Here is a 144,179-nt window from a genome sequence, read left to right as displayed (position 1 = left end):
TTGAAACAGAATCCTCTCAGCCCCTGAGATTGAGAGGCTTGTTTTAAAAACAAATTGTAGAACAGGCTGTCTGCTGGAGTGTTCATGTGGTATGCTCAAATGGCCAAATGTGATTAAGGGGGCACATCCAAGATCTCTATTTTTTAAATTAGCCAAAATGTTTTTAGATGCTGATCAGATAGTGATGTCACTTCACACCTCCAGGGGGCCCTGGACAAACCCAGGCAGCTGAGAAAACAGACTTCAAATTAAGGAAGGAAAGGCGAATACTCTGACCATCTTCAAAGAGGCCTTATAATTTGGGTAAGATGTGTTCAAATTGGGCTTTTTGATTCCACAAGAAAAGAGTGATGATTGCAGGGCACTTATAGGATCCTTGGATCATAAACCTTTACCTCAGGACAGAACTTAGGGATAGTTCTCGCCTGCTTCTCTCACGTGGAGTATGGGACTGTAACAGTGTTTAACTCTCAGCATTATTTGGGGGGCTGAGTAAGATAGTGTATGTAAACACTTCCTGCCGCTCCTGGGTATAGTCAATGTTCAGCAGGTGTTGACTGTTCTCATTATTTATCACCTCTCATGGGCTATGAGCTCTCACCTGAGGGGGAAATGAGGCTATGGGGACAAAGCACTGTGCCCACGTCCCTGTGCATGGGTGGAGTTATAAGAACCAGCCTTTTGTAGATTATCCCCCCAGTGGTTCAGAGAAGCCTCCAGGAGTGTCGTGGGTCTGTCTGAGAAGTGAACTCTCCTGGCTGCTTCAAAGGACCCACTATTTTCCTTCATCTAGTTCATGCAGCCACCTTGGATGACTCCTAAGTCTCCAAATGCTCTGACAAGGGCTGCATATACAACCCTACTTACCCATCCTGGGCCTCAGCCTCAGATCTTCCTGAGGCTGCCAATATGTCTTCCCTTTCACCAGCCTGCTCTGTGTGTCTGAAGGAGACACAGGTGAACAGCCTTTCAATTTTACCACTGACCATCAGTGCTCCTGCACAACCCCTGGGGAAATGCGGCTGGACACCAGGAGCTCACATTCCCTCCTGTCTGGGGCCATTTCCTCTCACTGGGCACCTTCCTCCCATGAGTGACTGGCCTGGGCCTCTCTATGGATCTCCCTAACCTGTGCTCCAAAATTCTGGAGTGGTTCAGACTCTCAGACTCGGATGACATCTCGTTAGTCTGGAACGGCAGCAAACCCGCACAGAGGCGAAGAGCAAAGCAACCTCACGGTGTGTAAGCACAGCTACACCCGCTTTCTGTGCCTCAGTTTCCCCTCTCTTACGTGGAAACATCATCCCACCTCACAGAGTTGCCGTGAGGACTGAATGGGACTGAATCATAACCTCTGTGAGATGGTTGAGCTGGTGAAGAGGCTGACTTGTGCTGCTGTGCGTAGTTAGTCCCGGCCCCACCCCCAGATCCCTGCCACCAACAGGACAACTCCAGCCAGACTCCCGTGAGCACCATCTGCAAAACCATTCCTTCTCCCTCACCCTCATCCAGTGGCATGAGATCCTGACATTTCTAGTCCAGAAACAACTCCAGATTCTATCTATGCCTCCTCTCCATCTCCACTACCACCATCTCCATTTGGACCTCAACAGGGGCCCTTGGAAGCATTTCAACAGCATCCTAACTAAACACAGCTTCTTGTCTTGGCCTCTTTCCTTCCTGAACATTCTCTACCCTGCAGAGGTGTAGAGACACTCTACTAGTTCACCATCACCTTTAGGAAAAGGCAAAACTCATCACCTTGAAAAGACGGAAAAAGCATGTCACAGTGCCCAGAGCTCCTTTTTCACATGTCTGCTCTGTCCTCAGCCCTTTAAGTGAGTCTTGCCTCCTGTAAACATCTCCCCTCTGGCTCACCATACCTGGCTGTGCAGCTTAGACCATGACCTCTTATTTAGGTGAGTCATTTCACAAGTTTCTGGGGCCTGACCCTCAGTGGTTTCTCTTGGAAATGGGTCTGACACCAGAGTTGTGGGTCATCACTGCTCTTGTCTCCTCCTTAGCTGTGAGGAATATGGCTTGGGGGTGGACCTACCCAGCAGAGAGAGAGAGAGGACCTACCCACCCCAAACTGCTCACCCATCTTCTCAATAATCCAGGGTCCTTGCTGACTGTTGACCCTTTGCACACGCTATACCTTCTTTCTAGAACAGCCTTCTCTCCGGTTTTGAGCTTGGCAAACTCCCATTCATCCTTCAAGAAACAATCCTGCCTGCTCGGTGAAGCCTTTACAGCCTCCCTAGAACTGGCTTACAGCTCACATTGCCATATTTTGTTGTTCGTAACAGCTTCTCTCCTAAATTCCTCAAAATTAATAACATCTTGTTCATCTTTTGACATTCAACTTCTAGCAAACAACATAGTTCTCAATAAATATTTGATGGATGGATAAGTGAATGAACGCAGTTTTTTTTTTTTCTTTCCCTCATGGATAAGACCTAGTATTTGGAGAAGGTAAAAATAGTTCTTTCCAGTGGCAAATTCCCAGGGAGTTGAAATAATTTTCCCAATAAATCTCACACTAGTAACTTAAACTACCAGAAAGTTTTCTTAATTCTCTCTCTGGCTTTGTGTGTGACCAGGTCTTTGGGCACTTGGCAAGACAGCCAGCTACAGTAGAGCCTCAGAAGGGCATTGATAATGTGAATCTAGACCTCTGGGCCAGCTCAAAAAAACACATTCTTGCTAGTTTAGAACGATAGTGAAACAAACTAAGGCCTTGAATACAGACTCCGGGGAAGTGTGGAACCATTTCTAGCTGGGCCCTTCCTCCACCAAGCATAGTAAAACAGTGCAGAGCAAATGATTTTTAAATGAATGATATTAATACTCATAGATTAATGTGAAGTGTATGCGGTGCTCACTAGGAGACACGCATTGCAGTGCTAGGCATGCATTACCTAACATGCCCCTCACAGAAGTCATGTGTAGGATGCAAGTTCTGTTATTAGCCCCACTTACAGACAAGCAAACTGAGCAATGGACACAGGATTTGATCCCAGTCTGACCTCTAGTGCCCTGGCTCTTAATCTTAAACACACACACACACACACACACACACACACACACACACACACACACAAACACAGAAAAGACATTTGAGAATAAAAACATCATTTAAAATTGTGTTAATATTGTCAACTACATTATTTTTTTTTAAAAGAAGAATTCCAAGAAGAAGGAGATCTTCAGCCCTTCAGTCTGTGTTGCTGAAAACCCGACATGACTGACTCCCTATACACACTCAGGGAGCTGGGCAGCAGGAGTGCAGGCACCAGTTGTCCCAAACCCAGACGGGTGTCCATGCACAACCACCAAGATACAACCCTGTTTGTCAGCAGGGCTGAATGGGAGAGGAAGGCATAGCTAGCATGTCTGGACATGTCCCAGGACCACTCCAGGCAGATGACACCCTGCTTTGTGATGGGAGCTCCGTCAGACAGCAAAAGTGCCCACGCTCTTAGTCTGAGGAAGTTCACCTCATTGCACTGGCACTTATATTCAGTTTCCTTGGGGGAAAATACTTTCTACCTGCTTCGGTTCACACCTACTGACCTTCACAAAAAACAAGAGTGCATACCTTAAAAAAAAAGAAAGAGGGAAACATTTCTTATGATTCAGGCTCAGCAGACTCAGGGTGGGGACTCAGACTCCTTGTCACCTCACTGCCCATCTCAGGGTCCTCCTATAGGAAGGGAAAACTCAGCCACATAGTCTGCCTGACAAGAATGAGGACACAAAACTCCAGTGGCTTCCACAGAGGCAAGGGGCTGACAATGCCAGTGGGCACAGAAGCTGAAGCAAGAAGAGTGTTAGCAACTGGGTCCTCTGGTTTATCTTACATGCTGTGCATTTAATCACGATCTAAATAGTACATGTTTAGAGTTCCATAAAACCCAATATTCCCATAGGATAAAAACCAAATGGGACATAAATACATGAAAGACTCAGAGCAGACCCATCCTATTTTCCAAATAAAAAGTATTGCACTTTTTGGAGGGCAAACAGGACTCTTGGAGCTTCCTCTGAGATCAGCCATCTTCGCAAGGGTGTGGCAGGCCCTGCCTTCTCTACTTACTTGTCCTGAGAGTCATCAGCCTGCTCTCTGAAATCCAAAGCCACACACTGTCAACACCCTACTCCTGTGTAAATATTTGCTCCAGAGGAAATGTCTTAAATGCCGGTAGAACCAATTTTCTAGCAGGCGGTGTGATGAAAAGGAGAATTAATGTGTTTATTAAAAGATTTATCATAAGACTCTATCAATTGCTATTCTGCCTTCATCATTTAGTGGCTTTTTCCTACACCCTCTCCCTCTGGGCTTCCCCCGACCCAGCCCTCTTAGTAAAAAGCATTCTAAGTCTTTAGCTCTGCTGGCAAGGAGAATTAAATTGCTATTTGCCACCTGCTGTTGTCTTACTGAACATGTTTCCAAATTGCTCTTAAATCTTCCTTTGGAATTTTAAGTATAAATACTAGAAGAAAGGAAAGGAAATAAGACCGAAAAACAAGAAAGTTGGCAAATTCACCGGCCTCTGTCAGCTCTCCTTTTGTAAGGCCACAGCCTGGTTTCTCCTTGTTGCCTGCATCTTTCCATCTCGTCTATTGTTTCCCCTTTTCATTTTGCAGAATTTCATCTGAAGAAGAAACAAATGCTTTCCCCATGACAAAATCATACTCATGTTCAAAATGGGATGACCTGAATGTTTTTAACTGAATTTGATCCAAGACCCTCTGAGCTCCTGCCCATTGTAACTCTGGTTTTAGATGTTCAGGGTTCCTATTCCTGTCATTCATTTATTCAGAAAACCTTTGTTGAGAATCTAGTCTTGCTCTCTTCTTTTTCCACTGTTTTCAGAATTATTTTCTCTGTAGCTCAGTTATCAACTACCAGAAGTGAGTAAAATAATAAAATGAAATAAACTCCCTCAACTGAACAAAAGCGAATTCTATGTAACTCTAAGACCATCTTTCCTCTCAGCTTTCAGTAATAAAACCAGGGACTCTAATTAGCAAAAGGTTCTATAAGGCTTATCAACTTACAAATTCTTAATTTCTATTAACATGAATTATTTTAAGGGGTAGGATTGAGTTACTCTCAACAACCACTTAAAAGTGATGTTTTTGTTCCAAAAGTGGCTTCTGTTTGCTCTCCAAGGCCCTTTGGAAGCTGCATTTCATTCATTATAACAGCAGCTTCCTGAACTCTAAACAAGAAACAAGGGGGAAAAGTCTGTTGGAAAACTATTAACAATGGCAGAATCCACTTAGGGCTCCTCAGCAGATTTATAATCATAGAAAAGGGGAATAGGGTCCACAGTGAGAACAGCCATAATAAAGTGCCACACCTCACAAACATCCCCCCGGCCGTGGGGGTGACCCCAGCCACAGACGATTCTCACGGAGGTAAGCGGTGGCTGCCAAACGAAGAACTGGGAAGAAGCTCTCTGACATGTTTGAACTCATCCTGTTAAAGAGATATTTCGAGTTTTCCAATTCAGATTATTTTATTCAACTCAGTGGGAGAAGCTCTACGTTAGTTGGGAATTTAGGGCATACAGATGAAGCAACGCTTCTGTACCTCTCTCTACGGGGCAAATCGGTGTCCCTCTAACCAAAGATGATTGGGAGAGAAGAGTCCACAGTTCGGGATGCTGTGGAAAACTAGAGAAAAGGCTTGGACGTTGAGAAACTCACAGCTGCTTGGGGGCATTTGAAGCTTATAGCGATGAGCAGGGAAATATTAAAAAGGTAATTAACATCTGCATTCGAAATAGCAGCGAGTACAGGTTAGGACAGATGGTTTCCAAAACCATAAAAATAGGCTGGGATAGTCTGTAGGTGGAAGAAAGAGTATAATACCTGTGAGAGACAAGATACTATGATAAATAGTTCATTAGTGTTTTATTTTCTAACATTTGCTTTAACTGGATAGTTCGAGCATTCATAAGGAGGTGGCTCAGATATTGTTGTCTAAGTGAATAATTTCCCTTAAAAAACATATTCATAAATATAATGAGTGGTGTATCTTTGCATCTCTATTCTCTACATCTGGAAGCAAATCTAATCTCTGTCAGGAGCTATCAATTAAACAGCGGCAGCTACCTGTCCAAAAGCCAGAGAGTATGTAAAATATCTTGAGGAATCTTGTGTTATTGAGCCATCACTGAGAAAATCTTAGATAAATGGCTCTTGGTAAAATTCAGAGAATGGGAATCAGCTCATATGCAAAAGTAAATTCAAAATGTGCCAGTGAAAATACAACAGGAAAAGTCTCTTGCAGATAAAGCCACAGTTACGTAAAACTTAGTAGAAAGAAGCTTGCTCTCAAAAGGCTGAATTCTGCACAGCAAAAATTTACTCATTTGTGGACCTTTAAAGTAAAACTAGATGTTGTATGCTTCAGAAGCACATTTAATTTTGAAGAGATCATAATAGAGGGAGGGTAGCTGCAGAGAGGAGGCATTAATTCAGGTCTCGTCTTGTTTTACTGCTTTATAAAGGTAGTCCACAAAACGATTTTGAGTTTGCAGTAAGACAAAATGACATTAAAAACAACACAAAACAACTTCATTATCATTTAAGACAGTTGTCTAAATGTGCTTAATCCTAATTTCAAGGTAAATGCTTAATGTTGGTTATTTTTCTGTATAGCATATGTTTTATCCCATTTGTTTTTTCTCACCATATTCTTCATTTAAAGGCAATACAATTAATAACTACAGTTAATGGTAAGACATGGATTGATAATTTGAAAACTACAAGATTTTTGTCTAGAAAATTCCCTCAGATCCCAGTAAGTAAAGTACAATTAAGATGAGCAAATTCCCAACCTATACACTGCCACCTATCAGGATTTGACCCATTTTTTTACTCACTTAAACACTTGACAATGTACAGATGCTAGTTTATGCCTTAGCGGATTCTACAGGTTGTTGAACTTGATTTGCAATGTGTGGGTAAAATTGCAGTATTTCCAGAATCTCTCACTTGGCCTTAGTGCATCTCTATATCAGTAAGTAATTAAAAGGGCGACAGAGGGCACATCTGACCCAGAGAGACTGAGTGGGGTCCCTTTTCCTGCAGTCAGGTCACAAGAGACACGGGAGAGCAAAAGTGAATGACTGCTTGTAGGAAATAAATGGGTTTCTCTCATTTTATTTCTCCTTTTGGCTGATTTCAGTTTCAAAGGTATTTTGCCCTGGGATTTTCCGCCCCCCGGAGTTACACAATGTGATCACAGCAGTGAAAAGGCAGGTGTTAGTTTGGTATTTGATAGGAAACAAGAAAAAATTCAACAGTAATCAATAAGAAATAGTTCTTTCCCAAGTCATACTGAAAGTTTATAATGGGAAACTGAAATTTATAATGGTGACAAAGTAGAGTAATTCAGGAAAGAGCAGAGTAATCAATATGGTATTAGTCACTGCTGTTTCTCTTTGTAGTTTACAGAGCCTTCCCAAGGAGGTGATACTATTTCCTGAGCATGAATAGGGCTTTGGAGACTGCCAGCCGGATAAGTCACACAGGCAGTGGGCACGGCTTAGGCAGAGGCAGGGCCACCGAAAAGACTCTGGTGTTCGGGAGATGGGTTCCAGCGACCAATGGGAGCAGGAGTCCGCTTCCAATCTGACGGGGACACTGGTCTCCATAGGTTTCGAGACGCCCCTTTAAAGGGAAGAACAATTACATTATGAAAGAAGAAATTGAGCGCCAGAGACTCGACGTGATTTGGCCAAGGCCGGGCACTGAAGTGGGCTGCAGGGAACACTCTGAGTCCAGCCCCCTCCAAAGCCTCACTTTACATGGGTGGCTTGTGGTTGGGGGTGTCTGTCTTCTGTGACGTTGCTTGTTTGCTATTAACAAAAACAGAGATAAAAGAATATGAAGAGTGCAAAGCAAAGCTGAAAAGGAAAAAGGTTGTTGTTGTTTTTTCCTGTATCAAGCTTTTAAAAACCACCTGAATTCTGCAGCAGTTGGACCACAGCACTTCATACACTCTGGAGAAAGGGGGAAGTAAGCTCAGATCGGTTTGGGGCAGAAGATGAGTGCTGTTTGGCCTGGATTTTCAAAACGTCCTGATTCCATTCAAGGACCATAGGAAGTGAAACATAAAGAGCATCAGCAAGTTGACAAAACTCAGTGACATGTCTGATTTAATGACTTGTAGAAGTATGGTTGTCTATGTTCAGGGTTATGGATGGCTTTATAGTCACAGATGTACCATCTGTTTATTTTGTCTAAGTATTAAAAAGAAAGAACACGAAGCTCAGCAGCAGAGAATGCATGCATTCTAGGAAACAGACGGGAGATGAGATGGTGCTCTCACAGTTAGGGGGAAAAAGCACTCCTATTACCAAGAGAGCAGCTAAGTGGCATTCATGTGGGAATGGTGTTAGCCAGTCACTCTGGATATTTTAAATGGCTGAGAACAAAATGCCAGGTGGTGGCCCAAGGGATGTATTCTGAGAGGCAGCAGCATGGATGCGCAACACCACACAGCATCTAGGTCTACTCTCCATCACAGGGTGACACCAACCCCACTGAATGTAGCAGATGGCATAATTTAGGCGACATGCTTAGGTCAGGGCCTTTTTAAAATGTCATTTTCAAATTTGACCAGCTTCAACCAGGTGAACTCTTAGAGAGAACATGAAGAGTATTTTTGTTTTGTTTTCTCAGTAAAGCATATGCATTTATAATGTTAATAAAATCCTGAAGGTGGGGAGCCAGAGGCTGTGTGGGACAAGGGAAGAACATCCTTTGGGAAGCAGGAGTCCTGCCTAGACCTTCAAAAAAGGAAAGGCCCTGCAGAGGAGCTGGGTCTGTGGGCTCAAGAAGGAGAGCGCATGAGGAGGCATGGAGGAGAAAGAGACCTCACTGAAATAGACATGTGGAATTTGGGATGAAACAGAAGCAAGGGTCCACAGGCATTATCAGCCTCCTGGTCCCTTAATACTAAAAGGAATTATTTAAGCTAATTGATGTCATTCCAGTGAAGTCACATTCCCAGCATACATCACTCAGATCTTTGAACACCAGTCAACCAAATCACTTCTGCTGCTACCTCCCTGGTCCAAGCCACCTGTGCCTCTCACCTAGGTGGTGCCACAGCCCCCTGACTGATCTTGCTGCACGCACCCTTACCTCCTTCACACTGAGGTGATATAAAAACATGCAAGAACACATGCCAGGTTCCAGTGCCTACTGGCAGAAGAACAACTGTGCTTTGGACTATTGCCAGTGGAGGAGTCCCTGTGATCCTGGATAGGACCTGTCACATCATGTTGTTCCTCTCCAGAAGCATCCCATGGCTGCCCATCAGTCTTGACTGTGGCCCCAAGACACACACAGTACTTGTGCATTACCCCATCTCTTACAATTTCCCCTCTCATTTTGCTTCCTTGCTCAATCTCTGACCCGACTCATTCTCCAGGGCCTTTGCATGTACCATTCCCACTTTCTGGAGTGTTACTCTACAAGATCCTAGAATTGTCCCCTAACTCCTTCAAGTCTTTGAGAAAATGTCACCCTGTCCATCAGCCCTTCCTGACCATCCCTAGGTTATGTTGAGAACAACCTCCCCACCAATGCATTGTCAATCCCCTTAATCTCCTCCCCTGCTTCCTTTTCCTCCATAGCTCTTAGTTTTCAGTCTGCTTGGTTTGCTGCATTACCGCCAATACCACACAGTGCTTAGCAAGAGTGGGCACTCCATCAGTATTTGTTAAATGAATAAATGATTGAATGAATGTATGAAAAATGGTGAGTAAAGGAAAAATATTACCAAGACTTATATCATGATCAGCTGTGGAGATCAGAATAGGGAGATGATCACAGGAGTAAAAGTGAGCCAAAGTAATATACATATTTTTCAACAGAACAAGCTGAATAAAGATACTACATTAACAAAGATAAGGATAGTGTTTATGTTAAAAAGACAAGGTATTTTTCAAATGCAAATAATATTTCCTGAAGGACTCATAATAGTAATACAATAGTAGAATAAAAAGTACATGTATTTTGCCAAGGGCCCATACTGAAATAGGCTAAAACCTAAAATAACATTTTGGGGAAGCTGGGTCTTTTGAGCAGAGATAGATGCAAACAAGTAGCAATGTTCCTACTTGGCCAGTCTCTGGAGACTAGGACAGCCTCGGGCAAAATGGGGAGATCATAATAGGAGCCTTTATGTAGCATTTTATGGTTGGAAAAGAACTTCCTCCTATACAATATTTCTTTTGATTCTCAAAGAAACTGTGAGGTCTGGAGGTATGAAAAACTGGCTTTCAGAGCAGAGCAGGCTTGGGTCCACCAACCACCATCAACTCCCAACCTGTGCCACCAGCCTGAACCCCTGCTTCCCAGCCTTGTGCCTGCCCAGGAATCCCCTCTCCCTTCCTCCAGGAAGATCACCTTTGCCCAGAACATCCAAGGCTCTGGGCTTGAATCCCCTCCCCTGCCCTTGCTAACACTATACACAATCATTACTGCTACTATTTATTATTGGGCACTTTGTCACACTTCCAGGCACTTTACTAAGCTATTTACCTAGGACTCCATGTAATCCAACAATTTTTAGAGGGCCACAGCTACTATTATACCACCATTTTTGTTTTCCTGTCTCCACACACTCCCTCCCTGCCAGCAGAGAAGCAAAATTGCCTGAGGTCCCCTTGAAAATTTCAGACTGGAGGAAGGGGAGACAGGTAAAGGGAGATACATGGAGGCCTTCTTCGGGGGTGCCTGTTAACCAGCCCTGACTCCAGCAGACTGGCACCTGAGCTGTCTACCCTTCTGCCTGCTACCCTGGCTCCTGGGGCAGCCTGGATGGAGGGGTGGGGGACCTGACTTGGCAGCAGTGTGAGAAGTCCCTGCCTCCTGCTTCAGAACAGCTTATTTGAGAGCCATAGAATGAGGCTTCCTGGGGAGGTGCTGTGCAGTCATGTTTGGGGTGTTAGACATGAAGTTTCCTCTTGACAAGAGCCTAAATTAAAACAAATACTCAGGCTGTCATTTGCCTGGCAGCATGGTTTTGTGGCTCCCAGAGGAAGTTCCTCTGTCTCTCAGGAAGCTGTTTGCTTACAAGGCTCACAATCCTGGGGTGGCAAGTCCCCACAAAAGCCAAATCCATCAGGAACTGTAAAGGGGATATACCCAGGGAATGGGGTGGCCAGTGTACTGCTTAGTGATGTGATGAACCAATGGTAGGGGCTCCTCCTAAGTGCTGCTGTGGGTAACAGTGATGGTGGCATGTCCTGAGGGCCTGCTATATGCCAGGCACTATGCTAGGTACTCTCTATCCATCCTCTCCAAACCTCACAACTCTGCAAGATAGTCATCTCCAATTTGCAAAACGAGAGGCTAGGTAAACTCAAGTCAGTACCCAAGGTCACAAAACTGGTAAGTGACAAAGCTGGAATTCAGGTCATATCCTAGGAAGGTAAGGAAGACTCTGTCACCTACATAGTGTCTGAATTTCTCAAGACCTTGGAATGTCATGGAATAGGGGACATCTGTCTCTTTGATCCTCTTTCACAGAGCTTTCCTTGAAATGGTCCAGCAGGGTAAGTGGCCTCAGTGACTCTTAGTTCAGCCTATCCATATGTGGGGGCTGGTCCTGGAGCCAAGACAGAGGTTGCTGAGGCTCTGTCTGAGCTCTCGGAAGCTGGTGATTCTCTGCTACTAAGACTGCCAGACTGCCAACCAGCCCCTCCCATCATATACGTCTTGCCTTTGGAGTTGTCAGCTCATTCTTTCTGGCTTCAGCATCTGCTACAAGGAGTGTGCACATTTCCATTGCAGATTGATGGTCATTTGATAAGGGGTGGGCAGGGGGCCCCATCTCCCCTGTGGCAGAAGTTCTGACAGGCTGCAGTGATATGATTTTTCTGACTCAAGGAGATACGTTGGCTCCCAGCTGCCAGTGTGATCTGGGACTGACTGGAGCAGGGTCTTTGCCCCTCATAAAGTTGGAATGGCAGGTGAGCGTTTCAGCATCCCACTTCCTGTCTCTGTGTCACTAATTTTCCTACACTAATGTCATAATGTCAGCTTTGCCCCTCAGTTCCTTGCTTAGGGTCTTTCCCTGGAGCCAGTGTGATTCTCCCTGTAGGGCTGTGTTCTTCATTTTATCTTCTCTGTCTTTCTCTCATCATCCTTTCCACTAGATATTTGTCACTTTCTCTTTTTTTTAAATTCATTTTATTATCATTAATCTACAATTACATGAAGAACACTATGGTTACTAGATTCCCCCCTTCACCAAATCCCCCCCCCCACAAACCCCATTTACAGTCACTGTCCATCTGCATAGTAAGATGCTGTAGAATCACTACTTGTCTTCTCTGTGTTGCACAGCCCTTCCTGTGCCCTCCCACATTATGCATGCTAATCGTAAGACCCCCTTTCTTTTTCCCTGCCCTTATTCCTCCCTTCCCACCCCTCCTGCACAGTCCCTTTCCCTTTGGTAACCGTTAGTCCATTCTTGAGTTCTGTGATTCTGCTGCTGTTTTGTTCCTTCAGTTTTCCTTAGTTATTATACTCCACATACGAGTGAAATCATTTGGTACTTGTCTTTCTCCGCCTGGCTTATTTCACTGAGCATAATAGCCTCTAGCTCCATCCATGTTGTTGCAAATGGTAGGATCTGTTTTTTTCTATTATGGCTGAGTAATATTCCATTGTGTATATGTACCACATCTTCTTTATCCATTCATCTACTGATGGACATTTAGATTCCTTCCATTTCTTGGCTATTGTAAATAGTGCTGCGATAAACACAGGGGTGCACCTGTCTTTTTCAAACTGGAGTGCTGCATTCTTAGGGTAAATTCCTAGAAGTGGAATTCCGGGGTCAAATGGTATTTCTATTTTGAGCTTTTTGAGGAACCCCCATACTGCTTTCCACAACGGTTGAACTAATTTGCATTCCCACCAGCAGTGTCGGAGGGTTCCCCTTTCTCCACAACCTCGCCATCATTTGTTGTTGTTTGTCTTTTGGATGGTGGTGATCCTTACAGGTCTGAGGTGATATCTTATTGTGGTTTTAATTTGCATTTCTTTTATGCCAAGTGATGTGGAGCATCTTTTCATGTGTCTGTTGGCCATCTGAATTTCTTCTTTGGAGAACTGTCTGTTCAGCTCCTCTGCCCATTTCTTAATTGGTTTATTTGCTTTATGTTTGTTGAGGTGCATGAGCTCTTTATATATTTTGAATGTCAACCCTTTATTGGATCTGTCATTTATGAATATATTCTCCCATACATATGTAGGGTACCTTTTTGTTCTATTGATGGTATCCTTTGCTGTACAGAAGCTTTTCAGCTTGATACAGTCCCACTTGTTCATTTTTGCTTTTGTTTCCCTTGCCTGGTAAGATATGTTCATGAAGAAGTCGCTAATGTTTATGTCCAAGAGATTTTTGCCTATGTTTTTTTCTAAGAGTTTTATGGTTTCATGACTTACATTCAGGTCTTTGATCCATTTTGAATTTACTTTTGTGTATGGGGTTAGACAGTGATCAGGTTTCATTCTCTTACATGTAGCTGTCCAGTTTTGCCGGCACCATCTGTTGAAGAGACTGTCATTTCCCCCATTGTATGTCCATGGCTCCTTTATTGTATATTAATTGACCATATATATTTGGGTTAATGTTTGGAGTCTCTATTCTCTTCCACTGGTCTGTGGCTCTGTTCTTGTGCCAGTACCAAACTGTCTTGATTACTGTGGCTTTGTAGTAGAGCTTGAAGTTGGGGAGCGAGATCCCCCCAACTTTATTCTTCCTTCTCAGGATTACTTTGGCTATTCGGGGTCTTTGGTGTTTCCATATGAATTTTTGAACTATTTGTTCTAGTTCGTTGAAGAATGCTGTTGGTAATGTGATGGGGATGCATCAAATCTGTATACTACTTTGGGCAGCATGGCCATTTTGACGACAGTAATTCTTCCTAGCCAAGAGCATGGGATGAGTTTCCATTTGTTAGTGTCCCCTTTAATTTCTCTTAAGAGTGTCTTATAGTTTTCAGGGAATAGGTCTTTCACTTCCTTGGTAAGTTTTATTCCTAAGTATTTTATTCTTTTTTTTTTTTTTTTTTAACGAATTCTTACATAGTGAATAAATTCTTACATGGTGAACAGTACAAGGGCATTCATCACAGAAACTTTCGGTTTTGATCATGCAATATGACCTATAAACAATCAGGTCAAATATGAATATTCGTTTGATTTTTGTACTTGATTTATATGTTGATCCCACATTTCTCTTATTATTATTATTTTTTTTATTTTTAATAAAATGCTGAAGTGGTAGGTAGATACAAGTTAAAGGTAGAAAACATAGTTTAGTGCTGTAAGAAGGCAAATGTAGATGATCAGATGATCAGGTGTGTGCCTATGGACTAAGTATTAATCCAGGCTAGACAAGGGCAGCAAGACATCCACGGATGCAGAAGATTTCTCTCAAAGCAGGGGGGGTGAGGTTCTGAGCCTCACCTCTGTTGATCCCCAAATTCTCACCTGATGGCCCCCCTGCGACTGTGCCTGTCTTAGGTTGTTCCTCCCTTGAGGAATCTTACCCGTCTCTGGCTAACCAGTCATCTTCCGGGGCCATACAGGGAAATGTAAAGTTGGTAAGTGAGAGAGAAGCCATATTGTTTGCAAAGGTTAGCTTTTTACTTCTTTGCAGATTTATGCCCTGTGGCTTCTATGCCCAGCACTTGTCTCGAGGTATCTTTACCACCTGGAGGAATTATGATACTCGGTAAATTCGATATGAGGCACGAATTCTATTTAAGGGTTGTAATTAGGAAGGAAGAAGAAAAGCTATAGATGTAGCATATGAAGGAAACTTGGGAGGATTGATTATTTCTTTGACATATCTTCTTGTATAGTACCTTAAGTATGTATGGGTTTTAAACTACTAACTAATTTGCACACACATATTAACATAATAGGAATACGGTGACATAAACAAAGCAAATCTATAATTACCATCCATCTCCAGTGAAGCCAAGAAAACCATTTAGGCACCCTAGGTATTTGTGAAAATTTATCTATGATATGATGGATATTGTCCAACTGTACTTGAACCATCAGACAAATTAAAGCAGCCCATTTCTGGGATCTGTTCACATCCCATATGTTCTTTTAACCATAGATAGTCTATAGTCATGAGATTTTGGAGTGCTACAACTTGCACCCCTCCCAACTCCTGGTTGAGTTCCAACAGTACAGAGCCGGTCAAATTCGTTGTCTCACTGTATGCACATGCCAGCCTAGACATCTCCCTCCTCATTCCTATGGCAAGTCCAGGAGATGGTGGGCTGGATGCAGCCACAACCGCAGCATCGTCCGGATCCCTGTGGAGGCTTTTTGATGATCATCCCCCGGCACAAGTCCTCCAGAGAGTGCTGATGCCGGAAGCTCCTCCTCATATCAAATCTTAGTTCATTTTCTGGGTATCCAAGCTAGGCCTTGATCTTCTGCATAGAAACAAACAGACCCTTTGCCCACACTTTGACATGCCCTGTATACCACTGTGCAGAACTCATTGGAGGTCAGCACACAGTAACTGCTTTTTTTTTTTTTTTAATTAAGAGAAAGGAATATTATCAGAAAAGAGTACCTCCATAGCTGATCATCTGACACCCTTTAAGTGATCAACATTAAGAATATTTAAAGCATGCGTTGATCTTTGATTTACCAATAGTTTTATCCTGTTAAGGAGTAATCCCCCTTTTCTTTCTTTCTTTCTTTTTTTTTTTTTTTTTAATTTTTAATCTACACTTACATGAAGAATACTATGTTTACTATGCTCTCCCCTATATCAGGTCACCCCTAACAACCACATTACGGTTACTGTCCCTCAGCTTAGCAAAATGTTGTAGAGTCACTACTTGTCCTCTCTGTGTTGTGCAGCCCACCCTCCCCTTTCTCCCTCCCCCCATGCATGCTAATCTTAATACCCCCCTTCTTATTCCCCCACCTTATCCCTCCCTGCCCACCCATCCTCCCCAGTTCCTTTCCCTTTGGTACCTGTTAGTCCATTTTTGGGTTCTGTAATTCTGCTGCTGTTTTGTTCCTTCAGTTTTTCCTTTGCTCCTATACTCCTCAGATGAGTGAAATCATTTGGTATTTCTCTTTCTCCACTTGGCTTATTTCACTGAGCATAATACTCTCCAGCTCCATCCATGTTGCTGCAAATGGTTGAATTTTTCCACTTCTTATGGCTGAGTAGTATTCCATTGTGTATATGTACCACATCTCCTTTATCCATTCATCTACCGATGGACATTTAGGTTGCTTCCAATTCTTGGCTATTGTAAATAGTGCTGCGATAAACATAGGAGTGCATCTGTCTTTCTCAAACTTGATTGCTGTGTTCTTAGGGTAAATTCCTAGGAGTGGAATTCCTGGGTCAAATGGTAGGTCTGTTTTGAGCATTTTGATGCACCTCCATACTGCTTTCCACAATGGTTGAACTAATTTACATTCCCACCAGCAGTGTAGGAGGGTTCCCCTTTCTCCACAGCCTCGCCAACATTTGTTGTTGTTTGTCTTTTGGATGGCAGCTATCCTTACTAGTGTGAGGTGATACCTCATTGTAGTTTTAATTTGCATTTCTCTGATAATTAGCGATGTGGAGCATCTTTTCATGTGTCTCTTGGCCATCTGTATTTCTTTTTTGGAGAACTGTCTGTTCAGTTCCTCTGCCCATTTTTTAATTGGGTTATTTGTTTTTTGTTTGTTGAGGCGTGTGAGCTCTTTATATATTCTGGACGTCAAGCCTTTATCGGATCTGTCATTTTCAAATATATTCTCCCATACTGTAGGGTTCCTTTTTGTTCTATTGATGGTGTCTTTCGCTGTACAGAAGCTTTTCAGCTTAATGTAGTCCCACTTGCTCATTTTTGCTGTTGTTTTCCTTGCCCGGGGAGATATGTTCAAGAAGAGATCACTCATGTTTATGTCTAAGAGGTTTTTGCCTATGTTTTTTTCCAAGAGTTTAATGGTTTCATGACTTACATTCAGGTCTTTGATCCATTTTGAGTTTACCTTTGTATATGGGGTTAGACAATGGTCCAGTTTCATTCTCCTACATGTAGCTGTCCAGTTTTGCCAGCACCATCTGTTGAAGAGACTGTCATTTTGCCATTGTATGTCCATGGCTCCTTTATCAAATATTAATTGACCATATATGTTTGGGTTAATTTCTGGGGTCTCTAATCTGTTCCACTGGTCTGTGGCTCTGTTCTTGTGCCAGTACCAAATTGTCTTGATTACTATGGCTTTGTAGTAGAGCTTGAAGTTGGGGAGTGAGATCCCCCTTACTTTATTCTTCTTTTTCAGGATTGCTTTGGCTATTCAGGGTCTTTGGTGTTTCCATATGAATTTTTGAATTATTTGTTCCAATTCATTGAAGAATGTTGCTGGTAATTTGATAGGGATTGCATCCAATCTGTATATTGCTTTGGGCAGGATGGCCATTTTGACGATATTAATTCTTCCTAGCCATGAGCATGGGATGAGTTTCCATTTATTAGTGTCCCCTTTAATTTCTCTTAAGAGTGACTTGTAGTTTTCAGAGTATAAGTCTTTCACTTCTTTGGTTAGGTTTATTCCTAGGTATTTTATTCTTTTTGATGCAATGGTGAATGGAATTGTTTTCCTGATTTCTCTTTCTATTGATTCGTTGTTAGTGTATAGGAAAGCTACAGATTTCTGTGTGTTAATTTTGTATCCTGCAACTTTTCTGTATTCCGATATCAGTTCTAGTAGTTTTGGAGTGGAGTCTTTAGGGTTTTTTATGTACAGTATCATATCATCTGCAAATAGTGACAGTGTAACTTCTTCTTTACCAATCTGGATTCCTTGTATTTCTTTGTTTTGTCTGATTGCCGTGGCTAGGACCTCCAGTACTATGTTAAATAACAGTGGGGAGAGTGGGCATCCCTGTCTGGTTCCCGATCTCAGTGGAAATGCTTTCAGCTTCTCGCTGTTCAGTATAATGCTGGCTGTGGGTTTATCATATATGGCCTTTATTATGTTGAGGTACTTGCCCTCTATTCCCATTTTGCTGAGAGTTTTTATCATGAATGGATGTTGAATTTTGTCAAATGCTTTTTCAGCATCTATGGAGATGATCATGTGGTTTTTGTCTTTCTTTTTGTTGATGTGGTGGATGATGTTGATGGATTTTCAAATGTTGTACCATCCTTGCATCCCTGGGATGAACCCCACTTGGTCATGGTGTATGATCCTTTTGATATACTGTTGAATTCTGTTTGCTAATATTTTATTGAGTATTTTTGCATCTACATTCATCAGGGATATTGGTCTGTAATTTTCTTTTTTGGTGGGGTCTTTTCCTGGTTTTGGTATTAGGGTGATGTTGGCTTCATAGAATGAGTTTGGGAGTATTCCCTCTTCTTCTATTTTGTGGAACACTTTAAGGAGAATGGGTATTATGTCTTCTCTGTGTCTCTGATAAAATTCCGAGGTAAATCCGTCCGGCCCCGGGGTTTTGTTCTTGGGTAGTTTTTTGATTACTGTTTCAATTTCTTTGCTTGTAATTGGTTTGTTTAACTTTTGTGTTTCTTCCTTGGTCAGTCTTGGGAGGTTGTATTTTTCTAGGAAGTTGTCCATTTTTTCTAGGTTTTCCAGCTTGTTGGCATATAGGTTTTCATAGTAGTCTTTAATAATTCTTTGTATTTCTGTGGAGTCTGTCGTGATTTTTCCATTCTCATTTCTGATTATGTTGATTTGTGTTGACTTTCTTTTTCTCTTAATAAGTTGGGCTAGAGGCTTATCTATTTTGTTTATTTTCTCAAAGAACCAGCTCTTGGTTTCGTTGATTTTTGCTATTGTTTTATTCTTCTCAATTTTGTTTATTTCTTCTCTGATCTTTATTATGTCCCTCCTTCTGCTGACTTTAGGCCTCATTTGTTCTTCTTTTTCCAGTTTTAATAATTGTGATGTTAGACTATACATTTGGGATTGTTCTTCCTTCTTCAAGTGTGCCTGGATTGCTATATTCTTTCCTCTTAAGACTGCTTTCGCTGCATCCCACAGAAGTTGGGGCTTAGTGTTGTTGTTGTCATTTGTTTCTATATATTCCTTGATCTCTATTTTGATTTGTTCATTGATCCATTGATTATTTAGTAGCATGTTGTTAAGCCTCCATGTGTTTGTGAGCCTTTTTGTTTTCTTTGTAGAATTTATTTCTACTTTCATGCCTTTGTGGTCTGAAAAATTGGTTGGTAGAATTTCAATATTTTGGAATATACTGAGGCTCTTTTTGTGAGCTAGTATGTGGTCTATTCTGGAGAATGTTCCATGTGCACTTGAGAAGAATGTATATCCTGTTGCTTTTGGATGTAGAGTTCTATAGATGTCTATTAGGTCCATCTGTTCTAGTGTGTTGTTCAGTGCTTGTGTGTCTTTACTTATTTTCTGCCCGGTGGATCTATCCTTTGGGGTGAGTGGTGTGTTGAAGTCTCCTACAATGAATGCATTGCAGTCTATTTCCCTCTTTAGTTCTGTTAGTATTTGCTTCACATATGCTGGTGCTCCTGTATTGGGTGTATATATATTTAGAATGGTTATATCCTCTTGTTGGACTGAGCCCTTTATCATTATGTAGTGGCCTTCTTTATCTCTTGTTACTTTCTTTGTTTTGAAGTCTATTTTGTCTGGTATTAGTACTGCAACCCCTGCTTTCTTCTCACTGTTCTTTGCCTGAAATACGTTTTTCCATCCCTTGACTTTTATTCTATGCTTATCTTTGGGTTTAAGGTGAGTTTCTTGTAAGCAGCATATAGATGGGTCTTGCTTTTTTATCCATTCTATTACTCTATGTCTTTTGATTGGTGCATTAAGTCCATTTACATTTAGGGTGACTATTGAGAGATATGTACTTATTGCCGTTTCAGGCTTTAGATTCGTGGTTACCAAAGGTTCAAGGTTAGCTTCTTTAGTATCTTACTGCCTAACTTAGCTCGCTTATTGAGCTGTTATATACACTGTCTGGAGATTCTTTTCTTCTCTCCCTTCTTATTCCTCCTCCTCCATTCTTCATATGTTGTGTGTTTTGTTCTGTGCTCTTTTTAGGGGTGCTCCCATCTAGAGCAGTCCCTGTAGGATGCCCTGTAGAGGTGGTTTGTGGGAAGCAAATTCCCTCAGCTTTTGCTTGTCTGGGAATTGTTTAATCCCACCATCATATTTAAATGATAGTCGTGCTGGATACAGTATCCTTGGTTCAAGGCCCTTCTGTTTCATTGCATTAAGTATATCATGCCATTCTCTTCTGGCCTGTAGGGTTTCTGTTGAGAAGTCTGATGTTAGCCTGATTGGTTTTCCTTTATAGGTGACCTTTTTCTCTCTAGCTGCCTTTAAAACTCTTTCCTTGTCCTTGATCCTTGCCATTTTAATTACTATGTGTCTTGGTGTTGTCCTCCTTGGATCCTTTCTGTTGGGGGTTCTGTGTACTTCCATGGTCTGTTCGATTATTTCCTCCCCCAGTTTGGGGAAGTTTTCAGCAATTATTTCTTCAAAGACACTTTCTATCCCTTTTCCTCTTTCTTCCTCTTCTGGTATCCCTATAATACGAATGTTATTCCTTTTGTATTGGTCACATATTTCTCTTAGTGTTGTTTCATTCCTGGAGATCCTTTTATCTCTCTCTATGTCAGCTTCTATACGTTCCTGTTCTCTGGCTTCTATTCCTTCAATGGCCTCTTGCATCTTATCCATTCTGCTTATAAATTCTTCCAGGGATTGTTTCACTTCTGTGATCTCTTTCCTGACATCTGTGATCTCCTTCCGGACTTCATCCCACTGCTGTTGCATTTTTCTCTGCATCTCATCCCACTGCTCTTGCATTTTTCTCTGCATCTCATCCCATTGCTCTTGCATTTTTCTCTGCATCTCTGTCAGCATGTTCATGATTTTTATTTTGAATTCTTTTTCAGGAGGACTAGTTAGGTCTGTCTCCTTCTCAGGTGTTGTCTCTGTGATCTTTGTCTGCCTGTAGTTTTGCCTTTTCATGGTGATAGAGATAGTTTGCAGAGCTGGTACAAGTGACCGCTGAAAGAGCTTCCCTTCTTGTTGGTTTGTAGCCTTTTCCTGGGAGAATAGCGACCTCTAGTTGCTTGTTCTGGGCAGCTGTGCGCAGACAGGGCTTCTGCTTCCTGCCCAGTTGCTTTGGGGTTTATCTCCGCTGTTGCTGTGGGCTTGGTCTGGCTGGGGCTGTTCCTCCAAAATGGTGGAGCCCCGTTTGGAGGGGGAGCGGCCAGGAGGCTATTTATCTCCGTAAGGGGTCTCTGTGTGCCCCCTGCTGCCCAGGGGGTTAGGGTGCCCAGAGATCCCCAGATTCCCTGCCTCTGGTCTAAGTGACCTGTCCTGCCCCTTTAAGACTTCCAAAAAGCACTCTCCAAACCAAAGCAACAACAGCAACAATGAGAGAGGGAACAGAAAGAAAGAAAAAAAAAAAAAAAGGAAAAAACAAGCGATTTTTTTTTTCTTTTTTTCTGTCCTCAGGTGCCGGTCTCAGGCACCCTGGTCTCACTGGTCCTGCTGCCCTGTCTCCCTAGCACCAGGGTCCCTGTCCTTTCAAGGCTTCCAAAAAGCACCCACCCACCGGTCCCGCAGGGAAGGAACGCTCGATATTCTTTGTCCTCAGGCACTGGTCCCAGGCACCCGCTCACCAGTCCCGCCGCCCTGCCTCCGTAGCACCAGGGTCCCTGTCCCTTTTAGGCTTCCAAAAAGCACTCGCAGAAAAGAGAAAAAAAAAAGAGAGGAAAAACGCGCGATTTCCTCTGTCCTCAAGTGCCGGTCTCAGGCACCCGCCCACCGGTCCCGCAGGGAAAAACGTGGGATATTCTTTGTCCTCAGGTGCCGGTCCCAGGCACCCGCTCACCAGTCCCGCCACCCTGCCTCCCTAGCACTGGGGTCCCTGTCCCTTTAAGGCTTCCAAAAAGCGCTCGCCAAAAAAAAAAACCGCTCCGGTTTCTTTCCACCCGCCGGGAGCCGGGGGGAGGGGCGCTCGGGTCCTGCCGGGCCGGGGCTTGTATCTTACACCCTTCGCAAGGCGCTGGGTTCTTGCAGGTGTGGATGTGGTCTGGATGTTGTCCTGTGTCCTGTGGTCTCTATTTTAGGAAGATTTTTCTTTGTTATATTTTCATAGCTCTATGTGTTTTTGGGAGGAGATTTCCACTGCTCTACTCACGCCGCCATCCTGGCTCCGCCCGAGCCGAGATACTTTTTGTGAATGGCTTAAGGCTGGCGATTTCAATAGGATATTTCAAAATGCACAGAGGTTGCCATTTGGGAAGTACCGCAAGGTCTGTCTTCGCCCTTTAGGGCTGGAAGCGCGAGAAAGACTCGTATTTTATTCTTTTTGATTCAATTGTGAATGGAATTGTTTTCCTGATTTCTCTTTCTATTAGTTCATTGTTAGTGTATAGGAAAGCCACAGATTTCTGTGTGTTAATTTTGTATCCTGCAACTTCTCTGTACTCCGATAACAATTCTAGTAGTTTTGGAGTGGAGTCTTTAAGGTTTTTTATGTACAGTATCATGTCATCTGCAAATAGTGACAGTTTGACTTCTTCTTTACCAGTTTGGATTCCTTGTATTTCTTTGTTTTGTCTAATTGCTGTGGCTAGGACCTCCAGTACTATGTTGAATAACAGTGGGGAGAGTGGGCATCCTTGCCTTGTTCCCGATCTCAGAGGAAAAGCTTTCAGCTTTTCACTGTTCATTATGATGTTGGCTATGGGTTTATCATATATGGCCTTATTATGTTGAAGTACCTGCCCTCTATACCTATTTTGTTGAGAGTTTTTATCATGAATGGATGTTGAATTGTGTTAAATGCTTTTTAAGCATCTATGGAGATGTTCATGTGGTTTTTGTCCTTCTTTTTGTTGATGTGGTGGATGATGATGGATTTTCGAATGTTGTACCATCCTTGCATCCCTGGGATGAATCCCACTTGGTCATGGTGTATGATCCTTTTGATGTATTTTTGAATTCGGTTTGCTAATATTTTGTTGAGTATTTTGGCCTCTACGTTCATCAGGGATATTGGTCTGTAATTTTCTTTTTTGGTGGGGTCTTTGCCTGGTTTTGGTATTAGGCTGATGTTGGCTTCATAGAATGAGTTTGGGAGTATTCCCTCCTCTTCTATTTTTTGGAAAACTTTAAGGAGAATGAGAATTGTATCTTCTCTGTATGTCTGATAAAATTCCGAGGTAAATCCATCTGTCCCGGGGTTTTTTTCCTTGAGTAGTTTTTTGATTACTGATTCAATTTCTTTGCTGGTAATTGATTTGTTTATATTTTCTTTTCTTCCTTGGTCTGTCTTGGAAGCTTGTATTTTTCTAGGAAGTTGTCCATTTCTTCTAGGTTTTCCAGCTTCTTAGCATATAGGTTTTCATAGTATTCTCTAATAATTCTTTGTATTTCTGTGAGGTCCATTGTGATTTTTCCTTTCTTGTTTCTGATTCTGTTGATGTGTGTTGATTCTCTTTTTGTCTTAATAAGTCTGGCTAGAGGTTTATCTATTCTGTTTATTCCCTGAAAGAACCAGCTCTTGGTTTCACTGATTTTTTCTAGTGTTTTATTCTTCTCAATTTTATTTATTTCTTCTCTGATCTTTATTATGTCCCTCCTTCTGCTGACTTTAGGCCTCATTTGTTCTTCATTTTCCAATTTTGATAATTGTGATGTTAGACTATTCATTTGGGTATTTCTTCATTCTTTAAATATGCCTGGATTGCTATATACTTTCCTCTTAAGACTGCTTTCGCTACATCCCACAGAAGGTGGGGCTTTGTGTTGTTGTCATTTATTTCCATATATTGCTGGATCTCCATTTTAATTTGGTCATTGATCCATTGACTATTTAGGAGCGTGTTGTTAAGCCTCCATGTGTTTGTGAGCCTTTTTGCTTTCTTTGTACACTTTATTTCTAGTTTTATACTTTGTGGTCCAAGAAGTTGGTTGGTAGAATTTCAATGTTTTTGATTTTACTGAGGCTCTTTTTGTGGCCTAGTATGTGGTCTATTCTGGAAAATGTTCCATGTGCACTTGAGAAGAATGTGTATCCTGTTGCTTCTGGGTGTAGAGGTCTATAGATGTCTATTAGGTCCATCTGTTCTAGTGTGTTGTTCAGTGCCTCTGTGTCCTTTCTTATTTTCTGTCTGGTGGATCTGTCCTTTGGAGTGAATGGTGTGTTGAAGTCTCCTAAAATGAATGCATTGCATTCTATTTCCTCCTTTATTTCTGTTAGCATTTGTTTCACATATGCTGGTCCTCCTGTGTTGGGTGCACATATATTTATATCCTCTTGTTGGACTTACTGCTTTATCATTATGTAATGTCCTTCTTTATCTCTTATTGCTTTCTTTGCTTTGAAGTTTATTTTGTCTGATACTAGTACTGCAACACCTGTTTTTTCTCCCTATTGTTTGCATGAAATATCTTTTTCCATCCTTTGACTTTTTGTGTGTGCATGTCTTTGGGTTTAAGGTGAGTCTCTTGTAAGCAGCATATAGATGGGTCTTGTTTTTTTATCGATTCAGTGACTCTATGTCTTTTGATTGGTGCATTCAGTCCATTTACATTTAGGGTGATTATTGATAAGTATGTACTTATTGCCATTTCAGGCTTTAGATTCGTGGTTACCAAAGGTTCTAGGTTACTTTCCTTGCTATCTAAGAGTCTAACTTAACTCATTTAGTATTCTGTTGCAAACACAATCTAAAGGTTGTTTTCTATTTCTCCTCCTTTTTCTTCCTCCTTCATTCTTTATGTATTAGGTATCAAATTCTGTACTTTTTGTCTATCCCTTGATTGACTTTGAGGATAGTTAATTTAATTTTGCATTTGCTTTGTAATTAGCTGTTCTACTTTCTTTACTGTGGTTTTATTACCTCTGGTGACAGCTATTCAACCTTAGGAACATTTCCATCTATAGTGGTCCCTCCAAAATACACTCTAGAGTTGGTTTGTGGGAGGTAAATTCTCTCAGCTTTTGCTTATCTGGAAATTGTTTCATCCCTCCTTCAAATTTAAATGATAATCTTGCTGGATAAAGTAATCTTGGTTCCAGGCCCTTCTGCTTCATGGCATTAAATACATCATGCCACTCCCTTCTGGCCTGTAAGGTTTCTGCTGAGAAGTCTGATGTTAGCCTGATGGGATTTTCTTTGTATGTGATCTTATTTCTGTCTCTGGCTGCTTTTAGCAGTCTGTCCTTATCCCTGATCTTTCCCATTTTAATTACTATGTGTCTTGGTGTTGTCTTTCTTGGGTCCCTTGTGTTGGGAGATCTGTGGATCTCCATGGCCTGAGAGACTATGTTCTTCCCCAGTTTGGGGAAGTTTTCAGCAACTACCTCCCCAAAGACACTTTCTATCCCTTTCTCTCTCTCTTCTTTTCTGGTATCCCTATAATGCAAATATTGGCCCACTTGGATTGGTCACACAGTTCTCTCAATATTATTTCATTCTTAGAGATCTTTTTTTGTCTCTGTGCCTCAGCTTCTTTGTATTCCTCTTCTCTGATTTCTATTTCATTTATCGTCTTCTCCACTGTATCCAACTTGCCTTTGATACCCTCTCTCATGCTCTTCAACGATTGGATCTCCGACCTGAATTCATTCTTGAGTTCTTGGATGTCTTTCCGTACCTCCATTAGGATGTTGATGATTTTTATTTTGAACTCCCTTTCAGGAAGAGTCACGAGGTCCATATTATTTAAATCTTTCTCGGGAGTTGTATTAGTTATTTTACTCTGGACCAGGTTCCTTTGGCGTTTCATGTTTGTATATGGTGCCCTCTAGTGTCCAGAGGCTCTATGCTGGAGCTGCTGAGCCCCTGAAGCAACATTGGGGGGTCACAGGGGAGTGGTACTGGTGCCTGGGGGGAGGAAAGAGCTGTTCCCTGCCTCCCGGCTGCTGTGCCTGTCTCCACTGCCTGAGCCAGTGGACCGGTCACACAGGTATAAGTTTTTGTCCCAGAGCAGCTGGATATGGATCCCTGCTTTCTACAAGCAGCCAGAATCCCAGTCTCCCCAGGAACTCTGTCTGTATTAACTTTCCAACCTGGTAGTCATGCAAGTCTCATGAAAGCACCATGAAATGTAGGTTTGTGCTCCCTGAGCAGATCTCCAGAGCTAGGTATTGAGCAGTCCCAGGCCTTCCATTCACTCCCTGCTCCATTTGTCTTCCTCCCACTGGTGAGCTGGGGTGGGGGAGGGGCTCGGGTCCTGTGGAGCCACAGCTCTGGTATGTTACCCCATTCGCTGAGGTCTGCTCTTTTCTCCAGGTGTGTGCAGTCCAGTGCCATCCTCTTTCCTGTTGCTCTCTCACAATTAGTTGCGCCAATTATATTTTCTAATTGTATCCAGTTTTAGGAGGAAGCCTCTGTGTCTCCTCTCACTCTGCCATCTTTAATCCATTCTATACCACCATTTTACAAGTGAGGACATTGAGGATTAGAGAGGTTAAGTAAGATGTTCAAGGTCACACAGTCAATAAGTGGCACAACCAAAAGATCCCATGTAGACTCACTACCTCAGCTACACCAGATCTTTTCTCTTCTGTTAAAATGTATCTGTCTTCATCCTTTCTTCTAATACTTATTGAACACCTTCTGTTGTTCTTGCCACATAGATAAAGCACAGTGTAAAATAGATCATGTCCCAGTTCTCATGGCACTTACATTCTAATGGGGGTAGGGAGAGAGTCAAACAAACAAACAAAATATATAATAGGTGACAAGTACTATGAAGAAAAACAGTATGTGATAGGGGTTAGGGAAGGATGGCAAAGGAGAAGGATGCTATTTCAGATAGGGTGGTCTCAGAAGCCTCAATGAAGATGATATTTATGCAGAGACCAGCTGGAAACAGCAGGGGCAGCCTGGGTCACAATTGGTGGGGGACAAAGACAGGGGCTGAGGCCAGAGGGTAACCAGGAACCTGACTATCCACAGCCTTATCAGCCTGATACAGACTTTCTCCCCGGAGGTGCACAGGGTTTTTGAACAGGGGACCCCTCTGTTGGCTGAGCTGAAAACAGACTGCAGGTGAACAATGGCTGGTGAAACCCAGGGCTGGGATGAGGTGGGCAGCGGGCTGGGCATGAGGAGAGTGGGCTGGGGCTTTCTTTGGAAAGTAGAGCCCACAGCACCTGCAACCCCGTTGGACTGGAGTAGAAGTAGCAGTCCAGGAGATCTTGGTCTGAGCACCTGGCTCAAGCTTAGCTGCACATCAGATTACTGGCACAGATTCAGAAATCTGATGTCTAGACCACACACAGCAACTAACTAAAATGAATGTATGATGTTAGAAAAACACCTCAGGGCATCTGCACTCTTAGGCAAGATGGAGTGGCAGAACTGTTAAAGCTCTCTGGGTGATTCCAGCATGCAGCCACAGTTGAGATGCACTGGGGGCACAAGATGGGGAAGGCTGGGACGGGGAGCTGGCTGGAGCCCCATTTCCTCAGGGCCCCTGGGCTGGTTAGAAAGCCAGCATGGCTGTCTGCGTGGCAGTGAGCAGTAGTATGCTCATGACATCCCTCAGGTTGGCCTGCTGCTTTAGGAGATTGCACCATTAGTACTTCTTCAGATGGTGCTTCCAGCTCACGTAGCTACTGAGTTTTACTGCCACCTGTCACCACTCTGTTCTCCCAGTCCTGGTAGCATTGCTCCATCTTATAGGGTTTAGCATTCACCACATTGTATTATATTTATTGGGGTTCAGGGTTCATCCGCCCTGCTTGTCTGTAGATGCCACAGGTTTGATGGATGTATTTGGTGAATGGATGAAGGACTCCAGCCCCTTGGGATCACTTGGCCAGAGACAGGGATTCTCAATATTTCCTCCTAAGGAAGAGTCCGGCATAGGCACAAGCCTATTGGGATTGTTGGAGCTGGGAAGTACCCCACTTTGTGCCTGCTTGGAGTGGGCAATGGCTAACCAATCCAGGCCTAAATTATAACACATGCCTGGTCAGAAAGGAGTATGGTTTCACAATGAAAAAAAAATGTGTATTAAAGAGAGGGCCAGAAGCAGAATATGGCAGTAGAAACTATGTAAAGATGGAATCAGACTCAGCACAAAGAACTTTCTAGCTGTTAAAAGTTTAGTCAAATGCCTGTGAATATCGGCAGCTAGAAGATCAATAAGGGGCTTGTAGTAAGTTCCTATTTTGGTTGGAAGTGGGGTGACCCAGGGTCCCACTTTGCCTAGATTGAGGTGGTTCCCAGGACACAGGACTTTGCATACCAAGACTGGGCAAGTCCCCACAGACTGAGCCAGCTGGTCACCCTGGTTGGAAAGTTGGACCAAAGATTTGTACAAAGCTTATGTTGGGTGCTTATTAAATGTGTGTCAAATGAATCGAATTCTATGATTCTAGGGATGTTATCCACTTGCAGTTAGTGCATAAAATTTCTTTTTTTATGGGGAAAGCTTATCTTAAGGATTATTTAGTTAAAAGAAATAGAACCCATCCAAACGGGTTCAAGAGAAATGACACAATAGGAGAGCTATAAAGAACTCCAACCAATCACAATTGGAAAAGCAGGCGGGCCGTAGAGGGGTGAAGAAGGGAGGTGGAAAACTATTTGGAAAGAAAGCAAAACTCACCCCCAACTCCCCTCTGTAACTACCCTTAAATTTTTAAAAATCAATGTAACTCTAGATGCCCTTGATCTGACCCCTCTGTATCAACAGGTCTTCGCTCCATCCAAAGTTGTTTTTCTAACACCATACATTCATTTTTGCCTGACTTTCTACTTTATATTTATGGAGTCATACATTTGTATGTATTGTGTTTGTGAAGTGTATGTGACTTATATATTTATGTAGCAGTAACTCATTCATTTTTGTTAGGGAGGGGTCCTACTGGACCTCAGCAGGAATGGTCATCAAACACCACAGAAGGGCATTCCACCAGAGAGCAGCGTGTGGTGGGAGGACCTGCATGGTCGCGGGGGTGGGGGCGGGAGGGTGTCGATGACTGAATCTGAGCTCATCTTGGCCCTGCTGAAGCCAAGCCCAGGAGCTGTGCTGGATGCCGGAGACACTCTAGCCCCAGAGTGTGAGCCCTGGACCAACAAAGGTGGACAAGAACAGGGGACACTGACCCATCACAGTGTGAAGGGTCAGTTTTTAACAACAAGGAAAGCAACAACAGTTTAAAAACGAAAACAAAAAACAGAGTGAAACACGGAACTTATCAGAGTCTCCAGCTTAATCTGGCCAAGGTATTTGGGATCAAGACTGGCCTCTTCAAGGTAAATACATCTCTGAAGTCATTAGACAATCTGATGGCAGAAGAACCTCCCACAACCCCAGGACAGGCAGAAGCTTTTGGGAAACCTGGCAAGTGGAAACTCAAGCTGTTCTGACTTGAGGAATAAAGCCTTGTGACTTCATACTTCATCTTCACCCCAAGCTGGCAAAGCAGGTCATACCAGTTACACATTGAAATAGGAAAATAATTTCAATTTGTCATAAGTACAATCGCTGTAAAACACCAGGTTAAAATGAGATAGAACTGGTTACTGTTGGAGATACGGTTGGATTTGGAGAAGAGGGGGTCTAAGATGCGGTATTTCAACAAAGCCTGAAGAACCAATGGTGTGTGTGTGTGTAAGGTGGGGGCTGGTGAGGAGAGAGCCTGCCATATAACAAAAACAGCATCTGCAAAGGTCCTGAGGTAGTAAGCTATTTGCTGTAGCTGGGAATGTGAATATGGCCCTGGAGTAGTAAGTGAGGAGAAAACAGCTCCAATAAGACTAAGAAATGCAGCTGAGGCCAGGTCATGCAGAGCTCTTGAACAGTGGCAATCCATTAAAGGAATTCCAACAGAGAATTGACCTAATAAAATCTACCTTTAAAAAAATTGCTTATGTTGCTGTGTGGAGAATGGACTGAAGCCAGACAAGGATGGAAGCAGCAGTGGATAAGGCCATCATTTGGGAATGAGATTACATGGATTCCAAACCCAGTTCTGCCACCTTCCAGCTCTGTGACCATGTGTGAGTTACTTAACTTCTCTATGCCTTGGTTTTATCAACTCCTAAATGCAAATAAAAATGGTACCTACTTTATTGGGTTATTATGAGGATTAGAAGATGAAACATTTTATAAGCATTTTCACACTTACTAAACCTGGCACAAGTAAACACCCCATAAATGTTGGCCAATTTATGGTATATTATTGTGCTATTGTAATTATTGTTTTCAGTAGGAAGAGAAGCTGTTTAAGTTTTAGGAGATAAATAACTAACAATCCCATCTTTCTATTCTGGGTTCAGAACCAGTTGAGAAATAAGATGCAGAAGATAACAGAAGGGCATCTATTGTATCTTACTCATACCTATTATGTGCCAAGAACAATGAACAAAAGCAGGCGAAAGCTTACATTCTAGCATGGGTGAGGGTGGTGAGGCATAGGGACAGATAAATACATGTTTAAATCTGAAAGTTATGTCAAGCTTTAAAGATATCTCTTTCATTACTGATAGTGAGAAAATGCAGCTTAGATCAGCAGTCATATCAACCTCCTCCTATTTCCCCCTAATGAGACAGGCTTACTCATCTAGTCACAGAGTTGGAAAACCACAACACCTCCTTACCCCTATTGCTTCAGGGTTAGAGCTTCCTTCACAGCAGCAGAAAGACCAGACCTGGTCCTCTTTCTTAAATCAACTACATTGAAATGCAGCTATTTAAAGTGTACAGGATTCATGAGTTTCAACAAATTTATATATCTGCATATCCATTGCCACCACAATCAAAATGTTGAATATTTCCATTCTCAAAAGTTTCCTCATATCCCTATGCAGAAAATACCCGCCATGCAAACATACCCAGAAAGCTGCTGTAGATTAATTTTGCCTCTTCTAGAATTTCTTGTAAATGTAATCACAGAGTATATAATCTTTGCATCTTTTGGCTTTTGCTTACCATGTCTTCAAGGCTAACCCATTTGTAGTTTTTTACATTCTGTTGCTAAGTAGTGTTCTGCTGTATTGATATACCACTATTTGTGTATCCATTCACCAGTTAATAGATATTGGAATTGCTTCCAGTTTTTGGCTATTATGAATAAAGTTGCTGTGACTATTCATGTAAAAGTCTCTGTGGATGTATGTTTTCATCTTTATCTTGGGTGAATGCATATGACTGGTGTTGCTTGGTCATATGATATGAATACTCTTAAGTTTATAAGAAATTGCTGAACTCTTTTCCAAAGCAGCTGTACCATATTTCGTATTCCCAGCAGTGTATGAGAGTTCCTATGTGTCCACATCCTTGTCAACATTTGATGTGATCAATGACTTTAATTCTAGCCATTCTAGTGGGTAAGTAGGGGCATTTTACTGTGGTTTAACATACATTTCACTGATGACTAATGACATTGAGTATCTTTTCTTTCACTCACTGACCACTACTATGTCTCTTCTGTGAAGTGTCAGTTAAAAATTAGGATTTTTTTCCCTTTTAATTACTGAATTGTAAATGTTCTTTATACACTCCAGATACTTGTTCTTTGCCAGATATACATACTGCAAGTATTTTCTCTCGGTACATTGCCATTTCATTTCCTATAGATGTTTTTCAAGTTGATGAAGTACAATGGATCAATTCCTTTCTTTAGCAGCTGTGATGATTTCCTAAGGAATCTTTGCCTACCCCAACTAGGCAGACACTTTCTTCTGTTTTCTTCTAGAAGTTTGATGGTGTTTGCTTTCATACATAGGTATATGATCAATTTTAAGTTAATTTTTGTGTATGCTGTGAGATAAGAGCTGAGGTGCACTTTTCTTCCAGATGGATGTCTAGTTGTTCCCACTTGTTGAAAAGCCACTCCATTCCACACTGAATTAGATTGCCACCTATGTCAAAAATCAATAAACCATATATGTATGGATCTGTTTCTGGACTCTATTCTGTTGCATGAATTTATATGTTTCTCTTTTTGCCAACACCGTATTGCCCTGATGGCCTTAGGGTGTCTGAAATGAGATAATATAAAAGTCCTGCAATTTACTCTTTTTTTTTCTTTTTCTTTTTTTCTTTTGGTATCATTAATGTACAAATACATGAGCAACATTATGGCTACAAGACTCGTCCCATTATCAAGTCCCCACCACATACCCCATTACAGTCACTATCAGTGTAGCAAGATGCCATAGAATCACTACTTGCCTTCTCTGGGCTATACTGCCTTCCCCATGTCCCCCACCTACATTATGTGCGCTAATCATAATGCCCCATTTTCCCCCTTATCCCTCCCTTCCCACCCATCCTCCCAAGTCTCTTTCATTTCTTCACTGTTAGTCCATTCTTGGGTTCTGTGAGTCTGCTGCTGTTTTGTTCCTTCAGTTTTTTCTTTGTTCTTATACTCCACAGATGACTGAAATCATTTGATACTTGTCTTTCTCTGCCTGGCTTATTTCACTGAGCATAATAACCTCTAGCTCCATCTATGTTGTTGCAAATGGTAGGATTTGTTTTCTTCTTATGGCTGAATAATATTCCATTGGGTATATGTACCACATCTTCTTTATCCATTCATCTACTGATGGACACAGGTTGCTTCCATTTCTTGGCTATGGTAAAAAGTGCTGCGATAAACATAGGGGTGCATGAGTCTTTTTCAAACTGGGCTGCTGTTAATTAGGGTAAATTACTAGGAGGGGAATACCTGGGTCAAATGGTATTTCTATTTTTAGTGTTTTGAGGAACCTCCATACTGCTTTCCACAATGGTTGAACTAATATACATTCCCACCAGCAGTGTAGGAGGGTTCCCCTTTCTCCACATCCTCGCCAACATTTGTTGCTGTTTGTCTTTTGGATGGTGGCCATCCTTACTGGTGTGAGGTGATATCTCATTGTGGTTTTAATTTGCATTTCTCTGATGATTAGCAATGTGGAGCATCTTTTCATATGTCTGTTGGCCATCTGAATTTCTTCTTTGGAGAAGTTTATGTTCAGATCCTCTGCCCCATTTTTTAATTGGGTTATTTGTTTTTTGTTGAGGTGCATGAGCTCTTTATATAATTTGGATGTCAACCCTTTATCGGATCTGTCATTTATGAACATATTCTCCCATACTGTAGGATGTCGTTTTGTCACATTGATGGTGTCCTTTGTTGTACAGAAGCTTTTTAGTTTGATATAATCCCACTTGTTCATTTTGCTTTTGTTTCCCTTGCTCAGGGAGATATGTTCACAAAGAAGTTGCTCATGTATGTCCAAAAGATTTTTGCCTATGTTTTTTTCTAAGAGTTTTATGGTGTCCTTCTGAGAAGGAAGAATAAAGCTGGGGGCATTATGCTCCCCAACTTCCTCTACTACAAAGCCACAGTAATCAAGACAATTTGGTACTGGCACAAGAACAGACCCATAGATCAAAGGAACACACTAGAGAGCCCAGATATAAACCCAACCATATATGTTCAATTAATATATGATAAAGGAGCCATGGACACACAATGGGGAAATGACAGCCTCTTCAACAGCTGGTGTTGGCAAAACTGAACAGCTACATGTAAGAGAATAAAAAACTGGATTATTGTTTAACCCCATACACAAAAGTAAACTCAAAATGGATGAAAGACTTGAATGTAAGTCATGAAACCATAAAACCCCCAGAAGACAACATAGGCAAACATCTCCTGAATATAAGTATGAGCAACTTCTTCCTGAATGCATCTCCTCAAGCAAGGGAAACAAAAGCAAAAATGAACTCATGGGACTACATCAAACTAAAAAGTTTCTGTAAGGCAAAGACACCATCAACAGAACAAAAAGGCATCCGACAGTATGGGAGAATATATTTGTAAATGACACATCTGACAAGGGGTTAACATCTAAAATACATAAAGAACTTACACATCTCAACACTCAAAAAGCAAATAACCCGATTAACAAATGAGCAGAGGATATGAAGAGACAGTTACTTGAAGAAGAAATTCAGATAGCCAACAGACATGAAAAGATGCTCCACATCACTAATCACCAGAGAAATGCAAATTAAAACCACAATGAGATATCACCTCGCACCAGTAAAGTTGGCCAGCATCAAAAAGACTAAGGACAACAAATGCTGGCAAGGATGCGGAGAAAGGGGAACCCTCCTACATTGCTGGTGAGAATGTAAGCTTGTTCAACCATTGTGAAAAGCAATATGGAGGTTCCTCAAAAACTTAAAAATAGAAATACCATTTGACCCAGGAATCCCACTCCTTGGAATTTACCCAAAGAATACAACTTCTCAGATTCAAAAACACATATGCACCCCTATGTTTTTTGCAGCACTTTTCAAAATAGCCAAGATATGGAAGCAAACTAAGTGTCCATCAGTAGGTGAATGGATAAAGAAGAGGTGGGACATATATACAATGGAATACTATTCAGCAATAAGAAAGAAACAAATTCTACCATTTGCAACAACATGATGGAGCTGGAGGACATTATGCTCAGTGAAATAAGCCAGGCAAAGAAAGATAAATGCCAAATGATTTCCCTCATTTGTGGAGTATAACAATGAAGCAAAACTGAAGAAACAAAATAGAAGCAGACTCAGAGACTCCAAGAATGAACTAGTGGTTACCAAAGGGGATGGGTGTGGGAGAGTGGGTGGGGAGGGAGGGAGAAGGTGATTAAGGGGTATTATGTTTAGTACACATGGTGTGGGGGATCACGGGGAGAACAGTGAAGCACAGAGAAGGCACATAGTGAATCTGTGGCATCTCACTACACTGATGGACAGTGACTGCATTGGGGTATGGGTGGGAACTTGATAACATGGGCAAATATAGTAACCTCATTGTCTTTTCATGTGAAACCTTCATAAGAGTGTATATCAATCATAGTTTAATAAAAAACAGACTTTTATGGTTTCATGTATTACATTCAAGTCTTTGATCAATTTTGAGTTTATGTTTGTGTATGGAGTTAGACAACAATCCAGTTTCATTCTCTTACATGTAGCTGTCCAGTTTTGCCAATACCAGCTGTTGAAGAGGCTGTCATTTCCCCATTGTATATCCATGGCTCCTTTATCATATATTAATTGACCATATGTGTTTGGGTTAATATCTGGACTCTCTATTCTGTTCCACTGGGCTGTGGGTCTGTTCTTGTGCCAGTACCAAATTGTCTTGATAACTGTGGCTTTGTAGTAGAGCTTGAAGTTGGGAAGCGAGATCCCCCCTGCTTTGTTCTTCCATCTCAGGATTGCTTTGGCTACTTGGGGTCTTTGGTGGTTCCATGTGAATTTTAGAACTATTTGTTCCAGTTCATTAAAGAATGCTGTCAGTATTTTGATAGGGATTGCATTGAATCTGTAGATTGCTTTAGGCAGGATGGTCCTTTTGACAATATTTATTCTTCCTAGACAAGAGCATGAAATGAATTTCCATTTATTAGTATCCTCTTTAATTTCTCTTAAGAGTGTCTTGTAGTTTTCAGGGTATAGGTCTTTCACTTCTTTGGTTAGGTTTATTCCTAGGTATTTTATTCTTTTTGATGGGATTGTAAATGGAATTGTTTTCTTGATTTCACTTTCTGCTAGTTCATCATTAGCATATAGGAGTGCAACAGATTTCTGTGTATTGATTTTGTATCCTGAAACTTTGTTGAATTCAGATGTTAGCTCTAGTAGTTTTGGAGTGGATTCTTTAGGGTTTTTTATGTACAAGGTCATGTCATCTGCAAACAGTGACACTTAAGCTTCTTCTTTACCAATCTGGATACCTTTTGTTTCTTTGTGTAGTCTGATTGCCATGGCTATGACCTCTGATACCATGTTGAATAAAAGCAGGGTTAGTGGGCATCCTTGTCTTGTTCCCGATTTTAGGGCAAAAGCTTTCAGCATCTTGTTGTTAAGTATGATGTTGGCTGTGGGTTTGTCATATATGGCTTTTATTATGTTGAGATACTTGCCCTTTATACCCATTTTGTTGAGAGTTTTTATCATGACTGGATGTTGAATTTTTTAATGCTTTTTCAGCATCAATGGAGATGATCATGTGGTTTTAGCCCTTCTTTTTGTTGATGTGGTGGATGATGTTTATGGATTTTCAAATATTGTACCATCCTTGCATTCCTGAGATGAATCCCACTTGATCATGGTGTCTGATTCTTTTGATGTATTTTTTAATTTGGTTGCTACTATTTTGTTGAGTATTTTTGCATCTATGTTCATCAGGGATATTGGTCTGTAATTTTCTTTTTTGGTGGGGTCTTTGCCTGGTTTTGGTATTAGGGTGATGTTGGCTTCATAGAATGAGTTTGGGAGTATTCCCTACTCTTCTATTTTTTGGAAAACTTTAGGGAGAAAGTCTTCTCTGTATGTCTGATAAAATTCAGTGGTGAATTGATCTGGTCTGGAGGTTTTGTTCTTGAGTAGTTTTTTGATTACCAATTCAATTTCATTGCTGGTAATTGGTAGATTTTCTGTTTCTTCTTTGGTCTGTTTTGGAAGGTTGTATTTTTCTGGAAAGTTGTCCATTTCTTCTAGGCTATCCAGTTTGTTAGTATATAGATTTTCACAGTATTCTGTAATAATTTGTATTTCTGTGGTGTCAATCATGATTTTTCCTTTCTCATTTTTGATTCTGTTTATCTGTGTAGATTCTCTCTTTCTCTTAATAAGTCTGGTTTATCTATTTTCTTTATTTTCTCAAAGAACCAGCTCTTGGTTTCATTGCTTTTTTTCTATTTTATTCTTCTGAATTTTATTTATTTATTCTCTGATCTTTATTATGTCCCTCCTTCTGCTGACCTTGGGCCTCATTTGTTCTTCTTTTTCCAGTTTCAATAATTCTGATTTTAGACTATTCATTTGGGAATGTTCTTCCTTCTTTAAATAGGCATGGATTGCTATATACTTTTCTCTTAGAACTGCCTTCACTGCGTCCCACAGAAGTTGGGGCATTGTGCTGTTGTTTTCATTTGTCTAGGTACGTTACCTGATCTCTGTTTTAATTTCATCATTTATCCATTGATTATTTAGCAGCATGCTGTTAAGCCTCCATGTGTTTGTGAGCCTTTTTGTTTTCTTTGTACAATTTGTTTCTAGTTTTATACCTTTGTGATCTGAAAAGTTGGTTTGTAGGATTTCAATCTTTTTTAATTTACTGAGGCTCTTTATGTGGCCTAGTATGTGGTCTTTTCTGGAAAATGTTCCATGTGCACTTGAGAAGAATGTGTATTAATCTTCTTTTGGGTGTAGAGTTCTGTAGATGTGTGTTAGGTCCATCTGTTCTAGTGTGTTGCTCAGTGCCTCTGTGTTCTTACTTATTTTCTGTCTGGTTGATCTGTCCTTTGGAGTGAGTGGTGTGTTGAAGTCTCCTAAAATGAATGCATTGCATTCTATTTCCTCCTTTAATTCTGTTAGTATTTGCTTCACATATGTCGGTGCTGCAGTGTTGGGTGCATAGATATTTATAATGGTTATATCAGCTTGTTGGACTGACCCCTTTATCATTATGTAATGTCCTTCTTTGTCTCCTAGTACTTTCTTTGTTTTGAAGTCTATTTTGCCTGATACAAATACTGCAACACCTGCTTTTTTCTCCCTGTTGTTTGCATGAAATACATTTTTCCATCTCTTCACTTTTAGTCTGTGTATGTCTTTGTGTTTGAGGTGAGTCTCTTGTAAGCAGCATGGAGATGGGTCTTGCTTTTTTATCCACTCAGTTACTCTGTGTCTTTTGATTGGTGCATTCAGTCCATTTACATTTAGGGTGATTATCGATAGATATGTACTTATTGCCATTGCAGGCTTTGGATTTGTGGTTACCAAACGTTCTAGGGTAGGTTCTTTCCTGTCTAACCATCTAATTTAACTCTCTTCTTATGCTATTATAAACACAATCTGATGATTCTTTATTTCTCTCCCTTCTTTTTCTTCCTTCTCCACTCTTTATAAGTTAGGTGTTTTGTTCTGTACTGTTTTTGTTTCCCTTGACTGATTTTGTGGACAGCTAATTTTATTTTACATTTAGTTAGTATTTGGTTGGTCTGTTTTCTTTGCTGTGGTTTTATTTTCTCTAGTGACAGTTATTTAGCCTTAGGAGCACTTCTATCTAGAGCAGTCCCTTTAAAATACACTGTAGAGATGGTTTGTGGGGGGTAAATTTCCTCAACTTTTGCTTATCTGGGAATTGTTTAATCCCTCCTTCAAATTTAAATGATGATTTTTCTGGATACAGTGTTCTTGGTTCAAGGCCTTTCTGTTTCATTGCACTGAATATATCATGCCATTCATTCCCTCTGACCTGATGGGTTTTCCTTTGTAGGTTATCTTTTTCTTTCTCTGGCTGCTCTTATTAAAGATTCTGTCCTTGTCTTTGATCTTCACCATTTTAATTATTATATGTCTTGGTGTTGTCCTCCTTGGGTCCCTTGTGTTGGGAGATCTGTGGACTTCGATGGTCTGAGATTCTATTTTCTTCCCCAAATTATTTCTTCAAAGCCACTTTCTATCCCTTTTTCTTTCTCTTCTTCTGGTACCCCTGTAATGTGAATATTGTTCTGTTTGGATTGGTCACGCAGACCTCTTAATATTCTGTCTTTCCTAGAGATCCTTTTATCTCTCTCTCTGCCTCAGCTTCTCAGTATTCCTGTTCTCTTATTTATATTCCATTAACAGTCTCTTGCACCTCATCCAGTCTGCTATTAAATCCTTCCATTGTTTGTTTCATTTCTGTTATCTCCCTCTGGACTTCATCCCTTAGCTCTTGCATATTTCTCTGCAGGTCCATCAGCATGCTTATGACTTACCTTTTGAATTCTTTTTCAGGAAGATTGGTGATTACAGTCTCATCAGGCCCTCTCTCTGGTGCTTAAGGGATTTTGGACTGAACAAGGTTCTTCTGCATTTACATGGCAATGGAAGTGATCGCCAGTGAGTGGTCCATGTGTCAGCTGTGAGAACAAAGTCTCTTCCTGCCTGCTGGTAACCTTGCCAACCTCCACTGCCTGTGCCTGTCAACCATACAGAGGGAGCAGCCTCTGAGTTAATCCCCTGAGCTGCTGTGGGAGGAGCAGCCCTTGGGATGGCCTAGGGCACTGGTGAGGGTCGCAGATGAGCCATGAGAATAGCACCCTTTCATCCTTTCCAGACTCTGAGCCAGTCTCCGCTGCCTGTGCTGGGCCACTGCACACAGGGAGTGCCTCTGGGTTGATCCCCTGAGCTGCCATGGGTGGAGCGGCCCTCTGGATGGCCTAGGGCATTGGCAGTGGTTGCAGCCAAGCAGGACATGTTTGCCACAAGAACAGAGCCCTTACATGTTTCCTGGACTCTACTCTGATTTTCTCTGTGCCAGTCAGCCATGAGCAGTGGGCAGCCTCTGGGTTAATCCCTTGAGCTGCCATGGGCAGGGAAGCCTTTGGGATGGCCTAGGGCACTGACAGGGTTTTCAGGCAAGCAGCACATGCTTCCATGAGAATAAAGCCCCTTTGTGCCTTTCGGACTCTGTGCCAGTCTCTGCTCTCAGTGCCAGTCAACTGCAGGCAAGGGGCAGCCTCTGAGTCTGGCCCAGTTAGCTGCACACTGGGTGAAGCCTCTGTGTGGTTGCTGTGGGCAGGGCTGCTCCCTGGCTGCTGCTCCACAGCAATGGCGGGTCAGCCGGTTCATTTTCAGTGCCAGCAGGGGGTAATGAACAGCAGGCTGCTTATCACTGTGAGGGGCTTTGGAGCTACATTGCCGCCCAGGAGGTTGGGGCACCTGAAGTTAAACTCTTGTCCCTTTAAGACTTTTAAAGTGCCCGCTTGTCTTTCGTCCCAGGGGAGCCGGCTGTGGGAATCTGTTTGCAGTCTTAGTCTCCGATTTTGCTTTTCCGTTCCTCTAATATCCATCCAGTACACCATGCGATGTGTGTCTCTGATCCAGTGCAGTTTGCTAGGGCTGGTTATTTAGCGCTCCTGTGCTTCCTCTCCCTCCCCGCTCTGATTCTTTTCCTCCTGCCAGTGAGCTGGGTTCGAGTGAGTGGTCAGGTCCCGCCAGTTCTTACCCTTTCTGTGAGATGCTGAGTTCTCACAGATGTAGATGTAACCCGGCTGGTGTACTGTATCTTCTGGTAACTCTTTTAGGAATAGTTATATTTGCTGTATTTTCAAAATACATATGGTTTTGGGAAGAGATTTCCACCACCCTATTCACGCTACCATCTTGAGAATCTCCTTAAATACTGCAATTTATTCTTCCTTTCAACCTTATTTTGCTCATTCTGGCTCTATTACATTTCTAAAACATTTCAGAATCAGTTTGTCAATTGCTTTTTTTTCAAAAGCCTAGTGGGATTACTGGGATTTTTATGGAGATTTCACTGAACCTACAGATCAATTTCAGGAAAACTAACATCTTCCCAATACTGAGTCTTCTGAATACTTGGTTTACTTCTTCATTTATTGAATTCTTTTCTTTCAGAAGTGTTTTTTTTTTATTTTCAGTACACCTCTTGCACAAATTTTGTCTAGTTTATTTTCAAGTATTAAGTCTTTCTCCATGCTATTACAAATGACATTTTTTCATTTCAATTCCTAATGTTTATTGCTAGTATTGGAAATAAAATTGCTTTGCATACTGTATACAAATCTTGATCTCATATACTGTAATCTTCAGTACTGCATACATGCTGAAAGTAGGGAGCATATCCCTTATTCATTATATGCACTATCAATTAGAAATGTGTTTGGTTAAAATCTTGCTATAGTGACAAAAACATATAATAGGTGATTGCTGTTAAACAGCAATGGCTTCAGGGTGAATCTTTTAGCCTTTTCCTCGTGGTTGCAGGAAGGCATTGCAACTGCAATTGTTCAAGGCAAAAAGAAGGATGGAGAAGGATATACTAGGCACATTGGTTCCATTTATCAGCAAAACAAGATATTTCCTCTGAAACAATAGTTCTCAACCAGAGGTGATTTCACCACTACCTAGGAGGCATGTGACAATGTCCAGAGACGTTAGTGGTTGTCACAGCTAAGAGGTGCTATTGACATCTACTAGGTAGGGGCCAGGGATGTTGGTAAACATTCTATAATGTACACACAGTCTCCACAACAAAGATCCACCTGAGTCCAAAATGTCAGATGTGCCAAGGTCGAGGAGCCCTGCTCTCAGCCACCCTTGCAGACTTTCCCATAGGTCCCATTGGCCAGATCTGGGCATATGACATCCCTACCTTCAAGGGAGGACAGAGTCATAGGAAACATTGGTTGTAATGATTAGATTAGCTATGTGGTACTCTATAATCTGGGGCTGGCATCTTGGTTTCCCAACAAAATTAGAGTTCTGTTAGAAAGGAATAAGGGGGGAAAGGATACTGAGAAAGCAAATCACAGTGTCTGGCACACATGTATAGCATAAAGGATCTTCCCAGCTTCCCAGGGTCTCCCTAGGACCTGATGAATACTCTCCATTTTTTAAAACAAGTCCTCTCTTCCTATGCCTCAGAATCACCAGCACATGGAGGCATATATGAAACATATGTAATGTTAGAGAACTCTCAAAGGAGTATGATGAATACTTAAACCTGGAACTACTTTGCTAACATCTTGGGCACAAAACAAGGCTTTATATTGTGCTTTGAAGACTTTAATTAAATATACCACATGATAGGTTAACAGAGGCAGGTGAGCATTTAGCAATTATAAAGATAAAGAAATCAAGAAATGAACTCACTTGCTATTGGTCACACAATATTGATTCAATACACTGATAACTATATTCCTGTGGTTCACAGGCAACTGGCAGGCTATACCATGATTCCACTGACACTGTCACACTTAGATTAGTCAAAAATGAGAGTTTATAAGTTCATGCTTCTGTAAAGACAGGGTTACAGTTGGCTACAGACCAGGCTAAGTCCAGATGCTCAAAGGATATTGTCAGGTTCATCACCATCTCTTGGCTCTATTTCTGCTCCTCTGTCTGATGGCGGCTAGCAAGCCTAGCCTCACCTCCTTTTAAGGGAAAAAGAATGGATCTACTAGAGTCCTAGCAGGAAACAAAGAGGACACTCAGAATAAGCAATGTGATGGTAATTGTGTAAGGGGCTGTTTGCACTGCTGAGGAAGCCAGCAAGTGCAAGGGCAGAGCCTTGCTGCTTTGAGCCACAAGAGTAGTTGATGCCCCAGGCCTGAGAAGCCAGAGGAAAGAAGCAGGTCCCTGGGAACTGTTGTGGCTGCCGAATGGAGGGGGCTTGCTGCCAGGAGCTGCAGGATTTGGTGGAGAAGCACGGCAATCCCATGCAGACTGGCCTCCACCCACCCTTTCATGGATGTCCTGGCATGTCCCCTTTGGCTCAGTCCAGTGGGAACCTGACAGACAAGAGAGCCTCCAGGACACAGAGCAGATGATCATGGGGCAAGAATGTTCTGGAGACCTGAATAGCCAAAGCAATCCTGAGAAAGAAGAATAAAGTGGGGTGGATCTCACTCCCCAACTTCAAGCTCTGCTACAAAGCCATAGTAATCAAGGCAATTTGGTACTGGCACAAGAACATAGACCAATGGAACAGACTAGAGAGCCCTGATATAAACCCAACCATATATGGTCAATTAATATATGATAAAGAAGCGATGGACATACAATGGGGAAATGACAGCCTCTTCAACAGCTCATGTTGGCAAAACTGGACAGCTACATGTAAGAGAATGAAACTGGATTATTGTTTAACCCCATACACAAAAGTAAACTCAAAATGGATTAAAGACTTGAATGTAAGTCATGAAACCATAAAACTCTTAGAAAAAAACATGGTCAAAAATCTCTTGGACATAAACATGTGTGACTTCTTCATGAACATATCTCCCCAGGCAAGGAAAACAAAAGCAAAAATGAACAAGTGGGACTATATTAAGCTGAAAAGCTTCTGTACAGCAAAAGACACCATCAATAGAACAAAAAGGTACCCTACAGTATGGGAGAATATATTCATAAATGACAGATCCGATAAAGGCTTGACATCCAAAATATATAAAGAGCTCACCCACCTCAACAAACAACAAACAAATAACCCAATTAAAAAACGGGCAGTGGAACTGAATAGACAGTGCTCCTAAAAAGAAATTCAAATGGCCAACAGACACATGAAAAGATGCTCTACATCGCTAATTATCAGAGAAATGCAAATTAAAACCACAATGAGATATCACCTCACACCAGTAAGGATGGCCACCATCCAACAACAAATGTTGGTGAGGCTGTGGAGAAAGGGGAACCCTCCTACACTGCTGGTGGGAATGTAAATTAGTTCAACCATTGTGGAAAGCAGTATGGAGGCTCCTCAAAATGCTCAAAATAGACTTACCATTTGACCCAGGTATTCCACTCCTAGGAATTTACCCTAAGAATGCAGCACTCCAGTTTGAAAAAGACAGATGCACCCCTATGTTTATTGCAGCACTATTTACAATAGCCAAGAATTGGAAGAAACCTAAGTGTCCATCAGTAGATGAATGGATAAAGAAGATGTGGTACATATACACAATGGAATATTATTCAGCCATAAGAATAAAACAGATCCTACCATTTGCAACAACATGGATGGAGCTAGAGGACATTATGCTCAGTGAAATAAGCCAAGCAGAGAAAGAGAAATACCAAATGATTTCACTCATCTGTGGAGTATAAGAACAAAGGAAAAACTGAAGGAACAAAACAGCAGCAGAATCACAGAACGCAAGAATGGACTAACAGCTTTTCCTCTTCCTTTCTAATTACAACCCTTTAGTAGAATTCGTGCCTCACATCGAAAATTACCGAGTATCATAATTCTTCCAAGTGGTAAAGATACCTCAAGACAAATGCTGGGCATAGAAGCCACAGGGCATAAATCTGAAAAGAAGTAAAAAGCTAACCTTTTCAAAGAATATTGCTTCTCTCTCACTTACCAACTTTACATTTCCCTTATGGCCCCAGATGACTGGTTAGCCAGAGATGGGTAAGATTCCTCAAGGGAGGAACAACCTAAGACAGGCACAGTCACAGGGGGGCCATCAGGTGAGAAATTGGGGATCAACAGAGGTGAGGCTTAGAACCTCACCACCCCCCCGTGTTTTGAGAGAAATCTTCTGCATCCGTGGATGTTTTGTTGCCCTTGTCTAACTTGGATTAATACTTAGTCTATAGGCAGAGACCTGATCATCTACATTTGCCCTCTTACAGCACTAAATAATGCTTTCTACCTTTATCTTGCATCTACCTACCACTTCAGCATTTTATTAAAAAATAATAATAATAATAAGGGAGAAATGTGGTATTCACATATAAATCAAGTATAAAAATCAAATGAATAATCATATCTGACTTGATTGTTTATAGTTCATGATGTGTGATCAAAACTGAAAGTTTCTGTGATGATTGCCCTTGCACTGTTCACCATGTAAGAACTTACTCACTATGTAGGAACTTGTTCATTATGCTTCAGAAGATTGGAGACTGTTGAGAATTAGGCTTGGGGTTGATTAATGATTGTGCATTGAGTCCCCTATACAGAATTTTATTTGTTGTTAACAACCATTTGATCAATAAATATGAGAGATGCCCTCTCAAAAAAAAAAAAAGAATGTTCTGGAGAGACAAAGAGAAGAGAGGAGGTTTGTTTTCCCTCTCAGATCTATTATTAATCACAGAACTGAGTTTGACTGATCTTGCTTGAACTCCATGCATAACTCTGTGGTCAGAAGGAGAAGGACACTGTGACTGACCACATCCACAAGTGAGGCATGGGGGATTCACCTAAGAGAGGAGTGTTTTCCGACAAGATACCATGGCCACTGCACACCCCAAGCCACAACCTCAGCGAAAGAAAGCACAGAGCCCATTGCCTGAATGATAGAGAAATCTGCTAGAACTTTCTTATGTCTATCAGTTAATTTCATTATACATTTATTTGGTTTTCATTATTGAAAATATCATTCCATAATAAAAGCAATAGGACTCTATGGTTAAGGAGCTACCCAGCCAAACTATCAATCATTTGTGAAGTAGAATAGGCATTTTTAGACATGTGAAGTCTCAGAACAATTTGCCTCTTATGCACTCTTTCTCAGTAATATCCTAGAGGATATGATTCATTCAAATGAGGGAATAAACCAAAAGGGAGAAAGACGTGGGACTCAGGAAACAGGAAGGCTAACACAGGAGGGAGAGGAATGAATTCCTAGGGCGATGAGGGAGGGATATCATAGGATGACAACTGTACAGAGAGTAGCTAGGCAAAAGTGGAGGTGGAAGGTGCAGGATTTCAGAAGATATGTCTTCCAGGGGAAAAAAATAAACATACAACCAATGAATGACTGAACTATTCTGAATGTATAGAGAGATTTGTTGTGCTATCAAGCCAGTTAAAACATAAATTAATGGTAGGTAAATGCAAAACAAAGTGAACAAAAACTCAAATGCACAAATATCAAGTCCAAGGCAATTACTATCTCTAGGGGAAAATAGTCCAAGAAAGGAAATGTATTCATAGTACACTCAGTGGCTCTGTTATGAATAATATTACACATAAGCAAAAAATATAAGCAGTCAATATGAATTCAACAAAAATTGTGATATAACCCTGAGAAGATACAATGTTATATTTGGGTGGAGTGGAAATTAAATCCTTTCCTTCCACTTGCAACCAATGTACTGAATGAGTTAACACAGAGAAATTTCATTTTTATCAAACAACTTTCCTTTTTCAACACACTCTATTTGAAGTATTTTCCATACCTGTGGAAACAGTATCACACAGATCCCATAGTCACTTTCAGTAATAACAGAAGTCTCTTTTGGGGGTTCTTAAAAGGCTAACCATATCCTTTTTCACTGAGGTTGATTTTTTTTATTGAAGTATGTTGATATACAATATTATATTGGTTGTATGTGTACAACATAGTGATTCGACAATTATCTACATTATGAAATGTCTCATTGCAACCATGTCCATTCTGATATATCAAAAGTACAATCAAGATTCTGCTCATTTCTGTCTCTCTCTCATATTGCACTCTTCATGGCAGATAGCATGCAGGGGATCCTCTCTCCCTCTGCTCATTACTAGGCTCCCCCACATTCCCTCTGACCTATGCAGAGGGAGATGAGCTCCCTGCAATCCTTTCAGCTTTTTGTAGCTGTTCACATAGCAAAACTTCAATAAAAAGTCTTAATCCAAAAAAAATCCTTCTTCTGGGTATGATGGACTAGAACACAACCAGAGAGCCCCTCAACCCCTTCATAAATGACCAGAAAACCTGAACATGACACAAAAAGCAACTAGGAGAGGATGCAGAGACAAGGGAACCCTCTTGCACTGCTGGTGGGAATGTAAATTAGTTCAACCATTGTGGAAAGGAGTATGGAGGTTCTTCAAAAAACTGAAAATAGAAATACTATTTTACACAGGAATTCCACTCCTAGGAATTTACCCTAAGAATGCAGGAGCCCAGATTGAAAGACAGATGCACCCCTATGTTTATTGCAGCACCATTTACAATATCCAAGAAATGGAAGCAACCTAAGTGTCCATCAGTAGATGAATGGATAAAGAAGATGTGGTACATATACCCAATGGAATATTATTCAGCCATAAGAAGAAAACAAATCCTACCATTTGCAACAACATGAATGGAGCTAGAGGGTATTATGCTCAGTGAAATAAGCCAGGCTGAGAAAGACAAGTACCAAATGATTTCACATATCTGTGGAGTATAAGAACAAAGCAAAAACTGAAGGGACAAAATAGCAGCAGACTCCCAGAACCCAAGAATGGACTAATAGTTACCAAAGGGCAAGGGACTGGGGAGGGTGGGTAGGAAGGGAGGGATAAAGGGAATGGGGTCATTATGATTAACACACATAACACAGAGGGGAGCATGGGGAAGGCAGTATAGCACAGAGAAGACAAGTAGTGACTCTATGTCATCTTACTATGCTGATGGACAGTGACTGCAATGGGGTATGTGGTGGGGACTTGATAATGGGGGGAATCTGTAACCACAATGTTGCTCATGTGATTGAATATTAATGATATAAAAATAAAAATAATAAATGAAAGAATTTTAAAAAGCAACTAGAGAAAGCACTGGAGAGGGAACAGAGGCTGGCAGCTGGTGGGGAGTGTGTGTTTGCTGGGGAAGGTGAACTGGGAAGACACGCAGGTTGGCTTTTTGCCTATGGCTAAGTGCAGCTCAGGTAGTGTGCACAAGCAGCCAGGTGCCCAGCGTGGAACACCCCCCAGGGTCTGGCTTCAGAAACAAGACAAATGAAGCCAGTGAGCCAGAAAAGGGAATCTAGGACATGGTGAGTGCTGAAGAGAGTGGGAAGATTCCAGAAGGGAGAAATTCAGAGATGGGATGCTGCAACTCTGTTTCCCAGGTTCCTGACACACTCCTGAAGCACATACGTCAAACAGGCTTAAAACAGCTCAGCTAAGGAAGTAAGATCTAAGCTGAGATTAGAGCGACCATCTAAAATGGAGTTTTCACATGAAACTTTCCTGCTAACATGTAGGGAAAACACTCGTTAGAGAAAAATAACAGAATCCAGAGTTTCTACAGGTGCCATCCCATTTAGAATCCTATTATATAGCTTTTTGAAGAAATCCACAAGTGATTTTAAAATGTGTATGGAAATGCAAAGAATCAGAACAGCTAAAACAATTTTGGAAAAGAACAAAGTTAGAGAACTTACACTTACACAAAGACAACAGTTTCTGGATTTCTCAGAGTTCCTGTTCAGCCTCAGCCTCTGAATAACAGAAATCAACATGCTCTGAAGACAGAGAATGTCTGCTGTCACCCCCCAGAAATATTTGCTCTTCCAAGCTGTGGTTGTTAAAAGTGATCCATTCGAGTCCTTCACAATAGAGCTATCTGCTCCCTCTCAAAAGGTAGGATATCTTATCACCCTTGAAACTGAATGCTTACATTCTGGAGCAGGAACCTTCCCTTCCTCCCCTGAGTAAAGAAATATAAGCTCTCTCTCTCTCTCCCTCTAAAGGAGAAAAGAAGGATAGATATTCCTGCTTCTATGTAAGTGCAGACATTCATAATTCTGGGGGCTTTTCCTGTGGTACAATTCCACCATATGTGCAGGATACACCTGATTCTTATCACATCATCTGTGGGGGGCTGGCACCATGATTTACAGTGGCCACTGTCATTGCTGGGATTAAACAAAGGTGTAATTTATGACTGAGTTTGGTGCTTCTGACATTATCTGTCTATCTGTCAGTTTATCTATAAATATGTCTATCTATCAGAATTAAACTTTGAATGTTGGGTAATATCTCAGGTTCACAGTTTCTGACTTAAAAACATTATCTGATCTCAAGACAGTAGAGAGCTGTGTGGTGCTGCAGTTAGGGCAGACACGTAGAGAAATGAACCCGTGCATGTACATACAGTCAATTTATTAATTTTTTATTATTTTATTAACAGACTTCATTATTTTAGAACACTTCAGATTTACAGAAAATTGATTGTGAAGTATAGAGAATGCCCACTAACTCTCTCTCCCCAACCACATCGTTTCCCCTATTATTTACATCTTGTGTTAGTGTACGTTTGTTATCATTGAGGAACTAGTATTGATCCATTATTATTAGCTGAAGTCCACAGTTTACAAGGGTCCTACATTCTATGGGTTTTGACAAATGTATGGTGTGTATACATTTCACAATAACACAGAATAGTTGTCTATTCTTCAGATTTCCCTGTGTTCCACCATTTTTTCCTCCCTTTATTACCCCTGGCAATCCCTGATGTATTTGCTGTCTCCAGAACTTTGCCTTTTCCAGAAGATCGTATAGTTGGAAGCAATCAGGATGCAACCTTTTTGGATTGGCTTCCTTCACTTAATGATGCACATTTAAGGCTCCCCGGTGACTCTATATGGCTCCACAGCTCTCTTCCTTTCAGTGATGATTAATATCCCATTGTCTGGATCCACCATATTCACTAGGGAAGGACATCTTGGTTGCTTCTAAGTTTTGGCAATTATGAATACGGCTGCTATAAACATTCATGAGCAGGCTTTTGGGTGGAAATAAGTTTTCAACTCTTTTGGTTAACTACTAAGAGATATGAATGCTAGATTGTATGGTAAGAGTATGTTTAGTTTCATAAGAAACTGTCAAACTTCTGTCTTCCCAAGTACCCCTACCATTTTGTATTCCCACCAGCAGCGAGTGAGAATTTCTGTTACTCCACACCGTCGCCAGCATTTGGTGGTGTCAGTGTTCTGGATGTTGGCCATTCTAATAGGTATATAGCGGCATGTCATTGTTGTTTTAATTTGCAATTACCTTCACTATGATGTTCAGCATTATTTGCCTTCTATATACCTTCTTTGCTGAGCTATCTGTCCAGCTCATTTGCCCCTTTTAAACTTAGGTTTCATGCTTTATTATTGTTGAGTTTTAAGGGTTTTTGTGTTTTGCATACTGCTCTCTTATCTTATGTGTTCTGCAAATATTTTCTCCCAGAGTGTGGCTTGTCTTTTAATTTTCTTAATAGTGTCTTTTGCAAAGCAGAAGTTTTTAATTTTAATGAGGTCCAAGTTACCAAATTTTTCTCTTTTAATGTATTGTGCTTTTGGTGTATCTAAAAAGTCATGACCAACCCAAAGTCATCTAGATTTTCTCTTGTGCTGTCGTCTGGAATTTTATAGTTTTTGTATTTTACATTTAGGTTTATGATCCATTTTGGTTTAATTCTGTGAGGGATGTAAGGTCTGCATGCTGGAACTGGGTATTTTCCTTCCCCCAGGTTGGTTAGGTTCTGGTGAAATAGTTCCCATTGTGGAAAGGCTTTGTTAAGAAATGCAATGCTCTGGACAATAGTTCACAATGATTACTTACCCCTTCCGATGCTGAAAGCCCCAGGGCTTTATTTCTGAGCTTCACTGTGAAATTTTGGCAGTGCTCCCAGTGGTGAAATTCATGTCAGTATGTCTTCTCTAAAACTGGGCCCTGTGGTTTTGAACTCTCAAATTTGTCCTCACTAGGTGTCCAGCAATTCATCAATCACATATTAAATTTTTCTTCTTGGATACTGGCTCAAGTGGCACTTTCTTTCTTTCTTCTGCTGGGCTTCCACACCAGTAAGACATGATCCTCTGTGTCTCTTATCTGTCTCTTTCTTCAGTTTTGGGGTGGCAGTTTGTCGTGCAACTTCAGTATTCTGAAGGATCTAAGCAGTGCGGTTGATTTTTACTTTGTCCAGCTTTTTTCTTGTTGCCAGGCCTGGAATGACAAATCCCAAACTCTTTACATGCCAGAGCTGGGTCAATTTATTTTTAACAAAGATGCCAAGGTCACTGAATAGAAAATGGATAATATTTACAACAAATGGTTTTAAAACAATTGGCTATCTGCATGGAGCAAGGGAGCATTAAGGAAACCCTTGACCTTTATCTCAAATCATACAAAAAAAAATGTATTTGAAATGGGTGACAGACCTAAGTCGAAATTCTAAAATGGAGGAAATTTTGACCCCCACGAATATTTTTAATGCCTGGAAATATTTTTGATTGTCTTAACTGGAGAGGTGCTACTGGCGTCTAGTGGGTAGGGGTCTGGGATGCTGCTAGACACCCTACAGGGCACAGGGTGCCCTGTAACAGCGGATTATTCAGTCCAAAGTGCCAGCAGTGCCGAAAGTGAGAAATCCTTATTAGAACCAATGCCCTAACTAAATCATGACTAAAATTATTAAATATCTGAAAATCTTTGTAATATTCAGGTAGATAAAGGTTTCTGAAGTAGAACACAAAATACATAACAAAAATGATAAAATAACCTTGAAGATTAAAATTTTGCTTTCAAAAGACACAGTTAAGAAAATGAAAATATAAGACTACAGACTGGGATAAACTTTTGCAAAATATGTATCCAATAAAGGGCTTATATCCAGTGTGTATAAGGTGCTCTTCAACTCAGTATTAAGAAAATAAGCAACCCAATTTTAAAAATCCTCAAAGAAGATACACAAATAGTGAATAAACACGTGAGAAGATGTTGAACATGATTCCTCATTCATGAGAACTGAAAGTTACAACGGCAACGAAATATCCAATTGTGAAGGGTTGAATTGTGTTCCTCCCCAAAATATTTTGAAGTCCTAGCCCCACAATACTGGAGAATGTGGTCTTATTTGGAAATACGGTTTTTCCAGGTTTAATTTCTTTAGATGAGGTTATACTGCAACAGGATGGACACTTAATCCAATGTGACTGGTGTCCTGATGCAGAGAAGAGAGAAGACATGGTCTCAGACATGGAAGGGAGACACCGTGGGAAGATGGAGGCACACATTGCAGTCATGCTGCTATAAGTCAAGGAACTCCTGGAGCCACCAGAAGCTGCAAGGGGTAAGCAGCGGGTTCAAAGGAAGCATGGCCTTGCCAACACCTTGATTTCATACTGCTAGCTTCTAGAACTATGAGAGAATAAATTTCTGTTGTTTCAGACTACCCATATTGTGGTACTCTGTTACAGCAACCCTAGGAAACTGATACAACTACATGCCCACTAGCATGACTAGTTACCAAGTCTGACAATGCCAAGTGTTGGTAAAGCTGTGGAGCAATGAGAACTTTCCCACTTTTCTGGGAGAAGTGCAAAATGGTGGAGCCTCTTTGGAAAACATTAAGGTGTTATCTTATATAGTATACTGTGCTTGGAAGACTAAGCACATGCTTCCATAAAACACAGCAATTCTACTCCTGGGTATTTACCCAAGAGAGGTTAAAACACATGTTCACACAAAGATAGATATATGAGTATTTGAAGTAACATTATTCACAATAGCCAAAGACTGAAGCAAGCCCAGTGTCTCTTAAATGAGGCTGAATAAGCACATAGTGAGGTATTCACATTATGGAATGCTATTCAGTAACAAAAAGGAATGAAACCTTTAATAATACATGCAGCAACATTGATGAATATCAAAAACATACTGTTTAAAAGGAAAAGAAGTTAAGAACATTTACAGATGCATGTGAACTGCTCCATTTACATGGAATTATAGAAAAGGCAAAAGTCTAGTCATAGCAGCAGATCAGTGTTTGTTGGGGGCCATAGGCAGGGTCATCACAAAGAAAACTTGTTAGGATGAGGGAATCATTCTATATCTTGATCGTGGTTATGATTACAAGATTGTATACAAGTACCAAAATTCATCAAGCTATATACTTAAGATGGGTATTTTTATATGCAAATAATACTGTAAAAACACATAAAGAAAAAACCCCTGCAATGTATCATCCAACTAAAATCTTTTTTTCCTCCTGATTCAGTCTGAAACCTGCCCTGAAGATGGAGCCATGGTTTCTTTACAATTTCTCTGCTTTATCTTTTTTCACATTCACTATCCTGCCCATGGCTCCTCTAGGATTGGCATCAGTTGGGAAGACAAAAGCTTTTCTTGGCTCTTGCACTTTGAATCTGGTGTCAGTGCATATTAGACTTATATAGCATATTGTGCTTGGAAGACTAAGCACATGCTTCCATAAAGCCCAGCAATTCTACTCCTAGGTATCTACCTAAGAGAAGTGAAAACACATGTCCACACAAAGATAGATACATGAGTATTTGAAGTAACATTATTCACAATAGCCAAAGACTGAAGCAAGCCCAGTGTCTATCAAATGAGGCTGAATAAGCACATAGTGGTGTATTCACATTATGGTGCAACTGTATTGACCATTTATGACCTGCCCCCCACTTTTGAGTCCCCAGATCTAATGTTTTTCCCCACATAGGCTTATCTGTGGGTCACCAGTTGCCAGGCACCATTAGGAAGGGTCCTTAAGATATGGCTCTCACCAAGGTGACTTTAACAGGTCCGCTGTGCCCATAGAGAACTACAGCTCTGCCAAACTCTGAAAGTGCAACTTGCTGTCACCACTCTGTATGAATTCTAACACAAGGGCAGAATTTCTGAAAAAGAAAATCAAAACAATAGAAAAGAATAAACAATTAAAGACAAACTCAAAAAAACCTTTCTGAAATAAAAGAGGATATGAATCTACATGTTGAAATGGCATACAACAAATCACATAAAACTGACCCAGAACAGTCATCCTAGATAAATATTCCATAAAAGTGATTGAAGAGAGGGAGGAGCCAAGATGGTGGCATGAGTAGGGCAGCGGAAATCTCCTCCCAAAACCATATACATTTTTGAAAATACAACAAATACAACTATTCCTAAAAGAGAGACCAGAAGATACAGTACAACAGCCAGGCTACATCTACATCTGCAAGAATCCAGTGCCTCACGAAGGGGGTAAGATACAAGCCACAGCCCAGCAGGACCCGAGTGCTCCCCCACCCCAGCTCCCAGCGGGAGGAGAGGAGTCGGAGCAGGGAGGGAATGGGAGCCCAGGACTGCTAAATACCCAGCCCTAGCCATCCGCACTGGAGCGCAGACACACAGTGCGTGGTGTGCTGGATACTAAGGAAACAGAACAGTAAAATCTCTGAGTGGGTCTCTGCAGCCAGTGACCCTGGGACAAAGAAAAGCGAGTGCTTTTTGAGAGTCTTAAAGGGACAGGGGCCTCACAGCTGGATGGAAGCATTCCGGAACACTTAGCTTAGCAGCTGGGAATCCAGGGAAACTCCGGGTGCCCTAACTCCCTGGGAGGCAGCACAGCTCTGAGGCTCCTCACAGTGATAAACAGCCTCCAATCCATTCCCACTCTGGCATGGCCCCGCCACAGCAGGGGAGCAGTCTGAGAGTGGCCACACCAAAAGCAGCCTCCCAGAGCCTCCTCCACAGCTGCCTGGGCCAGAATCAGAGGCACTGTCAGCACACAGCTGCCCAGCACAAGCTACTAGGGGTTACTGTTCTCACAGGAGATGAAGGCGACCAACAAGCAAGAAGGGACTTTCTTCTCCCAGCTGACACATGTGCCAACTGCCACGACTATCTCTATCACCATGAAAAGGCAGAAGAATTTGATCCAGACAAGAATAACACAGACAACCCCTGAGAGGGAGCCATGGGAGATGGATTTAACTAATCTTTCTGAAAAAGAATTCAAAATAAAGTTTATAACCATGCTGATGGAGCTACAGAAAAATATGCAAGAGCTAATGGATAAAGTCGGGATGGAGGATACAGAAATAAAACAATCTCTGGAAGGACTAAGAGCAGACTGGATGAGGTGCAAGAGGCTATTAATGGAATAGAAATCAGAGAACAGGAACACAGAGAAGCTGATGCAGAGAGAGATAAAAGGATCTCCAGGAATGAAAGAATATTAAGAGAACTGTGTGATCAATCCAAACAGAACAATATCTGCATTATAGGGGTACCAGAAGAAGAAGAGAGAGAAAAGGGGATAGAAGGTGTATTTGAAGAAATAATTGCTGAAAACTTCCCCAAACTGGGGGAGAAAATAGTCTCTCAGACCACGGAAGCCCACAGATCTCCCAACACAAGGGACACAAGGAGGACAACACCAAGACACATAATAATTAAAATGGCAAAGATCAAGGACAAGGACACAGTATTAAAGGCAGCCAGAGAGAGAAAAAGGGTCACCTACGAAGGAAAACCTATCAGGCTATTATCAGACTTCTCAATAGAAACCTTACACACCAGAAGAGAAAGACATGATATATTTAATGTCATGAAACTGAAGGGCCTTGAACCAAGAATACTGTATCCAGCACAATTATCATTTAAATATGAAGGAGGGACTAAACAATTCCCAGACAAGCAAAAGTTGAGTGAATTTGCCTCCCACAAACCACCTCTACAGGGTATTTTAGAGGAACTGCTCTAGATGGGAGCACTCCTAAGGCTAAATAGATGTCACCAGAGAAAATAAATCACAGCAAAGAAAGCAGAACAACCAAACACTAACTAAAGGCAAAAAATAAAATCAACTACTCACAGAAGCAGTCAAAGGAAACACAAAAGAGCACAGAATAAAACACCTAACATATAAAGAGTGGAGGAGGAGGAAGAAGAAGGGAGAGAAATAATCATCAGACTGTGTTCATAATAGCTCAATAAGTGAGTTAAGATAGACAGTTAGATAGTAAAGAAGCTAACCTTGAACCTTTGATAACCATGAATCTAAAGCCTGCAATGGCAATAAGTATATATCTTTCAATAATCACCCTAAGTGTAAATGGACTGAATGCACCAATCAAAAGACACAGAGTAATAGAATGGATAAAAAAGCAAGATCCATCTATATGCTGCTTACAAGAGACTCACCTCAAACCCAAAGACATACACAGACTAAAAGTCAAGGGATAGAAAAAGATATTTCATGCAAACAACAAGGAGAAAAAAGCAGGTGTGACAGTACTAGTATCAGACAAAATAGACTTCAAAGCAAAGAAAGTAACAGAAGACAAAGAAGGGCATTACATAATGATAAAGGAGTCAGTCCAAAAAGACGATATAACTATTATAAATATGTATGGACCCAACACAGGAGCACCAACATATGTGAAACAAATACTAACAGAATTAAAGGAGGAAATAGAATACAATGCATTCATTTTAGGAGACTTCAACACACCACTCACTCCAAGGGACAGATCAACCAGACAGAAAATAAGTAAGAACACAGACGCACTGAGCAACACACTAGAACAGATGGACCTAACAGACATCTACAGAACTCTACACCCAAAAGAAGATGAATACACATTCTTCTCAAGTGCACATGGAACATTTTCCAGAATAGACCACATACTAGGTCACAAAAAGAGCCTCAGTAAATTCAAAAAGATTGAAATTCTACCAACCAACTTCTTGGACCACAAAGGGATAAAACTAGAAATAAATTATACAAAGGAAGCAAAAAGGCTCACAAACACATGGAGGTTTAACAACATGTTCCTAAATAATTAATGGATCAATAACCAAATTAAAATAGAGATCAAGCAATATATGGTGATAAACGACAACAACAACACAACGCCCCAACTTCTGTGGGATGCAGCGAAAGCAGTCTTAAGAGGAAAGTATATAGCAATCTAGGCATATTTAAAGAAGGAAGAACAATCCCAAATTAATACTCTAAAGTCACAATTATTGAAATTGGTAAAAGAAGAACAAATGAGGCCTAAAGTCAACAAAAGGAGGGACATAATGAAGATCAGAGAAGAAATAAATAAAATTGAGAAGAATAAAACAATAGAAAAAAATCAGTGAAACCAAGAGCTGGTTCTTCAAGAGAATAAACAAAATAGATAAGCCTCTAGCCAGACTTACTAAGAGAAAAAGAGAATCAACACACATCAACAGAATCAGAAACAAGAAAGGAAAAATCATGACAGATGCCACAGAAATACAAAGAATATTAGAGAATACTATGAAAACCTATATGCTAACAAGCTGGAAAACCTAGAAGAAATGGACAACTTCCCAGAAAAATACAACCTTCCAAGACTGACCAAGGAAGAAACAGAAAATCTAAACAGACCAATTACAAGCAATGAAATTGACGCAGTAATCAAAAAACTACCCAAGAAAAAACACCCCCAGGCCAGATGGATTTATCTCAGGATTTTATCAGACATACAGAGAAGACATAATACCCATTCTCCTTAAAGTTTTCCAAAACAATAGAAGAGGAGTGAATACTCCCAAACTAATTCTATGAAGCCGGCATCACCCTAATACCAAAACCAGGCAAAGACCCCACAAAAAAAGAAAATTACAGATCAATATCCCTGATGAACATAGATGCAAAAATACTCAACAAAATATTAGCAAACTGAATTCAAAAATACATCAAGAGGATCATACACCATGACCAAGTGGGATTCATCTCAGGAATGTAAGGATGGTACAGCATTCCAAAATCCATTAATATCATCCACCACATAAACAAAAGGAAGGACAAAAACCACATGATCATCTCCATAGACACTGAAAAAGCATTCAATAAAATTCAACATCCAGTCATGATAAAAACTCAACAAAATGGGTATAAAGGGCAAGTACCTCAACAACATAATAAAGGCCATATATGACAAACCCACAGCCAACATCACACTTAACAGTGAGAAGCTGAAACCTTTTCCTCTAAGATTAGGAACAAGGCAGGGATGCCCACTCTCCCCACTGTTATTCAACATAGTACTGGAGGTCCTAGCCACGGCAATTAGAAAACACAAAGAAATACAAGGAATCCAGACTGGTAAAGAAGAAGTCAAACTGTCACTATTTGCAGATGACATGATATTCTACATAAAAAAACCTAAAGACTCTGCTCCAAAACTACTAGAACTAATACTGGAATTCAGCAAAGTTGCAGGATACAAAATTAATACACAGAAATCTGTGGCTTTCCTATACACTAACAATGAACTAACAGAAAGAGAAATCAGGGAAACAATTCCATTCACAGTTGCATCAAAAAGAATAAAATACATAGGAATAAACCTAACCAAAGAAGTGAAAGACCTATAACCTGAAAACTACAAAACACTCTTAAGAGAAATTAAAGAGGACACTAACAAATGGAAACTCATCCCATGCTCTTGGCTAGGAAGAATTAATATTGTCAAAATGGCCATCCTGCCTAAAGCAATCTACAGATTGAATGCAATCCCTATCAAATTACCAACAGCATTCTTCAGCAAACTGGAACAAATAGCTCAAAAATTCATATGGAACCACCAAAGACCCCAAATAGCCAAAGAAATCCTGAGAAGGAAGAACAACATGGGGGGGATTTCATTCCCCAACCTCAAGCTCTACTACAAAGCCACAGTAATCAAGACAATTTAGTACTGGCACAAGAACAGACCCACAGACCAGTGGAACAGAATAGAGTCCAAACATTAACCCAAACATGTATGGTCAATTAATATATGATAAAGGAGCCATGGATTTACAATGGGGAAATGACAACCTCTTCAACAGTTTGTGTTGGCACACTGGACAGCTATATGTAAGAGCATGAAACTGGATCACTGTCTAACCCCATACACAAAAGTAAATTTGAAATGGATCAAAGACCTGAATGTAAGTCACGAAACCATAAAACTCTTAGAAAAAAACATAGGCAAAAATCTCTTGGACATAAACATGAGCGACTTCTTTATGAACATATCTCCCCGGGCAAGGGAAACAAAAGCAAAATTGAACAAGTGGGGCTATATCAAGCTGAAAAGCTTCTGTACAGTGAAGGATACCATCAATAGAACAAAAAGGCATCCTACAGCATGGGAGAATATATTCATAAATGACAGATATGATAAAGGGTTGACATCCAAAATAAGAAGCAAATAATCCAATTAAAAAATGGGCAGAGGAGCTAAACAGACAGTTCTCCAAAAAAGAATTCAGATGGCCAACAGACACATGAAAAGATGCTCCACATCGCTAGTCATCAGAGAAATACAAATTAAAACCACAGTGAGATATCACCTCACACCAGTAAGGATGGCCACCATCCAAAAGACGAACAACAACAAATGTTGGTGAGGTTGAGAGAAAGAGGTACCCTCCTACACTGCTGGTGGGAATGTAAATTAGTTCAACCATTGTGGAAAGCAGTATGGACATTCCTCAAAAAGCTCAAATAGAAATACCATTTGACCCAGGAATTCCACTTCTAGGAATTTACCCTAAGAATGCAGCACTCCAGTTTGAAAAAGACAGGTGCACCCCTATGTTTATTGCAGCACTATTTACAATAGCCGAGAAATGGAAGCAACCTAAGTGTCCATCAGTAGATGAATGGATAAAAAAGATGTGGTTCATATACACAATGAAGTATTATTCAGCCATAAGAAGAAAACAAATTCTACCAGTTGCAGCAACATGGATGGAGCTAGAGGCTATTATGCTCAGTGAAATAAGCCAGGCTGAGAAAGACAAGTACCAAATGATTTCACTCATATGTGGGGTATAAGAACAAAGAAAAAACTGAGGGAACAAAATAGCAGCAGAATCACAGAACCCAAGAATGGACTAACAGTTACCAAAGGGAAAGGGACTGGGGAGGATGGGTGGGAAGGGAGGAATAAGGGGGGTAAAAAGAAAGGGTGCATTATTATCAGCATGTATAAGGTGGGGGAGGCACAGGGAGGGCTGTGCAACCCAGAGAAGACAAGTAGTGATTGTACAGCAACTTACTACACTGATGGACAGTGACTGTAATGGGGTTTGTCGGGGGGACTTGGTGAAGGCGGGGGTCTAGTAAACATAATGTTTCTCATGTAATTGTAGATTAATTATACCAAAATTTTAAAAAAGCGATCGAACTTTTAAGGAAATGAAAGACTTCTGTGGGTAGCCTGGCAACAAACAAACAAATAAAAAACCCAAATTACATGGAAGGGGGAAGGTCAGGCTGGCCATGGATTTCTCTGCAGCAATATTTCAAACCACTGGACAGTAGAACAACATCATGACATTTAAGGAAAGAAAGGGACAAAAAATGATAAAACTATAAACCCATTAAAAGGACATTAGGCAACATGCAGCCTAAGTGTCCTGGAAATGTCAGGACAGAGACACAGCTGGAATGTGAAACACTGCGGGGTTTACTATTCCCTGCAGTCTCCTTGATGAAACTACTAGAAGGTACAGTCCTTGCCCTTTTGCTACCCTGGTCAACATCAAGCTGCTCCTAGCCAGCTGCGTTACTGAGGCTCCTTTGCCTGCAGGCTCTCAGCTGGGTGAAGAGAAGGCATTGGTGCAATGTCTGCAGCTGGACAAGGAGAGAAGCCTTAGGCAGCATCGCCAGCAGCAGCTGCATCAGCTCTGGGCCTGGAGATCCCACCAGACAGGGCCCCTTAGGTGGCAGCTACCTCCAGGTAACTCTGGTTCCCAAACTCACTGGCACACAACCCCTGTCCACCTAGAGGAAGTAGCAGCTTTTTGATGTTACTAATCTCTAGGTTCCTTCAGAGTCCTGTTGGGCTTCTTAGCGTTTCTACCACCTGGATAACCATTTCCTTGAATTAAAGTCACTGTGTTTTAAGGTTTTCAGCATAGTTTCTGCTCTCCCAGAACATGACTGACATAAGAGCTGACAACTCAGTGATAAAACTATAAACCCATTAAAAGAACAAAGATTAAATGATAATAAATATTACATTATAGTCCCAAAGCTGGAGGTAATAGAATGGGGAAGAAGAGAAAACTTACAAACTTTACTATTGCTTTTAGTAGGGAACTAATAAATACTTTTAAAGAAAGGGAAAGTTACTAATGTTATCATTATAAAGGTATCTGGTAGAAAATATACTAATTTCCTAAATATCAGAAAGTTGACATATAAGAAATAAACCAAAGGCAAACATACAAACAAAGCAATTGTTTTGACTTAAAAATAAACTCTAAAAGTAAATCAAAACATAAAATAATGTTGTACAGCTAAGACTAAACATACTGTAGTCACAACAAATACAAACAGGTTAGTTTTTTAACTGAGAGAAAAATATTTTCAGGTTAAATTAGAAGACAAAGCTTAATTCTATATACATGGGATGCAACTAAAACAAATTAGAATATTTGATTCAAATTGAAAATAAAAGGGTGAGTCAAAATAGAGTAGGGTAAAATACACACAAAAATGCAAGGGGCCCTGGTTTTAATTTTAGTTACGTTAGAATTTAGTTAAGTTGGAATTCAGATTAAGCAAGACCAATAAAAACACCTTATAATGCTAAAGGGTGTAACAGTGAAAATACAACAACTATAAATAGCTAAGCACTAAATAACAAAGCAATAGCACTCATAAACTTGAAATTAAAGAAGATAAAAGGAGAGAAATAAACAGAAACATGATAGTTTCATTTCTGTCTGTATGGTCTATACCATTCAAATGAATAAAAACAGAAAAATAAAAAAACTCATATAACATTTTAAACATGATAGCTCTGATTAATATGTATATCAAAGTCTCTTCTCCACACATAAAGAGTATTCCTACTACCAAGAATATTCAAGAATGGAACATTCAGGAAAATTGACCATAGTATTAGGCCACAAACAAGACCTCAAATTCCAAAAAGTAGAAATAGAATAGGCAACATTCTCTGACCACAGTGCAATAAAGCTATACATTAATTTAAAAAATCAAATAACAAAAATTTCCTTCTACCTGGAAATTTCAAAAATTTATCTTAAGTGAACTTAAATTTTTCAAAAAGCCCTCAACTCTTGGATAAAAAATAATATAAACCTAATTACAGAACTCCTAGAAAAAGACAATTATACAAAAATAATATCCTACATATTAAAATCTATGAGATACTGCTAAAGCAGTACTCAGAGAAAAAGCCACAGGTTTAAATAAAAAAAGAGAGAAAAAAGAAAAAACAGATGAATCAACCATCTAGCTTAGAAAAAGAACAACAAAATAAATGGAAGGAAAACAGAAAGAAAGAATTAATAAAAGAGAAAGCAGAATTTTCTAACTTGAGCAAGGAAACAGGGAAAAAAGTTACATAAGTAAAATCTTTGGGGAGGAAAACAAAGAAATAAAGTACTGGCTAACCTAATGAAAAAAAGCAGAAATGCAAATACATAAAGTAAGAAATAATAAGAGGAAAATAACCATAAGAATACATTAAATTAAAATAATCATGAGGACTACTTTACTTAACTCCATGGAAGTATATTGGAAACCTCAGATGAAACATAATTTTCTTGGAAAACATATTGGTAAAACTGACCCCCAGAAAAAACAGAAAATCAGAACGGACTGATTACACACAAGACAGGGAGTTGTCAACAAGTTCCCTCAGAAATACCCAACAAGTTGCACAGGTATATTCTACCACAGCTTTAAAAAGCAGGCAGTATTTAATTTAATTTTGTTTAAATCATTCAAAAGCTTAGAAAAGAAGGGAAGCTCTGGAATTACTTTATGAAATATAACATTGATTCTGAAACCTGAGATTGTACACTCCCACAAAGAAAATTACAACTCCATCTCATTTATTAATACAAAAATCTTAAGAAACAACTCTTTCAAAAAATTAAGTATATATAATATTTAGAGGTGACTTTGCAGTCATTGTTTAGAAAATGCAACTTGACACACGAATCTGATTGTGGACGGAATATCTTAGGTGGACCCTGGGTGTTGGGTCTGGTCACCGCTGACGGCCATGCTCCTCTCCCGGGTGCCTAGCCGAGACTAGGACCTGGATGACGCTGCTCCCTAGCCGAGACTAGGACCTGGATGACGCTGCTCAGGAAGCACACTCCCTCACCACTAGTCGGTCATCACAAACTCCTCACCGCTCCTGCTGCCTCTTCTCAGATGGCATCAAGCTACTCCAGACAGTTCCAGCACCTTCCTTTCACACTAGGCAATTCCTGGCCCTGTTCTCCATGCCACCCCTCTGGCAGTCTTCTTACTCAGACAAACCACTTTCTGTAAGGGACAAATGTGGTGACCTGTGGCGCCCTTCAGGGTGACATATTTGTGTATTAATTGTGGATTTCCTTGAGTTTTAGGTCACGTAAATGATTGAGGCACTCAGGCAAATGATTCATGCCTGAAAAGAAGGACATTCGGCAAGAAGAGGGTATCTGGTACCCCTCCCCTTACCCAGCATGAGTGATCTTCTACCACTTCAGCCGGCGGCCTCGGGTGCCAGCACTGGGCTGGGGATCCATGTGGTCCCTGGTATTTGTAGCACAGCTTAGCTGGGGTAGTTGTGAATTCAACATATTCCTAGGAGCACTTCCTCCAAGTCAGGACTGCCAGGCTCCCAGTACATACTTGCCTATCCAGTATTTCAGGGATTTCTCCCCTTCTCTGCTTGAGGGCTTGGTTGTGAGCCTAGGTCTCAGGGCCAAAAACTGCTGGTGAGCCCTTAGCCCTCCCATGCCCTGCCCCTGAGCAGAGTGTGTCCCATGGGCTTGAACTTGGCAGACAAAACTAGCAGTAACAACCCTTAGGAAGTAGCATCCTCAAGCAATTCTGCATCAGGCTGAGTCGGGTCCAAGTTCAGGGCAGTACCTGTCACCCCAGAGCTCCAATCCTCCGCCAGGCTGGGGTGTGGATGAGCATTTATGTTCAAAATACTCACCACCAAAGGACGTTTGAGTTTATTGGCTGGTTGGTTGTTGTTTTTTTTTTTAGATAATTATTTTTTATTGAAGGGTAGTTGACATACAGTATTACATGAGTTTCAGGTGTACAACACAGTGATTGAACATTTATATACATGATAATTCTAGGTACCAGCTATCACCATACCAAGTTGTCACAATATTTTGACTATATTCCTTATGCTATACATTACATCCTGGTTACTTACTTATTTTACAATTGGAAGTGTGTACTTTATTTATTTATTTTATTATTATTTTTTTGTGAGGGCATCTCTCCTATTTTTTTTTGATCAAATGGTTGTTAATAACAATAAAATTCTGTATAGGGGACTCGATGCTCAATGTATAATCATTAATCCACCCCAAGCCTAATTTTCGTCAGTCTCCAATCTTCTGAAGCGTAACGAACAAGTTCTTACATGGACAACAAATTCTTACATAGTGAATAAGTTACATGGTGAATAGTACAAGGGCAGTCATCACAGAAACTTTTGGTTTTGATCATGCATTATGAACAATAAACAGTCAGTTCAAATATGAATATTCGTTTGATTTTTATACTTGATTTATATGTGGATACCACATTTCTCTCTTTATTATTATTATTTTTAATAAAATGCTGAAGTGGTAGGTAGATGCAAGATAAAGGTAGAAAACATAGTTTAGTGTTGTAAGAGAGCAAATGTACATGATCAGGTGTGTGCCTGTAGACTATGTGTTAATCCAAGCTAGACAAGGGCAATAAAACATCCACGGATGCAGCAGATTTCTCTCAGAATGGGGGTGGGGGGTTCTAAGCCTCACTTCTGTTGATCCCCAATTCCTCACCTGATGGCCCCCCTGCAACTGTGCCTGTCTTAGTTTGTTCCTCCCTTGAGGAATCTTACCCGTCTCTGGCTAAACAGTCATCTTCCGGGGCCATACAGGGAATACAGGGAAATGTAAAGTTGGTAAGTGAGAGAGAAGCCTTATTGTTTGAAAAGGTTAGCTTTTTACTTCTTTGCATATTTATGCCCTGTGGCTTCTATGCCCAGCATTTGTCTTGAGGTATCTTTACCACTTGGAAGAATTGTGATACACGGAAAATTCGATATGAGGCACGAATTCTATTTATGGGTTGTAATTAGGAAGGAAGAAGAAAAGCTATATAAGTAGCAGGTGGAAGAAAACATGGGAAGATTGATTATTTCTTTGACATATCTTCTTGTATAGTAACTTCAGCATGTATAGGTTTTAAACTACTAATTAAATTGTGCACACACATTAACATAATAGGAATACAGTTACATAACCAAAGCATACCTATAATTACCAGCCATCTCCAGTGAAACCAAGAAAACCAGGTAGGCACCTTAGTCATTTGTGAAAATTTATCTATGATATAGTGGATATTGTCCAACTGAACTTGAACAGTCTGAGAGAAATCAGACAAATTAAAACAACCCATTCCTGGGGACTGTTCACATCCCATATGTTCTTTTAAGAGTAAATAGTCTGTAGTTGTAAGATTTTGGAGCGCTACAATTTGCACTTCTCCTAATTCTTGGTTGAGTTCCAACAGTGTAGATCCAGTCAAATTTGTTGTTTTACTGTATGCACGGGCCAGCTTAGATATCTCCTTCTTCATTCCCATGGCAAGTCCAGGAACTGGTGGGATGAGTGCATCTACACCTGTAGCAGTACGTGGATCTTTGTTGGGGTTTTTTGATGATCATCTTCTGGCATGAGTCTTCCAGACAGTGCTGATGTTGGAAGTTCTTTTTCATATCATATCTTAGTTCATTTTCGGGGTAGCCAAATTAGGCTTTGATCCTCTGTATAAGCACAAACAAACCCTTTGCCTACACTTTTATATGCCCTTTACACCATTGTGTAGATCTCATTGGAGGTCACCACACAGGAACTGCTTTTTTTTTTTGTTATCATTAATCTACACTTACATGATGAATATTATGTTTACTAGGCTCTCCCCTATATCAGGTCCCCCCTATAAACCCCTTTACAGTCACTGTCCATCAGCATAGCAAAGTGTTGTAGAGTCACTACTTGTCTCCTCTGTGTTGTACAGCACTCCCCTTTCTCCCACCCCCCATGCATGCTAATCTTAATAACCCCGCTTTTTCTTCCCCCCCCTTATCCCTCCCTACCCACCCATCCTCCTCAGTCCCTTTCCCTTTGGTACCTGTTAGTCCATTCTTGAGTTCTGTGATTCTGCTGCTGTTTTGTTCCTTCAGTTTTTCCTTTGTTCTTATACTCCACAGATGAGTGAAATCATTTGGTATTTCTCTTTCTCCACTTGGCTTATTTCACTGAGCATAATACCCTCCAGGTCCATCCATGTTGCTGCAAATGGTAGGATTTGTTTTCTTCTTAAGGCTGAATAATATTCCATTGTGTATATGTACCACATCTTCTTTATCCATTCATCTACTGATGGACACTTAGGTTGCTTCCATTTCTTGTCTATTGTAAATAGTGCAGCAATAAACATAGGGGTGCATCTGTCTTTTTCAAACTGGAGTGCTGCATTCTTAGGGTAAATTCCTAGAAGTGGGATTGCTGGGTCGAATGGTATTTCTATTTTGAGCTTTCTGAGGAACATCCATACTGCTTTCCACAATGGTTGAACTAATTTACATTCCCACCAGCAGTGTAGGAGGGTTCCCCTTTCTCCACAGCCTCGCCAACATTTGTTGTTTGTCTTTTGGATAGCAGCTATCCTTACTGGTGTGAGGTGATACCTCATTGTAGTTTTAATTTGCATTTCTCTGATAATTAGCAATGTGGAGCATCTTTTCATGTGTCTGTTGGCCATCTGAATTCTTTTTTGGAGAACTGTCTGTTTAGCTCCTCTGCCCATTTTTTAATTGGGTTATTTGTTTTTTGTTTGTTGAGGCGTGTGAGCTCTTTATATATTCTGGACGTCAAGCCTTTATCGGATCTGTCATTTTCAAATATATTCTCCCATACTGTAGGGTTCCTTTTTGTTCTATTGATGGTCTCTTTCGCTGTACAGAAACTTTTCAGCTTAAGTAGTCCCACTTGCTCATTTTTGCTGTTGTTTTCCTTGCCCGGGGAGATATGTTCAAGAAGAGGTCACTCATGTTTATGTCTAAGAGGTTTTTGCCTATGTTTTTTTCCAAGAGTTTAATGGTTTCATGACTTACATTCAGGTCTTTGATCCATTTTGAGTTTACCTTTGTATATGGGGTTAGACAAAGGTCCAGTTTCATTCTCCTACATGTAGCTGTCCAGTTTTGCCAGCACCATCTGTTGAAGAGACTGTCATTTTGCCATTGTATGTCCATGGCTCCTTTATCAAATATTAATTGACCATACATGTTTGGGTTAATTTCTGGAGTCTCTAATCTGTTCCACTGGTCTGTGGCTCTGTTCTTGTGCCAGTACCAAATTGTCTTGATTACTATGGCTTTATAGTAGAGCTTGAAGTTGGGGAGTGCAATCCCCCCTACTTTATTCTTCTTTCTCAGGATTGCTTTGGCTATTCAGGGTCTTTGGTGTTTCCATATGAGTTTTTGAATTATTTGTTCCAGTTCATTGAAGAATGTTGCTGGTAGTTTCATAGGGATTGCATCAAATCTGTATATTGCTTTGGGCAGGATGGCCATTTTGATGATATTAATTCTTCCTAGCCACGAGCATGGGATGAATTTCCATCTGTTAGTGTCCCCTTTAATTTCTCTTAAGAGTGACTTGTAGTTTTCAGAGTATAAGTCTTTCACTTCTTTGGTTAGGTTTATTCCTAGGTATTTTATTTTTTTTGCTGCAATTGTGAGTGGAGTTGTTTTCCTGATTTCTCTTTCTCTTGGTTCATTGTTAGTGTATAGGAAAGCCACAGATTTCTGTGTGTTGATTTTGTATCCTGCAACTTTGCTGTATTCCGATATCAGTTCTAGTAGTTTTGGGGTGGAGTCTTTAGGGTTTTTTATGTATAGTATCATGTCATCTGCAAATAGTGACAGTTTAACTTCTTCTTTCCCAATCTGGATTCCTTGTATTTCTTTGTTTTGTCTGATTGCCGTTGCTAGGACCTCCAGTACTATGTTAAATAACAGTGGGGAGAGTGGGCATCCCTGTCTAGTTCCTGATCTCAGAAGAAAAGCTTTCAGCTTCCCACTGTTCAATATAATGTTGGCTGTGGCTTTATCATAGATGGCCTTTATTATGTTGAGGTACTTGCCCTCTATTCCCATTTTGCTAAGAGTTTTTATCATAAATGGATGTTGAACTTTGTCAAATGCTTTTTCAGCATCTATGGAGATGATCATGTGATTTTTGTCTTTCTTTTTGTTGATGTGGTGGATGATGTCGATGGACTTTCAAATGTTGTACCATCCTTGCATCCCTGGGATTAATCCCACTTTGTCATGGTGTACGATCCTGTTGATGTATTTTTGAATTCAGTTTGCTAATATTTTGTTGAGTATTTTTGCATCCACATTCATCAGGGATATTGGTCTGTAGTTTCCTTTTTTGGAGGGGTCTTTGCCTGTTTTTGGTATTAGGGTGATGTTAGCTTCATAGAATGAGTTTGGGAGTATCCCCTCCTCTTCTATTTTTTGGAACACTTTAAGGAGAATGGGTATTATGTCTTCCCTGTATGTCTGATAAAATTCTAAGGTGAATCCATCTGGCCCGGGGGTTTTGTTCTTTGGTAGTTTTTTGATTACCGCTTCAATTTCATTGCTGGTAATTGGTCTGTTTAGATTTTCTGTTTCTTTCTGGGTCAGTCTTGGAAGCTTGTATTTTTCTAGGAAGTTGTCCATTTTTCCTAGGTTTCCATGCTTGTTAGCATATAGGTTTTCATAGTACTCATTAATAATTCTTCGTATTTCTGTGGGGTCTGTCGTGATTTTTCCTTTCTCGTTTCTGATACTGTTGATTTGTGTTGACTCTCTTTTCCTCTTAATAAGTCTGGCTAGAGGCTTATCTATTTTGTTTATTTTCTCGAAGAACCAGCTCTTGGTTTCATTGATTTTTGCTATTGTTTTATTCTTCTCAATTTTATTTATTTCTTCTCTGATCTTTATTATGTCCCTCCTTCTGCTGACCTTAGGCCTCATTTGTTCTTCTTTTTCCAATTTCAATAATTGTGACATTAGACCATTTATTTGGGATTGTTCCTCCTTTTTTAAATATGCCTGGATTGCTATATACTTTCCTCTTAAGACTGCTTTTGCTGTGCCCCACAGTAGTTGGGGCTTAGTGTTGTTTTTGTCATTTGTTTCCATATATTGCTGGATCTCCATTTTGATTTGGTCATTGATCCATTGTTTATTTAGGATCGTGTTGTTAAGCCTCCATGTGTTTGTGAGCCTTTTTGTTTTCTTTGTACTATTTATTTCTAGTTTTATGCCTTTGTGGTCTGAAAAGTTGGTTGGTAGGATTTCAATCTTTTGGTATTTACTGAGGCTCTTTTTGTGGCCTAGTATGTGGTCTATTCTAGAGAATGTTCCATGTGCACTTGAGAAGAATGTGTATCCTGTTGTTTTTGGATGTAGAGTTCTGTAGATGTCTATCAGGTCCATCTGTTCTAGTGTGTTGTTCAGTGCCTCTGTGTCCTTACTTGTTTTCTGCCCGGTGGATCTATCCTTTAGGGTGAGTGGTGTGTTGAAGTCTCCTAAAATGAATGCATTGCAGTCTATTTCCCCCTTTAGTACTGTTAGTATTTGTTTCACATATGCTGGTGTTCCTGTGTTGGGTGCATATATATTTAGAATGGTTATGTCCTCTTGTTGCACTGAGCCCTTTATCATTATGTAGTGTCCTTCTTTATCTCTTGTTACTTTCTTTGTTTTGAAGTCTATTTTGTCTGATATTAGTACTGCTACCCCTGCTTTCTTCTCACTGTTGTTTGCCTGAAATATGTTTTTCCATCCCTTGACTTTTAGTCTGTGCATGTCTTTGGGTTTGAGTTGAGTTTCTTGTAAGCAGCATATAGATGGGTCTTGCTTTTTTATCCATTCTATTACTCTGTGTCTTTTGATTGGTGGATTAAGTCCATTTACATTTAGGGTAACTATTGAGAGATATGTACTTTTTGCCATTGCAGGCTTTAGATTCGTGGTTACCAAAGGTTCAAGGTGGCTGGTTGGTTTTTAAGTTATTTTGCTCACCTCTTCTCTCACCACAGCTGTGGGCTCTTGCAGCACACAGGCATACCTGAGGGAAAAGCAGGAAGAGGGATGAGAAGAAGGATTGGCTTCATGGTGAATTTTTTTGGGGAAAAAATTTGTCTATAAAGACAGAAACAAAATAGCAAAGGATTGGGAGATTTTCAGCCTTGCATTATAGAACTGACTGAACCCTCATCTTTGATCTCAGCTATACCAGGATTAGAGAGAAGGTCCCATCTCATCCCCACCAGCCAGGGCAGGGAATGAAAGCCAGCCCGCAGAGGGAAGCTCGTACTTGCACAGGCCTTCCCTCCAGGGGAGCCACTGGAGGGAGTTCAGCAGCCTCTGCTGCTCTGGGCAGAAGAAGGAAGTCATGCAAATTAGACAGACAGGAGACAGGCCCAGAATATTACTTTTCAAAATCTGGGCTAGGCATAAACAGGAGTTGTTATGCAATCAGGATGCCTAGGGCTGTAGCAGGAGGCAAGCTCCATTTTTAAAACAACAGGAGAGTAGCTTGATTTCTTAGTCCTTTGCTGGATCAGACTACCTTTACAACCAAATCCAAAGACACTTCAAGATTGGTGGGCATGTACTGTAAGCCCTGTGATCTTCAGCTCATCAACAAACTTGAGATAAAGGAAAGTTCCCCTGAGTTTATGGCATAAGAACAAATATGACTAGAGCTGATTTCACTCCACTGGAACCCCAAGCCCAGGGCACAAACACAGGGGGCCACCTGGTTTAGGATGGCCTTGGCCCTGGGAGATGCATTTTTGAAGCATCTTGGCCTCCTTGGCTGGTGCTGGGGCCACACACTCTGTGCATGTGACAGCCTGACCTGTGACCCCAGAATGGAAACAAATTTCCAGACCACAACCGAGTCAGGGGGCATGAAGCATGTCAAAGAGGAGAAGCTCACATCAGGTGGAGGATATACCATGCCAGGTAGCCAAGGGAATGCTCACAGGCTCACGTCCCTGGGATTGAACCAGAGACCTCAGCATGTTCCTGGTGAGGCAGGTGAAAGAACAGTTAGAAGTGGCAAAGCGGCAGCTCAAGTTCATCCATGTCATCTTAGCAAGAACAGAAACGTGTCCAAAGCAAATCTGAGAAATGTCACCCGGTGGTACATACATTACTGCCTGGCCAGCTGCCTATTACACTAAGTTCTGAAATCTTTCATCATGTAAATAATTTCCATGTCTCTCTTTTATAATAAACTAATAATATCCAATGTAATCACATGCAGTGTCTCTAAAATTTAGTTTCCCTGTACTGATAAAACATTACCAAATAAAAACATATAAATGAAAAAAGTTATACCCTTTGAAAAATATCAGGAAGCTCCAACCCATTTCCTTGTAAGAACCCAGGCACTTTGAAGTTCACAAGACAGTTACAGCTCATTTACACAGTATCTTTCTACTTCTCAGAGGATTCTGAACTGCAGACAGAGAACCTGTTTGAGTCTCACAGGTCCAGAAAAACAGAAGGGGCCTTGAACGTCACCCAGTGCAACTTCCCATGTGAGGCCTCACAAGACCACCCATCCTAGAACCAGGTCTTCAGCCTGCCAGTCTGGTGTCTTGTTCAATTTGTTCACCTAAAAAAAAAAAAATAAATAATAATAATAATAATAGGAAAAGAAAAAAAGCATATTTTTAGCAAAAATTTTGACTCTTTTGGCTTCCCTATTTTTGGACACATTCACACCTATGTAGTTTTAACCAAAGTCACTAATCACATGTATTAGATGTGAATTACATTTGCTAGCTTAAGTGTATAGGAAATGTGATGCTTTTTATATTTCTATAATCAAATAGAGTTCAAAAAACTTTTATTGAAATATAGTTGATATACAATATTATATCAGTTTCAGTGTACAACATAGTGATTTCAACAATTGTATATGTAGCTAAATGCTCACCACAATAGAGTTCTCTATTACCACACAAAGATATTACAATATTATTAGCTATCTTCCCTATGCTGTATGTCTATCTGATTGATTTTACAGTTTGAAGTGTGTGCATCTTTAATCCCTTCACCTATTTCAGTTGTCCCAGATAGATTTTTTGATTATGGAAATATTTCAGGTTGGAGCCTCCATGCACATGGCCATGCCTTCTCTATGCTCCGAGACCCTTTAGAGCTTAGACTCTTGCAGCCCCAAAAGATGAGCATTTGTAACTCTAAAGAAGGGTTCTCAAACACTTTGGGGGTCTATGGACCCCTTTTCAGAAAATGTTTCTAAGTGCAAAAACAAAATGCATAGGATTACAGACTAAGAGAATTATATGAAATTCATGCAAATATTTAAGTTGTTACATAATGCTTCTTTTTTAACCCATTAAGTAATAAGATCTAGCAAACCAGTCTAGTGACAGCTAGTTTCCAGAGTGTAAATAATTAGAGATATCCACAACTATTATCTCATGATGTAAAAACATCTGTGATCTCAATCCGTAATGACATTATAGATATTCCCATCACCACTGTGATTTGTTGTAACTTTTGTAATTGAAGGAAATATTAAATTTCAGTCAGAAGCTCCTGGAAAAAAAGACATGACACTCTCCCTTCCAACTTCATGTACTCTTCGAATTCTATCCAGAGACTACTACTCCCACCACCAATCCATGAATCATAAGACTTCCTCTGCTTTTCTGCTGTATTATCTTTGCCCTAAGCCATAATTGTGGCTGGCTGAATGGGAGTAACCTGAAAGATAAAGGGAAGTTCCACCAATAAAATGTGTTATCTATATCATCTCAGTTGGGAGAATAATATACACAGCTCCTAGGGTGCTGAGCAGACACCTCAGCAACAAAGAAGCCCATGCCTCTGCACTCCCGTCACCAGTGTTAGCAGGCTCTCTTATCAAAAATGACAGGTTAAATGTGATCAAGTAGCCAATTACATCGATCTCTTTTCCCTTCAGAATAAAAAATATACCAGACCACAAGGACGAAGATTTTGGCAGAGGAGACATCAGAAAATAAAAGATTTGCACACACTTTTGAGAGCTCATGGAGGAATGGTAGCTAATTTAGCAGAGTGAAAGAAGACAAATGTGATTAATAGTTTGGTTTGTAGAAGGGACACTAAAAAGAGTGCCAGTTCTTTCCACAAAACCCCTGAAAGGCTCTGACCCCAAAGACAAGGAGGTGGGAGGTGAAGCTCACCCCCATCCCCAGGAATCAGAGGTCTGCCCCACCTCTCACCCATGCACTACCTTCACTTCCCCAAATGTTGAATGAACCCAAGTCTATCTGGAGGAGATAATTAGAGACAAAGGAAGGGTGAGCCTTGGGTTTGAACACAGGAATGTTAAGTTAAATTCTTCAACTGACCCCCTTCTCTCATCATCTGCTTCCAAAATACCAGCAGTATCTCTGGCCCCCTGAAAAGGCAGAAAGAAACTGCAAGGCTCCTCTCCTAACACACTGAACATGCTGACATCTGGGCGTATCTCCAAGGAAAGGCCACCTACTCATCCAAAAGGGAGCTCCTGAGCTGGCAAGCTCAGTCAGCATACATACAGCTTCCAAAGAACTTTTTGAGTATCTCATCTTCAAATATAAATGAACAGGCAAGGAACACAATAGCATCTGACAAAAGTCTACAACATGAGTTTTGCAAGGAGTGAAATTTACCTCCCATGCATTTTTTTCTCCAGAATGAAGGCTTTTCCCCTCCTCCTCAAGAGCATATTAAAGAAGAACAATAACTCACTCAGGAAATAGGACTCAATGGATTTCTATGATGACAGCTTTGTCCAGGCCAGTACAGACCGTGACAGGAGAGGGAGGGCCCTGAGAGGCAGATGTCCCACTGAAGAGTGTGGGAAGGACAGGAGGAATGGAATCGATAGACTAACTGGTTTCTTCAACCATTTGAAAAATAATACTTAAATATACCTTAGATGAAGCTTGTAGAGCAAACTGAGGTTAAGTTTATTAAAAAAAAATGTCCAAAAGTGGCTATTCCAGGAAAAATGGAAAAGTTATGTAAGAAAGAAACACAATTATAGTGCACAATATGGTTCATCAGCAAACAGTATTTAAAAGGTCCTAATGATGCTAACATGATTCATATGGCTCTGTCTGAAGATATAGCTACATGGGAGGCAGGTGGGAAGGGGTGCTATGTTATAGCTAAGTACTCTGCTAGTAGAATCAGGAATCAATAGCAAATGTCTAAACTCAATGAATTTAAAAATAGCAGAGGACACTGTTGAGAAATACGAAGGTAAACACTAGTAGAAAGAGCTAGGAACTGGAGTGGTCACCTCTGGGGAGCAGGCTGGCTGATGACAACACTATGGAAGTGCGGCCAGCCGAGCCGGAATAAGGGGAGTGGCTGTGAGGACGCTCAGGGGCACCATGGCCACGACCACCGCTGCTGGGCAGCTTCATCCTGGAAGAGTGTGCGGAGTTCAGTAGAGGAGAACAGAACAGAAGGAGAAAAGTAAATACACATAGAATGGAGGAGAAGGGGAGGGGTGGGGCAGGGAGGGAGAAAGTAGTGAAACACTAACAGAAAGTAAGGATAGAGATGAAAAATAAGGTCAATAGACACTACTCAGTGTTTGATGGCTTCACTCAGTGTAAAAGGACAACCAATGGATCTAAGAATTTGTTTTCCTTACAGTGATGATAATCACTGGCAAGTCTCCCTCTACAGGAGTTTAGCTGAGGATTCCTCCTAACAGGGTCTCTTCAGGGTGACTGAAAAGGTAGGAAAATGGCTGAGTGAGGAGAAAAGTTGCTGGGAGCACAGAGTGATTTCAGGTGTAGACTTCATTCTCACAGCCTTTCTGCTGGTGGGAGGCCTGAGCAGGAACTAGGTGGGGCTCAGCTCCAGGCCCCAGGGCCAGGGGGGTATCACAAGCCAGGGCACACAGGCCAGGGGCCAGTCCCTGCAGGTCTACGTGAGACAGGCAGCCTGGTTCTGAGCAGGCAGGGGCTGGAGGAGGTGTTCATGTTTAGTTTGAATTAATAAATTATTCAGAAACTCCGTTCTTCCTTCTTTCTCTTGATTGCCACTTGAGTGCCACTGCCTCTTAAGAAAGAACCTAATGTTTTGTCCTAAGTTCATAATACCTGTCATATAGGAGAGGGGAAAGCAACACTCTAGTCAATGAAAGCAAACAATACCAAGACAATATGTATTTGGCCTTGGAATATATCTTCTATTGCTGTAACAATCTGCTTATTAAAGTGTTTATGTTTCCTGAGGATGCAGGGGCTGGGGAAAAAGAATATGTATCAGAATTTAAATTTCCTGTTCCTCATTGAATAGATGAAAAAAATAAAAGTAGATTATGCAAGGATTTGAAAATATTTGTTCCATGGAAATCTATCATGTGCCATGGAATGGTATTTCTGTCCACTGTTGAGTCTGTCACTGTTTCACATAATTAGTTTGTAGCCTCCTCTGAGGCTGGCTGACCATCCTTGGAAATACAAAGTAACAGGAGAGTAAAAATAGCAGCAACCATTTATGTTGTGTACATTATTTATCACATCAAAATGATCCTACAAGATACATGGCAATCTCTGCCATTTATATGTGAATCAAAGAAATTCAGGGACTCTCTTAAACTCCCCGAGCAGTAATTGGCCTCACCTGGGGGCCATATCTCTCCCCAGCAAGCCTGTGTAGATATTTAGGTGGGGAGGGAACCACACTGTTAACAAAACTTGAAATAGGCTTTTCATTTGTTTTTCTTTGAGCATCAGGAAAGAGAAATACCTAGAGCTCCCAGTCCTCATTTCGAATTCTGTCCTTTAAATGGGTTTGTACAAACACCGGGGCCTAAAATAGATCTTCTGACAAACAGCAGCACAATGAGTGGTGGAGCCTATAAAATAATGCTCTTTTCTGTTCCAGGAACAATACATATCTCATGTCCTCTCCAGCACGGTAGGCATTCTTATGTTTATTTTATAAATAAGGACATGAAATTTCACTAACTGCCCTAAGGTCGCAGAGCCGTGTTTAACTGCACCTGGGTCTGAAGCCACATCAAGGCCAAGGGTTAGGCTTTTCCACTTTGCCCCAGAGTGTGTGTGTGTATGTGTGTGTGTGTGTGTGTGCGCGCATGTGTGCATGTGTGTGTGTTTTATGATTTAGTGACTTGAGAAGCATTTTTGGGTCAAGTCAGAATATACCCCCATGAAAGTAAGAGAAGACTAAAGAAAATAGAACAAGGCAAGAAACAAGATTCTCAGGTCAGATTTCAGGCCCCGCATGGGCAGTTCTGCCACCCACCACTGCCTGCTCTGGGCAGCCCAGAGCCCAGTGCTCACTTGCGAGGTGAGCGCTGCTGCCAGAGCCCAGAGCCCTACTATGCTCAGAGAAATGACTCTCCCTGACAGCCCCGGGGGTGAGATGGCTGCCCTGCCCCACTTACTTTTTTAACGAGTTAATCTGAGTTTCAGATGAGGCTCCGCTCAGACAGCACACTGCCTGCCCATGTCTGTGGTTACAGCGGTGGAGGGGAGGGTTAGAGAACAGGGCATTTTATTTTCACCTGAGGAAAACCAGCCAAGTGAGCATGCATGCTTTTCAGGTATATGTGACACGGATTTTGAAATCTCCTGCAAATGGACCATATGTCTATAGCTAAAAAGGCCTTGGTTGTTAGAGGTGAAGTAAATTTTATTTATTTGAAAACAGAATAAAACAGAGTGTCTACATTGATTACGTATCAGGGCAAAGGGATTTTCTTTTAAATTTTCTTTAAATATGCCACAGGTCATTCTAATATATTTTATTGTTAAAATTTCAACAGAGTCTAAACCTTTTCCTTTTTTGTTCTTATCCTATAATGATATACAACAAATTATAGGATCTCAGCTAAAAAGATACATATATATACACACATACATAGTCTATAATTTTCCCTTTTGTGGATAATAGGGGAGGCCTCTACATTGCATATTTTTACTTACCAGGTTTAGAGTGTGGTTATCATAAAATTTCTATTCTACGAGTACTTGCTAGCCTGATTAAACACTCCTAAAAATGTCAATTGTCAATAACCTTTAAAATTAATCATCTGAGCTTGATTAGGGGCAAGCTTAATTTAGCAATTAGTCTGACTCAGAAAAGTTTATAATAAAGAACATTCCTCTGTACAATTATTTTTACCAAGCACAGTAAATACAAAAAATCCAAAACCAAACACTGATTCAGCTGCAGGCATAGGGATGGCAGTTAAAAAATATCTCAACTTGGGACTCTATTGTCCCCTTCTGGCCTTAGCCAGGAGCTCTGTCCTCTCACTTTCTCTCTAAATAAAATCCTCTGCCTTGCTCTCCTAAAAATCTCAACTTTCAATGAAACTCAGATCCTCAATGTTCAACGTTAAACCTAAATACAAAATAAACCCTGCAATTTCAAGAATTCCAGTGGAGTTAGACTTTCTCAATGCTGCTCAAACGTGTGTATTTGCTAGTGCCTTTGTAGGAAGAGACTAGGAAGCTCACAGGAGAACACCTCACCACATTTCAGACTAGCTGATTCAGCCAGAGACCAGCAGGCCATCACACTTGTATTTGTTTGTACTTGGCACCAAGCCACCGAAGATCAGAGTGGTCTGGGCCTGCCATGAAGGAACTCTCTTTCCCTCCAAGACTTTTTAATCCTGAGGCTGAGCACACTGATGCCCCTTTGGATTTAATCATGCAGATGTGCTTCTCAGAGCTGGAGTTTGATGAAGGGGTTTTCTAGACTAAGCGAGCTGCCCTTTCCTCAGATGAGCGTTGCACACACACCTCCCTCTCCTTAGAGGGATGCATTGCAGTGATCGCAGCAAAGAGCAGGGACCTGCCATCAGTCAACCAATTCATCGGTCAATCAATCAATCTGTGCTTACTAGGCATTTGCCAAGTGCTCAAAATATGCTCTCTTAATATGATCTCTTGGCATACAAGGTGAGTGAGCCTGAAGAGGGTGTACAACATCACTGGGAACCAAAAACAGTATTTGCTGACTTAGAGCCAACTGCCTAATACAAAAATAACACAAAATAGGGTAATGTGAGGAAGATGTTCCAGGGAAGTCAAAATGTTCGGAGGAGTGCACTGAGAGCAGCCACACACTTGAACCAGCAGAGTGGGTTGGGAGCCACCCTCTGCCCTGGGCCAAGCAGGGAGGCCTCCTCTCATCCCCAGAGCCCCAAACCCCACACTGCAGGCTGGCTCCAGTCCAAGGGACTTAGGGAGCGCTGTCCCATACCACATCAGATCTAAATGCGATCCCAACAAGGAGGCATTGCAACAACGAGCTTCTAGAGCGATGAGCTTCCAGGAAACGTGGTAGTCAAGGAGACCATCTTGACCAAATGTCAACTTTAAGTTTCATTCCAACTACCAACTCACGCTGTTTGGCTGATATTGAATCAACTCCATAGAATGAACTCATAGGGACAGTGTTCAGGCAGCGTCATCGCTAACCACAGCCTGGAATCTGGGCCTTTAGCTTCTCTTTGATGCAGCCTCTACCTTGATGGCTGACCACCTGGTGTCTTATGCAAGGGACTGGCTTGTGGAATAGTTTGGAAGAGTGAAATGCACAGCTTATTTCTCCTGCTGATTAAAAATGAACAACTCATAGTTACATCTTAATGTGTTTTCAAATTAGTCTCCATATGTCCAAACTATTCTAGCATAATAAATGTGAGTGGATAACATTACCTGGCCCCTTAAAAAATAATTTTATCATTTTGAGTAGATGATCAAGTAGTTCAAATGGTAACCTTATTTACATAACAAATGCCATTTTCCATTTTTATTCAAATCTGAGTTCTTTTAAGCTTATAACCTTTCTATTCAGGCTCTGAAATTGTTAGTCAAAATCACTTTGTTGAGCAGTCTTACATGCTCTGAGTTTCAACAGTGTAGTTTAAGAAAAGAAAATAAAGACAGAAAGAATACTTGAGCACTCAGCATCTCAGTTTATTAGTTCCACATCAGATGTGTCTGAAGATTGCATGTGCTTAATTTTTTTATTTCGCCGAAAGCTTGGATTTTTTTTTTTTTTTTTAGAAAAGCAAGATACAGACTTCTATTTAGAGATAAAGTGAAAGGACAGAGCTCCTGGCTCATGCCAGGAGGCGACAAGAGAGTCAGGGGTGGTGTGTTGTCTAGGGGTTTATTTGTTTGTTTGTTTGTTTGTTTGGTATCATTAATGTACAATTACATGGGGAACATTATGTTTACTAGACTCCCCCCATCACCAAGTCCCCCCCACAAGCCCCGTTACAGTCACTGGCCATCAGCATAGTAAGATGCTGTAGAACCACTAGTTGTCTTCTCTGGGTTGTACAGCCCTCCCTGTGCCTGCCCCCCACATTATACATGCTAGTCATTATGTCCCCTTTCTTCTCCCCCCTTATCCTTCCCATCCCACCCATCCACCCCAGTCCCTTCCCTTTGGTAACTGTTAGTCCATTCTTGGGTTCTGTGATTCTGCTGCTGTTTTGTTCCTTCAGTTTTTTCTTTGTTCTTATACTCCACAAAGGAGTGAAATCATTTGGTACTTGTCTTTCTCTGCTTGGCTTATTTCACTGAGCATAATAACCTCTAGTTCCATCCATGTTTTTGCAAATGGTAGGATTTGTTTTCCTCTTATGGCTGAATAATATTCCATTGTGCATATGTACCACATCTTCTTTATCCATTCATCTACTGATGGACACTTAGGTTGCTTCCATTTCTTGTCTATTGTAAATAGTGCAGCAATAAACATAGGGGTGCATCTGTCTTTTTCAAACTGGAGTGCTGCATTCTTAGGGTAAATTCCTAGAAGTGGGATTGCTGGGTCAAATGGTATTTCTATTTTGAGCTTTTTGAGGAACATCCATACTGCTTTCCACAATGGTTGAACTAATTTGCATTCCCACCAGCAGTGTAGGAGGGTTCCCCTTTCTCCACAGCCTCACCAACATTTGTTGTTGTTTGTCTTTTGGATGGTGGCCATCCTTACTGGTGTGAGGTGATATCTCATTGTGGTTTTAATTTGCATTTCTCTGATGATTAGTGATGTGGAGCATCTTTTCATGTGTCTGTTGGCCATCTGAATTTCTTCTTTGGAGAACTGTCTGTTCAGCTCATCTGCCCATTTTTTAATTGGATTATTTGCTTCTTGTTTGTTGAGGTGCAGGAGCTCTTTATACATTTTGGATGTCAACTGTTTATCAGATCTATCATTTATGAATATGTTCTCCCATACTGTAGGATACCTTTTTGTTCTGTTGATGGTGTCCTTTGCTGTACAGAAGCTTTTTAGCTTGATATAGTCCCACTTGTTCATTTTTGCTTTTGTTTCCCTTGCCCAGGGAGATATATTCATGAAGAAGTCAGTCATATTTATGTCCAAGAGATTTTTGCCTATGTTTTTTTCTAAGAGTTTTATGGTTTCATGACTTCCATTCAGGTCTTTGATCCATTTTGAATTTACTTTTGTGTATGGGGTTAGACAGTGATCAGGTCTCATTCTCTTACATGTAGCTGTCCAGATTTGCCAACACCAGCTCCAACAGCTTGGATTTTTAAAAAGTGCTTCTGACTCATTCATGTGATTGCCTGACATGAGCCCACACACCATTTGCTCACAAAAATGTTGAAGATCTAATACACTAAGAGCCTTATCCTGAAAAACCTGAGCCTTGATTGCCCGTGAGCTCTTCCAGCTGTGCTCATGTATAGAAACCCCCTTGTCTCTCAATTCCGTTTCAGTATCATACGTTAACAAGTAATTTTCCCTACCAACATGCAAGTAAGTTTAGGATGGTGTTATGTTGTATGGTGAACTCTGAGTTAGTGTTAGGGACTTTTTTTACTTTCTGAGTGATGCAGTTAGATCCTATGGGGATTTAAAGGGAGGGTTAAGGACAATCTCAAAAAAAAGAAAGGTTATAATTTTTAGAGCAGTTTTAGGTTCACAGCAAAACTGAGCTGGTATTTCCCACTTATCCATGTCCCCACACAGATACAACCCTCACCCACTTATCAACATCCTGTGCCAGAGCAGTACATTGTTACAATTGATGAACATACACTAACACCTTGTTATCACCCCAAGTCCAAAGTTTACATTTGGGTTCACTCTTGGCATTCTATATCTATGTATTTTGATAAATGCTTAATGACATATATCTACCATTACAGTATCATGTACTTGTATATCACATATAATATCATATATATCATATCACAGATATCATATACATATCACATATATGATACAGCATAGATAGCATACCATAGACGCTAAATATCATAACATATCATATAGGTCATATTCTAACTTCTCTAAAAATCCTCTGTGCACCACCTATTCATCCCTTTCTTCCCAACCCCTCGCAACCACAGATCTCACTGTCTTCAGAGTTTGCCTTTTCCAGAAGGTCCAGGAGTTGTAATCACACACTATATGCAGCCTTTTCAGATGGCTTCCTTCACTTAGTAATATGCACTTAAAGCTCCTCCATTTTCATGGCTTCTTAGCCCATTTGTTTTTATTTATTTATTTTATTAAGGTATCACTGATATACACTCTTATGAAGGCTTTACAGGAAAAACATTGTGGTTACTACATTCACCCATATTATCAAGTCCAACCCATACCCCACTGCAGTCACTGCCCATCATGCAGTAAGATACCTGCTTGTCTTCTCTGTGCTATACTGTCATCCCCATGATCCTGCCACACCATGTGTACCAATCATAATAACCCTCAGTCCCCTTCTCTTTTCCTCCCCACCCACCTTCCCCCTCCCCTTCCCTTTGGTAAACACTAGTTCCTTCATGGAGTCTGTGAGTCTGCTGCTGTTTGGTTCCTTCAGTTTTGCTTCGTTGTTATACTCCACAAATGAATGAAATAATTTGGTACTTGTCTTTCCCCACCTGGCTTATTTCCCTGAGCATAATACCCTCTAGCTCCATCCATGTTGTTGCAAATGGTAGGATTTGTTTTCTTCTTATGGCAGAATAATATTCCATTGTGTATATGTACCACATCTTATTTATCCATTCATCTACTGATGGACACTTAGGTTGCTTCCATTTCTTCTATTGTAAATAGTGCTGTAATAAACATAGGGGTGCATATGTCTTTGTAAATCGGTGATCTTCTTTTCTTTGGGCAAATTCATAGGAGTGGAACTCCTGGGTCAAATGGTATTTATATTTTTAGTTTTTTGAAGAACCTCCATATTGCTTTCCACAATGGTTGAACTAATTTACATTATCACCAGCAGTGTAGGAGGGTTCCCCTTTCTCTGCCTCCTCACCAGCATTTGTTGTTCCTTGTCTTTTCCATGTTGGCCATCCTAACTGGTGTGAGGTGATAACTCATTCTTGTTTTAATATGCATTTCCTGGATAATTAGTGATGTGGAGCTTTTCATGTGCCTCTTGGCCATCTGAATTTCTTCTTTGGAGAATTATCTGTTCATAGGCTCCACCCATTTTAAAATCAAGTTATTTGCTTTTTGGGTGTGGAGGTGTTTGAGTTCTTTATATATTTTAGATGTTAACCCCTTGTTGGATATGTCATTTACAAATATATTCTCCCATACTGTAGAATGCCTTTTGGTTCTCCCGATGGTGTCCTTTGGTGTACAGAAGCTTTTTGGTTTGATATAGTCCCATTTGTTCATTTTTTCTTTTGTTTCTCTTTCCTGAGGAAATAGGTTCAGGAGAGTTGCCCATGTTTATATTCGAGATTTTTGCCTATGTTTTCTTCTAGGAGTTTTATGGTTTCATGACATACATTCAGGTTTTTTCACCATTTTGAGTTTACTTTTGTATATGGAGTTAGACAATAATCCAGTTTCATTCTCTTACATGTAGCTGTCCAGTTTTGCCAACACCAGTTGTTGAAAAGGCTGTCATCTCCCCAATGTATATCCATAGCTCTTTAATGTGTATTAATTGATCATATATGCTTGGGTTTATATCTGGGCTCTCTATTCTGTTTCACTGATCTATGGTTCTGTTCTTGTGCCAGTACCATATTATTTTGATTACTGTGGTTTTGTAGTAGAGGTTGAAGTCAGGGAGTGTAATCCCCCCAGATTTATTCTTCCTTCTCAGGATTGCTTTGGCTATTCAGTTCAGGGTTATTTGTGGTTCCATATAAATTTGGAAGTATTTCCTCTAGTTCATTGAAGAATGCTGTTGGTATTTTGATAGGGATTGCATTGAATCTTTCAATTGCTTTAGGCAGGATGGCCAATTTGAGAATATTAATTCTTCCTATCCATAAGCATGAAATGTGTTTCCATTTATTGGTGTCTTCTTTAATTTCTCTCATGAGTGTCTTGTAGTTTTCAAGGCATAGATCTTTCACCTCCTTGATTAGGTTTATTTCTAGGTATTTTATTCTTTTTGATGCAATTGTGAATGGAATTGTTTTCCTGATTTCTCTTTCTGCTAGTTTATCATTAGTATTTAGGAATGCAACAGATTTCAGTGTATTGATTTTGTATCCTGCAACATAGCTGAATTCAGCTATTAGTTCTAGTAGTTTTGGAGTGGATTCTTTAGGGATTTTTATGTACCATATCATGTCATCTGCAAACAATGATAGTTTAACTTCTTCTTTACCAATCTGGATGCCTATTAGTTCTTTGTGTTGTCTGATTCCCGTGACTAGGACCTCCAGTACTATGTTGACTAAAGGTGGGAAGAATGGGCATCCCTCTTGTTCCCAATTTTAGGTGAAAAGCTTTCAGCTCCTCACTGTTAAGTATGATGTTGGCTGTGGGTTTGTCATATATGGCCTTTATTATGTTGAGGTACTTGCCCTCTATACCCATTTTGTTGAGAGTTTTTATCATGAATGGATGTTGAATTTTGCTGAATGCTTTTTCAGCATTTATGGAGATGATCATGTTGTTTTTGTTCTTTTTGTTGATATTGATGGATTTTTGAATATTGTATCATCCTTGCATCCCTGGAATAAATCCTACTTGATCATGATGAATGATCATTTTGATGTATTTTTAAATTTGATTTGCTAATATTTTGTTGACTATTTTTGTATCTATGTTAATCAGGAGTATTGGTCTGTAGTTTTCTTTTTTTTTGTGTGTGGTGTCTTTGTCTGATTTTGGTATTAGTGTGATGTTTTCCTCATAGACTAAGTTTGGAAGTATTTGCTCCTCTTCTACCTTTTGGAAAACTTTAAGGAGGATGGTATTGGGTCTCCTTTAAATGTCTGATAAAATTCAGCTATGAAGCCATCTGATCCAGGGGTTTTGTTCTTAGGTAGTTTTTTGATTACCAATTCAATTTCATTGCTGGTAATTGGTCTGTTCAGATTTTCTGTTTCTTCCTGGGTCAGCCTTGGAAGGTTGTATTTTTCTAGAAAGTTGTCCATTTCTTCTAGGTTATCCAATTTGTTAGCATATAATATTCCATAGTACTCTCTAATAATTCTTTGTATTTCTGTGGTGTCCGTAGTGATTTTTCCTTTCTCATTTCTGATATTGTTTATGTGCTTCAACTCCCTCTTTTTCTTCATATGCCTGGCTAGGGGTTTACCTATTTTGTCTATTTTCTTAAAGAACCAGCTCCTGTTTTCATCAATTATTTCTATTGTTTTATTCTTCTCTATGTTATTTATTTCTGCTCTAATTTTTATTATATCCCTCCTTCTACTGACTTCAGGCCTCATTCATTCTTCTTTTTCTAGTTACATTCATTGTGAGTTTAGACTGTTCATATGGGATTGTTCTTTCCTGAGTAGGCCTGTATTGCAATATACTTTCCTCTTAGCATGGCCTTTGCTGCGTCCCATAGATTTTGTGTTGTTGAATTATTGTTTTCACTTGTCTCTGTGTATTGCCTGATCTCTGTTTTTATTTCATCACTGATCCATCGATTATTCAGGAGCATGTTGTTAAGCCACCATGTGTTTGTGGGCTTTTTTGTTTTCTTTACGTAATTTATTTCTGGTTTCATACCTTTGTGATCTGAGAAGCTGGTTGATACAATTTTAATCCTTCTGAATTTACTGAGGACTTTTTGTGGCCTAGTATATAATCTATTCTTGAAAATGTTCTGTGCACTTGGGAAGAATGTGTATCCTGTTGCTTTTGGGTGGAGTGTTCTGTAGATGTCTGATAGGTCCATTTGTTCTAAAATGTTGTTCAGTGCCTCTGTCTCCTTACTTGTTTTCTGTCTTGTTGATCTTTCCTTTGGAGTGAGTGGTGTGTTGAAGTCTCCTAAAATGAATGTGTTGCATTCTGTTTCCCCCTTTAAGTCAGTTAGTATTTCTTTTGCATATTTGGGTGCTTCTATGTTGGGTGCATAGATACTTATAATGGTTATATCCTCTTGTTGAACTGACCCCTTTATCATTATGTAATGTCCTTCTTTATCTCTTGTTACTTTCTTTGTTTTGAAGTCTTTTTTGTGTGATTCAAGTACTGCAACTTGAAATATCTTTTTTCCTTCACTTTAAGTCTGTGTACATCTTTGAGTTTGAAATGAGTCTCTTGTAGGTAGCATATAGATGGGTGTTTTTTTTTTTTATCCATTCAGTGACTCTATGTCTTTTGATTGGTGCATTCAGACCATTTACATTAGGGTGATTATTGATAGGTATGTACTTACTGCCACTGTAGGCTTTAGATTTGTGGTTACCAAAGGTTCATGGGTAACTTCCTTATTATCTAAAAATCTAACTTAACTCACTTGGTATATTATTACAAACAGAATCAGACATTATTTTTTTCATCCTTTTTTCCTTCCTCCATTCTTCATATATTATATATTATATCCTGTACTCTTTGTCTTCCCTTGAATGCCTTTGGGGTAGTTGATTTGATTTTGCATCCTTAGTAATTAATTGTTCTACTTTCTTTACTGTGGTTTTATTCCCCCCAGTGACAGCTATTAAACCTTAGGAACACTTCCATCTATAGCAGTCCCTCCAAAATACACTGTAGAGCCAGTTTGTGGGAGGTATATTCTCTCAGCTTTTGCTTATCTGGAAATTATTTAATCTCTCCTTCAAATTTAAATGATAATCTTGCTGGGTAGAGTATTCTTGGTTTGAGGCCCTTCTGTTTCATTGCATTAAATATATCATGCCATTCTGTTCTGGTCTGTAAGGTTTCTGTTGAGACATCTGATGATAGCCTGATGGGTTTTCCTTTGTATGTGATCTTTTTCTCTCTCTGGATGCTTTTAATAGTCTGTCCTTATACTTGATCTTTGACATTTTAACTATTATATGTCTTGTTGTTGTCTTCCTTGGGTCCCTTGTGTTGGGAGATCTGTGCATCTCCATGGCCTGAGAGACTATCTCCTTCCCCAGATTGGGGAAATTCTCAGTAACTACCTTCTCAAAGACATTTTCTATCCCTGTTTCTCTCTCTTCTGCTTCTGGTATGCCTATAATACAAATATTGTTCCTTTTGGATTGGTCACACAGTTCTCTCAATATTCTTTCATTCTTAGAGATCCTTTTTTCTCTGTGTGCCTCAGCTTCTTTGTATTTCTGTTCTCTAATTTCTGTTTTATTTACCATCCCATCTACTTCATCTAATCTGTTTTTAAATCCCTCCATTGTATATTTATTTTTGAATATTGTATTTTTCAAAGTTTCTATCTCATTCTTGAATTCCTCTCTGAGGTCTTAAATATTTTTCTGTTGCTCTGTGTGCATGTTTATTATTTTTATTTTGAAATCTCTTTCAAGAATATTTATGAGTTTAGTTTCACTTGGCTGTCTTTCTGGTGTTTGTGGGATTTTGGCTTGAACCAGGTTCCTTTGATGTTTCATATTTGTCAGTGGTGCTCTCGAGTGCCCTGAAGCTCTACTCCCTCAAGCTGCTCATCCCCTCAAGTGATGGTAGGGGTTTCAGGCAAGTGGTGTTGGTGCCTGCCAGAAGAAAAGAGCTCTTTCCTGCTTCCCAGCTGCACTGCTTGCTTCATCTGCCAGGGTCAGTGGGCCGAGCATGCGGGAAGGAACCTCTATGCTATGCCCTTGTAGCTGCCATAGGTAATTCTGCCCTCTGGCTGACCTGGCACAATGGTGGGGACAGCCATTTTGCAAGCTGGTGACGGTCAGGCAGAAGGAGTTGTAGTCTGTGTATCGCAGTGGAAGATTAGAGTATTGGAGCTGGGCATCTGGTGTGCACTCCATTAGTATTCAGGGTGTCTTCTAAATGGACAAAGGAGGACATACCTCCTATGGTCTGCTCTGTGATTAGTGTAACATTTCCAGCTAGAGGGATTGACACCCCGAAGCTCCTGAAAGTTCCCAACCTTCTGGGCAGAGTGTGCCAGGACTATTTTGTCCACCTGTCCTTTCTTCTGAGCAGCAAACTCTGTGCAATCATTGCCCCTTTAGCAGCCCTCTTTCTGTTAGGAAGTCTTTCAGAGTGCCACCTTTCTTTTGTCCTAGAGCACCCCATTGTGCATATCTCTTCTCCACAAGTGGCTGGAATATCAGTCTCTCCCAGTATTCTGCATGTTTTAGTTTTCCAATAACACTGATCTCCAGAGCACCATGTAATGTAGGTTTGTGCTCCCAGAGCAGATCTCCAGGGCTGGGCATTCAACAGTCCTAGACCTCCACTCCCTCCCTGCTCCATTTCTCTTCCTCCTACCAGTGAGCTTGGGTTGGGGATGGGCTTTGATCCCACCAGATCAGAGCTTTAGTACTTTACCCTTTTCTGTGTGGTCTGCTCGGTTCTCCAGGTTTATCCAGTTTGCTGCAGCTTTCTTTCCTGTTGCTCTTTCAGGATTAGTTGTATTTGTTATAGTTTCACATTATATGTGGTTTGGGGAGGAGGTTTCTGTCTCACCTCTAATGCCGTCATCTTTAAGCCAATCATCAGCTCATTTCTTTTTAGCCCTGCATATTATCCATTGTCTGAATGTTCCATGGTTTATTTATTCATTCACCTACTTTTTTGTCCTTAAAAAGTGAACAAAAAGCCTGAACATTTTTGAAGTTCATCTTGGTTGCTTCCAAGTTTTGGCAGTTAGGAACAAAGCTACTATAAACATCCATGTATAGGTTTTTGTATGAGCATAAGCTTTCAGTTCATTTGGATGAATATCAAGAGGTGTACTTACTGGACTTTATCATAAGAGTATATTTAATTTTGTATGAAACTGCCAAACTGTCTTCAAAGTGACTTGCAGTTTGTATTCCTGTCAGCAGTGAATGAGAGTTCCTGTTGTTCCACAGCCTTGGCAGGGTTTCATGGTGTCAGTGTTCTGGATTTTAGCTATTTTGATGGGTGTGTAGTGGTGTCTTATTGTCTTAATTTGCATGTCCCTGATGATATATAATGTTCAGCACCCATTTATATGCTTATTTGCCATCTTTATATTTTCTTTGGTGAGGTGTCTGTTCAGGTCTCTTGTCCATTTTTGAATAACACAGTCTTTTGAAATCCAGTTCTTATCCTAGAAAGTTATAGGTACCAGAGAGAAGCAAGATGCAGGGAGGTTACATGTGTATGCATACTCTCAGATTTGAAGCCCAGGTCAGCTATGTGACTTTGGGAAAGTTACCTCTCTGTGCCTCCATTTCCTTATCTGTAAAATGGGAATAGTAATAATAATAGCATCTAGAGGGTTGTTATGAGAGTAACCACCCTAATACATGTTGAATACTTAGAATGGTGCTGGGCATGTGGTGTGCACTCCACTAGCATTCAGCATGCCTTCCAAATGGACAAAGGAGGACATACCACCTAGGGTCTGCTCTGTTACCAGTGTAACATCAAGACTGACCAGCAGTAAATGCATAGCATGTATTGAGAATGTTCTTCTAGACTGCATATTTTCATCATCACACCAGTCTTCTGAGGCATCTGCTAGCTGAGGAAGGCACTGAGCCATGGGCAGCCGGAGAGGACAGCCCATCCTGTGGCTGACTCTGGCTTCCCCATCACTTCAGCTCGCTTAAGCTATCAACTAAAAGAAGTGATCTGTTTCTTTCAAACTGAACTATTTAGTCAGCTATATGAGACTGCTGATCCTTGTCTGTTCTTTGCTTTACATTTTGTCTGATGTTGTTGTCTGGTAGTAAAAAGCTTTATCATTTAGAGTATGACCTAGGGATAGGTCCAGAGATTGATGTGGCGTACTCTCTAGAGAAGAAACCTGTGTTCAGGATGCAGAAGGGTGTCTGCATGGTGAGCAGCAGGGCACTAACTCCCTGGAGGAAGATGCCTGAGCTGGATCTGAAGGGACCAACAAGCACTGCTCACCCCACCCATGCCCCCACTTTGCGAAAGGCAGTGCCGCTGGGTCTGCCCCACCAGAAACTGCAAGCGTGGGTGGGGCTCAGCCTTTCAAACTCAGAAAACAGATTTCTTTACTATCTAAAAAACTATGATTACTGTGTTTTCAAAACTGACTCTGAGAGCAAGAACCATCTTATTAGGTATCCTATAAATAGTATTTGGCTCATTGTGAAAGCTTAATAGATGTTTTGGAATTAGAGGAAAAGTCATAATAAGTCCCTTGTTTCTGAAACAAAAGCACTCTCTGGCCCTGGCTGTCCTCACTCCCTGGCTCTGATGCAACCCTGCAGAGTCCAGATACAAAGAGCAACTCGGGCTGGCAGAGCAGCAGGAAGGGACCATCTCCCCACAGCTGGCCAGCTTGGCTTCTCCACTTCTCTCCCGGGAATCATGGGCCTGCCACTTCATTAAAGGGAGTCACTCTAATTACAACCTGGATAAGAATAACAGGAAACCCTGGAAAACTATATATCTTGTCAATGATGTAATTTCAATCCTGTGGTCAGAGAAGTGGGTGCTCTGATATCTGTAGAGGGTGCCAGCTGACTACTATGACAAGACAGATGCATCAAGCATGATTTCTCCCCTTGGAAGCTTAAGAGTTGAGTTGGTGAAGCTCGGACTGTTGTGCAAGGCAGTTATGGAAGGGCCACTTGTCACTTCTCTCTGTTAGTTAAATTGCAGATGAGGCATTCACAGGAGCTCAGAGAATTGTCTGCGGTAAGGGCAGGGGAATGGATTGCAGGTGAACTTAGGAAGAGTAGGATCGGGAAGACAGCCAGGACATGAAGCTAATGTCAAGAAGGGCATTAGGATGGGACAGAAGACAAGACGGGAGAGAGGACTGTGCTGCAGAGGAGCAGGGTGTGAGGGAGGGCAAGGACATGACGACACTCACCCCTGCCTGGGAGAACCTTGAAGTCCTCCAGAACCAGAAGGCTGCCTGCCATTTGCATTGCCTGGACAGCTCTTGAAGCACATTCACACAGTGCACCTCATTCAGCTGCACTACAGCCAAAGTATGTCATTGACCCCACTTATAGGTGAGAACACTGAGTTGCGAGACTTGCACACAATCATACAACTTGTAAGAGGCAGAATCTGGACATAAACCCATGTTTGTGTCCAAAGCTGAGTCCAAATCCACGTTCTCTGCACTCAGACTCACTGCTTAAGGGTCCTGCTGCTTCCTGATCCCCGTGGGTCATCTGCTAACGAGAGGAACAGCGGCTCAGGCTTATAGGCCGCCTTTCATGGAACCATATGCTCTCATGAAACGGTCAACTGTCTGTGACTTAGACTTAAGTATTAAGAGATTTTCTCTTCCCAAAGAGCCGATACAAAATTATGCATAAGTGATGTTAAAACTTAACATTCTGCCAGGCAACCGCTACTAAGACAAGGCTGTCCTGGTGCCTGGCTGCCTCCACGGATAGACAGTCAGGTGGAGGGGTCACCCCAGGAGCAGGTGAGCCAAGCGTCCATGACGGCACAGCGGCTGCTGGAGAAAGGCTTCCTGCCCTTCCAGAGCAGGGCCATGCTTCAATTAGCAGTTTTTACAGGAGCCATTGAAGGGGATTAACCTTGTGATCAGAGGACTTGATCAGAGTGGGCTCTTTCTCCACACTCGCTGCTTCTGTGGGTGACTGGTTACATCCCTTAACTCCCATCATGAAATGAAATATGGGAAACAGTAACCAAATCACTGTCACCAGATGTAACACCACATGCTCAGAATCACCCAAACAGCTGAATCCGGGCTGCCATGCACACTTTTGCAGCTTCTGGCCCTGGAAAATGACCCCATGGGGGGCTGCTGGGGCTGCAGCTGCCACTGTCACCTGACAGCTCAGCTCCAGAGCTGTGCCTTTCCAGACCTGCCAGCTTGGTGGCTCTCTGGGACAGTGACCCCAGGGGCTCCCTTTCAGCTGCTCCCCTTTTGTGTGATCAGTTGTTCTCTGGGATTTACTGTCTCCTGAGAGGACTTCGCAGCTGCTCCAGGAAAGAGCCCTTTTTACTTTCTTCTCATCCCATTTTCCTGAGAAGCCAGATCCACCCATCATCGCTGCATAATCAGTCTTATCATTTAAAATGCATTTAAGAGACAAGTCCCCTTAGATGTCGCTAAATGCCCACTGCTCAGAAATCCAGCTGTGTCTTCTGTGCACCCTCCCTCATTTTCCAACAGCATTGGAAATGTGACGAAGCAGGAGCTTTGTTTTGCTCAGTGCAGCTGCCGCTCTGGGCCACACATCAAAGGAGATATAATTCCACTCACATCTCCCAGCGCACAGTATGTGGCATTTGAGGGAGTCTGATGGAAGAGTCTGAGAAAGTATTGCATTTAATGAGATTCATCCATTATTTGTTCTCACTGGCTGCAAGATGGTTTTGCATTTAACAGAATCATAACGTCATAACACTCCATTTTAATTATGGCCAATGGCAGCTGGCACCCTGATTCAAAGCACCAACTTTCTGTTAATGATATGCAATTTGCATACATTCATTCCCTGTTCAAAGGTGGAAGCATGGTAGTCAACTAGCTTGTGCTTGTCTGACTTAGCCATGAGGAAGGCAACAACACGGGCCTGGTTTTCATGATCTGTTATCTTTTGCTATTTCACATGGTCTCACAAAACCCCACTGAAACTCATGGAAGGGAGTCTTCTGACTTTGCTTCTAATGCTTTGTATAAACAGGCTCCTCAGAAGCCCTTTGATATAAAATTACAAATCCATTGCACGATGTTTCCAGGTGGAAAGAACATCAAATAATCTCATTCGTTTGCTCATTCAGTAAACAAATTCATGCAATAAACAGCAAAGAAGCAAATGTTTTGAATGTCAGATAGTAGTAAGAATTGTGAAGAGAAACAAATTTAGATAAGGTGGAATTTGTTATTTATGTTCCTTGGTCAGAATACCTGCCAGAGAGGGTGTTTTGGAGGAATGCCCTGGAGAAGGACCACTGTGTGGCTGGGCGTGCTGGTATCTGGAGGAAGGGTTCTCAGGGCAAAAGGACAATCACAAAGGTCCTGAAGCAGGAATGTGCTTGGTTTGTTAGGAAAAGAGTGAAAAGGCCACGGTGGTCTGAGTCACGTGAGGGAAGGGGAGGCTTAGGAGAAGAGGTCAGAGAGAGAGCAGGGGCCAATGACACTGGACAGGTCAGTGTGAGTACAGGGGCTGTTGCTTGACCTGCATGAGAAACCTACAGGGTGTTAGGCAGGAGAGAAAAATGTTGTGATGACATTTAAAAAATTTCCCTGGGCCACTATGTTGCCAGTAGATTACTGGGGACAAGGGCAGAAGTGGGGATACCAGACAGGAGGTGTATTAGTTTTCCAGGACTGCCAGTACAAACACTACGGACTGGGGGGCTTCAGCAATGAAAATGCGTTGTCTCACAGTTCTGTAGGCTAGAGGTCCACTATCGAGGAGTGGGCAAGTCTGGTTTTTCCCGAGCCCTCTCTCCCTGACTTGGCAGGCAGCTGCCTTCTCTGTGTCCTCACGTGGCCTTATGTCTGTGTGCGCATCCCTGGGGCCTCTCCTCTCCTTATATGGACACCAGTCAGACTGGATTAGGATCCCACTTTTATGGCTTCATTTGACTGTAATCTAATCTTTTTTTAAAAAGACTTATCTACAAATGAAGTCACATTGGAGGTAAAGGCTTCAACATAAGCCCTTGGGGCAGGCTGGTGGGAGTGAATGCAATTTCCTCTATAACAGGAAGGGGCTGAAATAATGAAAAGATGTCCATGCTTCAACAAAAGTCATACTAGTGAAGCTAGGGAGAAGAAACTGCATTTGGGCTCTTTTTCGGAAGGTTGAATTAGATGGAACTATGTTTATACCAGTTTTCACGAGCATCAAGAATGAGTGGGAGATAGGTAGTAAATTGTGGACACTGGAAATAGGATAGAGAAAGGGTAAGTGGAATAGTTATGTTTCTCTTTGAATTCTTAAGTTTTTTAGCTTCTTAGAATAGGACTAGGTCTTGGAATTTAAAAGTATAATTAAAAAGCAAAGAAAGACTTTTTTAAGCTTTTAATGAAAGTATAACATACTTTCAGTGATGCGCACAAACTTTAAATGCACAGCTCTATGCGTTTTTACAAATGTACACACCTACACAACCACCACTCAGATCAAGACAGAATATTTCTGGTGGGCCAGAAGATTCTGTCATGCCCTCCCCCAATCAACAGCTCCCCAAAGGCAACTGCTCTCCTGAGTCTAATACCATGGATTAGTTTTGTCTGTTCTTGAACTTCATATAAATGGAATCATATAAAAGGTATGTCTTTTTTTATTTGTCTTAACTTATTCCACTTAAGATTATATCTACAAGGTTTCATCCATGTTTGTCACATGCAACTGAAATTCATTTATTTTTATGGCTGGGTTAGTAGTCCATTGTATAAATATACCACAATTTACTTATCTGTTCTTCTCCAGGTAGAGATCCAGGTTTTTATTTTTTATCATTATAAATAAAAATACAGTTGCAATAAACATTCCTGTGCATGTCTTTTGCTGGGCACAAAACTCATTAGGAAAATGAATTTCTTATTTTTTTCTCAGCAAATAGGAGATAGTTCTCTCTTTCTCAGGTAAAATCACTCCCTTTTCCTTTTTGTATGTAGGATCTTGTTAAAAACAAAAATAAACACTTTAGGACACTTCGGGGATACTCATGGCCAGGGATATTCTGGAGCTAGTTTGTACCTGTTCAGGAGAGCCTATTGTTAAGTTTTCTGGAATTTTGCAAACTGATTGCTAAATACAGGCATTATTAAAAGTCAATTTCTATAAATTTCAATTAATTACAGATAGAAGATGAAGGGACACTTTCAAATTCATTCTATGAGGCCAGCATTACCGTGATAAGAAAATCAAACACATTATAACAAAACTACAGACCAATATCCCTGATGACTATAGATGCAAAAGTCCTCAGCAAAATATTAGCAAACACAATTCAACAGCACATTAAGAGTGTTATACAGCATGAGCAAGTAGAATTTATGCTTGGAATGCAAAGATGTTTCAACATACAAAAATCTATTAATATGATACACTGTATTAACAGAATAAAGGGGGGAAATGCTATGATCTAAATTGATGCAAAACAAGCCCTTGACAAAACTCAATACCTTTTCATGATAAACACATTCAATAAAAGAAAACTACCTCAACATAATCAAGGACATTTATGAAAAGCCCATAGTAAGCATTATACTCAGTGGTGAAAGAGAGAACATTTTTTCTGTATGATCATGAACAAAATATGGTTGTTCAGTTTCGCCACTTCTACCCAACATAGCACTGAAAGTCATGGCCAGAGCAGCTAGGCAACAAAAGAAATAAAGCATTCAAATTGGAAAGAAAGAAATAAATTATCTCTGTTCACAGATGATGTGATATTATATATAGAAACACTAAAGATTACACACACACAAACCAATCTGTTAGAACCAATTAATTAATTTAGCAGGTTTCAGGATACAAAACCAAAACAAAATAACCAGTTGAATTTCTATATACTAACAATGTTAATCCCAAAAGGAAGTTAAGAAAACAATTCCACTTCCAATAGTATCAAAAAGAATAAAATACTTAGGAATAAATTTACCCAAGGTGGCAAAGGTTTATACACTGAAAATTTTTGAATGTTGCTGAAAGAAATTTAAAAAGATACTAATGAACAGGAAGACATCTTATATTCATGGATTGGAAAACTTCACATTTTAAGATGCCAAAACTACCCAAAACAATCTACAGATTTAATGCAATCCTATCAATATCACAGGGACATTTTTTGCAGAAAGAAAATCCATCGTAAAATGCAAACTCAAGGGATCACAACCAGTCAAAGCAATCTTGGATAGGACAGAGTTAGAAGTCTCACCTATCATGATTTCAAAACTTACTACAAAGCGGTAGTAATTAAAACAGTGTGATACTGGCAATAAATACAGACATATAGACCAATGGAATAAAATAGATATCTCAGAAATAAACTGGCTTATATGGTCCAGTGATTTTTGAAAAGGGTGCCAAAACTGTTCTATGGGAAAAGGACAGTCTTTTCAACAATGGTATCGGGAAAAATGGATAGCCTATGCAAAAGGATGAAGTTGGAACCCTTATCTTAGACCATAAACAAAAATTAACTCATAATGGATCAAAGCCCGGCCCTCCGTAGCGGGGTGCACGCGGGGGCTGCTGGCATCCTCGGCAAAAGCACCTGTCGGGACTGCGACAAGCCAGCCCAGATGGGCTTCAGCAACATCTCCGCTGCCAAAGCTGTTGCTGATGCTATCAGAACAAGCCTTGGACCAAAAGGAATGGATAAAATGATTCAAGATGGAAAAGGATGTGACCATTACAAATCACGGTGCCACCATTCTAAACAAATAAATGCAAGTGTTACATCCAGCAGCCAGAATGCTGGTGGAGCTGTCTGAAGCACAAGATACTGAAGCAGGAGATGGTACTACATTCGTGGTCATCATTTCTGACTCTCTCTTAGATTCCTCTACCAAGCTTCTTCAGAAAGGGATTCCATCCAACCATCATTTCTGGGTCATTCCAGAAGGCTTTGGAAAAGGGTATTGAAATCTTAACTGATGTCTTGACCTGTAGAACTGAATGACAGAGAAACTTTGTTAAATAGTGCGACCACTTCATTGAACTCAAAGGTTGTCTCTCAGTATTCAAGTCTGCTTTCTCCAATGAGTGTAAATGCACTGATCAAAGTGATTGAACCAGCCACAGCTACTAGTGTAGATCTTAGAGATACTAAAATAGTTAAGAAACTTGGTGGAACAATTGATGACTATAAATTGGTGGAAGGCCTGATGCTCACTCAAAAGGTGGCCAATTCTGGCATAAACAGAGTTGAAAAGGCTAAGATCGGGCTTATTCGGTTTTGTTTATCAGCTCCTAAAACAGATATGGATAATCAAATAGTAGTTCCTGACTATATCCAGATGGACCGAATGCTGTGAGAGGAGAGAGCCTATATTCTAAATTTAGTGAAGCAAGTTAAGAAAACAGGATGTAATGTCCTTCTCATACAGAAGTCTATTTTAAGAAATGCTCTTAGCAATCTTGCATTTCATTTCCTGAACAAAATGAAGATTATGGTGGTTAAGGATATTGAAAGAGAAGACATTGAATTTGTAAGACAATTGGAACCAAGCCAGTTGCTCATATTGACCAATTCACTGCTGACATGCTGGGATCAGCAGAGTTAGCTGAGGAGGTCAGTTTAAATGGCTCTGGCAAACTGATCAAGATTACAGGCTATACAAGCCCTGGAAAAACAGTTACAATTGTTGTTCGTGGATCTAACAAATTGGTGATTGAAGAAGCTGAGCGCTCCATTCATGATGCCTTATGTGTTATTCACTGTTTGGTGAAAAGGAGAGCTCCTATTGCAGAAGGTGGTGCTCCAGAAACAGAGCTGGCTCTACGGCTAACTGAATAATCACGCACATTGAGTAGTATGGAATCCTACTGCGTCCAAGCTTTTGCAGATGCTATGGAAGTCATTCCGTCTACGCTAGCTGAAAATGCTGGCCTGAATCCCATTTCCACAGTAACAGAACTAAGAAACCGACATGCTCAAGGAGAAAAAACTATAGGCATTAATGTCCGAAAGGGTGGTATTTCCAACATTTTGTAGGAACTGGTTGTCCAGCCTTTGTTGGTTCAGTCAGCGCACTGACTCTAGCAACTGAAACTGTTCAGAGAGTTCTGAACATTGATGGTGTGGTAAACACTCGGTAATCTGGGTAACACTGGCTGACTGGCACCATCATGGCCATCTGGGTAACACTGGCTGACTGGCACCATCATGGCCACTAATGGTGCACCTAGAGTGGAAGAACACCTGGTGGTAGTCTTTGGAAGATTGTTTCCTCTGTGAATTTCTGAGCCTGGTTTTCCACTTGGCATTTGTTTGAAATTGTACTGACACAATTTAATGAAAATATTAAATATTTGGTTTCAAAAAGCAGATTAATTTATTGTGGCCCCCTGCCCCCAACATTTATATTATTTCTGATAACCTTGAAAAACATATGTAAGAAGAAAAAAAAATTCACATTACCTGTTGACTTCCTTGGATCTTAATCCTAGTTGCTTCGATTTAAGTCTCTTTTTTTAAACAGAAATATTGAGAAGAAAAATATGGCTCATGTGCTCATCATCCTGATAAATCCTATTTACAAAAAAATAGCAAAATGATATATATGCCTTTTGAAAATTTAATAGTATAGAAGGATACAAAATAAAAAATGAAAGGCTCCCACTACTGTATTATCCTAATTACTTTCTCCAAGAATAACCACTGGATTTCTTCTACAAATAGAAGTGCATATATAATATAGCAAATCTTAAAAAAAAAAATGGATCAAAGACCTTAACCTAAGACCTAAAACTGTAAAACTCTTAGAATAAAATAAAGGGGAAAACACTTCATGACAATGGATTTGGCAATGATTTCTTAACTATGACCCAAAAAGGACAGGTAACAATAGTAAAATTAAATAAATTGAACTACACCATTAAAATTTCTGTGCAGAGTGAAAACAGTGAAAAGTCTATCTATGGAATGGGAAAGAGTATTTGAAAATCATATATCTGATATGAGGTTAATACCCAAGATAAATAAAGAATACCTACAACTTAACATTAATGAAAAAACTCAAATAACCCAATTCAAAATGGAAAAAAGATTCGAATAGACATTTCTCCAAAGAAGATAGACAAGTGGCTGACAAGCATATTAAGAGATGCTCAAGATCACTAGTAATTAGGGAAATGTAAATCAAAATCACAGTGAAATCTCACCTCATACCCATTAGAATGTTTACTATGGAAGAAACAGAAAATAATTTGTTGGTAGAAATATGGAGAAATTAGAACCCTTGTGCAAATGTTCATGAGAATGTAAAATGGTGCATCCACAAAAGAAAACAGTATGACAGTTCCTCAAAAATGAAAAATAGAACTATCAAATAATTCAGCAATTCTACTTCTCAGTGAGTACATATACACAAGTAGGATCTTGAAGAGGGTTCTTGAAGAGATATTTTAGAACCATGCAAAGAGCAGTATTATTCATAATAGCCAAAAGGTGGCAGGAACTCAAATATCCATCCATGGGTGAATGGATAAACAAAATGTGGCATATATGTACAATGGAATATCATTCCTTAATAAGAAGGAATGAATATCATTCCTTTAAGGAAGCCTTAAAAAGGAAGGAATTTCTGACACAAGCTACAGCATGGGTGAACCTTGAGGACATTATACTAAGTGAAATAAACCAATCACATAAAGACAAATACTGTAGGGGCCCACTTATGGAAGGTAACTCATATGGAACACATATGGAAGTCACACTCATAGAAATAGGGTAGAATGGTGGTTTCCAGGAATTGGAGAGAGGAAATAGGCAGTTGTTTAATGGGTAAGGAATTTCAGTTTCGCAAGATGAAAAAGTTCTGGAGATTGGCTGCACAATAGTGTGACTGTACTTAGTACTGAACTGTACACATATAAATGGTTAAGATGGTACATATTATGTTATTATATCATAATTTTAAAAATTCAGTTAAGTTGATTATATTAAAAATAAAGGTAATAAGTACACAAAATTTATCACTTCCTAATTGTTTTACTACATTTCATTATTGTCCATGATCTTAAAGCTATTTGTATCTCTTATATTAACATAGTATGAATGGTATATAAGTGGTATATTTCTGCACATCTATTCTCAACCTCATGCTCAGTGAGGCCACGTGATAGCTTGAAATCAGCAATGATTGGAGTATTAACATCTTGAAAAATGATAAATGCTACAAATCAGGACTTGATTTGGTTTATTGTTTCATAGATTGTCTAGACTTAGGCCAAGTACTAGAGAAAAAAATAAACCGTTACATTGTCAAAAGCACAGAAAATTGGGGAAACATTTTTTCAACTTTCAGATACTAATATCCAATTCAGCAAATAAGTTGTTCATGTCATTGATGACCAGGTGAGTGATGCCCTGACAAACATCTTCATTGTTTCACTTTCATCTTGCTTATTAACTTAAGAGAAAATATCAACTAACATTCATGATGGAACCACATTTGTTCATTGGTTGTAACCTTAGGTAGTGTATGGACACAAGAGTTTGACAAAAATCAATGAACCATTCTTTGATAAGTAATTGGCTACATGGAATTGACAATAACAATTACAAATATTGTTAAAATTGTTTATTGCATTTAGTTGTAAATTGTGTGCTTCGCATCCCTTATATCAGTAAAGTTTATAATAAACTCTTTGCACATACAAACTTTTTTTCAAAGAACTATTTGCTTAATATTTACTAGCACACTGTGACCACACCTGTTCTATGGTGTGGGAATGGTATCAGGTTTAATATGGTCCCATTTTGCCTTTCAGTGGGGTCTCCTTCTGAGATCCACAGAGACTCCTATCCTATGGAAAAAAGGCATAATTATGGCCACAAATTTTACTGCATTCTCTGGTGGTGAGAGACACAGGACTTCCTGGCTTCTGTGTCCTAAGTCGTCTTGCACCCTTCAAGTCAATGTCCCTGCAGTCCAAGTGGAACTAACTTCCTTTAAGCTCTTGGCATCCCCCAGCATGTCTGTGACCACCAGGGGCAGAGAGCAGTGCCATGAGTGCTGGGCCGGAGGGCTTCCCTGTTCATCATGAACCAGGCAGGGCAAATGGCTATACCCAGTGAAACAACTCAACTGCTAGTATCAAACACATGCCCCACACTCCCTGTCCTTATCACTAACCCTTTTTTCCCTCCATACTATTTATCCTTTTCTGTTAAGTTCTTTATTGTTTGTCTTCTCTCTAAGATGTAAGCTCCACAAAGACAGGAACATCCTGTCTTGTGTTCATAGCTGTATGTCCAGTGCCTAGAAAGTGCCTGGCACTCAGCAAATAGACACTCAGTCATTAGGCAACAATAGTAATTGTCCCGTGAATAAATGAAACTTCAAGTTCATGAACTTACTCCCCACTGAGACTACACTGCTGGTGTATGAATGCCTGTATCCTTTTTTCAAAATTGAAGAAGAGTCGACATACAATATTATACTGGTTTCAGGTGTGCAACACAGTGATGTGACAATTATATACATTACAAAATGCTTACCATGCTAAGTGTAGTTACCATCTGTCACATCAAGCGATTACAATATTTGTGGCTATGATCCCTATGCTGTACTCTTCATCCCTATGACTTATTCTATAACTGAACATTTGTGCCTCTTTTTCCCCTTTGCCTATTTCATGCATCCCTTCCAATTCCTTCTCCTCTGGCAACCACCAATTTGCTCTCTGTATTTATGTTTATTTCTTTTTTGATTGTTTGTTTTGTTTTCTGTGCTAAGTGAAATCAGACAGAGAAAGAAAATAACATATGATTTCACTTATATGTGGGATCTAAAAAACAAAACAAACGAATGCTTGCTGCCTTCTGTGACTGACTACACACTGCTGAGAGGAGCAAGAACCAGCAGGCTTCGGGCTCCCCAGGGGGCGCCCGTCCAGCCCTGCATGCCCGCTGCATTTACTGAAAATCTTTTTCTAAAGTAGCTTTTGAAGAAAGACTACTGGAATTTTTAAAATCAGCAGTTGTCCTTTGGGCACCATGCATCAAAAGCCAAGACTCTCCTCTGTTTGCATCCCTGTGTGTGTGGTTTCGGAATCGCAGATGGAGTCCGTCATTGCCACTCAGGAAAGTGCCATTGGCCAAAAGAGCAAGAAAGTCTTTTTTTCTTTTTATATATAGATCCCACTGAATGGACACCCCACTGGTGTGCAAATGCCAAATAACATTGACCCTATTTATTTCTACTTGGGGAAATCAGCTATACAGAATATCGGTGAGCAGTTTTTGAAAATACAGCAGGCACCATATACTTAAATTTTATATAAAAATTCTGAAGGAAATAAAGATGTTGGATCTCTGAATTTCTTTATAGGAGATTAAATGGAAAACCAGCATCTTATTATAGTAGTTGAAAACAGCCCATGGATTTTATTAGGCAAAGAATCATCATGCCCTTGAACTTGAGCCAAGGCAATTATACATAAGCCACCCGTTTGTCTGCCTTCAGTACCCAGAATTTATTTCCTTCCAAGCTGAAGAATATTAGAATGGAAACAACATCTTTAACAGGTAACAGATGAGCAGCTGGATCCTATCAAACTGAACTAGAACCAATAAAATCTTTTAAGCAGTGAGTTACATCATAGTAACAACAGCCTTTCTAGGGATTTGCCAGTCCTGTGCTTCAGATTTTAGGAACCCTAGGCAAACATAAGCCAGAAAATTATCCTTAGTGGCACCCACCACCTCTGTGAAGTCTTTCTGGGTGTCTTCTCCCCAAACATTTTATCTGTTTCTGCTTCATCAATTCACATGGGACCACATATGCCTAAGCTGCCCCTTCCTCATCACTAAGTACGTGTTCCCTGCCCCCTTCTCTGCTTCTCCAGCCAGCAAACATGGGCTCTGAGTCTAGACTAAAAGAAGTGCACATTTAATATCACTCTCCATTGACCCTCACAATGGTGTTTTTAAGGCATCTGCTCAGGAGTCACTGAGAAACCCTGGAGAAAGCTCTGGAATGGTGGGATCCCCCATCTGATGGATGTGTGGGTAAGGGGTGGGGACAGCTAGACTTGGGCTCCACTCACACCCAGGCAGCTGCTTACTGGTCAGAGTGGAGGAGCAGGGCAGCTCTGTTCTGACAGAGGCAGGAAGTCTTGGCTAGGCACAAAAAGGGCCGGGGAACAGGGAGAGAGACCACTTACTTTTCCCATTTTCTTCTGGGATCATTTGAAACCATCCAAAAAGGTATTTGCTATTCCAGTAGCTCTTTGGAGCAGACCCGACAGAAATGAAGCCTCCCCTTCTAAATATAGGATCAGCCATTACTGTGCGGGAAATAGACAGTTAATGGTCAGGTCCAGGAGGCCTGTAATTTCACCTAAACACTTTCTCTGAGCAGGTTCCAAGTTCAATAGGTTTGCAGCCTCCCCCTTTTAAAGGCATGCACCATAGGCACAAACTCGTGGGAGCCCTGCTTTTCATAATTCCCGGTCAGCAGGCAGAACACTGGATCAGTCCTGCTGGCATGTGGGTTTCTAAGATGTGTTCAGCCTCAGCTAACTGCCTACCTTTTCGAGCTGCATACAGATAAGGCAACAGAGGGTGGATTCGGCCATCTTCCTACCTTGGCCCAAGCAAACACTGCCCGTGCCTGAGCAGAAAGGTGAATGCTAACATCCAGTGATGTTCATGGCCAGTTTTGTCCCTGGGTTCATCCTTCCTGACCAAGTTAAGAGTGTAGGGAAAAGAGTCCTTGGCACAGGAAACAGCATGTCAAAGGTTCCAAGGTATAGAGGGCTTGGTGAGTTGAGGAAGCTGGAGGAGGCTGGTGTGGCTTAAGCATGGTTAATTTAAGGAAAGTGGCTCGAGAAGAGGCTGCACTTGCAGAAACAGAACATGCTCAGTCCTTGAGACACTCGTGAGGGGTTTGGTGTTTCACTTTAGTTGCAGGGGATCTCAACATTTTAAGGAGGGTGGCATGGTTAGATTTGCTTCTTAAGTCATTTCTCTGGTTCTTTCCTGGTTGAGAGTGGATAGGGATGTGGTTGCAGGCAGAGAGCAGGTAGGGGCCCAGTCCGGGTGCTAATACAATGTTCCAGGAAAGAATGGTTTCTCAGACTCCCAAGGTGGAGACAGAAATGGAGTACAGCAGGCTGGTTCAACCTGGACTTTGGAAGTGGAATAGGTCGGACTTTTTAATGAACTAGATAAGAGGTAGAGGAAAATGTTAAGAATAACACCTACACTGATGTCCTGAGAACTGGAGGACACTGGAAGGGAGCAGATTGCAGGGGGAGGGGGAGGGACAAGGAGCCAGTTGTGGGGCCTGTGAAGGATGAAATGTCTACAAGATGTCCAAGCAGAGGTGTGGGGGGGCAGCGGGCTGGGGGAGCCTGGAGGGCAGACAGGTCTGGGGACATGGACTTGGGCCTTGACAGTAAGCTTTCGGCACCTGAAGCTGAGGAAACAGATAAAATTAACTGGGGTCGAGGGTTCAGAGAGAGGGGAAGGTGGCAGGGGACTGAGCTCCAAGAAGAAGCTGCCAACAGACAGACGAGAACAGAGAGACAGTAGCCAGCTGCTTGGGACACAGATGGAGGGAACACGTGGGGGCAGGGTGAGGTGGGAAGGGACACCTTGAGTGACGCTGTGCACACCAGAGAAGCGTCTGCTCCTATTAGCCACAATGCGATACCCGGTGACCTCACCAGGGCTGTTGTGGCATGGCTGGTGTATGTAGTACGAGGAAATGGGGACAAGATCTGCGGATTTGAAGACATATGTTTATAAAGGGAGGAGAGGGAGGGCAGAAGCTGAAGGGAGAGTTTTTAAAGGATGGGCAATACGCCTGCGCCCCTGACGCCCTGGAGGGGCCGCTTATCTGAGAAAGCCTGGCCTCATCCTGGCCTTGTCCTTACCGTGATGTGTGCAGTCCTTGCTAGGGGGGACCTAGTGCTGTGGCAGGTGCTCCGGTCACCAAGGCCTTGGCCTCCCTTCTGACTGACTTCCCCTTACCCACTGCCCTGTCAGCTGCCAAACTGTCAACTCCACTGTTTGTGAGCCTGTGGGATATGGTCTCCTTGCTCACCCCTGTCACCAGCTATGCCACTCCCCTCTCCCGGGCATCATGCTACATGCTCTGAGGCCCAGCTCTAATCCTGGCACCAGCACCCCAGCTTAAAGCACAGCTGTTGGCTGAATTCCTCGATTTGCAGAAGTGGTAAGCTTTTACACACATCCTAAGTCCTGGAGACTCACAGCTTTTCAGCTAAGTAAAGAGTGTCAGTGGTTGTGTGGAAAATGGAAACTAACAGGAAGCTGTTGGAATATCCATTCCAAGAAAGAAAGAGAGATAGACTCTAAAGTACATTTCTTGAAACCTTAAGAAGAAAACTTGAATTTATTTCCATCTTATCAACCTCTTTTGCTTTCTTCTTGCACTGTGATGCATTTCTTACTCTGCCTTTTCTTTAACACTGATATTAAAAGTGGACCCAGAGCAAACAGAGGCGAGCCCAGGATTGAGGCTCCTGTGGTCCTTTGTTTGTTGTAAGGACCGCCCAGCAGACCGCAGACAGCTGCCCCTTGTGGCTTCCAGGGTGCCCAGGGAAGCAGACAATAGAGGCCACAGCTGACAGTTCACTTCCAACTATCTGGATTAGCAACAAATTAGACATTATGGTGGGTAGAGGAGGCTTCTTTTATCATGATATATGGGTGGGAGTGAAATGTTTCAATCTAATAGTAGGTTGAGTAGACGGATTTCTGCTACTAAGAAACTGGTCCTCAAACTTTCAAAATGCTGTTGGTGAAGCATGTGCTTCCTGGATACAGGCCTGGCCTTGAACTGCAGGTGCCTGCGGAAAGATATGAGGGAATGCAGGGCAGTCGGGGCACCAGGCAGCTGCTTCCAGAAGTCCCTGTTAATAGGGGTGTGTGCTCTACATCCTGAGCATACATGGATTCTAATTAAATTTGGGATCTACACAGGCCCTTTCAAAGATTTAGTTGTATACTGTTTTCATTTTCAAGGCTTCAGAAATGTGCTCAGAATTTTACAGAAAACACACAAGGCTCTGAGTGATACTATGCAGGATATTCATTCTTATCAGCCTTATCAATGCTTTGGGGCTGGTCCTGGACAGACTATATATTAGGCATGACTTATTACACCAACACTTACACCCTGGAGTATTCTTTAAAATGTAATTCAAGAGACAAGTTTTCATTTAATTTAAATCACTATTTGTTTAAGTAATAAAAACTTTATTCAGAGGTAGGTATTAGAGCAGGCAGCAATAACAATGTCATCAAGAAACAGGAAAAGACTCCCTCAGTAGCTTGTGCTGACTCAGGGATATTAGGATGCATACTTAAGGATGTGAGTGTTGTGAATCCAGTGCATGAAGACACTGGGTGTAACTGGTAATGGTAGTTGAGATAATACGCTATGATTTAATCATTTCTTCTCTCTTCATAAAAAAGGCTTAAATTAGATAACTTTAAAGGTTGTATCATATATATCCATATGCATGTGTGCATGTCTGTGTGTGTGTGTACATATGGTAGGTAGGTGGTTAGATGGTAGATGAAATAGATAATATGATAGATAAATGATGATAGATGAGCTAGATAGATGGACATACACAGATTAGATAGAAAAATGAGATATAATTTTTAAGAAAGTATCTTTTCATTTACTGGGTTGTTCTTGGTTCTTTGAGAGAAAAATATAAATTCTACATCCATATGAAGGATCATAAAATATTTTTCATTGTAGACAAGACTTCTTTAAAAATATACTTTTATTAACAGTGGTTACGTCTGGGATAGTATGGGGGAAGAGGTTTCATGCTTTTCTTTATATGTGTCTTTATATATTCCTTCATTTACTTCTATGGTTTGATTTTTTTTTTTTGCCCCAAGCATGTATTTGAAAAAGGCATTGTATATTTTGAAATGAAAATGGCATTTTGAAAATGATATTATATATTTCTCTTATTTACTAGGGTCATATAAGAGTAAAAGACAAACAAGAGGACTGAGAGAAGAAGATATTAAGTAAAAATAGGGTTGGAAGTAGGTTGTTTGAGCAGCTGTCTAAGCATCCTAAAGCAATTTGGAAATATTCAGCTACAAATTGTCTTTAACAATTACTGAAAGCTAATTTCTATAGAACCACTTCTAGGCTACTTTAGTAGACTACTAAAGTTATTTTGTGCAGATGTCTAAAAAAAAATTGTAACTACTATTGTTCTTTTGCTTAATTGAATTGAAAAGTAAGACTGGTGTGTGCAAAATTCTGAAATAATGGAACCATAGTCTAAAGTGCTCAGGAGGGCATGGGATGAGAGCTACTAGAAACATCTTGCTGCCATCTGATGTTGGAAAATGGACCCAACGTAGTTTCATCATTGCTGACATCATTTGAGAGTATGAATCAATACTCTCAGTGCAGAATGGATATATTTCCATTGTTTGAGTCAATTACCACCACACCCCCTTGTGTGTGTACTTAAATAAATAGTTCAATTGTCCCATTGCCAAGAAGAAAATGCCCTTGAGTTGTTGACTTGCAGATCAACAGTTGCATATCATCTTGTGTCACATGTATAGCATTCCTCTTAAGTGGAGGTGGACAGATATCTACCAAGCACTACTCTGAGTGGGTCATCTCTATCTCACACTAGCTCTTCATGTCATTAAACCACCCCACTCTCTTTCTTCTCGGACATGGTCAAGAAGTTGGAGGATATAAGCTCAATTCTTGTTACGGATGTCCTGAGACCATTATGAAAAAGATGTTAAATGAGTTATACTCATGTCCCTGACCCACGCCTATTGGGTATTACTAACAAATCACAACTGTCTTCTCCTTTGAACCTAGATATTCTTAACGTAGTGCTTCAAGAAGCCATTACCAATTAATCATAGGGAATATGGGAAAGAAAGCTTACTGTCTGCCCTTCATTTAAATTAGAGTCCCTCTGCATGGGGCACCAGATCCTCAGTCCTCAGCTTGGGGCTTTACCCTCTGTGACTTGGCTTAAATGTGGGGCTCACTTTACCTAGAAGTCTTGTTCTCAGGTTGCACTACCCATTGGAGGAGCAATGTTGTGAGAGCCATGTGGAGGGACCGATAGAGGAGGTTTATTTATCCTGTATGTCTTCCAGTGTGCCTCCTTTATGGAAGCTGGAACAAGAAAGGACACTTCACAGGCTCCTCAGCAGCTAGGCTTTTGGTAAGATTTAGGTTCTACTAAATAGATGCACTCATGCAAGACTTGAGTTCAGAATGGAGTTGCATGAGGGTAAAGACAGGGAAGATGGCCTCCAAATGCTGGTGTGCCCTGTAGCCCAGCCAGGTGGGTCTGGTGCCCTCCACTGCAGAGGGCTTGCAGTTCTGCAGGTGGCTTCCTGAGGTGGCAGTGACAATGGTTCATAGCTGGGATGGGCTGAAATGGCCTTGGAAAGTAGAAGCAGCATACGGTCTGCTTCTTTAACCGTTCCACTGCTCTTTCAACCGGGGAACACTATCATAAATCCCTTCCTCTTAAACCACACTTGGATCATGATGGACACAAGATGCTTCCCAGTCATCTTCCTGCTGCTTCTTCCATCAGATCTCCATTCTCAGAAATTCTTACGCTGCAAAGAGTAAAACCACAGAGCCATATCAGTCTAGTTTCCACAGAGAGGAAAGGAAATACACTAATTCTTTAGCAGCCGTTAACCAGAAGATATATTTGATGTCGGACAATGCAGAAGGCTATTTAAGTAACTTATTTTGATTCCTGCAGAGTAATGGTTTCCTTTTAAAATGGAAATTTTTAAAATTTTCCTTTTAAAAAAATAGAACTTATTTGCAGTATAGGGAGAAAAGTTATAGTGATAGCTGTAGCCTTAGAGAGCCAGGGAAACTTTCTACACTTGCTGAATATTTATGTTGAGAAATCTTCTCCACTTTGTTCCTATCAAAATATGACCACTACTGCCCACCAAATCTAAGGCAGATATTAAAGACACACTATTAGTATTTGTGAAAGATTGTCCTCAGGGATATTTGAATACAAGGTTCTTAACTTCTTAAGAAAACTTCAGCATATTAAATATTCATGGATGGGAAGGCAGTGCAGTGTGCCAATTTAGTGAGGACAGAGATGTTCTTTTCTGATAAAAATTAAAATAGGATAGAAAGGGAGGGGAAAAAAAAGGAGTAATTTTACAGTGGAGAAACCAAGAAACACTAGCTACCCATTCCAGATGATCAAGGTCAACATCCACGGTGACAGTTCACATCAACAGTATGCACCCCTGGTAGGACAGGATGAGGCTGGCACTTTGCCTTCCTCCCCAAAACCCATAGCTTCAATTTAACCATAGGAAAAACATCAGACAAATCCCAATAGGGGGCATTCTACACAACACCAGCCCGGTACTCCTCGAAGCTGTCAAGATCATAGAAAACAAGGGAAGCCTGAGAAATCACCACAGATGAAAGGGGGCATGAGGATTTACACAGTAGGGCATCCAAGGGATCCTGGGAGAGAAAAAAGACATTAGCTTAAAAATAAGGTAATGTGAATGAAGTGTGGAGTTTAGTTAATAATAATTCATCAATATTGGTTCATTTGTGGAAAATACACCAGACCAATGCAAAAGGTTAATAATAGAGGAAAGTAGGCATGGGGCATACAGAATTCTGCGTACTTTCCTCGTGATGATTCTGTAAAGCTAGAACTTTATAAAGTTTATTGAGAAAAAGAAAGATTTGCAGCTATTTTCATAAAAGGAAATTTACAAAAAAAGCCAGAATAACCTAGTGTCTAGATGGCCAAACTCTGAGAAACTAGCTGTTATTTTTCATTCAGTTGTTTTAACAAAAGCAAACTTAAAGATGTCTTGAAAGTTTCCTGTATTTCAGTGACTCTGTAAAAATAGAAATGTAACTTTAAAATACCAAATGAGTTAAAAAGCAAAAGAGTGATTCTGTTGCTTGTTAATTCTAAATGCTTATCTTACTTAGTGATGATGGTACATTTCAGTGTATTTTTGTCTACACTGATACCTATCAATAATGTGCCTTTTTTTCATTATTGTCATTAGGCTTTAAATGCAAATGTATGTGTGCACATACATACACACAACTTTTAATGGATGAGAGGTATTTTCTCTGGTACCACTTCTGTTTCTGCACACTTAATAGAAACTAGCGGATCACAGAAAAGTTTTCTTACTTATGCACACACTTTAAAACTTGGCCAAGAAATTAATTCCAACACTACAATGAGGCCCATGCAGCTCTTATGCTGCCTCCTGTGGAACACACACACACATCCTGGGATCTCCATCTTATTAGAGTATCATAAAATAACAGAATTTTTATCATCCCAATGTCCCTCCAACTCCCTAGGCTTATACTGACTAAGGTTAAAACACATATGTACAAATGCTTATAGTATTACACATTAAGAAATTTAAAGGTATGATAAAATATCTTAAAATTTAAAAATTCCAGTGTAAAAGGAGAATGGAGAGATGGCTGAAATTCTTTCCAGAAACTCTAGTTGAGAAAATGCATTTGAAGGTCAGCCTGCAGCTGTTGGCCCAACTCTGCCTAAAATAGGATCAACCGGAGTAAAGAATATGAATATTTATTTGGACTAGGAGAAGACGAGAGAGTGGAAGAGAAGAACCGCTTTTTATTTAATCCTTCTGTGGAGCACAGTGTGCTGGCCATGCCGGGGTCATTATCCCACGAGAAATGGAAAGATGCCCTTCACACCTTAGGAGACAGGCTTACAGAGATTGACAGGAGCCACCGGCTTATAAGAGGCAAAACCAAGAGAAACCTGGGTTCATCTGAGTCTGTGTGGGCCCATCAGCACTGAAAGCAGAGCCATTTCTGCCTCAGTAGATTCATGTGCAGGCTGGAGCCTTGTGTCTCATGACCACAGCGTGATGAGAGGTTTCTGTGTCTGGCAAGTCCTTCTTCTATCAAGGGCTTTGGGAAATCCTTCATTATTTTTTTCCTGATGCTTACACACAGTGTGGTCAATAGGCATTGCCAAATAATCAGTAGCCTGCTTGCCCACCTCTGCCAGCTCTCCTGTCGTAAGCTCGAGCTCAGAGTTTCTAGCAGGCATCGGGCCGCCTGAAAGAGTTGAGCTGTGGAGTACTTCTCCCCACTTTTATTGCAAGGCAGCAAGCAAGGCTTAGTCAGTAATTACTTCCCAGGTAATTACACAATGTCTATGTGAGCCTTGCAAACCCAGTCTCAAGCCACAGAGATACGTGCAGAATGAAGAGTCTTTACATGATGGGATCTGCCATGGCCTGCATGCCTCCCGCCACCCCAGATGGTTTGATTGGGAGATAGCTAGCTGGGCCATGCCAGTCTCGCTTGGTGACCACACATGGTCACAGCCCTCAGAGTTAGAACCTAAAGATCTTCAAAGGCCTTGACATTTACATAGCAAACACTGTTTGTTTGTTTTAAACATTTGGAATAAATCTGCAGATAGATTTCATTTCATTCACAGCACATTTCATTGTTTCTAGAGGAGAGCATAGACATTAACCATGACTATGTGAAATTAAAACAAAAGCCAAAAGGGAAGGGTAGAGAGAGGTAGAACAAAGCCAGGTAGCTTTTTCGTGAAGCTTTTCTGTGCTGTTGGAACTTTTAAACCAGATTCGCATGCCCTCATGACACTTCTAAGGCACATATGAAAGATGTGAGTCACATCATGTCCATCCTCCTAGGGTCCCATGGCAGGGGGCAGGTGCGGCCTCTTCTTCTGAGTCCCGTGGCTGTATTTCAAGACTTCCTCTGAATATAAAGCACTTCATGTTCCTGGAAACAGGCTATACAAACACGCATTATATTTTTTTCTTACTCCTTTTCATTGAATGTTGGAGTCACCAACTACTTCGCAGCCTCCTTCAGAAAGTTTTAAGAAATGAGCCCAGACATTCATCAAGAGAAGCCTTTGGAAGGGGTGAACTGGAGTCAGTTGGCCTTCAAGGTCAAGGGCTGGCAGGAGCCACACTCAGAGACCCACCTCTCCATAATCAATTCCGGTCGGGAACATGGAAGGCAGTTGGCTTCTTCCACCCAGAGCACTGGCCTTTCTGGCTTTGGAGGAAGGAGTTGCCAGGGTTAATTCCTGCCCTGGAGCAAGTAGGTTTGGGGCAGGCCCAGACCAGACATGCAGCAGATGCCCCTCTCCGAAGGTAAGGCAGCCCCATGCTCTTCCTGCCTCTTGCCAGAAAGAATGTGTGTGTGTGTGTGTGTGTGTGTGTGTGTGTGTGTGTGTGTGTGTGTGTGTGTGTGTGTGTGTGTGTGTGTGTGTGTGTGTGTGTGATTTTATATCTTTTTAAATCTATTTAGTAGAATGCTTTTCCTGGAGAGGGGGTTCCTGAAGCAAAAAAAATGTCAGCGGTCTCTGCAGGAGCTATCAGAACACAGTGTTCCAGTAACAGCTCTTGGCTGTAGCATAAACTGCTTCCTCCTGGGGTCGCAGAGGGTTGGTGGGAGCTGCAGGGGCCCTGTGACAGGCATCCTGCGAAAGCGCTCTCAGCAGGGCCAGGGCATGGCCCTGGGAAGAATCCTTAACAGCTGCTTTTCTGGGGCATTTTCCTTTTTTCCTACAGGTATGTCCCAAGGAGACCACAGACTGTTAGAACCACACACGCTGTTTCCCCATAGTATATTCCAACCCCAAAGCATGGAGACTTCCCATGTTCCTAAGGAGTCCTTTTCAGGTACCAGGTAGAAGTTAGAAAGGCTGAATCTCTTCCAAATAAACTAAGTGCCCCAACTAATGTGTCTTTAAAAGCATCCTTTAATACTCTCACCCTTTACTTTGAAAAAACACTACCATAATGCTACTTCTCTTTAAGGTTTATAAATACATTATTCAAGATGGTTCTTTGCCTTGTAGGACTTTGTCTGCAGTGAAGAAAATGCTGCTATTCAAGATGGCTCATGGTTCAAACTTGCCTGGATTCAGCAAGCTGTGGGGCTAATTAGTCTTTAAAGAGCAAAAATCTTTATTTGAAGACAGTTATGTAAACCAACAGGAAAGACTTTTATTTCAGAAGATTGAACTTTCTTGATTAAATATAAAGAAACAGGCACTCATTCACTCATTTATTCCACAAATATTTATGGCCACTGCTCTCTGGCAGGCTATCCTCAGTCTGGAAGGCATGGGAATGAACACACAGAAAACAATGACTGCCCTCCGAAGTCCTGTGTTCTTACATTCTAGAGGCAGAAGACAGACCAGAAACAGGCGAACCATATACCATATTAGGTGGTGACTGTGCCGTGAAGAAGATAAAGCAGAAAGGGCAGGGAATGTGTGTCGGGGCCGGGGAGGGGGGGGGGTGCTCAGGAAAAGCCTTGCTGAGAGGGCAGCATTTGAGCCAAGATGAAAATGGAAAGGACACTCACCTGTTCAAATTCACATGTGGAACACGTGGAAAGCCAGAGTAACTAGCATGAGGCAAGAAGTAAGAAAGATGCTTTGGGGGGGCGACAGTATGGGGGAGGCGAGCGGAGACACTGTTTAGGGCCTGTGGGCATATGTAGAGATTATGGCTTTTCTCTGAACAAGATGAGAAGCCAGGTGGAAGTTCTTGTGCAGGAGTGATGCAATCTGTGTGTTAAAAGCTTGCTCTGGCTGCTGTTTTAAGAACAGACTGAGGAGAGGGTGGTATAATCCAAAGCAGGGAGAGCAGCAAGCAGTTATTGCAATAATCCAGCAACCTGAGTCATGTTCTTGATAAGCAGATGGTGACATCTGGCTGTGTGCTGAAGATAGACTCTATAGGATTTGCTGGCAGATTGAAAGTAGGATGTGGGAGAAAGGAGTCAAGGGTGGTGCTAAGGCTTTGAAACTGAGCAGCTGTATTAGTCAGATGGGGCTGCCATAGAAAAATACCACAGACTGGGGGGCTTAAACAACAGAAATTCATTTCCCACATTTCTGGAGGCTGGAAATACAAGATCAAGGTATCGGCAAGTCAGTGTCTGGGGAGGGCTGGCTAGCAGACAGCTGCCTTTCCATGTGCCCCCACGAGCTAGAGAGAGAGTCCTGATTTCTCTTCTTTTATAAGGGCACCAGTTCTCTCAGGTCAGGGCTCCACCCTTATGACCTCATTTAACCTCACTTCCTGAAGGTCCTATCTCCAGCACAGTCACATGTGGCATTAGGGCTTCAACATATGGATCTGGGGCAGGGAGGCACACAATTTAGCCCATTGCAGCAACAGGAGGGATGGAGCTGTCATTTATGGAAACAAGAAGTCATATGAGCAGTGAATTTGGGGAAAAGAACAAGAGTTCAATCTTGGACATGGTAGGCTTGAGAAGCCCACCCCCTTGAGCAGTTGGCATAAAGTTTGGAATTAAGGTGGCAGGTCTCAGCTAGAGATATAAACTTGGATGATGTCACCCTCCTGGTGGCCAGGAGATTAGATGAGATCACCAGAAGTGAGGGGCACGTCAGTGGGCAGAGTTTGGGGGTGAGGCTGGGGAAGCACAGGAGACTGAAAAGGTGCCGCCAGGAACAAAAGAGGAAAACCAGGGGACTATGGCATTCCCAAAGCCAAGTGCAAACAGTTGTGTGATGAAGAAGCAGCACAGACTGTGCCAAGAGCTACAAAGAGGTCAAGGCAGAGAGGCCTAAGAATGGAGGGCTGGATGTAGCCCATGAAGGTCCTGACGACCTTGACAATGGCAGTCGTCCTGGGCACAGCCTGGCTGGAGCAGGGTTAAGAGAGAACGGAGGGGGGCTTCCCGTTCATGAAGCTGTGCTGTGAAGGAGGGAGATGATACAGAACTCCAGGGCCTGTGGGCCAAGGAAGGGCTCTCTTCTGGAGAGAATAATTTATGTTGCATTTATATGTTGAAGAGAGGGAAGAATAATGATGAAAAAGCTTACAATTTTCATTCTCCCACTAAGTGATCACTAAGTCTTCTTGATTTAAAGAGAGTTCTCTCCTTTCACCTAGAACACCTGGGCTTGTTCAAAACTGAGCTTTGTCACTAAAGCCACCAACCTGGTTATAACTTTTCTCTTGTTTCCTGCCTGGAGTGCAAACTGCTAGGCTCTAAATCTATTAACTAATTTAATTGTCAGAACAACACTTTGAAAATGGTAATTCTAACGTCCTTAAATGAAAGGTGCAGAAAGTGACAACAGAGAATTTGGCTTACTGTCTAAGATGGATCCAGGACTCAGCCCTAGAGGGAAGTTTCTAATGCTCATGGTCTTAATCTTTACCCACTCAGGGAGAAGAAACAACTTTTATTTTTCAGATCCTCTCCATCCAAGTGGTATTGGCTTCTCACCCCTCTTTTCCAGGCCCCACCACTACCTGTGTCAGAGTATCTTATTGACCGTCAATGGTGTTTTGACATCAGTGTCACATGCCTTTATGACTGTGGTCTGTTGGAAGTATGCTGTGGCTTACCCTTTTTGAATAAGAGGCCTAAATCACACCCCTCTGACCCTTTTCCACTGTGCTCACTTTCCTGGGTTGTGTGAATGTATAAAACTGAATTTAGTTTTTTCCTTATGATCCAGCAATATTTACATCTTGCTTCTTATACAAATCGTCCAGTTTCTAAATGCCAGAAAATGTTTTCTGGTAAGGGCCAGTCTCTCCTTCAGGGAAAGCATTCTCGAGCACTACAGCAGGTGACGTGCAAGGGGCTGATGATGTGACGGGCCCGGCGGCACTCACAACTGGGGCGTCCAGCCTGGACATGGCTGACACCCATCCTCAAGGAGGTCTTCTCCTTCTCTGCCAAGCACATGTGCCCCCCTGCCACCACTGGAGGCTGGGACACTGTTGCTGATGTTGTCGGTCAGCATCCAGGAAAGTGGAGTTCCAGGAGAACATGGGCACTCTGGAAACATGACCTGGCCTCTGACTGCCACCTCCTCTACCACCACAGCCACCCTGTGTTCTTGGTGATTTGAAATGCTGCTCTCGTTCTCAGCTGTCTCAGCTGACAAATCACAAAATGTTGTTAGCACCAATTCAGACACCATTCAGCATCCTCCAGGGAGCATTTTTATTCATCATTTGTCAGCAAGGGCCCCCTGTCCAGTCCCAGTCGCAACAGAATCAGGGTGGGAGCAGCAGGAAGAATGTGGGGAACACAATTATCAAGGGTGAGACGGTCCATAGACCCAGCTTCAGCGTCCCCAAGGGTGATTGCCCACCCCATCCCAAGTAGTAGAACCAGGCGTAGATCCAGGTTCCTGTCTTCAGAGCTTTAGCTGATGTCTGAAACCCAAATAAACTGGACAGGGAGCTGGCAGACAGATTTTTGAGGGGCTTAGTGTGGGGTATGGCTGTGTCACTGCAGAGCTGGGATGGTTCGAATATCCAATTCACTAAGGGGAATTCTGTGTCATATGTATATGGTTTTACATGGTAACATACATACATATGCTTATGTATATGTGTGTGTATATGTATATGTGTATGTATGTATGTAGAGAGAGAGTGTGAGAGAACAATTTATCACATTCCATTAGCTCAAGTGCTTTGCCTCTATTTTCTCAGTTTTCACCTGTTAAAACAAAACTCAAATGAGTGAATCTGAAGATCCAATTGGCTGTATTAAGAAGCTCATGAGTCAGGCAGCACTCCAGCAAGCAAGTGGAGAGAAGCTCCCAGGAGTTGCATAAAATGGAAATTTTTTTTTTCTTTTTTTGGCAGGGGTTGGGGCAAGAAGTTATTAGCAAAAAACAAGAGATTGTTTTAAGCAAGGTCACTGTCCTTTAGGGGGAAGAACAGTGGGTCTCATGCAGATTATCTCGTTTTGGGGGCGGGGATAAAGAGAACTTATGTGCCGGATTACCTCATTGGTGTTGGCCAGAAAAGTCCTGACTGACTGCTAAGACTCATTTCAGAGGGAGGTAGAAACTGAATTGCCTTAGGTGTCAAGCCCTGGTTTGGTGACTTGCCTAGCATAAATGACTCCATTTGGGCCTATGCGTTTCCTTTTAACACAGCTAAGCTCTGCAAAGCTTTCTCATTTCCATTTTACACAGGAAGGAGTTAAAGCTCAGAGGTTAAGGGGCAAGGTCAAGATCACACATTCACAAGTAGAGAAGTTGAGAATGGAAGCTTCCATTATCTCTGTGATACTAGCTCCCTAAATCCAGTCACTCAAAACTGAGCATGGCATTGCCAAGTGCTAATGTATTCATGTACCCAGGAGACACACATGATAACCAGACTTGTTTTAGCCAGTATCACAGGGAAAACTCAGTTGGAAATTCAAATTAAGAAAGTTACTTACTGAATAAAAGATAGAACAAAGGAAACCCAGTATTCTTAAAGGATCCTCCAGTCCATTGGGCCTCCTGGGGAAACACAGCCTCTGTTGTGGGGACAGCAGGTCTCTGCCGCAGCCAGAAGACTTGTGCTGGCCTGTGGAGCAGCCGCTCTGGGACATCACTGGAGTCACCTGGCAGACTCTCATTCTTGACTTCTCCTCTGGGACTACATTGTCATGCTTGTGATTCAGTTTTCCTTGCCCAGTTACATTTGAAACATGTCACGACTCATGGCTTATTTGGCATCGGGTCCATCTGAGGTTGCCTGCTTCTCCATGAAATCTAGAGAGCCTCCTTATACATCGCCAGAAAACAGCTCGGGAGCACTATCTGTGGGTGAAGGCAAATTCTGGCATGCTAAGACCCCCACCCCTTAAGATCCAATCACCAACGCAGAACACAACCTACCCCTACTCCTTAAAAACACGCTTCCTCACCCATGAGCAGCTGCTCCCTCTCTCTGAGAGCAGCCACTTTCTCTTTCAGATAATAAAATCTCTTGGTGGGCCCGTGTCTCCTTAGTCGTTCTGGGTAAGGAGGGTTGTGGCGAGATACCCTTTCACTGGTGCCATGACTTGGATGAGGCTCTCCCATTGACTTTGCTCTTCCTCCAGGAACCTGAGCTGCTCTGGGGACCCTCACTGCCTGACCCTCCTCCACGGGCTCACTGTCCATTTCCCCAGTTGCTCGTCTTCTTGTCTAACACCGGCCTTCAATTTGGTAAGTCTCCCCTTCATGGTCGACTTAAATGTCCCTTTGGAACCTGGGAAGTGACCATTGAGTGTCCAGCACCTCCAAGGGCTCCTCCAGGCACCTCCAAGGGGCACCCCCAACCACGACTTTCAGAGTCACAGTTGATCCCCATAGTCAACCCTTCTCTGCCTCCCCCTGGTGAGAATCCTCATTCACTGAGGCCCAGTCTCCCTTTATCTACTGGTAAACTCCTGGTACCAGGTACCGAGCCTCCTTGCCGTTTTCACCTCAACCGTTCGGTTAGAGGTGGTGACAACCCCCTAACCGTGTCTGGTCTTCTCCACGACCTTCTCAATCGCTCTGGGATGCCTCAGTGACTTGTGAACGGTCTCATTCTCACCATGGGATTTGGCCCCCCCATTCCCACAGATTGACTGCTGGGTTGCTTACTCAATAATCTAAAGCCCCGCCACCTCACTCCAGACCTCAAACCTTTTAAGCTTATTCACTACTGTAATGAGATCTGGCTACAATATTTCTTAGACAATCAGTCTAAATGGCCTCCCAATGGCTCGTTAGATCCTAAAATTCTCTGTGACTTATACAACTTCTGTGAGCGTACGGGCAAATGGAAAGAGATCCCATATATCCAGGCTTTCTCCTACCTCCGAACCAAGCCCGCTCTCGGTCTCACTTGCAATCCTAAACATCTTCTCCTCACTCTAAAAAACTTCACCCCACCACCCACCAATTCCCACCACATCCTCTGACTTTGACCCTGCTGATGAACCTCCTCCCTACTGATCTCAAACCCCTACAGCTCCCCCTTAACCACCAGTTCCTCTCCTGCCCCAATCTCCTTCTCTGCAAGATCAAAATCCCAACCCTCCCAGCTCCCCTGGTGCCATTGCAGGAGCCACAGCACCTCCTCCTCCTCCACAACCAGTTCCCCTTCCCTCACCCAGTCCCATGTCAAGCCCTCCAGTCACTTGCTCTCGAACCCAGATCCTATCCCCACTAAGGGAAGTAGCCAGTACAAAGGGTGTTGTCTGGGTTCATGTCTCTTTCTCTCTGTCTCTGAGCTATCTGAAATTGAGAAAAGATTAGGCTCTTTTACCTTCAACCCTGCTACTTACATAAAAGAGTTATAGTACCTAACTCAGTCATATGATCTTACCTTTCATGATATTCACATGATCCTTTCCAACACACTTTTGCCCAAGGAGCATAGGCAAGTCTGGGAACAGGCTAGAACTCATGCCGATGAGGTTCACCAAACGACTCCTGCTCATCCAATTGGTGCTGAGGCAGTTCCTGACTGAGACCCTAACTGGGACTATAATACAGCAGGGGGAGTCACCAGTCGAGATCAATTCATCACCTGCCTCGTGGTGTTGGATTCTCCCAGAGGAGGACGCCGCCCCAAATCACTCACGAAAGGCATCTCTTGATGCAATAAGCAAGAGGAATTTATTCAGGAACCAGCTAGCGGGGGTCCAAGTTAGCCCGACACAGCGGGTCTCAACAAGGACCCTGAGCACACAAAGCCAGAAGGTTTTATAGCATTTTCAAAGGGGGCAACATTTTCCACAATCACAATACAGTGTTTTTTCATAGACACATAAATCTTTGCCTGGGGCCACATCCTGGGGTCTGGTTAGATAAGATTACCTTCGGAATGTTTAGGGTGGTTCTAGTAAGATAAGCTTGGTGTGTATGATTAACTGATTTGAGGTCAGCTAATTAAAGGTCACTACATTTAACACTGGCTGACTAACTTGTTTTTCAAGATTCTAATAATTTTCCTCCTTCTAGGTTAGGGGGTGGTATTTAAGCCTTTAAGATGGCTGTACTTATGCTAACTTTTGATTCTTCAGATCTTACAGTGGCAGGTCTCAGGAAGTCAGCCAATAAAGCCATTAACTATGAAAAACTCCAAGAGGTTATTCAGGATAAAAATAAGAATCCTGCTATGTTCCTAGATCACCTCACCAAAGCTCTTTCACAATATATAAACCTAGACCCTGAGACTCCAGATGGGAGACAATTATTAATGACCTACTTCTTCACCCAGAGTTTCCTCGACATTAAGGGTAAACTTAAATGTCTGGAGAAGGGACCCTTAACTCCTCAGGCAGAAGTCCTGGCAGTGGCCTTCAAAGTATGTAATGGAAGAGATGAAAAGGCCTGTAAACAAAAATGTCAAATGCTGGCTAAGGCTTTTCAACCTACCCCAACCACTGGTGCTTGGGTATCCTCACTTCCTAAGAAGCAGCCAGGAGGGCCTCCTGGTCCATGCTTCAAATGTGGTCAAACGGGTCACTGGGCCAGAGCCTGCCCAAATCCCTGGAAGCCCCCCGGTCCATGCCCTAAGTGCCATCAGGAGGGACACTGGGCTGTTGACTGTCCTAGCACACCGAGAGGTGCCAGGCCATTCAGCTCTAACACTCCACACATAAACCTTCTGGGTCTGGCAACTGATGGTTGAGGGGGCCCAGGACTCCTCCACCCAACCACCACCATCACTGTACAGGAGCCCAGGGTAACCATTATGGTAGCGGGTAGGCCCATCTCTTTCCATTTGGACACCAGAGCCACCTACTCAGTCCTGAAGGAGTTTTGTGGACCTACCTCCCTCTCACAGTTCTCTATAGTCGGGATAGAGGGCATACCTCATCAACCTTTACAAACTCCCATGCTTCACTGCATCTTTAAGGGCATTACTCTCTCTCATTCCTTTTTAGTGATTCCCCATTGTCCGGTTCCCCTTATGGGAAGAGGCCTTTTACCCAAGCTAGGGGCTCTTATCTCCTTTGCCTTTGGCCCACACCTCAACCCCGACTCACCTTTGATCCCTTTTCTACTTGCTCTCCAAAACGTCCCAGACCCACCTCCCTCCCCTCTTCCCTTACCCCCTTGCCAAGTAAACCCCACAGTCTGGGACACCTCTACCTCCTCTATCACCACCTGCCCACCCGTAACCATCAAACTCAAAGACCCTACCTCCTTCCCCTCACAATCTCAATACCCCTTCTACAAAAGGGCCTTTTGAGACCAGCCAATTCCCCTTACAACACACTGATAATGGCTATCAAAAATCCTAATAGCTCTTATAGGCTAGTTCAAGATTTAAGAATTATCAGTGCAGCTGTTATTCCAACCCATCTACTAGTCCCTAACTCCTATACTTTATTGTCCACCATTCCTGCTTCTACCACTCACTTTTCTGTCCTCAACCTCAAAAATGCATTCTTCACGATTCTCCTCCATCCCAATGGGACCACTTACACCTTCAACTCCACAGACTACAAATCCTCCAGTAATCTACTCTACAACCCAAACGGGACCTCCTTATAGCTGCATAAGGTGGCATATGTGCCCAACTCCAAGAACAATGCTGCTTCTACAACAAAAAATCCCGTCTCGTCCGGGATGGCACAAAACACCGCCATGAACAAGCCTCCAAACTCCTAGAAAACTTCCCTAACAATCCATTCCCTTACCCCTTCAACTGGTTCCTGCTCCTCTTAGCCCCTATTACCTTTATTATTATTATTCTCCTTTTCCTTCCCTGCTTCCTTAAGCTATTCCAAAAACTCATTCAAAATCAAATTTTGAAAATTTCTAACCATAATGTCAACCAGTTACTCCTCCAGGGCTATCAAGGCCTTCTCACGAAGAATAATGAAACCAGCCAGATGACATCATGAATCATCTCAAGATGCCTGCCCTTCCCCAACTCTACAGCAATGGCATCGCTGACCCCAGAATCTGAACCCCTTCCAGCAGGAAGTAGCTAGAGAATGAGATTCTACACGCAGTTCCCCAGAAGCCCAATTAAGAAAAGAAAAGAAGGGAATGAAGGCAAATTCTGATGCACTAAAACCCCCACCCCTTAAGATCCAATCACCACCAACCAGAAGGTCGCCCACCCCTTAAGATCCAATCACCAATGCAGAACACACCCTACCCCTACTCCTTAAAAACACACTTCCTCACCCACGAGCTGCTGCTCCCTCTGTCTGAGAGCAGCCATTTTCTCTTTCAGATAATAAAATCTCTTGTGTGGGCCCGTGTCTCCTGAGTTCGTTTTGGGGTAAGAAGGGTCATGGCAAGACAACCTTTCAGCAAGAAATGGGGAGCATCTTAAAGCATTATTTACAGTAAATGCTTCCAAGTAAAGGACAGAGATCTAGGGCCTTGCTCAGCTGGCTCCATAGCCAATGGGAAATCTGATTTTCTTCCATCTCTACTAGCCAAGGTTTACCACTGATAGCTTTTGTTTTTGATTTTTGGTTCACTTTTACTGATAGCGTGTGCTCATATTAAATCAAACAGTGTAAAAGGCCATTTTGTGGAAAGAAAGTCTCCTCCCAGCTGACCTCCAACCTCTGATCCTCAGTTGACTCATCCCAGAGGAAATGGTCTTGATGATGCCGGGGTTCTTGTTTGTGGAGTCAGAAAATGAACTTAGCTAACACCCAAGGTAGGAGAGCCAGGAAGAGGCTTTTATTTAGAAATAAAGTGAGAGGACAGAGTTCCTGGCTCACAGCAGGAGCGGACAAGAGAGCCCGGGGTGGTGCATTGTCTAGGGGATTTACAGGCAGTTTGAGGATTTTTTGGAATTGATAAAGGGCTTAGGGTGTGGACTTGTTAAAAGGGGTCTTAGGATGTTTGTCCTTGATTAGACATTAAATCACATTTAGCATGCTAAAGTGAATCTTACACATGGTTACAACTGATTAGCATAATAAAAACATGGGCTACTTTACTTTTTCTGGGGAATATCAACTAATCTCATTGAAGAATGGCTCTAGAGCTTCATGTTTAACATGGAGTTTTGGTAGGGGGTTTCCTTGCATGTAGTTACATTGCTCTGACTGTAAATATCCTGCTTGCTTCTTCCAGAGTCCCTCAGCCTACTCTGACTACACCCATGGTCCCTGTCTCATTCCCCCCTCCACATGGAGACCCTAGCTGCTGCTGGGGAAAGGGGGCGATGACCACTCTGGCTGCTTCAGCTGAGAGGGGGTGCAGTAAAGGGTGCAGTTAGGTCTCCATCACTGATCAGTCGAGAGGACCTCGGAAGATGGGCACTTTTATTCTGGGTTCCATTACTATTTGTAGTTTCATGGCTTCTAGGCAAGATATAACAAATTGTGTTATTAGGTTAAGTAGCAACATCTGGAGTTGGATTTTCCATTCTGGAAGAACAAACTTGACAAGGAGATTAAAGAATGCATGGATAAATATGAGGATTAAGAATAGTAAGATTCTAATTGAAGTGATGGGAGAAAACAAAACATCTGGACAATCATAGCCAGATATTTTGATAGTCTATCTCCCAATGACTAGTATTAGAATTTAGTACAGATAAGGCTGCATTACTGAAACAATACTTTTCTCGAAAGTCACCCACATTTTTATTACAGGAAATTCTGGAGGGTTCAGGTAGAGAGAGAAAGATAAATGTTTCAATTCTGCTTATAAAGATATTGCCATTTAAGAATTACAAATGACAATGGTTAAAGATCTGATGAGAGCTTACTGTAAGACAGTTGACATAAGGAAATTTGGATGTTCTGTAACATAAAACATTCAGTAACAAAGTTTAGCATCATTCCCTTTGACAGTGCTTTCCAGGCAATTAAGCAGGTAATTATATATCAGATGAGTAAGCCAAAGTAGCCAAATATTTCCCCCAATGAGGAGGAAATTCCACTGACATGCTCTAGGGGCACACTGGAACATATCAGAATTAACTAGAGGTAAAAGCATCTTTTTGAATTTGATTTTGAGAAGCTGTCAGAAGAAAGTTTTTAAGGCATTTGCGTAAATAGAATCATAGGTGATTATGAAACAATACTTATCTATTTAACCAGAATGACAACAAAAGAAGGCAAATATAGAAGGTGTGGGTAAAACTGTAACATTTCCAGAACATCTTGCCTGGCTTTAGTACATCTGCATATCAATAGGCATTCAAAGGTGGAGAGAAGTATGGCTTTAGTACATTTGCACAATTCCTCAGGGGTGGAGAGAAGTTCATCTCCATATCAATAGGTAATTACCTGGACAAGGAGGGCTTATCTGTACCTGAGAGAGGAGGGGAAGGGCTAGTTTTGCTGCTGCTGGAGCAGGAGAGAGAGATGGGCCGGACTGCAGTTTTGTAAGCAATAAACGGGTTTTAAACTTTATTTCTCCCTTTGACTGAGTTTGGTTTTTAGAGGTATTTTGCCCTGGGATTTCCTCTCCCTGGACTTCCATCTGGCACAGTTGGCAAAGTTCCTCTGAACCCAAAATCTGTTATAATGGGTGCAACTTTTGGGAGGCCCTCCCCAAGAAATTATGGGGAGAAGTGGAGCTTATGCTGAGGGACATGTGTCCACAATTGTGTGTTCGTGGAGGCACCACCACTGCTCCTGGCCACACCGACTCTAGCCTGTGGCCCAAGCCTGAGGCTACTGCCTCTGCCACTGCTGCTGTTTCTGATGCAGGTGGAGCCTGGTCATAACCATGGAAAGGAGCAGAGGCCTGGTACATCTTAATAGAGAAGGAACTGGCTGCTCTGTACCACGCCTTGCTGACTACTGAGCCCATCACTGGAAAAGCTACAACCAAGGTAATAACCACCTATCCCATCATGGGATGGGTGAGAGACTGGACCCAAAGGCCTGGGAGTGGTGCAGCACAGACACCTACCGTATATCATGTGACTGACAATTTGCCTTTGGCATCCCCAGGGAGTAATGAAGCAGATGCATTGGCCCAGGTGCACTGGCTAAAAGGAAAGCCTGCCTCTGATATGGCCCAATGGCTATATCAGCGTTTGGTGCATACGAGGCAAAAGACAATTTGGGCTATAGCCTGTTGGTGGGGCTGGCCATTGACCTTTCAAGAAGTTAGCCAATCCTGGAAGGAGTGCCCTACATGTTGTGCAGACCAGCAAACCACCAAGAAGGCCTAGAGCACCTCTTTGCAGCCTATGGCTGGTTGTCAGTGATGGAGAGCAATCAAGGTACCCACTTTATTGAACATGCATTGCAAGGATGGGTGAAGCAATTAGGAATAAAATGGACATGGCCCTGGACATTTCTACACATGGACCAGCGTTGGCTGGCTCCTCTGGCACCTTGGAGAAAAGGCCTGGAATCTGGCCTCCTGTGTACTCCTGGAATAATAGAAAAGAGGCCCCCCACAATCATGGTTATTTGCTTCTACAGTCCTTGTGTCCTGGATGCACCCCCTGGCTGCAGCTGCTGTGTAATGACTGGAATGAACGAACTTTCAACTTAATCTGCATGGGACTTTGAACCTAGCTGAATCCTCTGGCTTGAGAATTATCATGTTTGTGTTGCTATTGTCAAGAAAAAATGCTTAAAGAGGCTTGAGTTTGTCTAATGTTTGGTAAAATTTTGTGAGCAATCTAGCATGGTTGTTAGGAATGAGTAAACAAGTGCAGAAACATATTTTGTGCTTAATGAGAGATTGTGCTGTAAAGTACATTTATGTAATCTGCATAGGCTGAATCCTCTGGCTTGAGGATTATCAAGATTTTCTTGAGAGGACGGAGCCAAGATAGTGGCGTGAGTAGGACAGTGGAAATCTCCTTCCAAAAACATACATATTTTTGAAAATACAACAAATACAACTATCCCTAAAAGAGAGAGACCAGAAGATACAGGACAACAGCCAGACTACATCCACACCTGTGAGAACCCAGCGCCTCATGAAGGGGGTAAGATACCAGCCCCAGTCCAGTGGGACCTGAACGCCCCTCACCCCAGCTCCAGGCGGGAGGAGAGGAGTTGGAGTGGGAAGGGAGAGGGAACCCAGGACTACTAAATAGCCAGCCCTAGCCATCCGCACCCAGAGCACAGACACACAGTGCAAAGAGTGCGGGAAACGAGTGAAACGGGACAGTAAAACCTGTGAACAGGACCCTGCAGCCGGCACCCCCTGGACAAAGAAAGGCGAGTGCTTTTTGAAAGGGACAGGGACCCCACAGCTGGATGGAAGCATCCTGGGACACTTAGCCCAGCAGCTGGGAATCCCAGGGAACTCCGGGCACCCTAACCCCCAGGGTGGCAGCACAGCTCTGAGAGCCCTCACAGCGATAAATAGCCCTCCCCACCTGTTACCCCCCCAGCATGGCCCCGCCATAGAAGGACAGCAGCCTGAGGCTGGTGACGCCCACAGCAAGGGAGCTTCCCCCATAGCAGCCGAGAAAGAAACAGAGACCCACTCTACATGGAAATGCCCAACACAAGCCGCTAGGGGTTGTTGTTGTCCCAGGAAAGAAAGGTCAGAAGCAAGGGGAAAGGGTCTTGGTTCTCCCAGCGATAGATGAGCCAACAGCATACCAATGCATCTATCCACATGAAAAGGCAGACAAATTTGATCCAGACCAGACTAACCAAGACATCCTCCACATACTCCCCTGAGAAGGAATCTGGGGAGATAGATTTAACAATTCTTCCTGAAAAAGAATTTAAAATAAAAGTCACAACCATGCTGATGGACTTGCAGAGAAATATGCAAGAGCTAAGGAGGGAGAATACAGAAATAAAACAATCTCTGGAGGGACTTCAAAGCAGAATGGACAAGATGCAAGAGACCATTAATGTAATAGAAAACAGAGAACGGAACACAGAGAAGCTGATGCAGAGAGAGATAAAAGGATCTCCAGGAATGAAAGAATATTAAGAGACCTGTGTGACCAATTGAAATGGAACAATATTCTCATTATAGGAGTACCAGAGGAAGAATAGAGAGAAAAAAGGGATAGAAAATGTCTTTGAAGAAATAATTGCTGAAAACTTCCCCAAACTGGGGGAGGAAATGGCCTCTCAGACCACAGAAACACACAGAACTTGCATGACAAGGGACCCAAGGAGGGCAACACCAAGACACATAATAATTAAAATGGCAAAGATCAAAGATAAGGACAGAGTATTAAAGGCAGCCAGAGAGAGAAAAAAAAAAAGGTCACCTACAAAGGAAAACCCATCAGGCTATCATCAGACTTCTCAACAGAAACCTTAACAGGCCAGAAGAGAATGGCATGATATATTTAATGCAATGAAACAGAAGGGCCTTGAACCAAGAATACTGTATCATTTAAATATGATCATTTAAATATGAAGGAGGGATTAAGCAATTCCCAGACAAGCAAAACTTGAGGGAATTTGCCTCCCACAAACCACCTTTACAGGGAATCTTAGAGGGACTGCTCCAAATGGAAGCACTCCTAAAAAAAGCACAGAACAAAACACCCAACATATGAAGAATGGAGGAGGAGGAATAAGAAGGGAGGGAAATAAAGAATCATCAGACAGTGTTTATAATAGCTCAATAAGTGAGTTAAGTTAGACAGTAAGAGAGTAAAGAAGCTAACCTTGAACCTTTGGTAACCACAAACTTAAACCCTGCAATGGCAGTAAGTACATATCTTTAGTAATCACCCTAAAGGTAAATGGACTGAATGCACCAATCAAAAGACACAGAGTCATAGAACGGATAAAAAAGCAAGACCCATCTGTATGCTGCTTACAAGAGACTCACCTCAAACCCAAAGACATGCACAGATTAAAAGTCAAGTGATGAAAAAAGACATTTCATGCAAACAACACAGAGAAAAAAGCAGGTGTTGAAGTACTAGTATCAGACAAAATAGACTTCAAAACAAAGAAAGTCACAAGAGATAAAGAAGGACATTACATAATTATAAAGGGCCCATTCCAACAAGAGGATAGAACCATTATAAATATATATGCACCCAATACAGGAGCACCAACATATGTGAAACAAATACTAACAGAATTAAAGGAGGAAATAGAATGCAATGAATTCATTTTAGGAGACTTCAACACACCATTCACTCCAAAGGACAGATCCACCAGACAGAAAATAAGTAAGGACACAGAGGCACTGAACAACACACTAGAACAGATGGACCTAACAGACATCTACAGACCTCTACATCCAAAAGCAACAGCATACACATTCTTCTCAAGTGCACATGGAACATTCTCCAGAATAGACCACATACTAGCCCACAAAAAGAGCCTCAGTAAATTAAAAAAGATTGAAATCCTACCATCCAACTTTTCACATCACAAAGGTAGAAAACTGGAAATAAATTGTACAAATGAAGCAAAAAGGCTCACAAACACATGGAGGCTTAACAACATGGTCCTAAATAATCAATGGATCAATGAACAAATTAAAATGGAGATCCAGCAATATATGGAAACAAATGACAACAACACAAAGCCCCAACTTCTGTGGGACACAGCGAAAGCATTCCTAAGAGGAAAGTATATAGCAATCCAGGCATATTTAAAGAAGGAAGAACAATCCCAAATGGGTAGTCTAACGTCACAATTATCAAAACTGGAAAAAGAACAAATGAGGCCTAAGGTCAGCAAGAGGAGGGACATAATAAAGATCAGAGAAGAAATAAATAAAATTGAGAAGAATAAAGCAATAGAAAAAAATCAATGAAACCAAGAGCTGGTTCTTCCAGAGAATAAACAGAATAGTAAGCCTCTAGCCAGACTTATTAAGAGAAAAAGAGAATCTACACACATCAACAGAATCAGAAACAGGAAAGGAAAAATAATGATTGACCCCACAGAAATACAAAGAATTATTAGAGATACTATGAAAACCTATATGCTAACAGGCTGGAAAACCTAGAAGTAATGGACAACTTCCTAGAAAAATACAACCTTTCAAGACTGACCCAGAAAGAAACAGAAAATCTAAACAGACCAATTACCAGGAAAGAAATTGAAGCAGTAATCAAAAAACTACCCAAGAACAAAACACCCGGGCCAGATGGATTTACCTCAGGATTTTATCAGACATACAGGGAAGACATAATACCCATTCTCCTTAAAGTTTTCCCAAAAATAGAAGAGGAGGGAATACTCCCACCTCATTCTATGAAGCCAACATCACCCTAATACCAAAACCAGGCAAAGACCCCACCAAAAAGAAAACTACAGACCAATATCCCTGATGAACGTAGATGCAAAAATACTCAACAAAATATTAGCAAACCGAATTTAAAAATACATCAAGAGGATCATACACCATGACCAAGTGGGATTCATCCCAGGGATGCAAGGATGGTACAACATTCGAAAATCCATCAACATCATCCACCACATCAACAAAAAGAAGGACAAAAACCATGTGATGATCTCCATAGATGCTGAAAAAGCATTCAACAAAATTCAACATCCATTCATGATAAAAACGCTCAACAAAATGGGTATACAGGGGAAGTACCTCAACATAATAAAGGCCATATATGATAAACCCACAGCCAACATCATACGGAACAGCGAGAAGCTGAAAGCTTTTCCTCTGAGATCGGGAACAAGACAGGGATGCCCACTCTCCCCACTGTTATTTAACATAGTACTGGAGGTCCTAGCCATGGCAATTAGACAAAACAAAGAAATACAAGGAATCCAGATTGGTAAAGAAGGAGTTAAACTGTCACTATTTGCAGATGACATGATATTATACATAAAAAACCCTAAAGACTCCACTCCAAAACTACTAGAACTGATATCGGAATACAGCAAAATTGCAGGATACAAAATTAACACACAGAAATCTGCAGCTTTCCTATACACTAACAATGAACCAATAGAAAGAGAAATCAGGAAAACAATTTCATTCACAATTGCATCAAAAAGAATAAAATACCTAGGAGTAAACCTAACCAAAGAAGTGAAAGACCTATACCCTGAAAACTATAAGACACTCAGAAATTAAAGAGGTCACTAACAAATGGAAACTCATCCCATGCTCCCATGCTCCTGGCTAGGAAGAATTAATATAGTTAAAATGGCCATCCTGCCCAAAACAATACACAGATTTGATGAAATCGCTATCAAATTACCAACAGCATTCTTCAATGAACTGGAACAAATAGTTCAAAAATTCATATGGAAACACCAAAGACCCCAAATAGCTAAAGCAATCCTGAGAAGGATGAACAAAGTGGGGAGATGTCACACCCCAACTTCAAGCTCTACTACAAAGCCACAGTAATCAAGACAATTTGGTACTGGCACAAGAACGGAGCCACAGACCAGTGGAACAGGATAGAGAGTCTAGATATTAACCCCAATATATATGGTCAATTAATATACGATAAAGGAGCCATGGACATACAATGGGGAAATGACAGCCTCTTCAACAGCTGGTGTTGGCAAAACTGGACAGCTACACGTAAGAGAATGAAACTGGATCACTGTCTAACCCCATACACAAAAGTAAATTGAAAATGGATCAAAGACTTGAATGTAAGTCATGAAACCATAAAACTCTTAGAAAAAAACATAGCCAAAAATCTCTTAGACATAAACACAAGTGACCTCTTCTTGAACATATCTCCCCAGGCAAGGGAAACAAAAGCAAAAATGAACAAGTGGGACTATATCAAGCTTAAAAGCTTCTGTACAGCAAAGGACACCATCAATAGAACAAAAAGGTATCCTACAGTATGGGAGAATATATTCATAAATGACAGATCCGATAAAGGATTGACATCCAAAATATATAAAGAGCTCATGCACCTCAACAAAAAGCAAATAATCCAATTAAAAAATGGGCAGAGGAGCTGAATAGACAGTTCTCCAAAGAAGAAATTCAGATGGCCAACAGACACATGAAAAGATGCTCCACATCACTTGTCATCAGAGAAATGCAAATTAAAACCACAATGAGATATCACCACACACCAGTAAGGATTGCCACCATCCAAAACACAAACAACAATTCCCACTGCTGGTGGGAATGTAAAGTAGTTCAACCATTGTGGAAAGCAGTATGGAGGTTCCTCAAAATGCTCAAAATGGAAATACCATTTGACCCAGGAATTTCACTTTTAGGAATTTACGCTAAGAATGCAGTAGCCCAGTTTGAAAAAGACAGATGCACCCCTATGTTTATCGCAGCACTATTTACAATAGCCAAGAAATGGAAACAACCTAAATGTCCTTCAGTAGATGAATGAATAAAGAAGATGTGGTACATATACACAATGGAATATTATTCAGCCATAAGAAGAAAACAAATCCTAACATTTGCAACAACATAGATGGAGCTAGAGGGTATCATGCTCTGTGAAATAATCCAGGCAGAGAAAGACAAGTACCAAATGATTTCACTCATATGTGGAGTATAAGAACAAAGAAAAACGGAAGGAACAAAACAGTAGCAGAATCACAGAACCCAAGAATGGACTAACAGTTACCCAAGGGTAAGGGATTGGGGAAGATGGGTGGGAAGGGAGGGATATGGGTGGGGAACAATATTTTTAAAAATAAATAAATAAAAAAGATTTTATTGGTGTTACTATTGTATGTTACTAGATTGGTCAGAAGAGGGGGAACAAGTAAATTGTAAGGCAAGATTTCTGGTGGGGTAGCCTGTGGGTAAAATTGTAGTATTTCCAGCATATCTCGCGTGGCTTTAGTATATCTACGTATCAATAGGTGTTCCGAGGTGGAAACAAGTAGGGCTTTAGTGCATTTGCATCTTTCCTTAGAGGTGGAGAGAAGTTCATCTCCATATCAGTGGGTAATTCTGTGGGCAATAGAGGGCTTATCTGTAGCTGAGAGATGAGGGGGACAGCCAGTTTTGCTACTGCTGGAGCAGGAGAGAGAGATGGACCGGACTACAGTTTGTGAGCAATAAATGGGTTTTAAACTTTATTTCTCCCTTTGACTGATTTTGGTTTTTAGAGGCATTTTGCCCTGGGATTTCTTCTCCCCAGACTTACAGAAAACTACCCAGTTGTTAGCAAAACTTAGCTTTAGTCCTTTAATCATAAGATTTTATTTTCTTAAATCCTCAGACAACTCATTGAGACTTAAAGTATGAGAAACTGCTTTGACAAAACAGGGAGAAAGCCCTTTGTAATCTTTCAACATTAAGAGCAGACTAACAGTTTAAGAAAACTTCGTCCTTTTAACAAATAGATAACAAAATTCTAATTTTGCTGTGTTCTTCATATTAAGGCTTATTTGCTTTAATCTCACATAGCATGACCATATCAAATTCTTCCACAACTTTCTATAGCTTTCTTTTTACCTTCTGAGTTCTCCCTCTTTAAATAAACAGCTGTACTTAAGAACAGTTACCTTCTTTTACCCTCAATAAAGTGAACTTCCATTCCTTACACCTCTTATTAAACACATCTTTTCTGTCATTCAGAAATGTTTCCTTTATTATTTCAAGTAGTTTTAATTAGAACTTGAAACCATTAGGAACTTGAATTTTCAGTGAACACTGAGAAGTAGGCTATTGTAAACCATTACACTAGCATTCTTTAGATTAATTAATTTATGAACACATTTTATAATTTCTGGAATCATGTGCTTTCCAGCACACTTTCTCATTAAGCATAAAATGTCTACTTAACTTAGCAAAACTTTAAGGTTTTAGGTTACCACAAAGATTCTCAGGCTGTAGGTATACACACTGTAATACACTGTAACACATTATTATTATTAAGATGTTTACTGGCTACACTTATTTAATTTACTTATTCCTAACAACCATGCTCACAAAACTTTCAAACATCAGACAAAGTCAAGCCTCTCTCTAAGCATTTTTCTTGAAAGATTTAACAGATAACATCAACTTAAATGACTTTAGGGAAACGTAGACAGCTGATGACCATAAGGACATGTCTGTTTCAGTTCAATGTAAATTAGTATTAATGCTTAATGTTTTCTACTAGAATTTTCTGGAAGTTTTAGAATGCTCAGTTTTTACATGTGCTTGTTTTTAAATCAGTTCTTATTAATACCATCCAGAGGTAGAAAAATATTTTTCATTTACACACTTAGACACACAAACAGATTGAGACATGGTGACTACAGTTAGCAACACTTTTTGTAAAAGAACATGTACACAGACAGACTGACACAAAGATTTTCTAGTTACTAATATCCAATTGCCTTCTTTCTTTTTAGCTTATTTGATTAAAAGTATCTCAGTTTTCAAGAATACACTCTAAGAGTGAGCAGTTTACATCACTGGGTTAAGGTCTAGATGGTCACAGACTAACAGGGCCAATGAAGGCATAAGGACTGTGTGTGTCCAGTAGGCTGGGAATGAAATGAAAGTATAGTTCTAGACCAGTCATTTAAAACCAGGCTGTATTGCAGAAAACAATTTTTTCTGTCTCAGGGAGGGAGTCTAGTTTAAAAACCTCCTGATTTTTGAAGATAATGATGAATTTAATAAGTAGAATAGATTTTCACCAAAAAATTTTAGGAAACTAGTTTCATATTGTAGTAATCCATAGGACTTTTGACTATTTTCTTTTCTTGTGGCAAAATAAATTTAGCTGCATAATCTTATTATATTCTATACTTCTCTCAGGGACCAAGCCTCTCTAATCAGAGAGTTTGTATTGAGGCCAGGCTTGTGTGCAGACGATAAGGCACTTCTGTTTCAGCGTCTGGGGATCAAATTGCTTCCAGTTCTTTAGAATGCATGCCAGAGGCGTGTCTGGCTTTAAACTTGAAGAGGACGCTCTCATCTGGAAGAGAGAGGGAGAAATACAGGTGTGTGACACCTAGTCAGCCTTTTCTGTGAGGGCGTCCCCTCACTTTGGAGCCTGGATGACAGTGGTCAGTCACCTCCTTTGCCGGGCCTACTGGACTTAACCACTCCTTACCAGTGTGGCCTGCACCTTGCCTTGATTCCCCTCTTGCCTTCCCACTCAGCAAGAGTCACCTCAGAGCTCTAGATTTAGTCAGACCTCACCAGTGTTCTCTTACTTTACATCTTCTGGGAGTCCTGATCCAGACCCTAGTTTCTCTGCACAGGCTTTAGCGCAGTACACTCGGGATCATTCTTTAAGAGGCCCCTGCCTGTCTAATAAGCGCAGGGACTGTGTGACCTTTCACTGCCAGTTTCATGGGCTGCAGATGAAGAAATGCTGTAGTCCCAGGAAGAATGCCTCCAGGGAAGAGAGGTCAATAAAATAGAGCGATGGCTAGAGTTTAAAAGGAGCCATTTACATGTACAGTTATGTAGAGGGGTGTGTGTGTCTATACCCTTAAACACCAGTCTCTGCCACTGCCTGGGAATTTTTTAGCCAGTCACTCACTGTAGCAAATTTGATCTATGAGATGAGAGATCGGGGGTCATCTGCGACTCTCACATAGGCAGCAGACTAGCCGGAGGTTCACTCAGTGTGATCGGATCAATCAGCCAAAGCCAAGATCCAAGGACCACTATCTACTAGTCGGGTCTGCCCTCAGGGTCCGCAGATTAAGATAGGAAACTAGGGAGTCAACTCAGCAACTCCTAGACATTCCCATCTGGAGGCGGGCGATCAAGGAGTGGCAGACACCGGGAAGCCTTTCACCCAAGACTTAAGGCTGGTAGCCGATGCTAATCATCTTTTAAGTGGCTAACAGGTGCCCAGACATATTTTATGAGATTAAAAGGGCAGCATTAAGTCAGGAATAAGAGTGAAGTGTGGATCTCCTACCTTGTGATGGTGGGCATCGGATTCCATGAAATTGATAAATGTAGAGGCACACATTGAGTGTGTAAAGGAAGTAAAGAGCATCCTTGCTTCACTCAGAGGCCAGGGCGGCCTGAAGAAGCAGGCTGGGAGTCAAGAGACAGAGAAAGAGAGACACACCTCATGGACACCCAGTCAGGCTGTAGGGGTCTGATTCCAGACACGTGGGCCTTTGAGAAGCCGCTGAAATGTAGCCTCAGCCTAGACTCTCGCAGTTGCCCATGGCCTTCCTCAGTCCCTAGCATCCAAGGAGATGCCTCTGAAGGGGAATCCTGGCCTCCACTCAGCTGACTTTCCCGGCTTCCAAGGGAGATGGGGGATCCACTGAGGGAGATGCAGGGGAACCTGTCACTCGAGACTTTGTGAACGGCAGCTGGGCTAGTCCCATTTAAGTGGCTGACAAGCTCCTGATATTGTGCGCCATAGACTTAGGCTTCCTTCAATAAGGACAGTGAAAGAAAAGGCAGGTTTGGATGCCTATACTCAGCTCTGATGTGATCCCAGATGAGCCCCCAGATGATCCTGGGGTTCTTGTTCACAGAGTTGAGGAATGAACTTAGCAAACACCCAAGGTAGGAGAGCCAGGGAGAGGCTTTTATTTAGAGATACAGTGAGAGGACAGAGCTCCTGGCTCATGCCAGGAGGGGACAAGAGAGCCCGGGGTGGTACGTTGTCTAGGGGATTTATAGTCAGTTGAGGATTTTGGAGGACTAATAAAGGGCTTAGGGGTGTGGACTTGCTAAAAGTGGTCTTAGGATGTTTGTCCTTGATGAGATATTAAGTCCCTTTTAGCATGCTAAAATGAATCTTACACATGATTACAAATGCTTAGCATAATAAAAACATGGGCTGCTTTCCTTTATCTGGGAAATATTAACTGATTTCACTGAAGAATGATTCTAGAGCTTAATGTTTAACATGGAATTTTGGTAGGGGGTTTCCTTGCATGTAGTTATATTGCTCTGACTGCAAATATCCTGCCTTACTTTTTCCAGAGGTCCTCAGCCTACTCTGACTACACCCATGGTCCCTGTCTCATTATCCACTGTTGATACATTTTTAATTTAAAAATAACACTGTGTGAGACAAAAAAGGCTAACTCTGTGGTGATGGATGTTAATTAGACCTCTTGTAGTGGTAATTTCTCAGTATATACATGTATCAAATCATTATGCTGGACATTATGTTGAAACTAACATAACAGACACTGTTACTTTATTTTTTAGTCTTTTAAAAAGCATATTTCTATTGAGATATATTTACATAAAAAGCATATTTTTATTGAGATATATTTAACATATGACATTATGTCATAATATAATGTAAATATACCTCAATGAAAATATGCTTTTTTTAAAAGACTAAAAAATAAGTAACAGTGTCTGTTTCAAAAAGGGGCTTGTATGTGTCTTGGTTACCATAGATATTTAATAAATGTAAATTCATTTCTTATCTAACCCACAAAAGTATGGATAATGGCCTCTCTTCTGGCTGCCCCTATAGCACCCTCTACCCTGGGCTTTTCCCTTACTTCAGCATCTTATCACTATGTATGATAAGCTTGTGTGTCTGTTGTCTCTCATTTATCTGTCCACTCATTCATATGTCGAACAGTTATTAAGTGCCAAGCCCTGAGGGTTCTCTGGGACAGGCATAGCCTGTATCTCACAGAGCAGCTGTGCTGTGTGAAGCAGGGACCACTGCAGTCTTGTTCATAGTTTATTCCAGTCTAGCTGCTCATCACATAGTAGGTGCTAAGTACATATTTGTTGATAGGATGAATGGAGTTTTTCAGGAATGAGCTGCGATGATTCTTCCATCTGGGCAGGAGCTGGGACACAAAGAGCCTTCAGCAAGAGCAGGCAACTTAATTTTGGGCTTTAGCCCCCAGAACTGCAAGAGAATAGATTTATGTTGTTTTAAGCCACCCAGTTTGTAGCAATTAGTTATGGCAACCCCAGGAAACTAATACAATGACCAAATAGATTTTCATGGTTGCATCCACACTATGGGTTGGTATGCCCTGTTAGAAAGAATAAGATGGATCAAATATACTGCCAGGAGCACGCACCTGATACAGTGTTTTTGTTTCTTATTTTGTTTTTGTTGGGGTAGAGGCGTTGTGTATTTTCCTCAGTTCTTGTCCCCACCGTGACAAAGAATTGAAGGGCAGAGACGCAGTAGTGAACCAGAGTAAGTTTTATTTAAAGTTACTTAGAGAGAAAGAAGTGCAGGTGACCTCAGAGAGAGAGGAGCGCCCTGAAAGGTTGGAGAGAAAGAGTTTAAGATTAAAAGGTTATACACTTAGAAAGCGGGGGTGACCTCAGAGAGAGGAGCACCCTGAAAGGTTGGGGGTTCTCCCTTCTAAGGATTTTTCAGGACTATGACAAAACGCTAGGGTGTGGGCTTGTTAAGTGGTCTCAAGTATCTTTGATGAGACATTAAGTTTCTTATCAGTCCTCTATGTAATTCTGCATAATTAGTTTATCAGTCAACACTGTCTGTCCTTCCTCCAAGGTGGGCAGAATTATTTGTTTGCTTGAGAGTATGTTAAGAATCTTTCTTCTTAAACTTCCTGGGTTTTTTTTTAAATGCAATTTTGGTTTTAAGGTGGGATCTCCTTGTCTTTATTATGCTTTTTATAGGTGGGCCTCTTAGAAGGCTCAAGTAAATTTTACAATGATCTAATTGACACAATGAAGACATGGGCTGTGCTCAGATAGCTCAGATACTTTTATCTGGGCATTATTCAAACCTTCCAGGCTAAGTCGCTCTTGACCTTTTGAGCTTTAAATTAACTTTAACTCTGAGTCTTTTCTGGCTTTCTAGTTTTAACTGGTTAACTCTGAGTCCTTTCTAGGGGGCTTTATTGACCTTGTTCTCTTTCCACCCTGCTCATATCTATTTTCCTGCCTAACATTTTGAGTCAAAATATCATGTGTATGTTTAATGTGTACTGGATGTGCACTCACACTTAATGGAATGGCAAGCTCAGAAGGACATGCCTATCTTGCAAGAGCGCACACCAGTGGAAAGTGGAAATGGAGGGCAAGGGATAGAAAGGGTTTTTTTCTCCATGTATTTATTACACTATTGTTTTGATTTTTTAAAACAATTTTAACAATTATTAAATTTTAATAATTTTTAAGCAACAATCTTACACTACTTTTGTGACTTTTTAAGCCACAAAAACAGTGAAAAGCATTTCCATGAGTGGAAGGCCGCATTTCATCTCACCCATACAGAGGCTCATTGCTAACGGGCCCATTGTAATGGTTTCAATGACTACTGGTCAGGAATGGGTTCTAGGGAAAAGCTGACAGCCACGGAGGGGGCACATTGCTCCTTCTGTTTAGCTTCCCTGAGCCATTTAGCTTTCCCTGTGTCACCGGACAAGGACAAACACAAGATGGCTAGAGCACACCATGCTACCTAAAATCTCTCCGCAAGAAAGCACTTTCGGATCAGACCCCCAGCACTCAGCAGGAGCCAAGACCTGAGGGGCCCTCCTGCCACCTGCCTGCGGGGTGCTGCACAACCCACATAGGTCCAGGCTCTCCCTTCTCAGTCCAGGATCTCCCCATCCCTAAGCCCCTCCCTGCCCTGTCCAGCCCTGCACCAGCCTTATATGACCCCTCCCCAGCCTGCCTGCCATGGCCCAGCGCCAGCAAGTTCAGACCCCACCTCACCAATTCTAGGCCCCGCCCCAGCCGGCCATGGCCCCGCCTCACTGAGTCCAGGCTCCACCCCAGCCTGCCACGCCCCAACCCCCCCTCCCCCCAAGTACAGGCTGTTGCAGGCTGGCAGCTCTGGGCTCCACGCCCTTTGTTTCACACTATGCCAGGCAGCGCACCTGAGGCCCATCCATGATTCCACTGCCAGCCATCCAGGCCTGCAGGAGCCTCAGGCCCTTGGCAGACATCAAGCTGCAAGTCACTCTTCAGATGACTTCAGCAAAAGTGGGAAGAACTGCTCCCACCCAGGAACGGGGTGTCATTTGTAAAGCTTTTGGTAACAGGGGTCCCAAATGTCTCCAGAGAACACCCAGCCCACAGTGGCACCTGTAGTAGATCTCCTAAATGCCAGATGGCAAAGGGATGGATGACAAATGACACCCTCACTCACCTTCACGCCTTCCTGGCACTTTCAACCCCAGCACCCTTATATCACCCACCCTTTGGCCTGGTGGGCACTGGAGAACAGGGAAAGGACTTCCACCTTCCTGAAAGTGAGCCAGTACAGGCCTGAGATGAGCAGTGGGTGGATCCATGGCCTGCCTCCCGGGTCCAGGGACTTCACAGGAGAGCCCTGGTGAGACAGTGTTGAAGACACAGTGGGTACCTGCCAGGAACCCTAAATGCAGTGAGGCCCAAGCAACAAGAAGACCTTTTCTGTCAGAAGTTGGACTGAACTTTAGAAACCTCACCTGTGTGGTGATACAAGCTATTTCCCCTTCCAGTCTGTATTCTCGGTTTTTTTTTTATTAAGGTATCATTGATATACAATCTTATAAAGGTTCCACATGAGCAATATTGCAGTTATTACATTCACCCATATTATCAAGTACCCACCACACCCCATTGCAGTTACTGTCGATCACCATAGTAAGATGCCGTCGAGTCACTACTTGTTTTCTCTGTGCTATACTGCATTCCCCATGCACCCCCCTACATTATTTGTGCTAATCATAGCACCCTTTAATCTCCTTCTCCCTCCCTCCCCTCTCCCTTCCCTTTGGTTACTGCTAGTCCCTTCTTGGATTCTGTGAGTCTGCTGCTATTTTGTTCCTTCAGTTTTGCTTCATTGTTATACTCCACAAATGAGGGAAATCATTTGGTATTGTCTTTCTCTGCCTAGCTTATGTTACTGAGCATAACACCCTCTAGCTCCATCCGTGTTTTTGCAAATGGTAGAATTTCTTTTCTTTTATGGCTGAATAGTATTCGATTGTATATATGTACCACCTCTTCTATATCCTTTTGTCTACTGATGGACACTTAGGTTGCTTCCTTATCTTGGCTATTGTAAATAGTGCTGTGATAAACATAAGGATTCATATGTCTATTTAAATCTGAGAACTTGTTTTCTTCGGGTAAATTCCTAGGAGGAATTCCTGGGTCAAGTGGTATTTCTATTTTCAGTTTTTGAGGAACCTCATATTGCTTTCCACAATGGATGAACTAATTTACTTTCCCACCAGAGTATAGAAGGATTCCCTTTTCTCTGCATCCTCTCCAGCATTTGTTGTTCCTTGTCTTTTGGATGTTGGCCATCTTAACTGGTGTGAGGTGATATCTCATTGTGGTTTTAATTTGCATTTCCCTGATAATTAGCGATGCATAGCATCTTTTCATGTACCTGTTGGCCATCTGAATTTCTTCATCGGAGAAGTATCTGTTCAGACATTCTGCCCATTTTTTTTTGAGAAGGCATCTCTCATATTTATTGATCAAATGGTTGTTAAAAACAATAAAATTCTGTATAGGGGGGTCAATGCTCAATGCACAGTCATTAATCCATCTCAAGCCTAGTTCTCTTCAGTCTCCAATCTTCTGAAGCATAACAAACAAGTTCTTACATGGTGAACAAATTCTTACATAGAGAATAAGTTCTTACATGGTTAACAGTACAAGGGCATTCATCACAGAAACTTTCTGTTTTGATCACGCATTATGAACTATAAACAATCAGGCCAAATATGAATATTCGTTTGATTTTTATACTTAATTTATATGTGGATCCCACATTTCTCCCTTTATTATTATTATTTTTTTATTTTTAATAAACTGCTGAAGTGGTAGGTAGATGCAAGATAAAGGTAGAAAACATAGTTTAGTGTTGTAAGAGAGCAATTGTAGATGATCAGGTGTGTGCCTGTAGACTATGTGCTAATCCGAGCTAGACAAGGGCAATAAAACATCCATGGATGCAGAAGCTTTCTCTCAACACAGGGGGTGTGTGAGGTTCTAAGCTTCACCACTGTTGTTCCCCAATTTCTCACCTGATGGCCCCCCTGTGACTGTGCCTGTCTTAGGTTGTTCCTCCCTTGAGGAATCTTACTCGTCTCTGGCTAACCAGTCATCTTCCGGGGCCACAGAGGGAAATGTAAAGTTGGTAAGTGAGAGAGAAGCAATATTGTTTGAAAAGGTTAGCTTTTTACTTCTTTGCAGATTTATGCCCTGTGGCTTCTATGCCCAGCACTTGTCTTGAGGTATCTTTACCACCTGGAGGAATTATGATGCTCGGTAAATTCGATATGAGGCATGAATTCTATTTAAGGGTTGTAATTAGGAAGGAAGAAGAAAAGCTATAGAGGTAGCATATGGAAGAAAACATGGGAGGATTGATTATTTCTTTAACATATCTTCTTGTAGAGTACCTTAAGTATGTATAGGTTTTAAACTACTAACTAATTTGCACACACATATTAACATAATAGGAATATGATGACATAAACAAAGCAAATCTGTAATTACCAGCCATCTCCAGTGAAGCCAAGAAAACCATTTAGGCACCCTAGGCATTTGTGAAAATTTGTCTATGATATGATGGATATTGTCCAACTGTACTTGAACAGTCTGAGAGAAGTCAGACAAATTAAAGCAACCCATTTCTGGGATCTGTTCACATCCCATATGTTCTTTTAACCGTAGATAGTCTATAGTCATAAGATTTTGGAGCGCTACAACTTGCACCCCTCCCAACTCCTGATTGAGTTCCAAGAGTACAGATCCAGTCAAATGTGATGTTTCACTGTATGCACATGCCAGCCTAGACATCTCCCTCCTCATTCCAATGGCAAGTCCAGGAAATGGTGGGATGGACGCGGCCACAACTGCAGCATCGCCTGGATCCCAGTGGAGTACTTTTGATGATCATCCCCCGGCACGAGTCCTCCAGAGAGTGCTGATGCTGGAAGCTCCTCCTCATGTCGTATCTTAGTTCATTTTCTGGGTAGCCAAGCCAGGCCTTGATCTTCTGCATAGAAACAAACAGACCCTTTGCCCACACTTTGACATGCCCTCTATACCACTGTGTAGAACTCATTGGAGGTCAGCACACAGGATCTGATTTTTTTTTAATCTTTAATCTACACTTACATGAAGAATACTCTGTTTACTATGCTCTCCCCTATATCAGGTCCCCCCTAAAAACCACATTACGGTCACTGTCCATCAGCATAGCAAAATGTAGAATCACTACTTGTCATCTCTGTTTTGTATAGCCCTCCGTCCCCTTTCTCCCTCCTCCCACTATGCATGCTAATCTTAATACCCCCCTTCATCTTCCCCCCCTTCTCCCCCCCTGTCCACCCATCCTCCCTAGTTCCTTTCCCTTTGGTACCTGTTAGTCCATTTTTGGGTTCTGTAATTCCGCTGCTGTTTTGTTCCTTCAGTTTTTCCTTTGTTCTTACACTCCTCAGATGAGTGAAATCATTTGGTATTTCTCTTTCTCCACTTGGCTTATTTCACTGAGCATAATACTCTCCAGCTCCATCCATATTGCTGCAAATGGTAGGATTTTTCCTCTTCTTATGGCTGAGTAGTATTCCATTGTGTATATGAACCACATCTTCTTTATCCATTCATCTACCGATGGACATTTAGGTTGCTTCCAATTCTTGGCTATTGCAAATAGCACTGCGATAAACATAGGGGTGCATCTGTCTTTCTCAAACTTGATTACTGCATTCTTAGGGTAAATTCCTAGGAGTGGAATTCCTGGGTCAAATGGTAGGTCTGTTTTGAGCATTTTGATGAACCTCCATACTGCTTTCCACAATGGTTGAACTAATTTACATTCCCACCAGCAGTGTAGGAGGGTTCCCCTTTCTCCACAGCCTTCCCAACATTTGCTGTTGTTTGTCTTTTGGATGGCAGCCATCCTTACTACTGGTGTGAGGTGATACCTCATTGTAGTTTTAATTTGCATTTCTCTGATAATTAGCGATGTGGAGCATCTTTTCATGTGTCTGTTGGCCATCTGTATTTCTTTTTTAGAGAACTGTCTGTTCAGTTCCTCTGCCCATTTTTTAATTGGGTTATTTGCTTTTTGTTTGTTGAGGTGTGTGAGCTCTTTATATATTCTGGATGTCAAGCCTTTATCGGATATGTCATTTTCAAATATATTCTCCCATACTGTAGGGTTCCTTTTTGTTCTATTGATGGTCTCTTTTGCTGTACAGAAACTTTTCAGCTTAATGTAATCCCACTTGCTCATTTTTGCTGTTGTTTTCCTTGCCCGGGGAGATATGTTCAAGAAGAAGTCACTCATGTTTATGTCTAAGAGGTTTTTGCCTATGTTTTTTCCAAGAGTTTAATGGTTTCATGACTTACATTCAGGTCTTTGATCCATTTTGAGTTTACCTTTGTATATGGGGTTAGACAAAGTTCCAGTTTCATCTCCTAAATGTAGCTGTCCAGTTTTGCCAGCACCATCTGTTGAAGAGACTGTCATTTCGCCATTGTATGTCCATGGTTCCTTTATCAAATATTAATTGACCATATATGTTTGGGTTAATTTCTGGAGTCTCTAATCTGTTCTACTGGTCTGTGGCTCTGTTCTTTTGCCAGTACCAAATTGTCTTGATTACTATGGCTTTATAGTAGAGCTTGAAGTTGGGGAGTGAGATCTCCCCTACTTTCTTCTTCTTTCTCAGGATTGCTTTGGCTATTCGGGGTCTTTGGTGTTTCCATATGAATTTTTGAATTATTTGTTCCAATTCATTGAAGAATGTTGCTGGTAATTTGATAGGGATTGCATCAAATCTGTATATTGCTTTGGACAGGATGGTCATTTTGACGATATTAATTCTTCCTAGCCAAGAGCATGGGATGAGTTTCCATTTGTTAGTGTCTGCTTTAATTTCTCTTAAGAGTGTCTTGAGGTTTTCAGGGTATAGGTCTTTCACTTCTTTGGTTAGGTTTATTCCTAGGTATTTTATTCTTTTTGATGCAATTGTGAATGGAATTGTTTTCCTGATTTCTCTTTCTATTGGTTCATTGTTAGTGTATAGGAAAGCTACAGATTTCTGTGAGTTAATTTTGTATCCTGCAACTTTGCTGTATTCCGATATCAGTTCCAGTAGTTTTGGAGTGGAGTCTTTAGGGTTTTTTATGTACAGTATCATATCATCTGTAAATAGTGACAGTTTAACTTCTTCTTTACCAATCTGGATTCCTTGTATTTCTTTGTTTTGTCTGATTGCCGTGGCTAGGACCTCCAGTACTAAGTTAAATAACAGTGGGGAGAGTGGGCATCCCTGTGTAGTTCCCGATCTCAGAGGAAAAGCTTTCAGCTTCTCGCTGTTCAGTATAATGTTGGCTGTGGGTTTATCATATATGGCCTTTATTATGTTGAGGTACTTTCCCTCTATTCCCAGTTTGATGAGAGTTTTTATCATGAATGGATGTTGAATTTTGTCAAATGCTTTTTCAGCATCTATGGAGATGATCATGTGGTTTTTGTCTTTCTTTTTGTTGATGTGGTGGATGATGTTGATGGATTTTCGAATGTTGTACCATCCTTGCATCCCTGGGATGAACCCCACTTGGTCATGGTGTATGATCCTTTTGATATACTGTTGAATTCTGTTTGCTAATATTTTATTGAGTATTTTTGCATCTACATTCATCAGGGATATTGGTCTGTAATTTTCTTATTTGGTGGGGTCTTTGCCTGGTTTTGGTATTAGGGTGATGTTGGCTTCATAGAATGAGTTTGGGAGTATTCCCTCCTCTTCTATTTTTTGGAACACTTTAAGGAGAATGGGTATTATGTCTTCTCTGTGTGTCTGATAAAATTCCGAGGTAAATCCGTCCAGCCCTGGGGTTTTGTTCTTGGGTAGTTTTTTGATTACTGTTTCAATTTCTTTGCTCGTAAATGGTTTGTTTAACTTTTTGTGTTTCTTCCATGGTCAGTCTTGGGAGGTTGTATTTTTCTAGGAAGTTGTCCATTTCTTCTAGGTTTTCCAGCTTGTTGGCATATAGGTTTTCATAGTAGTCTTTAATAATTCTTTGTATTTCTGTGGGGTCTCTTGTGATTTTTCCATTCTCATTTCTGATTTTGTTGATTTGTGTTGATTCTCTTTTTCTCTTATAAGTTTGGCTAGAGGCTTATCTATTTTGTTTATTTTCTCAAAGAACCAGCTCTTGGTTTCATTGATTTTTGCTATTGTTTTATTCTTCTCAATTTTGTTTATTTCTTCTCTGATCTTTATTATGTCCCTCCTTCTGCTGACTTTAGGCCTCATTTGTTCTTCTTTTTCCAGTTTCGATAGTTGTGATGTTAGACTATTCATTTGGGATTGTTCTTCCTTCTTCAGGTGTGTCTGGATCGCTATATACTTATATACTTTCCTCTTAAGACTGCTTTCACTGCATCCCACAGAAGTTGGGGCTTTGTGTTGTTGTTGTCATTTGTTTCTATATATTCCTTGATCTCAATTTTAATTTGTTCATTGATCCATTGATTATTTAGGAGCATGTTGTTAAGCCTCCATGTGTTTGTGAGCCTTTTTGTTTTCTTTGTAGAATTTATTTCTACTTTTATACCTTTGTGGTCTGAAAAATTGGTTGGTAGAATTTCAATATTTTGGAATTTACTGAGGCTCTTTTTGTGAGCTAGTATGTGGTCTATTATGGAGAATGTTCCATGTGCACTTGAGAAGAATGTATATCCTGTTGCTTTTGGATGTAGAGTTCTATAGATGTCTGTTAGGTCCATCTGTTCTAGTGTGTTGTTCAATGCCTGTGTGTCCTTACTTATTTTCTTTCTGGTGGATCTATCCTTTGGGGTGAGTGGTGTGTTGAAGTCTCCTAAGATGAATGCATTGCAGTCTATTTCCCTCTTTAGTTCTGTTAGTATTTGTTTCACAAATGCTGGTGCTCCTGTGTTGGGTGCATATATATTTAGAATGGTTATATCCTCTTGTTGGACTGAACCCTTTATCATTATGTAGTGTCCTTCTTTATCTCTTGTTACTTTCTTTGTTTTGAAGTCTATTTTGTCTGATATTAGTACTGCAACCCCTGCTTTCTTCTCACTGTTGTTTGCCTGAAATATGTTTTTCCATCCTTTGACTTTTAGTCTGTGCTTGTCTTTGGGTTTGAGGTGAGTTTCTTTTAAGCAGCATATAGATGGGTCTTGCTTTTTTATCCATTCTATTACCCTGTGTCTTTTGATTGGTGCATTAAGTCCATTTACATTTAGGGTGACTATTGAGAGATATGTACTTATTGCCATTGCAGGCTTTAGAATCGTGGTTACCAAAGGTTCAAGGTTAGCTTCTTTAGTACTGAGCTGTTATATACACTGTCTGGAGATTC

General features: G+C 41.2%; 1 pseudogene; it reads left to right on the top strand.

The window, feature by feature from the left end:
• The first annotated feature begins 94,732 nt into the window (after positions 1–94,732).
• Positions 94,733–96,347, top strand: LOC108389395 (T-complex protein 1 subunit delta-like; annotated as a pseudogene).
• Positions 96,348–144,179: the final 47,832 nt, after the last annotated feature.

The sequence above is a fragment of the Manis javanica genome, chromosome 2 (assembly GCF_040802235.1).
Source record: "Manis javanica isolate MJ-LG chromosome 2, MJ_LKY, whole genome shotgun sequence".
In the NCBI taxonomy this organism is placed as follows: domain Eukaryota; kingdom Metazoa; phylum Chordata; class Mammalia; order Pholidota; family Manidae; genus Manis; species Manis javanica.
This window is presented reverse-complemented; position numbering and strand designations above follow the sequence as displayed.